The 144,179-nt window shown below is 39.7% G+C and overlaps 9 protein-coding genes across 13 annotated transcripts in view; 4 read left to right on the top strand and 5 right to left on the bottom strand.

Moving 5' to 3' along the window:
* Window positions 1-863: 863 nt before the first annotated feature.
* On the bottom strand, window positions 864-15,287 carry LOC117492605 (ADP-ribosylation factor-binding protein GGA1-like). The gene is given in 18 exon segments (XM_034142955.1): window positions 864-1,872; window positions 2,865-2,975; window positions 3,067-3,236; window positions 4,125-4,348; window positions 6,019-6,152; window positions 6,154-6,228; window positions 6,357-6,430; window positions 6,737-6,880; window positions 6,993-7,106; window positions 9,230-9,311; window positions 10,427-10,564; window positions 11,308-11,388; window positions 11,564-11,664; window positions 11,839-11,962; window positions 12,066-12,164; window positions 12,379-12,454; window positions 13,319-13,403; window positions 15,180-15,287. Coding segments are annotated over 18 exon segments (1,989 nt in total). The 5' UTR covers window positions 15,223-15,287; the 3' UTR covers window positions 864-1,758.
* Window positions 15,288-15,837: 550 nt separating this feature from the next.
* LOC117492606 (MICAL-like protein 1) lies at window positions 15,838-26,264 on the top strand. Of its 3 annotated transcripts, none has more exons than XM_034142959.1 (15): window positions 15,838-16,578; window positions 17,044-17,092; window positions 17,608-17,749; window positions 18,242-18,327; window positions 18,418-18,560; window positions 20,191-20,777; window positions 20,879-20,924; window positions 22,593-23,103; window positions 23,381-23,503; window positions 23,848-23,974; window positions 24,069-24,159; window positions 24,246-24,319; window positions 25,131-25,245; window positions 25,703-25,749; window positions 25,882-26,264. In XM_034142959.1, the coding sequence occupies exons 1-15, from the start codon at window positions 16,418-16,420 to the stop codon at window positions 26,004-26,006; spliced, it is 2,427 nt and encodes an 808-aa protein (XP_033998850.1). In that variant the 5' UTR covers window positions 15,838-16,417; the 3' UTR covers window positions 26,007-26,264. The 3 variants fall into 3 exon arrangements, with proteins under 3 accessions (XP_033998850.1, XP_033998848.1, XP_033998847.1); XM_034142957.1 differs by having other exon boundaries at window positions 15,839-16,578; window positions 18,239-18,327; window positions 22,596-23,103; XM_034142956.1 differs by having other exon boundaries at window positions 15,840-16,578; window positions 18,239-18,327.
* A 707-nt stretch (window positions 26,265-26,971) lies between these two features.
* On the top strand, window positions 26,972-36,168 carry polr2f (polymerase (RNA) II (DNA directed) polypeptide F). Of its 3 annotated transcripts, XM_034142961.1 has the most exons (6): window positions 28,516-28,724; window positions 28,758-28,785; window positions 31,939-32,008; window positions 33,090-33,220; window positions 34,232-34,303; window positions 35,560-36,168. In XM_034142961.1, the coding sequence occupies exons 1-6, from the start codon at window positions 28,532-28,534 to the stop codon at window positions 35,648-35,650; spliced, it is 585 nt and encodes a 194-aa protein (XP_033998852.1). In that variant the 5' UTR covers window positions 28,516-28,531; the 3' UTR covers window positions 35,651-36,168. The 3 variants fall into 3 exon arrangements, with proteins under 3 accessions (XP_033998853.1, XP_033998852.1, XP_033998851.1); XM_034142962.1 differs by lacking the exons at window positions 28,516-28,724; window positions 28,758-28,785 and adding an exon at window positions 26,972-27,176; XM_034142960.1 differs by having other exon boundaries at window positions 28,516-28,785.
* An 8,367-nt stretch (window positions 36,169-44,535) lies between these two features.
* On the bottom strand, window positions 44,536-53,997 carry sox10 (SRY-box transcription factor 10). The gene is made up of 4 exons (XM_034144165.1): window positions 53,805-53,997; window positions 49,652-50,437; window positions 48,165-48,427; window positions 44,536-47,860 (listed from the first exon to the last, which is right to left on the bottom strand). Exons 2-4 carry the CDS (start codon window positions 50,080-50,082, stop codon window positions 47,085-47,087), a joined length of 1,470 nt encoding a protein of 489 aa, XP_034000056.1. The 5' UTR covers window positions 50,083-50,437; window positions 53,805-53,997; the 3' UTR covers window positions 44,536-47,084.
* A 16,724-nt stretch (window positions 53,998-70,721) lies between these two features.
* Window positions 70,722-76,092, bottom strand: LOC117492890 (ATP-sensitive inward rectifier potassium channel 12). The gene is made up of 2 exons (XM_034143312.1): window positions 75,878-76,092; window positions 70,722-72,683 (listed from the first exon to the last, which is right to left on the bottom strand). Exon 2 carries the CDS (start codon window positions 72,509-72,511, stop codon window positions 71,135-71,137), a length of 1,377 nt encoding a protein of 458 aa, XP_033999203.1. The 5' UTR covers window positions 72,512-72,683; window positions 75,878-76,092; the 3' UTR covers window positions 70,722-71,134.
* A 2,309-nt stretch (window positions 76,093-78,401) lies between these two features.
* Window positions 78,402-82,865, top strand: kdelr3 (KDEL endoplasmic reticulum protein retention receptor 3). The gene is made up of 5 exons (XM_034143313.1): window positions 78,402-78,815; window positions 79,205-79,305; window positions 79,736-79,894; window positions 80,629-80,881; window positions 81,971-82,865. Exons 1-5 carry the CDS (start codon window positions 78,725-78,727, stop codon window positions 82,012-82,014), a joined length of 648 nt encoding a protein of 215 aa, XP_033999204.1. The 5' UTR covers window positions 78,402-78,724; the 3' UTR covers window positions 82,015-82,865.
* A 1,034-nt stretch (window positions 82,866-83,899) lies between these two features.
* Window positions 83,900-86,922, bottom strand: LOC117493463 (GTPase IMAP family member 7-like). The gene is made up of 3 exons (XM_034144026.1): window positions 86,821-86,922; window positions 85,859-86,172; window positions 83,900-84,660 (listed from the first exon to the last, which is right to left on the bottom strand). The coding sequence occupies exons 1-3, from the start codon at window positions 86,852-86,854 to the stop codon at window positions 83,965-83,967; spliced, it is 1,044 nt and encodes a 347-aa protein (XP_033999917.1). The 5' UTR covers window positions 86,855-86,922; the 3' UTR covers window positions 83,900-83,964.
* A 1,530-nt stretch (window positions 86,923-88,452) lies between these two features.
* LOC117493071 (ankyrin repeat and fibronectin type-III domain-containing protein 1-like) lies at window positions 88,453-119,285 on the bottom strand. The gene is given in 20 exon segments (XM_034143461.1): window positions 88,453-90,700; window positions 91,605-91,809; window positions 93,745-93,911; window positions 94,989-95,151; window positions 96,128-96,305; window positions 97,324-97,490; window positions 98,514-98,628; window positions 98,978-99,084; window positions 99,279-99,398; window positions 100,854-100,983; window positions 101,626-101,725; window positions 103,536-103,643; window positions 105,567-105,657; window positions 106,788-106,885; window positions 107,255-107,368; window positions 112,121-112,321; window positions 114,267-114,429; window positions 114,431-114,562; window positions 115,420-115,691; window positions 119,173-119,285. Coding segments are annotated over 19 exon segments (3,195 nt in total). The 5' UTR covers window positions 115,582-115,691; window positions 119,173-119,285; the 3' UTR covers window positions 88,453-90,026.
* Window positions 119,286-122,052: 2,767 nt separating this feature from the next.
* Window positions 122,053-144,179, top strand: part of LOC117493072 (meiosis inhibitor protein 1-like) — a 125,154-nt gene continuing 103,027 nt past the window's right edge. Inside the window, 8 exon segments of the mRNA XM_034143462.1 lie at window positions 122,053-122,117; window positions 122,722-122,882; window positions 123,640-123,763; window positions 126,230-126,280; window positions 128,921-128,994; window positions 130,107-130,212; window positions 139,329-139,538; window positions 142,842-143,020. Of these exon segments, the coding sequence (XP_033999353.1) occupies window positions 122,739-122,882; window positions 123,640-123,763; window positions 126,230-126,280; window positions 128,921-128,994; window positions 130,107-130,212; window positions 139,329-139,538; window positions 142,842-143,020 (888 nt within the window). The 5' untranslated portion in view covers window positions 122,053-122,117; window positions 122,722-122,738.

The raw sequence follows: 144,179 nt of genomic DNA on the forward strand, positions 1-144,179 counted from the left end.
AGTGACACCAAAAACATGAAGCACGCTGAGGAAGAACTGTGATAGTGTTCAGCATCAACTGAGTTGAATAAAGAGTGTTACATGTATCAGTGGAAATGTGTATTTCCTGTTTCAAGTTTCGAGGATTTATTGTCATGTGCACATTAGCTACAGTGTAGATATGGCAATGAAAAACTTGAAAACCTTTAATATACTGAGGGGTTTCCATCTGGAGGATTAAACCCCTTTAGCTTCACATTTCAGATTCCTCATTTCATAATTTTTTTTCTTTTTCGTACAGGCTAAAGACACAAACATGGACATATAACAATAACATATAAATGACGTCATGACGCAAACGATGACGCAATGACTCACCTTTGAACCTAATTCACCTTTGAACCTGCATCTGTAACAATGAGTGGACCAAAGAAAAGAAAAGTCGACAATGAGTGCCGAGTGTTTAATGAGTGGACAGCTAAATATTTTTTCAATGATCTGCTGGCCCGGCCCGTTTAAAACTCATAGTGGCCCCCGAGCCAAAAAGTTTGCCCACCCCTGCTCTATACACACACACACACACAACACACTGAATACACTCTCTATACACACACACAACACACTGAATACACACTCTATTCAGATTTCTAAGTGTGTTTGCTGCACCATACATTACTTATTTAGTGAGAGGGCAAGTCTCAACAGCAGCGATGTTTTGAAATGTTCCTAGCAAACAGTAAATCCCTTTTTTTACAGTTTACTGAACGTCTTCTTGTTTCACTGTGCGTGGTCTTTAAATCCTTGACGCTAAAACCCGCTAAATGTCGCTTACGGTATTTTATCAGGAAGTTTTCACGTGACCAACAAACACGAAAGAACAAGCCTTCAGGTCACCAAGAAAAAAAACTTTATTACCCATTTTGAATATTTTACCAGTGTTATGCTCTTTGCACGAGTCAAATGTACAGAACAGGACCGCCATCTTTGGTATTTACAGAGCGGTCGTATTATGAGTAGAGCGGAGGAATGTGATGAGGAGGAGGAGGAGGAAGTGTTCATGCATCACAGTCTGTAGAAACATCTGGGTTCATCTCACCTTCAATGATCTTCACCAGATAAATGCTGAAATAATAAATGCTTAAATTACAAGCTAAAGAAACGATTAAATGCAACTACTAAAAAAATGTTTTGAATATATTAAGAATTTAAGGTTATATGGATCTGAAGAGAAACTAAAACGCAATACAAGTTAAAATATGTTAGAAGGGGAAAATAGGCACGTATGGCAGACAGTAAATGATCGTTAAAGAAAAGACAGGAAACGGTACAATCAAAAATCATTCTGTGCAAATCAAAGAGTAGACTCAGTCAAAGTAATAATCCTCACAAAACACACACTACACAAAGTACACGTCGCAAACTAAGATGAGCTGCATCTCTGTATCGTCCTCTCTCTCGGTGTGCTGGATTTTACATGCAGAGGTGATTTAAACTGACTTAGTGGAAAACACAAGTGCACAAGTTTGATGTTTTCTTCATCCTTCGTAGCACCGTCTTCAAAGAAAGAAATGAGACAAGACTGCAGGACTTTGGGGGAGAAAGCATGTTGCAGCTTTTTGTTTTAAAGCACAGCAGACTAGACACAGAGCAAAGCAAACACACGCTGCACTGACTGAGCGTGAGGAAAAGAATCAAAGAGTGTTTTTAGGAAAGGAGCGTATGAAGAGTTGGAAGGAGGCGGAGTCTGAAAGTCTGTCAGGTGGTGTTTGAGTCTGAGTGCTATAGGCTCCCCCATGTCTCTGCAGGAGGAAACTGTTCTACAGCGCCGGCCTCACTGTGCTGCTGCTGCCCCCCCATGGTGAAGGTCAGGGTGTACTGCAGCTGCACTTTGTCCTGAAACACACAGGAGGAGGAGAGAGAGAGAGGGGGGGGGTTACATTTTAGATAAACACCCAGGTAGCCTCTTTGGGACTTTTATGGTTAATTTGACCAGAGACAATTAAATAACTCAAGTGTCATTTTGTATGAAACATTTATATGGAAGTGAACTTCTACTTAGCAGTGTCACTGTTATAGAATCAACCTTATAGTTAAATCGGAATAAATTGAAAGCATCAGAAAAGACAGTATAAGTGAATTTCAGACTTAAGGGCCCATTGTACGTTAAGAAAATGATATTCCAATTAACGGGGGGGGGGGGTTATTTATCTAGAAAAAAACTCTGAGATCTACGTTTTAAATCTAAGAGAAAAATATGATTGTGTCAGATTATTAAAATAGCTATTTGTAAGAAAAAATATCAGAACTATGGGACTACGTGCATACAAGTACAACTTTGAGGTGACCGTCTTCTTTGTACAATAAAAGTCCAGTGGAGGGCCTTTCATGAGGTAGTACCTTTAAAGGTCCCCTATTATACTGTTTTTCATCAATATATTATAGGTCTCAGATATATACAGAACATGTCTCTGAAGTGTTTGGCTCCAAACACCAAACAGATCATTGCAGCATCCCATAATCCCCTCTGTTTCAGTCCTGTTTCCAAAGTGCTGATTCTCTGTCTGTTACTTCAGATGAAAATAAGGAGCCCCTCCCCACGCCCCTCTGAGAGAGATTTGGTTAAAAAGAACACAATGGTGCTCTAGGAGGAGATTCAGGTGATAAGGTGGGGGGGGTTACCTTGGTTGCTGATTGGCTAATGGTTACACAAGCCAAAACATCGTTATGACATCATAAAGTGGCCAAAATCTGATCAGCTCATTTTCAGACAGGTTTTTATATAAATGGATCAGGACAAAAAGACATGTTGATGTAGAAGAGACATGAAGAAGTGGATTCTGCATAATAGGTGACCTTTAAAGGAAGCCCCCTGTTGTCCCCCTCACCTTGTTTGGGTTGGCCAGCAGCAGGATCTGTGTGACGGCAGCAGGAGGGAGGACGGGGTTGAACGCCGGGAGCTCTGTTCCTGACGGAGGCTGCAGCTTCACCGCCATACACTACAGGAGGAACAGGAAAACAAGATCAACTTCCTTGCTTCTCTGAGACACGTCTTTACAAGACGAACCTCTGAACTCTCTCAGCGCTGACCTTTGGAGCCGCAGTCTGGAAGTTAATGTTGGAGACGGGGAGCGGGGCGGAGGACAGCATGGAGATGATCACCACCAGCACGTCGGGGCGGGAGGGGGGCGAGTCCCGAGCGAAGTGGAAGAGAACCCGCAGACTGTGTCCGTCAAACACCGTCACCGGTAACAGACTGCCTGCAGGGAGAGGAGGGGATATATAGTTTATATTGTATATTGTTGCAATGACTCAGTTGTCTTATCTGTCAGAGAGAAACCATTATTTTTATTATCATACATTTGACCCACTTGTGTCTATGAACCTGATCAAATGTTATATTTTGCTGCATGTACCTTTTAAATTCTTAACAAATAATCTGAGGGGAATTTCTTGTTTGAAACTTTGAGCTGCATGTGTTGTATGAAATGTACTATTTAAATAAAGCTTTATTAATATGATCTAATACAGGGGCGCAGGGAGGATGTGTTTTTGTAGGCCGACACGGAAGTTAGCAAAACAAGGGAACAGAAAGCTTCAACAGAAAGCCAATGGGATATTTTTCATTTGATTTTGGAATATTGCAGAAAATAATCTCTGTGGCAAACACACGTTTATGATACTTATGTGTTTTGTTCAGTAGGATAATCTCCACATATTAACTCCACTTTGTGATTGTTAAAATGTAATTCGCCAGAAGTGAAAAGCTAACGTTAGGCTATAAAGGAACTACAGCAAGATCACATGACTTCACGTCACCACCGCTAAGCTAAAGGCGGCTAATGTTCATCGTGATGACGTTTAGTCGTCTCATTTAGACACTTGTTAGCAACCGCTGTTTTTAAGACACATAGAAGCTTCAGACATTCACCAGTGGGGTGTTTACTGACACGTGAATATCTCGTAAACTTGTGTTTACCACAGACCTTATTTCAGGCTTTTAATCGAAAAACATTAACTTTGAGAAGAAGGAGCCTGGAAATGCAGAAACGCGATCTCATTTCAGGGGTTTTACAACTCAACCCTGCACTGATCGATTAATCTGTTCTCCCTTAACGCAGAGGCATAAAGCTATCAAGTTGACTTACTGGGCTTAATGGATTCTAGCGGTACAAAAACATCCGTCAGTGAGACTTCTGCAGCCTCGGTGTGAGTCGGGGACATTTCCAGCAACGAGGCTGCGAGGCTGGGCTGAGAGCTGAGCAGAGGAGCGGGGGGGTCGGATACGAAGGTGGGGATGGGGATGGGGGTGATGGTGCACCCAGACTTGCTCTGCAGATCTCTCAGAGTGGGTTTGCACAGCTGCTTGTCCCTGGAAAAAGAGAAATGAACTTAATTCATTAGTGTGTGCTTTTACCCTCTCACACAATGGCAACAGCTTGAATGCACGAAGCGTTAATATACAACATCTTGTAATTGTGGGGGAAACTTCTGAAGCAATTGGAGTCAGGACTCAGAGAGAGACACTGACGGTTTATTTGGAGCTTCGGCCGGAGAATTCACAAGACATGTCACGGGCCACGAGTTGACACAGCGGTTGAGCTGCCACAATCAATTCTGAAGAACCCTCCTGTAGCTCCAGGTTTTAACTAGTTCAGAGTTTAATAATCAACATTCTTTATCAGCGAGACTAAACAAATATGGGCCCTGAATCTAACTAGAGCTCTCGTCCATAGAAAAGAATGTGCGCCAGGGAACCTTCGTCCCTGAACAATAAACTATCTCATGGCAGCTTGTCCTCGGTCATAAGCAACAACAATGCGCCCAAGCTGCCCCTCCTTAAGAGAGATAGCAGCAATACCCAAGGCCGTAGACCTATGCCGTGGGAAAGGAGACAGTGAAAGGAGAAAATGACGAACTGTGTGAAAGGTTGAATACCTAAGCAAATTATTCCCCAACAGAAATGTGAGGAAAAACATAGTCAAAGCATAAAGCTGTTGTGTACCGTATCAACAATGCAGAGATTATTTTTATATAATTGTATTCAATTTGTAAATAGGAATACAGATTTGACTTAATGTTTTCATAATATATTTTTCTCCCAGTTAAATTGGCATGGGACTTATTTTTACCCTCTCAAAGAACCGGAATCGTTAAAATCCAAACGATACCCAACCCTAGTATAAAGTTCATTGGTTGGTTTTAGGGCTCTTATTTAGAAAAATAGACAGAAATCTTTTACCAACAGCAGCTGCTACTGTACTTAAACTAAACATGTATTCCAAAGTGCTTTAAAGATCCCATGTCATGGCCATTTCTACTGATCATAATTACATTGTTGAGGTCTACTAAAATAAATGTATATTGTGCAATTTTCCAAACTCACATTGGTTTCTCATACAGCATCTCTGTATAGTATGTGTATTCACTCTCTGTCCTAAACGGCTTGTTGGAGCTCCTACCCCCCCCTCCCTGTGAGCCCAGTGGCCGTCTGCGAGACAGCGAGACACAGCGAAACCCAGCCCGAAACACACCCGCAGCCTGGCTGGGAGTTTGTGTGTGTGCTCAGGCTGAGTTCCGCGGTGTCTCGCTGTCTCGCCGACCCCACACCAGTGAGCCAGCTCACAGTGTCCCACTCCTCGCAGCAGCGAGCCTCGCAACGTCCCGCCGAGTGCGTGTGTGAGGAAGTCCGCGGATTGGTCCAAACGTAACAGCTCCGCGGACGTAACGTCACTGCGGACGTTACGTCACTATACCCGAAATACGTCACTATACCCAAGAAGTAAACAATGGAAAAAGAGAAATCTCCAACGAGGCGTTCTGGGGCAGCATAGACTGGTCTTTTCTGTGTTAGAGTTTTACTCGCTACAGGGTGTACTTTGAGGGTTTGTGACTCTGCAGACCGTTTACATGCAGAAAAAGCTTCATAACACACAAGGGGACGGGTGATAACCAGAAAAGCATGACATGGGACCTTTAAGTGCTTATTTGAAGCTATTTCCCACAGCTATTGTCACAGTAGAACAGAGTTTTTTTAATTACCATTTGACCTGCTGGTCCTCTGGAGGCAGGGACTGCTGCATCAGCGTCTTCCCCAGCAGGTCCAACTCGTCCAGGGCGGAGTTACCGGGGGTTGAGACGGGGGAGAGGGGGAGAGAGAGGGAGGAGAGGGGGAGAGAGAGGGAGGGGGGGGTCCGGAGTCAGGAGGAGGCTCGGGGCTGCTGGGATGTCTGCGTCTATACTGTCAGAGGACTGAAGAAGAGAGAGTGTGAGAAGATGGATGTCTCGCTGATTATATTGGAGATGTATTCAGAGCCTTTTAACGTGACTGTTTAAGGGGGTGCATGTTTAAGAGTGTAAAGAATCCTCCCTTTGCTCACCTGGAAGGAGTCCCAGGCTGTGGAGTCTTCAGGTTGTGAGGGGGGGTTGGAGGTGTGTGTTCCTTCACTTAAACCTGTGGGATGCACAAAGAGTTACACAACTATGTAGGACTATGGTTCAACTCGTAACATGCCAACACTCTCACATCATTCAAAACTCACCCTTTCACTCTTGCCTTCAACTCCTAATCCACTAACCCCTCGCCCTTATTCCACCTAGCTTAGCACTTTTGACTTTTGTTATTTTTCTTCTTTACTTGCTTGTAAAGTGTTTCGAGCACCAGGAAAAGCGCTATATAAATCAAATGTATTATTATTATTATTATAAAGAACTAAAGGCCTATGAATAATAACTCAATATTTGTAGGCGATGCTGTTACCGAGTGACATGAGCTCGTCGTCCAGGAGACTGATCCCCATCTCCTGCGAGGGGGCGTTGTCTGTGGGAGTGGGGAACTCTGGGAAAGATGGCGGCGACTGAGGCGATGTGTCCAACCCCGACAGATCCAGCAGGGCCGTCCCTCCTGAGAGGAAACAATCAGGTTCAAGGCTTTTATTGTCATGTGTACATAGCTACAGTGTAGTTATGACAATGAAAAGACAGCACTCTGTGTTTCTGCACTCAGCTCTTCCCACCTGTTTGCTTGTGTGTGTTTAACGTGTTGTTGCCGTTGACGATCTCCCCCTTCACCTGCTGCTTGTACTGGTTGATGACCTGAGTCAGGGTGTCGTTGGCCTGCAGGATCTCAGCTGGGGACAGGAGGAGGGAAGCAGGGGTTATTATCAAGGCTGGTGGATAAGGGTGGGGGGGGGTCAAAATAGATTCAAGATCAAGAAGAATTTAGATTTTCATCTTCTAAGATTCTGAATTCACAACTTGTAAAATTCAAGCAATTATATAACAAGTATTTTACGAAGGAATCTACTAGGGATGCTCCGATCGGGAATTTTGGGGCCGATCGCCGGAATCAGTATCGGCCGATATGGATCGCCGATCCGATCGAGTGGGCGGGGCCTATGGGGATCTTCCATTTAAAGTGATGTTTAAAACTCAGTTAATGGGGCTCATTCACTGGCGCTTCCCCAAACAACAACCAACATAATTATTACATTCAAATGAAGTACATTATTCAAGTTTACATTAACTTTGGATAATAACACGGGAGAAATGAGCGGAAGAGCTCTCTCTCCCTCTCTCCCTCTCCTGACAGCCTGTCAGTATCTCATGCAGCTCACTGATCCAGTAATGAGTGACCCGACAGTGAAGAATAAGTAAGGGATAATGTGCAGCGACGTGGTCATTATGGGGAAAAGAACACAGACAGGCTGATCAGGAGCCCGACGCGAAGCGGAGGGATCTAGATCTGCATGAAGGTGTTCTTTTCCCCATAATGACCACGTCGCTGCACATTATCCCGCTTATTACACGGCCACATTCTCAACAAAGTAATGATATGACTCCCACTATTAATTTAAATGCTTTTATGGATTTAGAAAATGATTTTATTGATTTAAAAAATAGTTGTATGTATTGATTTAAATTGACATGCATCCGCTAAGGAAAATAGTCCGTTGTTACCGTTTGAAAAAAAAAACGTAGCAACGCAACGGCAGGAAGGCGGAGCTTTTTGATTACAGATTTGAAAACATCGTTGCTTGCTTTAAAAGTAGCACAGTTCATTATGTCAAACCTTGGAAAGTATCTAGATATCCCTGCCCTAATGCCAAAGTAACTGGCAACTGAATATGTGTCGCCGTTTGATGTCTATGTCTGGACCGCTGCGTAAAAAGGAGGGTTTCTGCCCGTTACTTCTCCGCTGTTTTCTTGTCGCTCTTGTCTTGTCAGTTTGAAAAGCAAACTGCATGCAGTTTGCTTTTCGGCCAAACTGTATACAGTTCAATCGACCGGACTTGTTTGTGCAGATGTGAGCGTCCTTAACAACGGTCAATAAGTCCTTGACAGCGGTCTGTCTGTTCTGGATTAACAACGTGTCACATGTTCTGAATTGACCAATCAGAATCGAGTATTCAACTAAGCCATGTAATAAATATATTTATAACTAGTTTAGCTTGTTCCAGAGGTAGATAAAATAGCTAAGTGTGTTAGGTCTAACTCTTCGTGTGTGTTTTGCTCCGCTCACCGGTCCGTCACAGCGGGCGGAGCTGCAGGATTTCTGCTTCACACACGTTGCATACCGCTATTTTACTGTCATTTTCGGACACCTTAAAATACTGCCAGACTGGTGAAGCCATTTTGGCGAGCTTGTTTTGCCGCGCACAGAGAAAAGTGTCATGTATTTTACGTCATGTGATCGGCTCTCCTGATCGGCCTTTATAGAGAGCACTGATCGATCGGCAGAGAGTGAGTATCGGCCGATCGATCGGAGCATCCCTAGAATCTACCAACTCAATGTACAGTTAAGCATTTCTGTGTGATTTTTAAAAGGATGTTAAATCGTGTAAATACAATAAATAAAAAAAATGCAAAGATTCACACCATTATTATTTGGTTTTTTGTATGTCCATTCCCGTCTCAACGTTTTCAATGTGAAATGAATTCCAAATATGCATAAATAATTAAAGAAAATGGCAGTCCCAGATATAAAAGACAGTAAAGACACATGTGGAGATCATTGATTATCTCCTATGTTTCTACAATGACATGGTGGGCGTGTCTCTGGCGCTCTTATCAGGCTCAACTTTGTAAGAGCAAGAAGATAAAAAAACACCTGGACAGTTAAACGTATGCAACGAACTTTGTGTCTTTTGCTTTGCCTGATGAGGAATAGAAACATTTCTGCAGCGGTTGAACAAGCGGTTGTCATTCATTTATTTCAGCATTTTAACAGCAGATAAATAAAAACATCGCTCACCCAGAGCCTCGTCGTTGTCCTCCGTGTCGCTCGCCAGTCTGAACAGTGTAGGTCTCATTTTCTCACAGCGCTGGTACAGGTCCTGATCAAACACAGTATATTAAACACCTGAGATAAACACTGTGCAGTGTAACCTCTCTATTCTTTATTAGGATCCCCATTAGCACTAGCATTGGCTATTCTTCCTGGGGTCCTCACACACACAAAACATACATGAAACAAAACAGCTCATCATTTCATGCAATTTACAATTCTCAGGGTTCATACACTTTTTCACCAATGATTTTCAATGACTTCTCCATGACCTTTACCTAATTTTCCATGACCAAAAAAATTACTCTTTCTCAGCGGTACCACATGGAACAGGAAAATAAGGTCTGCATATGAAACATGTTGTGCCTATCTAAAACAAATCAAATAGTAGGCTTACTAGCTTCTACAGGCTAAAGCAACTCAAATCTCTCACCAGCAAAATACCTCGTCAGTTAAAGGTGGGGTAGGTAAGTTTGAGAAACCGGCTCGAGATCGCTAGAATTTGAAAATACACATGACCAATGAGGGCACGAGATAAGTTTGTGCACAGATGGAAGGCTGACAGGCAGGTAGGCCATCCAGTTATTTTAGCCGGGCCGGCTAAAATGATTGGTCGGGCTTTTTACAGTACTACGGCTTCCACAGATGACATTTCTTTATGGATTTTTTGTCAAAGCACTTAAGATATTCATTGCTATCGGGATGTTAAGAGCATTCCATGGAATATAACAAAAAGTGTATCTCGAGCCGGTTTCTCAAACTTACCTACCCCACCTTTAAATGCCATTTTATGTTTCATTACTATACGATACAGTATGTATTATCATTATAGTATTACTATTTTGGCGATTAGATAAAATATAAATTATATTTGATGCAATTTTTGTTAAATTTCCATGACTTTTCCAAAACTTTGGGAAAAATATTGTTTTCCATAACTTTTCCAGGGCCTGGAATTAGCATTTTGAATTTCCATGACTTTTCCAGGTTTTTAATGACCGTAAGAACCCTGAATTCTGTATGACGTGAAAACTAAAATGGTCATCCAATTTTAGCCATCATAAGAACAAAAAGAAAATACAAATAATTGTACATAATAATACATACACAGCCACAGGCACAGTTCAGTTATACTTTATAATAGTGAGATAATGAAAGTCTCACCTGCAGCAGCTCGGCGTTGCTCTGATTGTCGGCGGTGGGCTCGTGGTCCTGCAGGAGCTGAGTCAGCAGAGAGACGCTCTCGTTCACCTCCTGGATGGCGTTCACTCGCTTCGAAACCTTCTCCGCTCGCTTCTGATCCTGAAACAGAGAGGAGACACACGTTCACAAAGTGCACACAGAGCCTCAGAGCAGACACACGGGGAAATGACCTGTTATGAAGCAAGCTGCAGAGAATAGGATTTGTGTTATCGTAATATTGTAACATTTTAACTTTCTACTACTTCACTGTGGAACTAATACAAATAGTCCACTGTTTGTATTATATTATACATGTTATATATATTGTAGTACAATGTGCACATTTGAACTTAACTGTACATTTCCCCTCTGCGGGACTAATAAAGGTATTCTGATTCTTATTAGGTTTAAATAAATATTTGAATTATATTTTATTTTAGTTGGACATTACATTTGAAATCCTATTGTAACATTTTAACTTTCTACTACAAAAACGTCCACAGTGATAACGGAGGGTTAATAAATTCTAAAATGAAACAACTGTCACAAAACCCAATTACCCCAAAATCAATAAAGTATTCTGATTCGGAAAAGAAATACAAAATAAACTAATTTGAAGAATAGCAGTAACAAACTTAAAATAATAAAAGGCTTTTTCTCTGAATTCCTGCTGAACCACTCTGCCAGTGACACACAAAGCCTCCCTGAAAGCAACCAACCCACTTCCTCATTCCTGCTCTCAAGTGCAGCTCTCTGGTATGTCACTCCTTTTCTTAAAAAACACACACCGACTACTATCTTCAGCACTAAAAAGTGAACATGCGGATAATGTATGACAGAAGTGTGATTTTTAAAAGAAGTACCTCTTGGACCATCTCCTTGATGAGTTTGTTGGCAGCTTTTAGGTCATCGGGGTGCGAGCTGTTCAACAGGCGAGACAGCATCTGATGAAAGACGCCGAAAACAATAAGTGAACAGGTTTCATAAATCACAAAAGAGAGACGATAATTAAAAAAAGACAGCATGTACCGTGGGAAAGAAACTGGGTTAGGTCACATTATTCTCAAGCTACTAAGCATCCGTTAAAATAACTGTATTATTTCACAGAAAAATCCTTACTTTTGACTTCTCCTCGTCCTCAAAAATCGCATTCTTGGGTCTGGGAGGAGGAAGGGTCAGGAGTTTGTCAGGCGGCAGCTCGGGGTCTTGTTTAATAATACCTGACAAACACAGAATATGACAAACAAAAAGGTGTTAATCATCACTGTTGATATAAGTAGATTAAGCCATTAATACTATGTGAAGAATTGTCTCGAAGCTACTCTTAAAAATGTACTTTTTAGCTGCAGTTCCTTCTCACTGTGTATCAATAATGACTTCTGACGCCCGCTCACCTTGTTTCTTCAGCATCTGATAAGCGTCTGTGATCTTGGCCTCATCAGGTAAACCCAGAGTCCAGCTGAAGATCAACTCCAGAACCTTATTTTTTACCGGCTCAGGTGACCGTGAGCCCAGGTACTGAGGGGGGGGCGAATAGAGGAGAACAAAGAAGTTATTTACAAACCAAAAAAGGGGTCTGAAAAACCTAGAAATAATGAAAGAGACACTTGTAGAATCGTACCTTTGGAGAAACTACTTTGATGAGTTCATTGAGAAACCGGAATTTGCCCACTTCACTGTGAAACCTTTTCCCACAGCTCTTCATACAGTTCTCCAGAACCTAGAGAAGAATACAATACAAAATGCTAAAACTAAATCCAATCTGATAACAACAATGTCATATTCTAAAGTGATGCCACTCTCATATATTGAATACATATTTAGACAAAAAGGTATGGCTAAATGTAGGTTTAGTTCCTGGCAACAAAAATCATGTTGAACTATTAAATATTACAAAACTGTGACTAACAGATCCTGGATCAGATTGGACTCACCAGCAGCGCCTGCATGGCCTCCCACTCCTGAGGAGACTGGATCTTATGAGCCAGCAGTCTGGTGGCCAGCTGGGGTCTGAAACACAAGACACAAAACAAAACGATTGTCAATAGTGTGCTGCAGTCCCTTTTTTACGTAATCATGTTGTGGGATGGTAGTTTACCAGGCAAGACTTCTGCAGCAGAAAATATATGTTGTTATCATAGCTGGGGTTTACACAATTAAAGGTCCCATATTATACTGTTTTTCATCAATATATTATAGGTCTCAGATATATACAGAACATGTCTCTGAAGTGTTTGGCTCCAAACACCAAACAGACCATTGCAGCATCCCATAATCCCCTCTGTTTCAGCCCTGTTTCAAAAGTGCTGATTCTCTGTCTGTTACTTTAGATGAAAATAAGGAGCCCCTCCCCACGCCCCTCTGAGAGATATTTGGTTAAAAAGAACACAATGGTGCTCTAGGAGGAGATTCAGGTGATAAGGGGGGTGGGGGGGTTACCTTGGTTGCTGATTGGCTAATGGTTACACAAGCCAACACATCGTTATGACATCATAAAGGGGCCAAAATCTGATCAGCTCATTTTCAGACAGGTTTTTTTATAAATGGATCAGGACAAAAAGAGAGAGAATCTTTGTTCCTGAAACTTTCAGAGTCTCTTTACACAGAAGGGACACATGTTGATGTAGAAGAGACATGAAGTAGAGGGGACACATGTTGATGTAGAAGAGACATGAAGAAGAGGGGACACATGTTGATGTAGAAGAGACATGAAGAAGAGGGGACACATGTTGATGTAGAAGAGACATGAAGAAGAGGGGACACATGGTGATGTAGAAGAGACATGAACAAGTGGATTTTGCATAATAGGTGACCTTTAAAACACTTGACTCCATCCAACCCATAATAAATGTATGAAGCAACATGTCCTCTCACCCCTCCAGGTCATTGTTGAGCTGGTCACAGAAGGCATGGATGCTGCTCCAGTCGGTGTCTCTGTTCAGAGGGTTTGTGGCTCTGTCTGGAAATTAAGAAAATGGCATGTCAGTCCTGAGAGGAAACAGATGTCCCCTTAACTTTACAGTATTATATCAACATGGTAATTCTATTAGATGACATATATCTCCGACATGTTGGTTACAGTTGTTGTTGTTATTGTGTTATATAAAAATGACTTTCAATCTGTATGAAATGTACAGTTTAACTCTAAATCCATAACTGTTTATATTCTTGTTTTGTATTTTATTTATGAATTTGTGTTTGTATGAATTTGTGTATGTATATATATATATATAAATATATAGAGACCATTGTCCTAACTCGCCTGTATATATTATATGAATGATTATATAAATTATTCAAGATTATAAGTATACGTTTGTATTGTATGTTAACATATATTAAGATGTAAAAATAAATAAAAATAAAAATAAAAAAGGGAGAAGGGGTCGGATTAAATAAGTGTAAACTTCTTCCGACCCCTTTTCGGACGTGTAATTAGCTAAAGCTTTGTTTATTGTTTATTGATATCAGACAATGATACTGCAGATTATTCAATTATTAATTAAATGTTTCGTTTTGTTATTGCATTCATTTGTATAGTACTGTATCATGTCTGTATCACCTTTTGTTTCATTTGTATTTTCTTTGGTTTTACACGCTCGAAAAAAAAAAATAAACTAAAACTAAACTAAACTCTCAGTTATTATTTCTAAACACTTGTTTTGTACCAATAACAACAGAATATGTGTGACACCTCTAAATACTACGCAGTTCAACAGAACCACAACAAAAACATTATATCTTTGATGAGGGTGTCTATTATTTGGTTTATTGTTCACATTATATTAGTTAGCATGAATTTTAATTAATTAATGCTGTCTCGTAGATTAAACATTGAATGACAGCCTCACCATTTTCACTCCGAAAACATCTTCTTCACATTAGTAGCACAACTTTATTTTTGTACAGTATTTCATTTTACACTCTATTTTTACCTTCTCTTAGTCTATTTTACATGGATACAGTTAACTTCTCCTGCATTACTTGCACAATGGTCAGTTGCATCATTCTCTTGCACAACTTTATTGATATTCTGTTTTGTTCTTTTGCACTATTTTTGTTGTTTAATTGTATTATCTCTTATATATATTTATGTTGTATTGTTGAAGGAGCCTGGGAGTTAAGATTGTCATTGCAATAACTACACTGTAGCTACTGTGCATATGACAATAAGCTCTTTGAATCTTGAATTATATTTACATACGTTGAGTCAAAATGTTAAAGCTTTATGTCATACACAAAAAACTTTAGCCAAGTCCCTAATAAAATGCTGAGAAGGCCTCCATGCTTTGCTAGTGACTGCATGATTTAAAATGTATCAAGTCACTGCCACATCACCCAGCCTGCCACCGAGCAGAGAAATACACAGGGAAGGTGCTAACAGCTGCTAGCTCACTGCCACTGTCACATCTAGAACTTTCTCACAAGGCCATAGCTTTTACTTAATCATAATTCAATGTCTGGGACTCAACAATGGGAGCCCTGTGGTAGTGTCTCCCATTACCTAACCTCAGGTGAGCTACCGAGCCGAGAAGCTAAAGCTACGCCTGGCTGTGTTGTGTGTTGACAACTAGCTTAGCTTTAGCATCCTGGATGTGACGGAAGGGTCCGAGTCCCAACTGCCGGGACTCGGGTGAGCTGTCATGTCATCCGAAACAACTCACGGGTAATAATGTGCGAGTGTCCGAGTTTGCAGACAACACATGCTCCGTAGAATTAGTTTAAAATGACTCACTGATACGAGACTCCAAACTCTCCGTGTCGGGCGGCGCAGCCATCACTGCGAGATTTATGTGGTGCGTTGGTCTCGCGAGATCAGCAAGGGGCACGTAGAGGCAGACGAGACACAGAACGAGAGTGCATAGATAGAACACATGGACATGATTCATACAGGTAATGATAGTTTGCTGTAATAATCCTTTATATATACAGTCTAATGTAATAATCACATGTTTATTGAAAGTAATAACTATTATTGGTGTACAATAACTGATATTAATGTAATAAAAGCATTGTTCTCTCATTCATCTAATTATTTTGTAAGGGCACCATGCCAAATGAACGCCAATGCCCATGAATACATGATGCATTTCAGGCGAAAATAATGTACTAACATAAATACATACAGAGTCTATTATATAATAATAATCATAATCATAATAATCGTAATAATAATAATAATTCTCATTCTAGTAATTACATTTCTATGATGTACGTCACGCAAACAAACGGAACCAGAACCGGATACCAAGTCCTTCAAAAATAAAACCACGCCATTCGGTTTGTGTGGCAACAAGAATGTAACTATTTAGACCTTGTACACTAATTTTAGTTTTATACCTACGCATTAAACGTTTTGCGTGTTATGTTTTGCAAGACTAGACAGGTTCAATACTTTTCAACAAAATAAGAGACTGTAATTAGAAACCTCCCCTTCCTAATTATAGAGAAGCTGTGTCTCCCTCTAGAGGCAGCTATTGTGCACATCAGTGAGTAAATGGAGCACAACCAGAAGGACTACAGAGAGTAACGGGATTTGATTTAAAGTGCGATCTCCTTTATGGAAATATACCTGAGTGAGTCATTGGATGATTTCACATCTTTTTATTGGACGATAACTCGGTACATGCACAAGTCTGTGGTAAAAAAAAATATGCCATTGTGTTACCGCTATAGTGAGCGTGAGGGAAACCGTTAGTTGTGGCTGGAAAGCAGGTTGAAGTAGCTTTAATGCACGGACACTTTGATTTTATCTATGTTTTTTATATGACAACGAAACAGGGGAAACTATCTTCCTTCCTACCTGTTGCTTCACCAACTCGATGCGCAAGTGTGGCCGCAAGTTTTCTGCACAGAAAAAGTTGCTGCATGGGTACTAGGTGCTCATTTCCTGTTTCCTCCTGAGAGCCAAACCTGTCCGGATGATTTGATCTCCTTTCATTTATAAAGTGCCATGTTCTTCAGCAAGCCGACATGTCAAATCGCACAGAAATGGCATCACCGAAGACTTTACGAGAGTGGTGCCGCTGCACATGCGCCAACTACCCCGATGTGGAAATTAGGAACATGTCAACTTCATTCAGAGATGGACTTGCTTTCTGTGCCATCATCCACAAACACCGACCTGACTTGATGTAAGTAGACCTGTTTGTAGCTTCATCGAGCTGTGATGGCTGTGCGCACTCACCCTCAGGTAGGTATAATGTACATTGTTCGGAACAATGTACATTATCAATGTGTTTACAAGGTTATAAGGAACAATTTGTTCCTTATAACCTTGTAAACACATTGATTTTGGGGTCCTTTCCTAAGAGTCATGTGTTTTCTTGTCTGTGGTTTCACCAGATTCATAGTTAAATCTAATCTGGACCTCCCACTGTGTCTAATCTGCTCTCCTGTGCTTAATCTCTCCCTGTCTCTCTGCTTAACCTTTTCTTGTCCAGTTTAATGGGATTAAGTTGGTTTGTTTTTAACCTTTTTACGTACAACGTTTGAGCTGGATTCATTTAATTTGATCTGTGATTTTTCCTGCATGTTGCTTTACCAATAGGCAACTGTTTTCGTCATCAGTTAATCAATGTCTCTACTTGCTTCACCAGAGATTTCAGCTCCCTCTCCAAAGATAATGTCTATCAAAACAACAAACTGGTGAGTCATTTCTGTTTGCACACAAGCAACAATGCTAGCATTTATCTTTTAACCTTTATGTCCAATTCCCGTCTACTGTGCACGTGTTGTCCTCCCAGTTTGAGTCTTTATAAAGCATATGGTTACATCATCACCCAAATCTCAGATACAACTCTGTAGCTTTTACAGTTTTTTTTGTAATGGAATTTATGGTCAATAGACCTAATTTTCACAAAAAATGCAAACATTTTGAATGATTTCACAAAAAAGAAGACCACAGATTCTATTGATTTTGATAAAAAAAAAGGCAATAATTCAAAGTAGTGATCATAATCTTTTCAGCAATTTCATAAAATAGCCACTTTTTATGAAATAAAAACATCTGAAAATGGCCCAAATTTGACACAAGGACAACAGTTAACACATTTTTGGACCATTACTAACTTAAAAAAAAAAAGTCCAGAGCATGTTTTGTTATACAACTTCCTTTTTTTTAATCAGCATCTTTCATCCACTGTTTTTCTTTTTCCTTTCAGGCCTTTGAGACTGCGGAGAGGAAGCTGGGCCTCCCTGCGCTACTGGACCCGAAGGACCTGGTGTCCAACAAGGTGCCCGACTCTCTGAGCGTCATCACCTACATCTCCCAGTACTACCACTTCTTCAACAGGAAGTCTTATGGTGAGTACAATGTCTGTTTTCTGTTTTATAGCTCTTTGTCAGTTGCTTTTGTTCATACATACTTGCAGAAATTATAAATCTAAGGTTTATTATCTTAAGTGAAAAACAATAACAAGTACCTAGGATTATACATGTGATGTAGATGCACAAATTCATGCCCCTTTGGAAAATGATCTTGAAAAATATCGCATTTTTTTCCTGAAAACAACTAGACCTTTCTTATATATTTAGATGAGCTGTGTACTAACATTATCCCAACTGTGTCCAACTACTTTAAAGCCCAAAGAAATGTGTTTTTAATCATGGGATGTGTTTCATTTGTTCGCCTGATTACTCTGACACCTCTCCATGACAGAAAAATCCATCTGCTTGTACATGTATTCAGAACTAATGTGTATAGGTCCTGTCCTGTGCATGCGTGTGTATTGTACTGTGTATAATAACAACTGAGTTTGTGCTCCATTTGTATGTTTTCTCTTGACTTTGCAGCAGGTCTTCCCAGTCTGAAATCACCCCACGTCACTTTCCTGAACAACCTCACAAAGAGTAAAACCCCCGATGGTCTGAAGCCCCTGAAGGTAATCTGAACGCACGTTATATTCCCAATCTGATCGCTTCTGTTTCCTGTTTCCATATCCTTATTCGCTGGATTTCTCTTCTCTTTTCAGAACCCGACTGATCTTGAAACCGGTAGAGAAGATCGTCTGTCCAACACGAGGCCGTGCACAGTGTGTAGTTTGTGTTTTAACTCTGTCCACCTCATACAGAGACATTTAATGGACGGAAAGGTCTTCCATCGCAGCTGTTTCAGGTAACAGTTCACAAGGTAACAAATCATAGGCTTCTGTTATATCTGGATCCGGTTTATCCACACTGTGTGTACATGTGGTCGAAAGAGGCTGCAGTTCACACGTCACAATGCGTTTCAAATGTGTTTCTTGTGACCACAGTGAACATATTTGACACTCCCCCCACTCATATGCTTATAGCTGAAGGGATCTATGTGTGAAAGGTCGTACAGCGTGAGGAGAGAACTGGGTTTGTTGTTTTTTAATCGTCAAAGGATTTTCTTCAGTGCATTTGGATTATAGTTCATGTGAGCTATTTAGACGGATCGGTGGAGGTCAATAATGGGTTTACATTTTCCCTCTGTGGATAAGCGGATACATGTAAAGGAAGTACGGGAGCCCTGAGAGGGAAATCAGAAAAGGAGAATGTGGAAATGTTTCTTAATTTGATCTGAAAGGTTTTCTCTTGTGTGTTTAAAAACAAGTTGGCAAAAGTATTTTCAGGATAATTTATCTACTTTTTTATTACTCCTGTGTGATATGAAAACATGTGATTTCAAAGGTTTTGTGAGGTGTTTGTTGTTGTAATACTAATTTTGGCTAAAGTGCAACACTAAATGGGTCTTAAAACATTGTTCTTGCTTAAACACAATATATGTTTCTCGTGTTTAGGGTTCATGGAGAATATAAATCTCACCTAGAAAAAACTGGAATGTTTTTCGTCTTATTAAGGCACCTTGTTGCAGAATTGACGATTAAAACAAACTACATTTTATTTCCTTCCTCACTTAATACTTATTTTCCCAACTGCTTTCAAAATAAAGCAACAATGGAGGCGTGTGGCGCAGTGGGTTCGTGTGGTGCAGTGGGTTAGTGTGGTGCAGTGGGTTAGTGTGGCGCAGTGGGTTAGTGTGGTGCAGTGGGTTAGTGTGGGTTAGTGTGGTGCAGTGGGTTAGTGTGGGTTAGTGTGGCGCAGTGGGTTAGTGTGGCGCAGTGGGTTAGTGTGGGTTAGTGTGGTGCAGTGGGTTAGTGTGGTGCAGTGGGTTAGTATGGGTTAGTGTTGTGCAGTGGGTTAGTATGGGTTAGTGTGGGTTAGTGTGGTGCAGTGGGTTAGTGTGGTGCAGTGGGTTAGTATGGGTTAGTGTGGTGCAGTGGGTTTGTGTGGTGCAGTGGGTTAGTGTGGTGCAGTGGGTTAGTGTGGTGCAGTGGGTTAGTGTGGTGCAGTGGGTTAGTGTGGCGCAGTGGGTTAGTGTGGCGCAGTGGGTTAGTATGGGTTAGTGTGGTTTAGTGTGGTGCAGTGGGTTCGTGTGGTGCAGTGGGTTAGTGTGGTGCAGTGGGTTAGTGCGTTGGTGTTCGGATCAGGGGAGCACAGGTTCAAACCCCACTGCAGTCAGCATGTCGTTGTGTCCCTGAGACACTTCACCCCAAATTGCTCCTGTGGGGATTGCCCACCGTATTGAGTATGTAAGTCGCTTTGGATAAAAGCGTCTAACAAGTAACAAATTATGTTTTTTAAGGAATAAGGAAAGATGTGTTTTGCTTCACCAGTTCTTAAGTTTTAAACACAGGAGAGAAAATAGACTTAGAAAATCAACCACTATTTATTTTCCTCATTTGCCCCTCACAGAAACACATTTTGCTTCTGTTCTCCAGGTGCAAAGTGTGCCACAGCACTCTTTTACCTGGGTCGTACACACTGAGGAGTGAGGATGGCTCTCTGATCTGCTCTCACCACATAACAGACAGTCCGAGTGTTGAACTAAATCAGCAAGTTACACCTCCTGAGATCCTGCCAAAATGTAAGTTTCAGGAAGGTTATGTTTCTCTGGGGGGATTGGCCGTCACCTCCGTCCCTTATTACGGCAAAAAAACAGAGTCAGCGGACAGACTGGTTTTTAAAACACCAGAGATGGAGGGGAAGGAAAAGCAAGAGAGAAGCAGCCGAGATTCAGCTGATGGAGTAAAGAGCGTGGAAAAGAAACCAGCGCCTCCTCTTCTTCCTCCACCTATTGTTAAAGGCGGGACTGGTGAAGGAGGTGGAGCGGCACCCATTCTGGCAGAAGATGAGAGACAACAGGAGGCGACACACTCCTCTGAGCTTTCTACACCCTGCATACGAGTCACAGAGGAAGGAAGCAGCCGTCCGGTTCCTGCTCCCCGACGGATGCTGGACTCGGTCCCTGTTCCTGCTCCCAGGATCAAAACTGCACCGACGACTAAAAGTGCCTCTGCTGCAGCCGGTATTGTTTCACTGAAGCTGCTCGAGTTTTATTATAATTATAATCTAAGTGAAAGAAATGAAAGAAGACATTTTCCTTTTCCCCTCGTTTTCTCTTTGCAGGAAATTCATCAATACCTAACAAGTGTTCACCCAACTCATCTCACATGTGAGTTCACACAATCTTCTATATAGAATAGAATAGAATATCTTTATTGTCATCACATCAACGAAATTCAGTTATTGGTGTTCTTGTATTCCTCTTAAACATACAGCTTTTCATTTATTCAGTATTGATGAGATCAGAACTATTTATGTTGCATTATTGTATGCAATGAAAGGCAAGTCAAACACATTTTTTAATTTTAATAATTTTTTAAGGATTATTTTGTTTTCGATGTTGAAATTACTTATTTTTGCAACATGAGGCCGATGTGCACCACTTCCTCATGGTCCAAGGAGGACTACAATTATTCATATATTCTTCCAGCTTTTTGTTGTATTACACGTGGCACCTTAAAGGTGGGGTAGGTAATTTTGGAGAAACCGGTTCGAGATCGCTAAAATTTGAAAATACACAACCGGAAAAAATCTGCCTCTTCCTTACAGAGCCCCTCCTCCAACACACACGAACGCGCACATGACCAATGAGGGCACGAGATAAGTTTGTGCACAGATGGAAGGCTGACAGGCAGGTAGGCCATCCAGTTATTTTAGCCGGGCCGGCTAAACTGATTGGTCGTGCTTTTTACAGTACTACGGCTTCCACAGATTACATTTTTTTATGTATTTTTTGTCAAAGCACTTCAGATATTCATTGCTATCGGGATGTTAAGAGCATTCCATGGAATATAACAAAAAGTGTATCTCGAGCCGGTTTCTCAAACTTACCTACCCCACCTTTAAACACAAGGAACACATGCCGGGCTTGGTAGTCAATTATGTTACCTCATTTTCGTGTCTTTCTTTTATAAAGCAATTTATTCTAGTCTGCACAAACATTCAAGGCTTTTTTCAAGGCGAGATTATCATGGCAAAAACTGTTTTTTTTTAAACTTTTTTTTAATTCATAATCACAGGAGCAAATACTTTTGAGACCAGACTTTCAAACATAACCAAAATAATTTATCTAATTTGCTTCTCAGAGCTTCCGTAATCAGGGAATACAAATTAAGAAAAAGGGAAATTAAATAACATAAAATCTAAATGTTGTTAAAATATCTATATCAGGGTGTCCGCGGGGTCTTAAAAAGTATTCAAAGTTGATAAATCAATTTAGCGAAAATGAAGGCTATAAAAAAGTATTAAACGGCATTTTCCAAGGTATTACATTTTGTAGCTTGTTTTCAATAAGTATATAAATTGTCCAAAGAGGTTGTATTCTACAGTTTGCCTGAATGTAATCATTGCGTAGGTGTGTAGTGTGATTCTGTGTAGTTTATTTATGGCATCCCGTTGGATGTGACGTCATCTGAACAGGACATCGCACGCTCACTGCTTGATAGCGCGCGATGGTCCGTTTGCGCCGGTTGTTAAACAACATCGTTATGGGGAAATGCAAGTTTGCGTCCAAATGGTTGGAAGATAAGGAGGAAGGACAATCAATACTGTATATAGTCAATGTGAGGTAAAGTGTGTCGCCAATGTAACCGGTTAAAACTCAAAGTGGCGATGAGGTCTTAAAATGTATGGAAAGGGTCTTAAAAAAGGTCTTAAAAGGTCTTACATTTGACTTCAGGATTCCTGCATATACCCTGTTATAAAATATGTGATTTGCCATAATAAGTGAGTTCTTCCTCACTGAAAGCCATGTAATGTCTTGTTTTTCACCTCGTAGCAGCAGCCCGAGCAGAGGAAACCCTAAAGTACAGTCCAACCATCCCTGGATCACCATCGTCCACCCGGGGCCCTGGACCCAGCTGCCCCCCGCTCCTCCTCCGGTCCCCACCCCTCGATCCAAATCTGGCTTTAACCAGAGGAGAACATGGTACAAACCCCAAGTGCCCGCTCCCAATCCGTTTGGAGAGGAGGAGGGGGAGGAGGAGGGGGAGGAGGACCCCAAGGAGGAAGAGGGTGCTAAACCTCAGGCTGTAGAACAAGCTGGAGATACCAGTCAACTCAGTTTATCAGATTTGGATGAAACTGGAAAGACGGGAGGTTCACCCCTGGATGTGACTGAAGCAGAAGCAGCAGGGACAAATGCCATTTCAGAGGAAACACAGAGTCACATTTTACCCAGAAGTCTCTCTGTGCCGGCCATCACATCTGCCCGCTCTCAAAGTTCCCTTTCCAGTTTTGACTTGACGGAGGAAACTGAATCTGATCAGGTCATGTCAAGTTCAAGTAAGGTATGGAAAGAGATGCAACTTATATATATCAATATTCCAACTACTTGTATATAGACTATTCTGCACAATTTCTATTATATTCAATTTTATTTTATTTACTTGCACTATTATCTGTTTTATTGTGTTGCACTGTTGGAGCAGCCTGTGACCTAAGAATGTACAAATGACAATAAAAGCCTTGAACCTTGAGATGATGAGAGCTAATGGGAGCATTTTCCTCAAGACATGACATAAGTTTAACATGCCCTACCATAGCAAATGTTCTTTCTATTTCTAGGTGGCCTGCAAAGAGAATCCCTTTGATCGGAAACCTGGAATACCCAAATCTAAAACCTTTCAGACCCTGCAGTCTGCGAGGGCCCCGGCCCCCGGACATGGCTTCCCACTCATCAAGAGGAAGGTACAGTAACAGTAACAGTAATAACAATATATGCAAAAGTTCGGCATTCAAAACTTCACCCAAGTGACACATTTCTAAGCCGTATCAGTAAAATGTACTTGTAGTAGAAAAAAAGGTAAATGTATTCATTTTGCAGTAAATTGTTCCTTGGCCCTTTTTTATATATGGTGTTTTGGGATTAATATTGCTTCTGCATTAATGTTTATGTTGCATTAACTAGTATAAATTATGTTTTAGGTTGTGCTATTTGATTATTTGTATCTAGTAAAATCAACTCTACACTTATGTATTATATTCTGTAAAAAATACATTCAAATGTACACTATATGTATGTTTCGTGACAGGTGCAGACGGACCAGAATGCGTCCTCAGCAGATCTGCAGCTGGAGATGAGTGAGCTGGATAAACATCTGGAGGATCTGGAACAAAGAGGGGTCGAGCTGGAGAGGAATCTGAGAGACTACAAGAACGGTTCGACTAATAATTACTACTGCTTATAGATAGAATCTTACACTTGTTATGTGAATACTAAATATGTTAAAGAAATATATTCGTTTTGTTACAGATAAAGAGGAGGAACAGATGCTAATGGAGTGGTTCTCTCTGAACCATGAGAGACATGTTCTGGTGCACAGAGGAACAGAGCTGTTTTATCTGTAAGTTCACGAACCATAATGAGTTGTGCCATTACTTTTCATTACTTCTCCAACACTTATTGATTGTTTAAACATTTATTTCCCAGGACGAAGCAGCAGAAGTTGGAGGAGAGGCAGGCAGATGTGGAGTACGAGCTCAGATGTCTCCTTAACAAACCAGGTCAGTGTTACTTTATTCATCACTTTGTCACCTTCTTTATATAACGTATAGGACAATAATAGCATAATTATTTATCTCAACAAGCATCGGCATCACTGGGGGAAACTCTGGAGGGGTTCATGTATTGATAACCCATATGTAATCATAATGTGTACTGTTGTACCAGCTTGTAAAAAGTGCTTTGGTAATACTTAGTTCTATATTTGCTCCTTTTATTACAATTTAAATCATTTATTGTGTTTATGTATGCACCATCATACACCAAAGCAAATTCCTTGTGTGTGTGAATTGCAAAAAACTTGATTCGGACAGTTTCCTGAATGTGTTTCATTTAATTTAATTTCATCATTATTTGTTCCGTTCATGGTGTGCACAACTTAATGTATAACAATTATTTGCAAAACATGTCTCTGACTATATCACACAATACCCGAAAAGGAGCTGGGAGAAGAAAATAATCTTAGATGACCCGCCCCTTTCAAAAAAAGAAAATAGATGTTCTGTCCTTCATATTTTCTTATTCACAGCCAATCATAACAGTATCGTAGGAAAATAAGAGAAACACAAAACGTACCAAAAAAAACAACTTCCTCAAGTTCCCACTTGACAGGTAACGGAAAGAAACAAAACAAAAAAACAACAACATAACAACAACACCAAAACATCACATGTACAAGGAAAAGTTCAACCCCCTCATCTGAGTCCTACTGGAGTAGAAGGGGGGAAAGCGTTCAATGCGATGCAGTGCAAAGAAGTGATTTGTGGTGCTTTTTATTTTGTTAAACTTACACTCTGTCCTCTTCTCATTCAGAGAGTGACTGGAGTGAGGAGGATCGGGGGCTGGAGGGGCAGCTGATGGACGAGCTGGTCGCCGTCATCGAGCAGAGGAACCAGATTGTAGGCAGCTTGGATCAGGACAGGCAGAGGTGTGAAGAAAAAATTATTAATAAATACATTTCTTTCCCAGTTTTCCTTTTTTTAATCTTTTTCTGATTTGAGGTTTGTTATTTCATTTTTTTTTTATATTTGTATTGAAGACACATAGACAATACATTTGGTACATTGATAGGTTAGATTGAACAGTTCAAAGCTACTAGTATTCAGCTTAGTCTCTACTATTGTACATCAATTGACAAGCCATACATAGTTGATCTTCACTTGATTATAACCAAAACAGACCATGTAGCCAAAATGTAAGAGAGTGTTGTTCAGACTGTTATTTAGTTTTTAATGTATTTTAGATTTGAACTGTTTCTCATGTTGTTATGTTTGCCCTGTAACCCTATTCATTCTTAAAATGCTAATCAACAAAAATACATTGGGCTTTCACATTCATAGGTTTTATGTTGAGAAGCATACATTCAACTTTGTTGTTTTGCATAGGGAAAGTGAAGAAGATATGCATTTGGAAGCCATGAGGAAGAACAAAGGTGAGAATATGTGTCCTATATCTTGAAGTCCCTCCTTTTTCATTCTGTCAGTATGTGTTTGGATCTTCTGAAACACATGTTTGCTCTATAAAATACTTTTTTCTGCACCTAACTGCAAATATCTCTCCCCAGATTTCCAGAAAGAAGGACTGAAGGACCTAAAGAAGTCAAAAGGAAAGTTCAAGCCGGCGAAGATGTTTAAGATGCTGAATCACAAAGCAGAGAGCAACAAAGACTCTGTGGACAAAAAGAGCTGAAGTATTATCACAACTGCTGACAACAACTCATACTCTGAGAGGATAAAAGTGGAATCTGATAACAACATGAAAAACCTTTTTTATTTTACTTTGAAGAGCAGCTCGGTAACATAGACTTGTTATTCTCTAATATTAATGTTTCAGTTTTATCGGTGTACATATTCTCTATGCTGTTCATTTACTTTCCCTATCTCCTGTATGTAATATATTTATGTTTTATTTGATTACATTTGTTATAGTATGCAATAAATATGTATATGGGAAATGTGCATGTTGTGTCTATGTGAAAAAAGTTCACTTTGCTTTGAGATGCACGATGGAAAGGAACAATACTGGAGAACAGAACTACAAATAATAATAATAATAATAATAATATGGCTTCAAGTACCAGAGTGTAGCAAGACTAGTATGTTACAAGTAAAAGTCCTGCATTCAAAATGTTACTCAGTATTAGCATCAACATATACTTAAAGTACCAAAAGTAAAAGCACTCATTCTGCCGATTGGTCCATTTCAGAATAATATTATATAATTTGTTTTTGTTTTTTTACATTTTCTATAAAAAATGTACTCGCATGTCCAAATTGCACATAGGCCTATTACATTTCTTTGTGCACGATACTTTTCAGAACAATTAAATGAACGCCTATGAATGTGGTATAAAATGTAAATACTCAAAACTACAAGTACCTCAACATTGAACTTAAGTACTGTACTTGAGTACTGAAAATGAAGTTATTTCCCACCTCTGACAAGGTTTATCTGAAATGTTGGTTTCTTTTTTAGTAAAATGCTACAAAAACAACAGTCTTGATCAACTAAAATGTGCCGTTTCTAACAAAAAAAATAGTAAAACGTGGTAGTAAAGTAAGACAAGAAGCTACCCAATCATGTTCTCAACTATAAAACAGACTAATACAATTTAACCCGCACTAAAAAGTAGGCTAATGCTAGCTTGGAGATAATTAAAACGGCTGTCGAAGCGGAACGAAAAACAAAGGTTCCTCCAGAGCACACGGAATGTTTCCCAACGGACCAAACCACCGGAAGTTAGACGATCTCATCCTTCATGTGGTTCATGTTGACAAAACGAAGTGTCTTTGAAAAGTATTAATAAAAAGGATTCACGTTTACAGGCTTCAAATAAAACATGTCGGACAACGAAGACAAGTAAGTGACAACACACATAATGATGTCATATTCAGTATTTAGCCGGAAAAAACAAGAAAACGTGGGCTAACGTTATAGCTAACTAACATTTAGCCAGTTAGCTTAGCACAACTGTAATAGATAGGTACTTTATTTATCCCAAACTGCCAAGCATTACATCAGTTACACATATTTAAAAGCTACAGTAAGATACAATTAGCATTAGCAGCAAGTATATACCAGTGGCGAACCGTCAGGGCCTTCAAGGTATTCAGAGAATACCCTGGAACACTCGGATGAAACAAACCAAAAATCGATTTAATTATATAAATAAAATGTATATAAAATGAATACATGAGAATCGTATCTGTGTTGTTGATCTGTAATATTACAGTGTTACGTTGATTTGTTTGTCCTTCTCGGACCATGCACTACGCATTTCAGTGGTTTTGTGTTGGGTAGAATATCCTCCAACCAAGGTATTCTATAGAGAGGCGAAGTCCCTCCCTTTCCGGTGGACCTCCATGGGACCTTATTTCGGAAAAATTATGTATTGAAGTCAATGGAGAGAGAAAGATTATCTTTCGATCCCGTTTGAATTGTGCCACGAATTACACATATGATGTTTGTCAATCTTAAAAAATCATTTCCATGTCAAAAAAAGTCACAGTTTGTCTTAAAACTGTTGAAATATAAGACTATGAAAAATACGCAACTAGAAAGACTATAAATCCCAGAGTCGCGTAAGTGATGTCATTAACGTTACACATTACACTCGTGTTACTCACCGAAACCTTGTAAAGCCGGTCCCGCATGCTGGCTCTTAACCGACTAACTCCCCTTGTGTGTATGTACAGCTCTCAACATGCCCAGAGTTGTAGTGATTTTCACCTCTTTTAATACTTTTCGCCTCATTCTGAAAGAAAGAGGTGAAATGTGCCAACGTGACGGCCATCTTGGTGTTGGTGACGTGTGCGAGACCAGAGATGTAGTTCATTGAACGGTTCACACCGAGTCAAAATTTGACTTGCAAAATGATCTTTTAAATTGACAAACATCATATGTGTAATTCGTGGCACAATTCAAACGGGATCGAAAGATAATCTTTATCTCCCCATTGACTTCAATACATAATTTCCCCGAAATAAGGTCCCTTGGAGGTCCCCCGGAAGGGGAGGGACTTCGCCTCTCTATATCCTTGATAGAATACCCTGGCCCTTACACTGACTGAGAGCGTACGTTTGGACCGACAGTTTCATCAACCAATCATATAGTGATTTGTAGCCAATGGGCGTATTCTTTCAGAGTTTCCCTCGGTTCCAGGGTACTATAAAAGGCCCTGTAGTTCACTGGCTCGAGACAGAGGATCTAGATGAATGCGACGTAGCAATTCATGCCGTTTTATTGTTTTTAACGTTGAAATGGCAAGTGCAACAGGTGAAGATGAAGTTGAAATGGCAAGTGCAACAGGTCAAGATGAAGTTGAAATGTCAAGTGCAACAGGTCAAGATGAAGTTGAAATGTCAAGTGCAACAGGTCAAGATGAAGTTGAAATGTCAAGTGCAACAGGTCAAGATGAAGTTGAAATGTCAAGTGCAACAGGTCAAGATGAAGTTGTTGCGGAATTGTTGTGAGTACCCTTTTCAAGACGACAATTCAGTGAAAAGACGGACATTATAACGCCGGGGGGGGGGGGCGGCAGGGGTTGTGTGTGTCTACAGAAGGTCCAGTTGTGATAGACACGGTTCACCACTGGTATATACACATTCACAATAGAAAGGACATATATCTAGAGTATCTGAATACTCGGGTTAAATTGGGCCGGGGCTAAGCCATATGTTAAAACATCTCTCGTTCTTAATATAGACTTTATTTAGGGTCGATATGTGTGTTGACTTTACTTTAAAATAGCAGATCTCTGTGACAGGATATAGTTTTTCCGCTTAGTGAACGTGTGTCTCTGCTCCGATCAGGAGCTGCAGCACTGCAGGGCCGGTTCTAACCAATTTGCTGCCCTAGGCAAGATTTTAGCTGTCCAAATATGTGAACATAACCATTAACCTACCATAGCCAATAACAAATAAATGTAACTTAATTTATTTTTGTTGTTCATTCATATCTTATTTTACCTAGTTAACATTTATTTATGCATGTCTTTGTATCTCTCAAGTTTTAAACGATATTTTTGGTTTACTGTCCTATAGTATACACTGACATGCCTTGGAAATATTTGTTTACATAAATTGCATTTATCTCGCTCGATCCCACTTTGGCTGTGAGCTGCAGACGCCTGATAAGCCAACACCCCTGCACTTTCATCACTTACAGCGCCCATCGTACAGGGCAAATGAAAAGTGTAACCGGGGTGAAAAGGGTGTTACATTTACTTAATTATGAATGTTGTTACATCAAGGCTGAAAATTAGGATGAGCGCAAACAGTCAAAAATGTTTTTTTCCCTCCCAGAGCTGCCAGCGCAGCGCCCCCCCCAAATGGCTGTTGTTAAACGCTTCCGACATTTACTTCAACAGTAGAAAAGATAAAAGTATCCAAGGAATACACAATAGAATATATAAAGAATAAATGAAAAATCTCTACAGAAGACCAATACACTACAAAAACAGAAACGTAGTGACATAGGTAATATACATCAAAAAGGCTTCAAATGTATTCAGTATTGTATGAACAATACCAAACAAATGTTTGAACATTTTAAAGTAAAATGCTTCAATCTGGTGCACTTTAAGCACACATTACTAGAGACCTGATCTAGGGGGTACAACTCTAAACACCCATATGAAAAAGATCGGTTTACATTTTAATAACCAAATAAGTATGTGAACATAACCAACTCGCTCCCTATGGAGGACGGAACATGACTTAAGTATAAATAAATAAATGTGTAAATAAATGTATGAAGAAATACAGGAATAAATAAATAAATACAGGAATAAATAAATACAGAAATAAATACACAAATAAATAAATGTTGAAATAAATACACAAATAAAATAATAAATAAATGCATAAATAAATATGGAAATAAATACACCAATGTATAAATAAATAAATAAATAAAAGACGAAAATAAAACAGAACACACGTTATTATATATCTTTCATATATTTCTACATTTACGCGACATACATTTATTTATTTATTTATTTATGTATCCGTATGCTAATGAGGTGGGCGGTCCTAACCTCAGTCTGAAGCAGGATTTGCCAATTGTTGGAGCCAGGCAGAAGCAAGAGATTCGTGGCAAGTCACATCTGTTCATTCTGTGTACAGTGTACACCCACGGCAACTCGCTAATAATGGCTTCTTTAATAATTGTTCTTTCGCACACCCGTTCGCGATGTCCCCAGCGGTGTGCCCCCAACGAAGATGTGCTTCAATAACGTTTGGGGGCAACATGTAAGATGGACGCCCAAGGGTCACCTCTGTTTCCGAGAGGATTTCAAGTTGGCGGGCAACCTCTTGAAGACTCTCAAACACAGCTGGGTTAACATCCACATCCATGTCGAGCTGAGCCAAGTCCTCTATACATCGTTCCACACGAAACTGGACATAGTCTTTTGGTTCTCCGTTCTATAAATGGTCCGCTAATGATCTCCAATGGCTCTTAAACCAATACCCATAAATAATCCTTACAACTGTGGATAAACCATGGCCAGGTGTTAGTATAGCCCTCTGCCAGAAATGATCACACACTCCTGTAACCAATCCTGCTTCAGACTGAGGTTAGGACTGCCCACCTCATTAGCATACGGATACATAAATAAATGTATGTCGAGTAAATGTAGAAATATATGAAAGATATATATAATAACGTGTGTTCTGTTTTATTTATTTATACATTGGTGTATTTATTTCCATATTTATTTATGCATTTATTTATTTATTTATTCTTTTATTTATTTATTTGTGTATTTATTTCAACATTTATTTATTTCTGTATTTATTTCGTCATTTATTTATTCCTGTATTTATTTATTTATTTACGTATTTATTTATTTATTCCTGTATTTCTTCATACATTTATTTACACATTTATTTATTTATTTATTTATACTTAAGTCATGTTCAGTCCTCCATAGCTCCCACGCCCACTTTAGCTGTGAGCTGTGTGAGCCTGATAAGCCAACACCCCCCACTTTCATCACTTCCAGCGCCCATCGTACAGGGCAAATGAAAAGTTATGATCGGTCATAATAACACACACATAACAATTTGGTGATGATTAAATAGTTTACAGTGAGATTTACTCCCATATTTTTGGCCATACTCACGCAGCCCTACAAATGAATTGAGATTTCCACACAAATGTTCTTTAGCAAGTGTGCAGAGCAGTGTTGATTTAAAAAAGTAATTTGAAGGTTGGATATTTGTAAACCTTTTTTTGTGTATATATATATATATTAATAATTTAAGATGTAAATGAATTCCAGTTCATTTGTAGTACTTTCTATTTTTATTGTGACATTTGGTGGCATCAATGTGTGCATTTGATACAGATAATGGAGCAGTTGCTTTAGGGCCACAGTGTAAGCCTATATCCCTTAAGGTCAAATAATGAGATCCTCGACCTCCGCCCCCCTCTCGCACCTCCACACAGAACCCCCCACATATCAAATCCCAATTTAACCCCTGTGAATACTACACCTTATAACGAAAACAGTGCATACATTGTAATGACTATACACTCTCACTGAGCTAAAGGGCTTTATGACTTAATGTGGTTGTGTTTTCTCTTTGATAACTGTTTGATAATATATTTATAGCTTCGACGACGGAGACTTTGATGATGGAGATGATGATGACGGATTAGATGACCTGGAAAACGCGGAAGATGTAAGTTCGCTGTCTGATTTCGAAAATACAGCATATTGTAATATACAGGTTTTTATGTAAGGGATAATGTGCAGCGAGGCGGTCATTATGGGGGAAAGAACACCCGACCGGCAGCTCAGGAGCCAGCTCTGAATTAGCCCTGAGCGGAAAAAAACGCTAACGCAATTAGCACAGAACTCAAGGTAAAATACCCTTATTACTTATCGGATCTGCACAAACAAGATATCGATTAGCAAGCTGAGATTCCACAGATTCCAGACGTATAAGTATCATCACTGAGCGATCAGAATTTACATTGTTTTACTATGTTCAATCTGAATTTACTTTAAAATAAAAAAAAATCTATATTGATTCTGACTTTTCTACATCCAACTCACAGGTTTATGATTGCTTTGAGAAAAAAGATTATTAATTTAACTCTTTTAGAAGTGAAGATATGGTCATTTGTTCTGGGAATGTCATTTTCGAGCCTGAGACCTGAAAAACAGGCTCCGGGCTCAACTGGTTAACAACAGTCAATAAATCCTTGTCAGCGGTCTGTCTGTACTGGATTAACAACGTGTCACGTGTTCTGAATTGACCAATCAGAATCGAGTATTCAACTAAGCCATGTAATACATATTTTGTAATGTTATATTTTACAACAGTGTGAACATTTTTAATTCAACTCCTTCGTTTATATACATATTTTTATTTTATTTAGTAGTTTTATTTCAAAAATGTTATTGGTGTAAATATAATTGTTTATAATTTGAGTTATTTTTAAACTTATATTAATATTTGTATTCAATATTTATTTATTTTTGTTGTGTTTATGTAATTATTAATTTTGTGTTCTTTATTCTAACTACTTTTGTTCATTTTATTTTAACTCATGTAATGGTTCAACTGTCCAAAAACGGATTGAAAAAGACAGGATAAATAATGTCTTCTATTTCTGATAATTCCCATAACTGACTGCCACACTTTTTTGAAGTATGACTTGAGCCTTTGTCTAAAATATCGAGCCATTTACCTTTTACCATGCAATGTCTCTGCCGCTGCTCTGTGATGATGAGATTTGTTTGTTGTCTGTGTGCAGGAGGACCGGGAGAACGTGAAGATCCTTCCCGCAGGAGAGGGATCGCAGGCCAACCTGAAGAGGATCACAACTCCTTACATGACCAAATATGAGAGAGCCAGAGTTCTCGGGACACGAGCTCTACAGATAGCGTGAGTGGTTTTGTGGAGACTGCATTCAAGTTTAAGTCCATATCAATCAGGTAGATGCATCGTCTGAGTCTCACAAGTTAAAGGTCACCTATTATGCAAAATCCACTTCTTCATGTCTCTTCTACATCAACATGTGTCCCCTCTTCTTCATGTCTCTTCTACATCAACATGTGTCCCCTCTTCTTCATGTCTCTTCTACATCAACATGTGTCCCCTCTTCTTCATGTCTCTTCTACATCAACATGTGTCCCCTCTTCTTCATGTCTCTTCTACATCAACATGTGTCCCCTCTTCTTCATGTCTCTTCTACATCAACATGTGTCCCCTCTTCTTCATGTCTCTTCTACATCAACATGTGTCCCCTCTTCTTCATGTCTCTTCTACATCAACATGTGTCCCCTCTTCTTCATGTCTCTTCTACATCAACATGTGTCCCCTCTTCTTCATGTCTCTTCTACATCAACATGTGTCCCCTCTTTTTCATGTCTCTTCTTCATCAACATGTGTCCCCTCTGTGTAAAGAGACTCTGAAAGTTTCAGGAACAAAGATTCTCTCTCTTTTTGTCCTGATCCATTTATATAAAAACCTGTCTGAAAATGAGCTGATCAGATTTTGGCCACTTGATGATGTCATAACGATGTGTTGGCTTGTGTCACCATTAGCCAATCAGCAACCAAGGTAACCCCCCCCCCCCCCCCTCCCTTATCACCTGAATCTCCTCCTAGAGCACCTTTGAGTTCTTTGTAACCAAATATCTCTCAGAGGGGCGTGGGGAGGGGCTCCTTATTTTCATCTAAAGTAACAGACAGAGAATCAGCACTTTGGAAACAGGGCTGAAACAGAGGGGATTATGGGTAATGCTGCAATGATCTGTTTGGTGTTTCAGCCAATCAGAGACATGTTCTGTATATATCTGAGACCTATAATATATTGATGAAAAACAGTATAATAGGAGACCTTTAATGTAAACATCATTTACTGACCCTGTCTTCCTGCTGACTCTCCAACAGGATGTGCGCTCCAGTCATGGTGGAGCTGGAGGGAGAAACCGACCCGTTGCAGATCGCTATGAAAGAACTCAAGTAAGTGTTTAGTTTGATTTATCCTTAATGCTTTATAGGAGTTTAACATGACGGCATCTTTATTCATCAGAATCAGGTAGTTTACACACACAGGGGATTTGCTTTGGTGTATAATACTAAATACATAAACAAAGTAAGAGGAATTAAGTTGTGAAAAGGCAGCAGTTTTAAAATAATGAAATGAAATGTAAGAGAAATATAATAATATATGTATAAAACAAGTACAACAAGAATATGACAACAAATAAATAATGTGCAGGTTATCAGTAATTGAAGTGGAAGAGCTTACAAAAAGATTAAACCTAAATGGGTCGCGAAATATACTTTGGCGGACATAGGCCTGTGGCGATAATCAATAAATTGACTTATCGTACGATAAATAAAAATGGACTCTATAACTTTTCTGAGCTCGATAAATTGCCGTTTACATAAGGATGTTTAAGGATAAAGAAATGTAGCCCGGCGTGCTGTGAGGGGCGGGGCTCACACACAGCCAAGTCAGGACACTCTGCGTGCAGCAGTGTAGCAGCCAAATGAATAATATAGAGACGAGCAGGAGACAACGTGTGACTTACTCGAGGGGAATTTGAAGTTAAATGGAATTGGTTGCAAAACCTAATTCCACATCTCCGGTGTGGGAATATTTTGGATTTAAGCCAAATCAACGAGGCGAACCTACGGACTTGAATGAGCCGGTGTGTCGCATTTGTTTTAGAAAGGTAGCAACAACAATGTTCAATAAAAAGTTCTGTTTGAAAGGATATACTTGAATTATTATTATATAGTATCATTATGTCAGTGGTCGAAAAATGGTCTTACAATGGTCCCGACAATATTATCGTTTATCGCAATAATTTCCGGGAAAATGTATCGTCCAACAAAATTAATTATCGTGACAGGCCTAGGCGGACGTTGCTATAAAGTCTATGTGTGGGAAACCCTGCATTGCGATGCATTTGAACATGTCATCTGATTGTGTGTTGAATTTGCACTGTCCTCCTTTTAATGCACAATTTCATCGTTGTACCTTTAATCTAAATGTATTTTTTATATGTCTACTCTATGATATTTGTAGTTTGTTTGTATGTCTTTTAGTGGTAACTGTATTCTGTGTGATAGACATTTTCTGTGAATGTCTATGTGAAGCACCTTGTACTGCACTTATTGTATGAAAGGTGCAAACAAATAAAGATTATTATTATTATTATTATTATTATTATTATTACTGATGTTTTTTGTTTATCCCCCTCCCACAGAGCCAGGAAGATCCCCATCATCATCCGCAGGTACCTTCCTGATGGGAGTTATGAGGACTGGGGCAGTGACGAGCTCATCATCACAGATTAAACTCATAGCTGAATACAGAAATGTGCTGATTGACAGCTGTCACCGCTTCAGGTCAGTCAGGGTCATGAGGCTGAGGCAGGTATCACCTCCAGTCCCTCTGAGGAATCATATTTGAGTTTCCCAGCTGTTTGTTAACGTTCAACTGGAAAACCCACATTGATCTTATGATTACACCGCAGCTGGCCGGGGAAACATGAGCACATCAAATGTTCTGAACGGACACTAGAAGACTCGTAAAAATCTGATCAGTGTCGCCTCCAGGTTTTTGATCATGTGATCCATTTTTTGTCACTCCACACAACTTAAATTCAAAGTTTGTCGACGGTTCTTGTTTTATTTCTTTAACAGCTGCATTATAACGACGAGCCACTAGGGGGAGATGTAACGTAAGGCATTCATTTACTTTGTGTTACAAAATCAACCTGTGTTGTAATTATTCATTCTGTTGTTTTGAAGGAGAGGGGATTAGTGTTAAAGAACTGTTTTATTCTTGTTAATAAACTCTTTTGTATAAATGACTGTCATTAATAACACTTTTTTTATTGTACTAATATCTTCACTAATTCAACACATTAAACGACACACAAAAACAACACAAAATGAATATGCTACATTAGTAACTTATACTTATGACCTAACTTAAAGGTGGGGTAGGTAATTCACTTCAGAAACACTTTTTGTTATATTCCATGGAATGCTCTTAACATCCCGATAGCAATGAATACATGAAATGCTTTGACAATAAATCCATAAATAAATGTTATCTGTGGAAGCCGTAGTACTGTAAAAAGCACGACCAATCATCTGAGCCGGCCCGGCTAAAATAACTGGATGGCCTACCTGCCTGTCAGCCTTCCATCTGTGCACAAACTTATCTCGTGCCCTCATTGGTCATGTGCGCGTTCGTGTGTGTTGGAGGAGGGGCTCTGTAAGGAAGTCTGAAAGAAGGGGCAGATTTTTTTCGGCTGCGTACTTTCAAATTCTAGCGCACTTGAGCTGGTTTCTCCATTCTTACCTACCCTACCTTTAAATACAATACAATCATAAGTAAATTATATATATATATATATATATATATATATATATAAAACAAATTATTGATAAATAAAATATAGGTTACTTTTCCTCGCTGTTCAATGATTCAGACATATCCACATCTTCCAAGAAATACAAAAAGAAATATTAGTTATTCATCACACTCATACCACTATGATTCACAAGAGATTAATTATGAGTTATACTTTGGGTTATTATCCGTGTCACAGAGATTTAAAGGTATGATGTATATGATGTGGTTTAACACTGGATGGAAAGTCAATTTGTGCCGTCTCTTGGCAGACAACACTGACAATAAATGGCACAAATGCAGCCACATAAATATAAAATAACAGTATTTTTGAATGCGGAAGAAATGACACAATATACCTGTAAGGTTCAGGAGGTGTGTTAAAGAGTTGTAGCAGGTTAACAGCTGATGGTGAGTGTTGTTATTGTCATGATTCTCTCTGAGTCCCCTCCCCTCTTTTCCTTTTCATACAAACACATTCGCACAAAGCAGACACACAGGCGCTGTATTGTTTAGTGGAAATGAGTTGTTGTTGCCCAGAGAGAGAGAGGGTTGGTGCATGCAGGAAGAACGAGGGCGCTGAAGTTTTTGAGAGTGAGGATTAGAGAGGACGCTGCATGGCCGTTCTCCAGCCACTGCTATACAGTATATTCAGGGTGTTTAGGTTTATATACAATATGCATTATGTGTATATTAAAGGGGACCTATCATGCAAAATGCACTTTTTGATGTCTTTTCTACATAAACATGTGTCCCCGGTGTGTCAGAGAACTCACGCAGCGTCAGAAAATAAAACCCTCTCTCTTTTCCTCCGTACCCAAATCTCTAAAAACGGGGGAACAATGGAGCTGATTCAGATTTGCGTCCGATATGACGTAATATCTGAAATGTGGACCCACGGCCCTATCAGAAACGTTGCTATCAGAAACAATGCCCGACTGTTTTGGACGTAATATGGTCGGTGTTTACATTAGCATCGCTAACACTCAGAGCTAACCTGTACTGGAGAGCATGTGTGTGAAGAAGCAGGAAATAAAAAGGAACTCACCTTGTGGTATAACCGGCAAGAGAGAAAGCCTTTGAGCTCCATACTGTTTCAGAAATAATCCTTGATAATCCATGATATGGCGTTTCATCACGGCAGTATTTAGTGTAGACAGTAGCTGCCGGGTCCCGCATGAGCTCAGCCCCCTCCTTTTTTATTTTAATCAATTTAAAAAAAATTAAAGCTTTATACCCCAAATCAGCACTTTTGAAACAGGAAGTGAAATAGAGGGATATGAGGCATGGCTAGAATGGGTGATCTGTTTGGTATTTTGAGCAGAACACTTCATAGACATGTTTTTTATATATTTTTATATATCTGAGACCTATGCTATTGCCTAAAAATAGCATGATAGGTGACCTTTAAGACATCCTACATGATAAAGTGCGGTTGGGAAACAAATATAGAAACTGTCCAATTCAGCAGTAATATCTTATTAATACTATTTATTGTCATGTTATAAGTTGTACAATATGTGCCTTTTTATTTACAATTCTGTTTATATAATTATGTTGATTCTATCTCGTTTTTATTTCTTATTGCACTTCTGGAATGTTTTATGGGTATATAATTATCTTTTATTATTTGAATGTACATTTCTATTGCAAACTCTTACTGTTCATGCAAAATGCACTTTTTTATGTCTTTTATACATAAATATGTGTCCCCGGTGTGTCGGGGAACTCGCGCAGCGTCAGAAAATAAAACCCTTTCTCTTTTCCTCCGTACCCAAATCTTTTAAAAACGGGGGTACAACCATGGATGTATAATAAGAACTGGATACAGCGTGGGAGGCGGGGTCTCGTTCTTTCCTATGAGAGCTGCTCATTGGCGCATGAGGACAAAATGGCCCAACTTTTGAGAGAGCGAAACGTCACCGATTATCCGTCATGCCTGGCTAGAGCATGCGCAGTTGAGTTGCCCCTTAAGCCCCGCCCCCCGAGCTCCCACTCTCGGCTCACTAGAATGAATGGAGACAGAAAATAAATCTAGATTCGGCTTTTAGTGCATTTTACAACTTTAAGGACTTAACGATTATAATAAGGGCTATAACATAGTTCATACTGGGTAGTTTATTTAGATTAAAACAAATTATCCGCTGATTTACAGACGTCTCTTTCCCCATGTTAGTCAATGGGAAAAAGTTGTTTTGGGCCGGGTGACGTCACGGACTGATACGGAAGTTGCAGTACCGCCGTTTGGACACAACGAATGTTGGGCACAGAGTCCGGCGCACTTCCTGGGGGCTTGGGTACAACGAGCGGATACAGATTTGCTGCCGATATGACGTCAAATCGGCGGCGGACCCACAAAAAGTTGCTATCAGAAACAATGCCTGACGTGTTTTGGACGTAATCTCGTCTTTGTTTACATTAGCAAGCCTCGCTAACACTCAGAGCTAACCTGTACTGGAGAGCACATGTGTTTAAAAAGCAGGAAATAAAAAAAGGAACTCACCACATCAAGGATTATTTCTGAAACAGTATGGAGCTCAAATTATTTTTCTCTTGCAGGTTTACCACAAGGTGAGTTCTTTTTTTTATTTCCTGCTTTTTAAACACATGTGCTCTCCAGTACAGGTTAGCTCTGAGTGTTAGCGAGGCTTGCTAATGTAAACAAAGACGAGATTACGTCCAAAACACGTCAGGCATTGTTTCTGACACTGCGTGAGTTCCCTGACACACCGGGGACACATATTTATGTATAAAAGACATCAAAAAGTGTATTTTGCATGATAGGTCCCCTTTAATATTTTATAAGACATTCTTTAACTTCTTGTTTTATATAAATACCTTTTTTCATTATTGATTTTAACCTTTTTTCACACTCTTACTTTACTTACATTTATATAAATATTATTATTTGTATTTATCCTTTTTTTAAATTCACAATGGAGCAACTGTCCATAAACCCCATGTCTCCCGGTATAAATAAAGCAGTCTGACGATGACTGATTTCAAAGGAAGAAATGATGACGTAGGCTGTGTACCAGGGTTGAAGTAAAGACGTGTCTCAGAAGTATTTTAACGTCTCCAAGAAGAAGCCAGCTTGTACTTTCATCTATAATTGTGTGTCGCCTCGGTCATGCTCTTAAGTTCTCAAAAAACTGCTTTAATCTGTGAGCCTTTTGATTGGAGCAGACAGAGCCTCAGGGTGATGCTGCACTCCTTTCATGGTGTGGAGGGGGGGGGGGGGACCATGTGACCATGTGACGCTCAGCTGCACCAACCACAGCGAGGCCACCATCAGGGTGCAAATAACATCTTCAGTTTGATTCTTCTTTGCTCATACTTCCCATGTTCCCCTTTATTTCCAGAGATGGCAAAAGTACACACATCCTTTACTCAAGTAGAAGTACAGATACTCGTCGTGTTTAAAAATACTCTGGTAAAAGTAGAAGTACTGACTAAACTTCTTTACTCAAGTAAAAGTAAAGAGGGCTTTGAAATGTACTTCAGTAAAAAGTACCCATAACTACCATCTGTTTTAAAGAGTACCTGACCTCCCTTTATATTAATAGAACAATAATGTCATTGTTAGCTAATGAATGTTTCCATGCTGAACAACGGCAACATGACAACGTTTTCATTGGTCCCTCTTCTTTAGAGAAGACCAGGAAATGATGGATACACGGATCGTGTTCAAATCAATAGGCACGCAATGACTCTAAATAATAATGATCACGCCACCAAACACACATTCAAACTAAAGGAACCAGCCTGTTTGGGAAATGGAAGAAGTAGAAAGTACAGGTATTTGTGTTCAACATGTAAGAAGTAGAAAGTACAGGTATTTGTGTTCAACATGTAAGAAGTAGAAAGTACAGGTATTTGTGTTCAACATGTTAGAAGTAGAAAGTACAGGTATTTGGGTTCAACATGTAAGAAGTAGAAAGTACAGGTGTTTGTGTTCAAAATGTAAGAAGTAGAAAGTACAGGTATTTGTGTTCAAAATGTAAGAAGTAGAAAGTACAGGTGTTTGAGTTCAAAATGTAAGAAGTAGAAAGTACAGGTATTTGGGTTCAACATGTAAGAAGTAGAAAGTACAGGTATTTGTGTTCACAATGTAAGAAGTAGAAAGTACAGGTATTTGTGTTCAAAATGTAAGAAGTAGAAAGTACAGGTGTTTGAGTTCAAAATGTAAGAAGTAGAAAGTACAGGTATTTGGGTTCAACATGTAAGAAGTAGAAAGTACAGGTATTTGTGTTCACAATGTAAGAAGTAGAAAGTACAGGTATTTGTGTTCAAAATGTAAGAAGTAGAAAGTACAGGTATTTGGGTTCAAAATGTAAGAAGTAGAAAGTAAAAAGTGGCCAGAAAAATAAATAGTGGAGTAAAGTACTGATACCAGAAACATGCACTTAAGTACAGTAACGAAGTATTTGTACTCCACTACTTCCCAGCTTCCTCACATTATTATCTGATATAATCTTTCTCCAGCACCTACACTGACCTGGCTGGTTAGAAGTGAATATGTCAGCATGTTCTTGTTGTCCTTAATTTGAATCGTTATGGTTTATTGCACTGATTGTACGTCACTTCGTATGAAAGTCAGCTAAAAGTAATGTTATATGTCATTATGTCTCACCTCTGTAGATCTGTCCCACACATTTCAGAATCAGAAATCCTTTATTTGTCCCGCAGCGGTTAAATTGTACATGTTATATAAACGTTTAAGCAAAGGTAGAGCGCAGATCAAGACAAAATGTTAAGAGTAGACAAAAGCATATTAAATAAAAAGGCAAGCACGACCTAATAAAAAAACATCCATGTTAAAAGGTTAGGGAACATATCAAAGTGTTGCAGGACCCAGTACAATTAATACACTGTAAAAGTGTATATTACAAGTTGTGGTATAACAAATGATAACTAAATATTTTAAAATGACTGGAATCATATTTGTGTTTTCCAGCTGTTTGTTATCTTTCAACTGGAAACCCCCCATTGATCTTGTGATGGCACCTGGTCCTAAATATTATACAACTTCTGTAACGGGATCTGAATTGGATAATTAGATTTAGATGTTACTAATGTTCTTATAAACAAGTGATAGGATTTCATTCATGAAGCTATTCTGCTCGCTAAATTCTATAATTCTACTCTTAAAAAGCTGCACGAATCTCATTACATAAAAACATCCAAATCTAATCACAAAATGTTTTTATTGCATAGCTTGTTTTGTTTGTATTGAATGCAAACCCTTTATTAACTTGTGTCTCAGTACTTCCTCGAGCCGAATCTCTCTTGTTGCTTCTATTTTGTGCCTTCAGAGCCACTCCTTTTGTAACCATGTACTTCTCCTGATCGCTCCCTTGTTATTGAAGTGAGTGAGACCCAGCGCTGCTTTACAGAAAGAGAACACTCATCAGAGTTAGATTTGACCAGACCTTAATGTGGGCTGTGGCGCAGTGGACTAGTGCGTTGGTGTTCGGATCAGGGGGGCACAGGTTCAAACCCCTCTGCAGTCAGCATGTCGTTGTGTCCCTGAGACACTTCACCTCAAATTGCTCCTGTGGGGATTGCCCACAGTATTGAGTATGTAAGTCACTTTGGATAAAAGCGTCTAACAAGTAACATGTAATGTACCAGCATGAACAAAAGCTTTTGACCTAACAAACTCTTTTTTTCATTGCCTTCTTTCTTGGCATCGTAAATAACATTTCGTCTAGCTGACACTTTTATCCAAAGTGACTTACAACAAGTCCAATCAACCACAAAGAGCAAGAATCCTGAAGGTACATTTGCCTCTAATGGAGGATGGTCGATTTTGGTCATATTGCCCAACTCTTTCTCGCATGTATAACATCCATTTACAAACTCTTGCCATAACTTGATCATGATGATCCATTGCTTCTGTCTGACACCTGCTTCAAGAGTTTGTTGCTTTAAAAAAAATCCCGTAAACGATTACCTACGGCGTGGTTCTCCTGGTTAACTCTAACTTTCGGAATGTTTTAATCCCATTACAGTCCCAACCTGCAAACTGAGTATTTTTCAGTGGGCCGGGGGAGGAGAGGAGTGGGGGTTTTCAGAGTGTATGTGTGTGCAGAGAGAGTATGAGAGTCCCTTTGTATCCCGATGCAGCTACAGGCCCGGCAGTTATGGGTAAGGCTCCCTCATTGCCCTGTTTCCCTCCTCCCCTAACTCCCCTAACTCCCCCTTCAATGGCCCTCTTTGTCTTTCCAAAGTATCACACAGCCGATTAAAGAGAGGGAATTAGGAGTCAGGCTTAACACACAACACGCAGAAACACACATAACTAACTGCAAATGTGCATATAGGCATGTTTCACCATCACGCACTCAACTATAGGGAGAAACTAACTCAAATGCAGTTGCAGTAAACAAGCTGCTGACTTCAGTACATGATTACCAGATTATTTGATCTGATATATTACAAATGACCTGAGGAGATGCTCACACAATCACACTCGTTGTACCCTCCCTAGATATATTGATTCCTGTTTACCTCGACATTATTAGGACATACATCTTCCTACAATCATTGTCGTATCATTTGAACACATCACATATCCAATACTGCCCTTGTTTTTATCAATTGAGCAAACGATTAGCCTACTGTAATATTAGCCCAACAATAACCAGTGTAATATAATCCAAATAAAACAAAGTACAGTGAAATAATGAAAGTATTTGCATCCGATTTATACTTACCAAAAACAAAAGTACTTACTTCAGAATAATATATATTAAATGCATTAATGTGTTCATCACAGCTGGTAATGGTGATTTATATACTGCTGCTGGATATATTAACCTATACTTATATGTATGTCATTATCTATTTATTATTTGATTCATATTTTATATAAGCTAATAATCTGAATCTGTAAAAAGCGGATAAATGTGGTGCAATAACGGCTTCTAAAGTGTAGTGAACTAGAAGTAAAGTAAGTAAAAACACTCATAAGTAAAAGTACAAAAGTATTGGATTGTACTAAAGTACCCAAAGAAAAGAGCTTACTTTGAATCTAGTAGAGTATTGTCATATTTCATTATATTTTACTCCACTCTGTTGTACTATTCTTTATTATTATTATTACCTATTCTTCTTTCTGTGTCTCTGTATGCACCATTTGTACCAAAGCAAATTCCTTATATGCGTAAACCTACTTGATAATAAAAGCGATTCCGATTCCGAATCAAATTATGGATTATTATTGATGTGTTTATCATAGCTGATCGATTTGAATGACTTTATATACTGCTGCTGGATATCTAAACCAAAGAACATAATTAGAGCTCAAAGTTGATATATTAGTTGATTACGGAGGTGTGTGGCGCAGTGGGCTGTGCGTTGGTGTTGGGATCAGGGGGTCACAGGTTCAAACCCCACTGCAGTCAGCATGTCGTTGTGTCCCTGAGACACTTCACCCCAAATTGCTCCTGTGGGGATTGTCCACAGTATTGAGTATGTAAGTCGCTTAGGATAAAAGCGTCTAACAAGTAACATGTAATGTAATGTAATGTAATTTAAAGCTGTCGAATAATTGTAGGGGAGTAAAAGGTACAATATTGGCTTCAAAAATGTAGTATAAGTAAGTATGAAGTAGCATAAAGTGAAAATGCAACTCCAAATTGTACTCATGAATCCTTGAGTTAATGTACTTCTTCATCCCATTCCTCGACTGGCTTCAGTTGATGAGTACAAAGGGATATGTTTATTATCCAGAGGGCAGATTGTTAATGACTGATAGCTAAATGTTCCCCTAGTTGTTCCATTGTAAAAGAGATTCCAGAGAGGCAGTCTTGTATCAAAGCAGATAATCGAGCTTTATTTCAAGTGAGCGTAAAAGGTCATTATTCATCATCACCATCACATGATCTCTGCTGTTGAGAAGCTGTTGCAGTGCAGTTACACAAGCAGGGAAACATCTGAAATACTAAAATGGCAGTCGAATGATGTCCTCATAACAGCGCGCACACAAACACATATAAATAAGAAATTCAACATAAGTTTCACACGTGGCAATTATAATGATGTTAAATAACAAGGGGCTTTAAGGTGTGGGGGATTAAAAGAAGCAGTGCTGCATGCATGCGGTTTGGATCTGTGTGCAGAAGTGACAACAAATGAGTGATAAATATAAAAACAAAGATATCTTTTTTACTTTTAAGGTAGAAATAAAATACTTAAAGTACAGTTCTGTTTCTAAATGGTGGACAGAAATGACAGTCGATTATAGAGAGACATCAATTGATAGTCCAAAAAGGTATTGTTAAAATCAAGGCACATTATTACATTTAATATAAGGCTGTGTTAAAAGTTATTATCTCCTGGAAGCTTTATTTGCACAATCTCTGGCAACTGTTTCTCAGTATTGGCATCAAAATGCTTCTTTTTCTCCAAGACCAAACGACGACCAAAAGATGTGACATTTTGCATTGAATACTTGTCTACATACACATTTTTGAATGGCACAGAATACAAGGCAGTGGTGCATATATTCAGTGGAGATTATAATGGCAAAAAGCATTTAAAATATTAGTAATTGTTCAAACAAACGAAGAAGCTTCTGTTATATATTCTATGACACGTTGCGACCATGATCGATGACAATGGGTTAAGCAAGTATAAATAGAATTGTCTTTTTTCATGAATGTACTTCATAAATGCGTCGTAAAAATAAGGAAAGTCATCACACGTATCAGTGCCATTGTGAGAAAAAGGTCAAAGTAGCTTTTGACACTACAGGAATACTTCAAACCCCAAAATGTACAATTTATCGTCTTTCAATTATCGTCAAATCTCATCGGCATACAGTGATACAAAATAATTCACAATTTGGTTCTTCAGAACTAAATGCAGCTCACCCATAATGATAATAATTCAGAATAATATGTAAAGGGTCAACTTGGAAGCCAAATAATGGTTAAAATGAATATATAATAGTATTTTAAAACCGCATCTTCCAGAATGTTCCTCATTCTTTCATTCATTTTTAATGTTTGACTACTGTAAGCCTATAACAAAGGAAACATGTTAATAAAGTCAGTGTTATTCTGGATGTATAGATATTTTCTAAAATGTCACTTGAAGATGTCTTTACTTGCGTTTTGGAGTTCAATATTGGATCAAATATACTGCAAAATACACCGAGTAGGCCTACTTTTCATTTGTCAAGTTTATAAAAAAGGCTTTACCATGTGGGTATTTCTTATAATCCAATTCTCAATTATCCATTAGTATGAGCATGACTTCCCAAACACTTGTTTTAAAAGAAAATGGCTGTAAACACAGTTTTTCGTTAGGATTTCATGGTAACACGGTATTAAAAAAATCATATGCAAATGGTTATTTTTGGGGGTGAAGTATTCCTTTAAGGCATTAACAATAACTCACATAGAAAGATGTTGAAAATTAAAAACTATTCAGCTACAAAAGGTAGTTTTGAGTCGGGAGAAACGTCTGTAAAATCAGTTTCTTTTATATAAGTTTTGGTCTCAAAACTTTGGTCGTTTTTACAAAAACATCAAATCTGTTTGCAAAAAAACGTACATTTGTAATTTCAAGTATACTGTATACACTATCCTGATAAAAGTCAGTCATCATTACAAGTTGTTTTTCGACTATACATTTCACTTAACAAAACCTCAACAAATGTTATGGCGTTGTACGTCCATGCATGTGTGTACAAAAGGCAAGTGAACACAGCATAACAGTCTGAATTAAATAGGGACAAATGTTCCTCAGAAACCAACACCAGTATTTGTTGTATTGATTTCCAAAGCAATACAAAGCTTACATCTGTTTGATAAAAGGTCAATGTTGCCTGAGAAGCCAAATCGTTTGGCACTGGTACAAAATAAGTTCATGTAGAATGAATTTGGCTCAAAGCTCAAAGTCTTGCTAATTCTCAATGTGTACCAGTTGCTGTTGACCCCTTGTTGCTTGTGATAGAGGTGTGTAGACTACAAGTTGCCCCTTCTTATACACACATTTGATCCTTTTCCACTTATCAATACTTCCTGTTGTGTATTTGGGAGCGCCAGAGGCTTGGTAAAGTAATACATTCTCTGACCACTACACTCTACGCCCTGAATAATCGACCGCTCTTCAAAAGCACCACGCTCCAAGCTCATCCTTGGGCCGTGACAGCATTTCCGCATCTTGGCAGGGCCAGATCGGGGTTTCTTGTCCCCTCCTGCCGCCACTGCCCACTCCCCCGGTGCCTGCCCACTCCCCCCAGCCAAGACCACTTCCTCCTCCAGCGATACTGCCAACGCCGCTCACGCTGCAGCCGATCCTGGGGTCTGACGCGGGGGCTGAAGCTGCACCGGTGCCCTCTGCTCTCGTTGTCTGTCATGGCCGCGTCAGAGTGGTGTAGATGGGCTGTTCCCAGTGCGTGGGGCTGTGTGACTGCGGCACGCTGGCCTGGTCGCTGATGGCCGTGTACAGGGGCCTCTGGGAGGGCCCCATGTAGGAGAAGGCGGAGTACAGCCCTGATGCCTGGCTGGAGTGGGCGTAGTACGGCCCTGAAGCCTGGTGGTCCGCATATTCAGCAAACTGAGCCCTGGAGGCCAATGAGGGGAAGGCTGAGCTGTAGTGAGGGAGGCTGAGGGGGGTGTAGGTGACATGGGACCCTACTGAGGCCGCCTCTCCGAAGTGACCCCCAGCCTCGCTCTTGATCTGAGCCTTGGAGGGATCTGAGGGGCCGTGGTGCTGCATCTGCTGCTGCTGCTGCTTGGAGAGCCAGGCGGCTGAGTGTCCGCTGGCTGCCAGAGCGGAGGAGAGGCCGTAGCTGTACGGAGAGACGGAGGAAGATGATGCTGCTGCTGCTGCTGCTGCTGCTGCTGCCGCGCCGGCACTCTGCCCCACCCCCGGGTGCCCGTTAGGGGGGAGGTACTGGTCAAACTCGTTCACATCGAAGGGCTCCATGTTGGCCATCACCTCGTGGCTCATCTCACCAATGTCCACGTTACCAAAGTCGATGTGAGGTTTACCAGATCCTGGAGCACCGGAGCTTCCTTCTGCTCCCATTGCGCCACGGGAGCCCCCGTTGCCAACCTTTCCACCCCCCGCCTTCCCAGAGTGAGGCTCAGTCTTGGGAGTGGTGGGAGGTGTGGGAGGACTGTGACCTAGAGACACAAGGAAACATAAAGTTACAGTAGTTCTCTTGGCAGAAACTATTACGTTTCTATGCTATGCTGCAGCACCTCTTTTCACCCTCTGTCTGAAAACAGAGCCCAGTCTGCTCTGATTGTTTAGCTGGCCGGCACAGGGATGTCAGACTTTGCAGACCATTTACTGTACATGCACACAAACCTATATAACATACTATAGGAAAGGGAAAACCCCAAAAAGCACAATAGCGCCTCTTTAATATGCCAACATGTGTAGTTGTGATCGAACAGCGTGAGAGACGGTATAGAAGCAGCCCACCTGCAGCATGAGGGTGGCTCCCGTCTGCCAGAGGGGACCCGACCGCCCGGATGAGGGACACATCCAGCTGGAGGCCCTTGTAGTGGGGCTGGCTGACCTCACCCTCCGAATGGCCATCAGCCTCACTTCCTGACCCAGAACCGGGCTTGCCAGTTTTGCGGCGTCGGGGCTGGTACTTGTAGTCGGGATAGTCTTTCTTGTGCTGCTTCCTCAGCCTCTCAGCCTCCTCGATGAAGGGTCGCTTGTCACTCTCATTAAGAAGCCTTGGATAAAAAGAAAAGATGTTAGGTTTGTTTAAGTTAGGAAGAAGAAAATAACCAAATAGGGCACATTGTTATTGTTGGCTTTTTTCTGTTGTATATATTTATTGTATAAAAATTGGTCACACTTTGTTGGAGGAAAATGGTAGTCATCCAAGAAACTTAGTGCATTTTTTGATAACATGAATACTAAAATGTGCACACAGAGGCGATTTCTTGAAGGCTTTGTGTGCAGTTTTTGGCCTGGAAGATAGATATCTCGGTTATACACTCACTAACTTCCTCTTAGTACATGCAAATACATTTTGCTTCAAACGTCTAACCAGCTGCATGTTATGCCACTCCTGCCAGGGGCTTCTGACTGCTGGACAGTAATGAAATAATGAAGGCCAAAGATGCATCCTGTCTGCAAACTTGAACTGAGCTCCTTATTAGTACCGCTGGCAGGAATGGCATGAGAAACTCCTGACCTTCCTCAGCCTTCCTCTTCATCGTGCTTCTGGGCAAATTAACCAATCATGCCTGCAGCCCAAGGTCAAGTCTTCATCTAATTAATGGTAAGTCCCAAAAGGTTAATTCATTTAACATTTCTGACCTTTCTGTCAGCCGATAGCTATCGTTCTGTCTGAGAGAAGAAGAGACTTATGTACGGTCTGACAGAACTTTAAACTTAGGTAACTACAGGGATACTGTGATCAAAAACAAAACAGTTACAGTAAAAGTTTATCATTTCAAAATTGAAAGGGCGTGTAATAGCTTTTACTTTGAAGGTTGAAATCCTCTACTTTAAATGAGAGCAAAATGTGGTGAAAGCATCCCATGATTCCCTCAGGAGCCAATTACCAATCAATGGAACAGAGATGATGCATAAAAGGAAAATAATATTTGGGTTATATATATCATTTGTGTCCATGGGTACAAGTGATCAGCTGATGGAGGCAAAACTGTGCAAGTTAGACCTTAGAAACTAAAGTGGTTTCGTTGGTAAATATTCAGCACAACACACTTAATACTTTCAGCCCTGGCCATGAAATTGACCTTTGGCCTTATGTGGAGCTATTCCCCTCAGCCCTCCACCCTGAATATAAACCCCTGCTCTGTTTAGGATATTTTAGCTTCAGCTTCAACAATATAAATATTCACAATAATGGGACGCAGTAAAAAAGGGGCCATTCGCGTAATGAATACTTTAAGTTTTGGTACTTTAGATATATTTTGCCCCCTCACCTCCACAGCTTCCCCAGGGTCTTGCTGAGCTCCGCGTTGTGCAGGTGAGGATGCTGATCGGCCAGTTTCCTCCTCGCGGCCTGCGCCCAAACCATAAACGCGTTCATGGGCCTCTTCACGTGGGGCTTGTTCTTGTTTCCGGCGTTTGCGCGCACCGGCATGGGCACCAGGGTCCAGTCGTAGCAGTTGAGCACCTGGCTCACCGCGTCACGGATGCCTGCGGGGAAGCGGTCGTCCTCATCTTCCGATTTGATGGATGAACCTCCGGCCACCGAGTCCTCCTGACCCGGGAGCTGCGGCTCCTGCGGCCCGGGCAGAGGAGAGTCTCCCCCAGTAGCACCGGAGGATTGACCCGGTGACATGGAGCGACTATCATCGGACATCCCGGGACTGAGCTCCACCTCCGACAAACTCTGCTCGTCTCTGGACATCTTTCCTAACACACACAAGCCTCCAGGCGGATGAATTTGTTCCTAAATGCTCAGCTCTACCTGTTGAGTCCGATCTGTTACTGTTTGATAGAGAGAGAACGACTGATCCTTGTTAAGTTATAATATGAACTGCCAATCTGTCTCTACTCTCAGTCTCCGTTGCAAGACTCTATGAGGGTTCCACATTAAAGTTCTTTCCATCCGGGTTGTTGGTATCATAAGCGGCTCAGTGCGCACCTTGGACCCCAGCTTACCTGCTAATGCACAGCTGTCTGCACCAAACTCGCCCACTATCACTTCCCACCCTAAACTCTCTCCTCCGGTTGTCCAGCGGGTGAATTCCAAAAGCAAGGACCTGGAAAAAGCAGAATGATGAGGAGGGTTAGTTCAACAAGCCTATAACTATAAGACAGTACCTGCGTCAACACCCAACAACCTATTGATAGTGATGTGATAGTGTTCAAAGTCAAGACACAACAGCATCATTTATTTTTCTTCATCTAAGTAATACACCGTCCATGAGGCTGGACTTGAAAGAATTGGCCCACCCTGTTTTTAACTCGATAAAATACTCCTTTTGTGGGCCTTGACCTTATACTGCCTTATCAGCAAATAACCTCAAGCGATTCCTTTAAATGTCATTGGTTGGGCTACCTCTTAGTCGACTAATTTGTCGTTTCGGTCTTAGTAGAATATTTTTGTTTTTTTCCTTATTTTTTGCCGAATGTCTTATTTTCAATTAAGTTATGAGCTCATCTCTGGTAAGTACAAGACTTAAAGTGATGCTTTTGTATGATTCTTTGTGGAGAAACTCAGTTTTACGAATAGATCTGTCGATTAAACCAACTAAGGATTAGTCGAAAAAAACGTATTTTGTGTTTGGATCCGAATCTTTGTATAAATGATACCTGGTAATAAGTATCAAAGACAGGAGTTAAAGGAATTTATATTTGTTCTAGTTTCATACAGATCGTCTACAAATATTCTGACTCATATTCCTTTCCAAAAATGTTATGTAATGTAATAATCGAAAAGGATATAATAGGCCATATTGAATGTTGTCAATATTCAAAGTGGATGCATATGTTTTTTGTCATCTGCATTAAGTTCATTCATAAAATAAGGATGTGTATTTGTCATTTACTTCTTCTTGAAATGACGTTTTTCATCGCCATCTCTTTTAAAAAGCCTTTTTTGTTAAAAGTCTTTTGAAAAACTAGCTTGCACAAAGAAATGTTAACTATCAGTGAGATTTGTAATATAAATCTAGAAGAAACAAACGTGCATTATCCCCCCAAAAGTGCCTCAAATCGCATATAATTGCATTTTTTTTTCTGAGCCCCACAACTTTTCAACACAAAGTGACGCCCATGGATTACAGTTTTTGCAGAGGTCCAGCTCCTGTTAGCACACTGCCCTTCTGCAGGTTTACCCCCCCTCCCCTCTCTCTAAACTAGCTACTGTTTAAGGTTTAGCAGTTATTCCAAGCTCCCCGGAGAGAAAGTGTTGGAATGACACGAGGCCGCAGCAGCACAGACCTTGGATTTATCCTCTGCACTTCTTGGATAAACATGGCCTGGCGCTGGAAACATAAACCCCCGTCAGTACGCGTGTGTGAATTGGACACAGTCTGTTTGTTAAACAGTGTCCAGTCTATCGGCGGGGAGCAAAATGTGTCCTTGTTTTTGTCCATTAAATAAATCAACACCCCTGCCTCCAACTCCACGTCCTAAATCAGCGAACTTCCTGTGAACCAGCAGCTCACAGCCGGCCGGTTTGTGTTCTGCTCTGGTTTCAAATTGCAGGAAAATTAGCCACCTCGCTCACGTCCACTGACATTATGAAATGGCTTGTCAATTTAACAGTATCTGTGTTCATGTGTGGGTTAAGTTGTGGGGGGGGGGTATATAGTCACGTAGGCTACCCCACCTTTATACTGGAGAAAATGGAACACCTTTTTTATATTTAAAATTAAGCATGAGTGCCTTTACATTCACTTCTGATCCGATTTAGGCATATTACCAAAAGCTACTTAACTTATTAGGCAAGTGTGTCCTGATTCGCTTAATAAAAGTCTGACTTGTTCGGAAAACTAGCTTTGTATCATCTTCAGAGTGAATGTCAGGGATCGTATCCATTTCCAGCAGATTTGCATGTAAAGCTTAACCATCTGTCCGAGGTGCATTGATAAAGACTTTCGCCTGCCACCTGCTGCAGAGACACAATGCGTAAACATCGTGCGTAATGGCACCAAATGCCTCATTGCGCACGTATTAACTGGCTGCTTATAATGTTTTTTTTGTGAAAGTAAGGAGCGAGAATGATCCAGAATCACTTGTTTGAGTTATACATTCTTGTTGTGAGAGACCACATTCATTATAAAGTAATCTTTTTAGCACATTAGGAACAAATCAGGGAATAATGAATTCAACAGAGTCGTAAATCCACATATTTTCTCAGTTACTTTAATCTCTTTTAATATTTATTGTACAAATTGTTTTGTAAACACGCCTCAATTCAGTGCTTGTTGTTAATTATCGTCCTGAGCATATTTACTGTGCGTAATGAATTCCTGTGGACTCATTATCGCCGCTTGACTTGCCAGAGAGTTGGCCTTAATTTGCTTGTTTGGAAACTGTCTGTTTTTGTTTGTTTTTTTCAATTAGTTTCATAATGGCTCATATTTCTAAGTCACACAGCTCCAAAACAACAGTAAATACAAAGAAGCAAGAAGATCGGAGCAAGTGCACTATCTAACAAGTAAACATTTGTAAAAAATAAATAGTTTAGACTTCTTTTACCCATCTCCAACAAATTACATATCAAGTATACGTCTAGTTATTTTTCTCATAGCCTCTTGTAACTTCTAAAAACGTTTCCCTTTGAGAAATCAGATTCTCTTAGTCTGAAAAAAATCAATGTCTCCGTTGGACGGACAGAAAAAGCTCAATTTAAAATGTTTTCTCATGAAACACAGGATGATCAACGTTGTATAAAAATAATACCCGATTCACTTGTTGAACTGGCACACAACTATCCTCTCACCATCATCATGACAGGGATTGTTACGCTTATGATCATAATCCATGACAAAAAGTGTCAGAAAGTATTCTTAAATATTAAACACCACTGACTTTGGTAATGGAGACAATTGAAGATACGATTAGTAAAGAACAAACAAGTCATCAGGAATTTTGGACCAGTCTTAAACCACATCCAAACTCGCGAAAATGTTGCTAATTATAACCAATATTAACGATTATTAAGGTAACATCTCAAATTCTGAGTCGGGGTTCTTCTCTACGATCCCATTGAATACATTTAAAACATGAGTACTTGTTGCTTGGCACAAAACCATCCTCACACCGTCATCAAGACAGGAATGATTAACTTCATGATCATAATCCATGTCAAAACGTTTTAAAAATATGTTTAATTTAATCTGATTTCAGCACTAAATACATATTATTGTCTTCAGTGCTGAAATTACCTGCTATAAAAGCACTTAAAAAAAAATACGATTATTAAAGGACAAATCATCAGTCACTTCATACCAGTCTAAAACGACATCCAATCTCGCAAAAAGTTGTTAAAAATGATCAATATTAAAGACTATTTCATTTAAATGTCTAATTCTGAGTCTGGTTTCTTCTCTAGGATCGAGGAGTGAGAGCCTCCAGCAGCAGCAGAGAGGAAAGAGTTGGAAATGCTGAGCTTCTTACTTCAGTAATGAGAAAAGGAGGTCGCCGGTTTAGCACGAGAGTCCGTGAGTTCCCGAGTTTCCAAAGTGACGCTCGCTCCCGAGCCCCCTCGTTCGCGCTGCCCAAGTATGAATGCGAGCTCTGTGTGTCGTGCAGGGGCTTAAAGGGCTCCTTGTATGAGGCAGGGAGAGAAAAAATAAAAAAAAGATTTGCTGGGGAGGAAAATTCTTAAAGGAGCAGTACGGACACAGGCTCGGGGGTCTCTGATTGGCTGAAAAAATCTCTCTCTCTCTCAAAGAAAAAAAAATAGGGAAAGAAATTCAAGTTTAGTTTCACTAAAATAATTGGATGTTGAAAGAAATGCGTAAATTGTACGTAAGAAATGTTGCGAAAGAAGTTAAGACACGGTTTTCACTTTACACATCTGGTGTTTTAATGCTGGGATATTCCAGTTGTTTTTTTATAATACACACCTTACAAATGACATAGTACTTTCAGAAAGTGTTGTTTGTCTCAATTGAGTGAAGGTTGAACAGTCAGATATGAGCGTGCGTAAATTGTGCGTAAGAAATATTATGCTTGAGAAGTCAAGACAACATTTAGACTTTGAACAACATTCTGTGGATATTTTACCTGGGGATATTCTGTATTTATCTGATCAACACCTGACAAATAACTCAGCCCTTGGTGTTTAATTAAAGTCAGGATTTGTTCCTCTTAAATAAGTGGAGTTTGAATATAGTCAAATGTGAAAATGCTTGAATTGTGAGCAATAAATGTTGCTATAAGGCACGATTCTTAGTTTGAATATGCTCAACCTGCTCAGGCGATTTTACGCTGGGCTAGACAGATTGTATTTCCAAACCTGATGATATAGGTCTTGGGGTTACCTTCAGATACATTCATGTTGTGTTACTCTTAAGAGTGAGTGGAGTTTGAATGCATCAGATAGTGAGTGTGCATAAAATGGGCGAAAAAAGTTACGCAAGATTTGATTTTGTAAACCCTGCCCTTGCGATTTTACTAGGAGAATATTCTGTATTTTTCCCACCTGACAAATTACACAGGCTTTGGTGTGAACTTTAGAGAAAGTTTTGTTTCACCAAAACGAGCGGAGGTTGAATAAAGTCAGATATGAGTGTGCGTAAATTGTGCGCAAAAGATTTTACGCAAGTTTACCCAAGATTAGTTGTGTACACTCTGCTCATGGCGACTTTGGGTGGGGGGATTTTTGCGAATTCCACACCTGACAAATTACACAGTTAATAACGAGTTTGTTTTCCAGAAATCAAATATTTGACGAAAGAGATATTTTAATTACAGGCTTCTTCAATTGTTCAAATGAAACTGTGGAGGAATAACACATTTGAGCAGCTGTAATGTAGAGTCTACACAAATAAAATGAAATCAAGTGTGCCACTGCAGATGTTTCGTGGACAATTCATCAAGTCAGGAAAAATGTTCTTGCGTGTTTAACATTTGATGGTGACGCAGTTTAATTTCACATTTGAGAACATGCTCGGGGCGGGGGCAACACAGTTTTGTCTGTCATGCTGACGAATCCACAAATTTAAAAAAGACAGAAAAAAATGTGTTTGTCTGATCCGTCTGATCATTTCTTGATGAAAAGGGGAATTTACTGGAGTTTATCAAACATGTTCCATGTTCAACTCATAATAAAGATGCAGCCAAATAAGACTTTTCGCACTTTTGTGCAGAATAATCCACCACAATACAATCAAACAGTTTGCTTGGACTGCAAATATAGAAAGGTCAAGGCGTTGGTCCATTTAGTCAGAAACAAACAATTGGAATGCAAAATGATCACTCTGAAAACTGTGATTTTGTTCAAACTTAAAAAAATATGAGGCAACAGTTTCCAAGCAGTTGTCTACTCTTCTGCATTTTGCAAATTGGTTGAACTTCCCAAAGTGGTTTAGGTTTCCTCACACATACAGTAGATATATATTTTTATTTCCACAGTTAAGGCCATTCAAAAACGTGTGTTTGGCAGCCAACAATGCGCCTCTTTATGTGAAAGTGTGAGTTTTATAATTGCATCAGCGCCTCTAAGTGAGAGCCGCAGAGAAATCAAACAGTAGATGCAGAAAGGAGAGACGAGAGAGGACATCGTGGGCCGCGCGGACACAAACACACGCGCTGTTCTTCCCAACAATGACCCCTTGTATCCCCGCCATGCGACACACTGGCACCCAATCCAGAAATCACCACTTTTTTTTTGTCCATTATCCATTAAAGTTGACCGTGATAAGGGAATCTCTCTCTCCTCCTCTCCCCTCCTTTCCTTGCGTCCTTTGTTTTGTTTTTTATCTCAGGTGAATTGTAACCATGTGATCAAAAACGAGCACCCCCTTCCCTCTTAAGTGAAAAAGAGAGTGGGGGAACAAAAAGCAGTTCTGTGCAAATGAAAAAAGGAAAGAAAAGAAGGGAAATGCTTGTGTGTCTTCTCCTTTTAGTGCCACTCTTTGTCCGCGTCTCCACAAACTCTGACATTTACAGGAAAAAAAGCTCCAGGAGCAGAGCCTCGGCCCCGGGGATCTGCGGAGGGATTGGCCGCCTCCTGGAGCTTTAAAGCGGGGATCTTCAGGGAGACACTCCGGGGATTTGGCTCCCACTGTGGAGGATGTCCGGCCCGGCCTCGGTTTGACGTGAGTGCTTGTTTTGGCGTGTGTGTGTTTGTGCGCAAATAATGAAGGAAATGAGCAGGCCCAAAAAATACATTTATAAATAAATTGATGCAATTCTGGCGGAAAATTCGAGTAAATACCCTAAAACACGTTTCTTTAGCCACAAGGTGTTTCAAATAAATGAGTTGGTGTTAGCAGGAACTGTTTCAAAAATGCTTCTAAAGTACATTTTCTAATAATCTTTTTGTAATTTGTTGAAACTATGAATCATAAAAGCAAAGAAATCATTATTCTATGCTTCATTATTTCTTAAATATCCCCATATAGGCTAACGTCGGTCCAAACATGATAATGATGGATGATGTGCACTTTGTTCTGTGTGACAGAAATTAGATTAAGCAAATTGAGACGGATGAGACTGCCAGAAAAACAAGAAAAATAAATTGTGCTTTGTGTATTTATATGCTGCTGCCATGTACTTCAGTGCTAGTTCAAATGTCGATAGAAAGGTGTTTTAAATGTTATATAATATATAAAAGAATATTATATGATGCTTCATTTGTTCCTATTAGGCCTGTTGCATTGCAAGGAATTAAGTATGAAAAGCAGCTGATTAGAAGTGGGACAATTCAACTTAAATAATTATAATACAATTATTTTTCATGAAGTATTTCTACATTTTTGAAAGCAGAACTATATTCAGGATGTATAATTATTAGCTTAACTTCAGTAAATTAGTGTCTAATAATAACTCAGTAAAATGACAAAAGCCCTCTGGCCTTGTGGTAGATAAATAAAAAAAAGAAATCAGTCAATGATTTACTGTGCAACCTGTCTCCCTTGAAAAACACATTTTTAGATTCTTGGCATGGATAACTAAAGAAAGATAGTTCTTGTGTGATTTTGTGAGAACTCATAATAGTACATTTATGTTTTAAAGTAATTAAAGAACATAAAATATGGAAACTTTAATCAATAAAGTATATATTTGAACTCTTATCTGTGTACTGATTGTTTTTTTTCGACTGCAACTTTTGCAATTATTGACGCTCACCATGCAATTTAATTACATTGTTTTCATTTTCAACAGAACAGGACAATGAGAAACAGGGAAACTCAGAGAATAAACAAATAGACAGTTAAAACATATACAAACGTGTCTTGTCTTGTGACAGAGATGAGGTAGTTTGTTGTGAAGCACGCACACACACACACACATACAAACACACACACACACACACACACACACACACACACACACACACACACACACACACACATATTCCTAGTGTTTCTTAGAATCAGATCATTTGATCTTCGTGCCACCGAGGACTCCTTCAATCATCTGATAGTGTACTGACTGATATTGGCTGAGTCATTAACACACAAACATAGACAGGAAATGTCAACATTTGAAATACATTTAAGAAAACAAAACGACATTTCGGACAAGGCACACTTGAGAAGAGCAAAATAAAAGGTTTTGCCTGGATAAGATCATAAAATATATAAATATATTTATTGTTGTGATTTATAAACATTAAATGGATGCTTATTCTTACATAGAAATAAAAGGGATAACATCGTATATATAACTGAAGCCCTTATTGGTTTATCATGAAATACATTCATAAAACCAGAAAATACCATGATATTTAAAAATGAAACATTGAAAATACATGTGTGATAATATTGTGTGAATAATCCAGTGGGTAATAATATAATAATGTTCAGTAACGCTACAAATACTTTGTAATTTGGAGGTATAAACAAAGTTAAACTTGAATTTGACTAATAGCACTTCAAATCTTCTACAGATATTGCAACCATTTTGCTGTTGTGAATTCTAAGGCTGGGATTATCATTTAGAAGTAGTTTTTTTTAACTTGTTACCATTGCATGTTATCTTTATATGCCGTGATTTACACACGGCATCTATTGCACGTCTGTCCTTCCTGGGAGAGGGATCCCTCCTCTGTTGCTCTCCCTGAGGTTTCTCCCATGTTCCCCTTTAAACTGTGGGGTTTCTCTCTGGAAGTGTTTCCTTGTACGATGTGAGGGTCTAAGGACAGAGGGTGTCGTATTGTCATACTGATATTCTGTGCAAACTGTGAAGTCCACTGAGACAAATGTAACATGTGTGATATTGGGCTATATAAATAAACATTTATTGATTGATGATCTTTGAACTACATAAAGTTATTTAGCTAATTGTATTATGTGGCTGGTACTCTGATCTGTATATTTTCTGTTCTGTATATCTGTATTATTTAAAAGCACGTTATATCTCTCTCTCTCTCTCACACACAAACACTCGACCCCTCTGTGACTCTCCATCTCTCTCTCTCCCTCTCTGCCTGCATGCACCTGTGCAGAGCAGGTGTTTCTGTATTTGGTTGAAGTGGATCAGTGAACCCTGCAGAAGGATCCGGCTGCCTGCAGTCATTGGGTTATTATCAACGTAATCAACTCTCTATCAAGAAATAAAAGCAGCATTCCCGCCTGAGTCCCTCTATGGCAGTAATAATGTAGATATTGATTGATTCCCATTATTTTTCCTACAGTTATTCAGATGTTAAAAAGAACAAAATGTAAACACAGCATCCTTGTCCATTTTAAAAGTATCGTACCATAATGAAAGGTCAAACTGTGAGTAACTGAGCTTCTACAGTAGATACACTATTCCCTGATAGTGAGCTACATCCCCAATTAAAATGTCAAGGAATCCTCAAACGGGTAATAAATAAAATGCCCATCTTAATAAATTCATGCAGCTGTGTTACATTTAAATAGGTCTTCCTCTTAAACGTGTGTGAATCCTGTCTTTGTGCTCATAATACCAAAGTTCCTATTCTTTTGTCTTTCTCTGAGTTACTGGCTACGGAGGAGTGTGTGTGGGTGTGTGTGTGTGTGTGTGTGGTGTGTGTGTGTGTGTGTGTGTGTGTGTGTGTGTGTGTGTGTGTGTGTGTGTGTGTGTGTGTGTGTGTGTGGGGGATGGCAAGAACTTGGAAAGGCTTTCGCTGCAGCTGGGGATTGAGTTTAGGATGTTGTGTGTGTGTGCTGTGTGTGTGTGAATAATGTGTGTGTGTGGTTGTATGCCTGCACGTGCATGCATGTATGTTGCAGAAGGACATTTTAGCTGAATTTGTGTGTGATGGACTGTGCTGGTGCTTCGGTGTGTGTGTGTGTGTGTGTGTGTGTGTGTGTGTGTGTGTGTGTGTGTGTGTGTGTGTGTGTGTGTATGTGTGTGTGTGTTGTGTGTGTGTGTGTGTGTGTTGTGTGTGTGTGTGTTGTGTGTGTGTATGTGTGTGTGCTGCTATCTTAATGAATAGCCCATTGTGCACCCTGCTCCATATCTCCACTGGCGAGCCAAAGGGAAGAATCTAGTTACTTCAATTGTGTGAGGGGGAACATCTAAAGGAAATTGATATATGCGGGTTGAGGTGGGGGGGTGGGGGGGGGTGGTAGGAAGGGGGGGGTTAAAGGGGTGAGGGTCCCGGGTGAGGCAGAGAGGGAGAGTTTAGTTACCTGTTGCTGATCTCCGCTGGTATTCTCTAATCTTCCTTCTACCTGTTTTTGAGCACTTGGCTTCACTATCACTCAAGAGGCAGTTGCTAATGCTGATGCTAGCAACCATGTGCTCATATATTGTTGTTATTGTTACATGTTAAATACACTTCACTAAGTTAAGCTACATCTTATAAGCATAATGGCTCATTGCTAGTCTGATTGGGTGTTTTTTTGGAAGAAGTTATGACATGCAAAGCCATTGTACTGCTGTGGACGGGAGCATCAGCTTCAATGCTAACGTATTTTAGCAACTGGAAAAAGGGACAGCTACATTTTTAATATTTAGATTTATTTGCCGTCAGACGACAACCTCTTTCAAATGGGCAGCTAAAGTCGTTTCTTTCCTCTCACTAAAACCACCAGACTGTATTGACAACAAAACAGTAATTCTGCCAAGTTTATGTTCTACTGTGGCCTTAATCGGTTAGTTTGTGAATCCGCACTAACCCTTTAGCAAGTGTCTGATGCTCTAAGACAGAGCATATGAACTGATTAGGATTTTGGGGGTCGAAGGCCAAAGTCAATGTGACCTCATAAAACACCTAATTGGCCATAACTCAATAATTAAAATGCTAATTACGACAATTTCACACTAATGTCTAAATGGATGAAACAATGGACGGTCTTTCAAATAGAGGATCGCACCAGCCGTGAGATCAAAAAGGGCCAGAGGACACAGACCCGTGATACACCGCTTTTCTGATGCCATTTCCATTTGTACCACACCTTTCTTCGAACTGAATTCATTTTGATATCAAATACACGCCTGTAAGGTTAGCCAGGGGCCCTGAGATAATTTAACTACACATGGAATCTGACCTTTCAATCCATCAATTAAAGCTTTTATTGAGTGGTGCAAAAATGAGTCCTAAAACCCAAAGATGAGTCAGCATGATACGACTTTTGGTTCCCTCGTCTCAAAGTTAACGTTTTTTGGACGTTTTTTTAATCTACAACATAAAATACATGAGTATACCCCACTGGTGAATATCTAAAGCTTCTACGTGTCTTAAAAACTGCGGTTGCTAACAAGTGTCTAAATGAGACTAGTAAACATCATCACGCCGATCATTAGCCGCCTTTAGCTTAGCGATGGTGATTGGCGTGATGAATGTGACCGTGATGTAGTTCCTTTATAGCCTAACGTTAGCTTTTTATTCCTTGGGATGGCATTTACGCTTCACAACTCATAAAAGTGGTGTTAATACGTGCAGATTATCCTGCTGAACAAAGCGTGTAAATATCATGTGTTTGTCACAGAGATTATTTTATGCAATATTCCAAAATCCAATGGTACAAGTCCCATGTTTTTGTCCCTTGTGATGCTAACTCATCCGACAAAAATACATCATCCCTGCACCACTCTTTTGATGACTTTCTGATACTGTAGCCACAGATGCACTGAGCAGCCATTAACACACTGACAAGCATCACAGCCAAGCCTTTAAAGCTGTGGGGGGGGGGGGGCTGCAGCTGTGACGGCAACAAGAGGCAATGGGAACGTTTCAGTGAGAATCAAATAAAGAGATTCCTCAATGCTTCCTTGTATCTCTCACAACTGTCTCCTGTCTCCTTTTCTGAGCAAATTCAGTCTTTCACATTCACCTCTCTTCAACTCACATGCAGTTTGAATGTGTGTATAGTAGTGTGTGTGTGTGTGTGTGTGTGTGTGTGTGTGTGTGTGTGTGTGTGTGTGTGTGTGTGTGTGTGTGTGTGTGTGTGTGTGTGTGTGTGTGTGTATTTTTGGCAGTGGTTGAAGAAGTACGCATATACTTTTCTTGTAAAAGTAGCAATACTTTTTCAAATGTACTAACGTTTTTTGATTAATGTAGGCCTATGTTGTTTTTAATTCTCTCTTTTTAATTTAATTTAAATATATATGTATTTGTTGTATTGCTTTGTGGAAAAAAACTAAAAATGCCAATAATAAAATGTGTCCAAAAAAATACTAATTACAGTTAATTTATATATTTATTGGCTAATAATCAAAATATTTAAAGTAACCACAACTGTCATTAACGTATAGTAGAGTTAAAAAGTAATATTGGCTTCTAAAATGTAATTGAGTAGTATACATTGAAAATAACATTACTTGAGTAAATGTACTTAATTTAATTCCACCACTGGCTTTAGTTGATGAGTAAAAAGGAATATTTTTACTATGTTTGACTATGTTTCTCGTATTTGTTCCACTGTAAAAAAAACAACAACTCTACTTGAGTAAATTTACTTTGTTACTTTCCACGCGTGATTTTTTAGCTGTAAATCGCCTCAAACATCCGTACACGTAAAAGCAGATTTCATGGCGTGATTTGGAAACTCCCAAACTGCCCATCTCTGCAGGACAAGAGGACATGCTTGAAAAATGATAATTGGTCGGAATGAGAGGCGAGGGACGTGGAGATTGAGTCATTTGCAGGAAAATGCAGAAAATGATGTTCAAGAATTCAGCGGGGAACAAGGCCGTCCTTTGTTCCGGATGTTTCTGCTGCATGTCTGGCTGCTCGCTGTTAGGGACTTCAGCACTGATGCGCCTCTCTAAAAATGTCAAATTTTCATCATTCTCTCCAAGACTGTTTTTCCCCCTGGACAAAAGAACTACATTCTCATTTAATATCTAATTTAGCTTCACATCCTGGAAGCTGAGAACAACAATATGCATTTACGTCACTTGAGAATTTGGACGGCATACAATGATAAAACGTTCTGAGAGGGACTTTTTCATGTTCAATACTTTTTTGTTCGACAACACAAACACCTACCCTCAAAGGGGCCCTATTTGGCTCATTTTCAGGTTCATATTTACATTTTGTATCTCTACTTTGTCATGTCTCCATGCTTTAATGTTCAAAAAGCTCTTTATTTTTCTCATACTGCCTGTTCTGCAGCACCTCTTTTCACCCTCTGTCTGAAACCAGAGCCCAGTCTGCTCTGATTGGTTAGCTGGCCGGCTCTGTTGTGATTGTCAACCGCTTAGAGATGTCCCGCCCCTTAGCCTATCATGTACAATGTATTGGAGCGCCAGCCAATAGATGCGCAAGTTTAACATAGTGATGTCACTTTGTTACAGAAGTAAACAAAGGAGTCCAATGGAGGCGTTTCAGGCAGGAGGGGGAGTTTGGGAGAGAAACTCCCTCTGGAGGAAACACAGGGATACAAAACCTTTAAAACACACTACAGTAAAGGGGAAAACCCCAAAAGTATAATAGGGCCTTTTTAATATAAAAACCAAACTTTAAAGGGTTAGCTGATCTCTAACAGTGATTGATATATTAGTTTGTCATAATCTTTTAAATGTTAAGCACATAAAACATTATTTGGTAACACTTTTTACTTCAAACTTGATGGATAATTAGACATGGTTTAAGATTTCAGAATGATTTTTCCCTTTAAAAGAGTAAAAGGGAAACTTGGCTTCCCTTAATCTTTTCAAGTATGCAGCACAAAAGGCTGTAAATATCTTAATTGTATCTAAGATTATTGGAAGTGATCGTTGGAAGTGCTGACCTGCTTCCTTTGTGTTTACAGGACAGAAGCTGTTTTGATGTGAGGGGGAAAGAAGAGGAAGAGGGGTGATGCTTCTTATGAGGAGATATGGAAAAGGAGGAGGATAAAAAAAGTCACTTTCCAATCATGAGTTTTTCTCGGAACATTGAATTAAGCAGCGTGAACGGGTGGGGGCCTCGAGGGTCTGGGGGCGGCTGGCCGCAAAGATGCCTGAATGAAAGAGTCCGTTGTTCCACGCTGGGAGACGGAGATGAAAGCGGAGAGGGAGATGGCGAGTTTGTCGGACATCAGTCCCCTCTCCCATCGTCTTCTCACCCTGCGGCCCTCCCTCGCTCTGCCCATGTGAGCTAGAGTTCAAACACAGGGCCCACAGCTGCTCACACACACACACACACACACACACACACACACACACACACACACACACACACACACACACACACACAAACAGAAGTACATATGTAGATAAGGAAAACATAGAGGCCGACGCAAAAATACATACTGAAATACATGTGCAATCATGTGCTGCAACCGTTTACAGACACACACACACACACACACACACACACACACACACACACACACACACACACACACACACACACACACACACACACACACACACACACACACACATACACATACACACACACAGTCACATGTGCATGTAGTGCCTCCAGGTGCATATAGACAACACAAGTTGATCACACAAAGAAAGATCACACATGTTGTTTGTTGATAACAAATCTAGATACAGCACAAAAAGATTCAACTTTATTGTTCATCAAAGGGTAGTTCAGATTTTTGGAAGTGCTGTTGTATGATGTACTTATCCATTGTATTGTTATTACCGCACAGCACATGGTGGCGGGCGCATCTCCACTTTAAAGAGAAACATGAAGAAGTACAAACACAAAAGCTAAGAAACGGGGGCAAAAGCCAAACTTATTTTATCCACCTAAAAATAAGAGGACATATTTTGCTCGTTTTCAGGTTCATATTTGTATGTAGTGTCTCTACTGTGACATGTCTCCATGCTTTAATGTTCAAAAAGCTCTTTATTTTTCTCATACTGCCTGTGCTGCAGCACCTCTTTTCACCCTCCGTCTGAAACCAGAGCCCAGTCTGCTCTGATTGGTTAGCTGGCCGGCTCTGTTGTGATTGGTCAACAGTTTAGAGATGTCCCACCCCTTAGCCTATCACGTACAATGTGTTTGAGCGCTAGCCAATAGAAGCGTGAGTGTTACGTAGTTTTGTCAATAGGCGCGTTCACACCAAGTACTTTCCTGTACTTAGTTCCGGCACTCAGAGCCCCGGCGCTTTTTAACCCAGGGCACTTAGTACAGATCGCGTTCACACCGGAGTACTTTTCCCTGAGGGAAGATTACGCAAATGAGCCGCTGACGTCACTTCTTCTTCTTCTGCTTTGGCTTTACTGGCAGGCCACAAACCACTTCACGGCGAGTACAGTAGGTGGCGGTATGCACCTTAAAGTTGTTTGCAATCCGCTACAAAAACAAGAGAAGAAGAAGAAGAAAAACTTCCCGCGTATACTGCGACGCCCACCCACTCGCTGTACATTAGGCGTCTGTTGTTTACCTTCCGACCTCAGACATGATGGAGATGGAGTTAAGGAAGTAAACAAAGGAGTCATTGGAGGTGATATTATTATTTGTCTTTTTTTGACTTGGCTAAAGTTGGTTTTGCTCCTGCCCCCGTCCAAAGCAGTATGTTGCTTAGTTTCTGTGTCATCATAACTCTTCTCTGTTTCTCCAAAATTAGGGGCTTGCCGACCTTAATCTGTATATCGAGTACCTCATACATCCACACATACAAAAATCCAAACTATCAGTCTTATTACATAAATTCATATGGCAGGGTGTATGTCATATCTGAACCTTACGTTTTAAAAGAGGGCATACAGAGTGTCCAAAGTATAACAAATGTTGACCTACAGCAGTCCAGAAATAGTTATTTTAATAAACATGACAAATCATTGCCAGTCACAGATCATAAATCATAAATTCAGCTGACAAACGGCCGTCATAATTGAAAAGGCATGATTAGACACGTCCAATGCAGTTAAACTGAGTAAAGTTACCACGTGAACAAAAGCTAGTTTAAGTCACATTTTTCATGAATTTGCACGGGTAGACACCGCAAATGTGTAGATAAACAAACACCAACGTGGACATTCTGCAGAATTCTGGTAATTCACGTCAGCTTGAGTGATGGAGATGTTTTGATTTTCAGCACCTGTAACCCTATTACTCACTTTCAGTCTGAAGAACCACATCAGAAATGACATCAGTGTAAAGGCTTCACGTTATCAGGCAAAACAAAGCCGCCATTGTGGTGGTGAGCGAGAGACGCTGGTGGTTGCTGTTCAGTGTTGTGTCTGCTCAATTGTATTTCCCTCCTGATCAGTTAAGATAATTCTATTCAAGCGACATCAAGTTACATTAGAGCCTGTCTATTCTTTGGCCTGACATACTGACCTACACAGACGCCAAAAATATGACTAAATCTTCATTTGAATGGGAAGCTTCTTGTTATTTTTGTGCTTATATTACGTTTTTACAGACATAATACTAATGACATAAGTACACTCAGATACTGTCATTCATGTCTTTTCTGGACATTTACTCATTTCCGTATCACGTAAGCATGAGTAGCACCTTTTAAATGCTGCACCTCTCTTATTGTCTATGAATTGATCATACATTAACTAAACAAAAACCAGTGTAATCATAATAATCAAAACATTCACTAATCCCATTTCTATCTGTTAAATTATCTGGCAGTACACAAGGCTGTAATCTTTAATTGCAAGACTATTTGTTAAGCACAGCTCACTGATGAAAAACATTGATAATGTGTCCTAAATGCAATTTATTTACACGTTACACTTTAATTAGATGATTAATTAGACATGCAGAGTTTGTATTTAACATTCTGGAAAGATGTTGCCTTGAAGGATTAAAATAAATATCTGCACTAAAAATAGATATTTGATATTTTAATGTAATATGGCATAAATGTATATTCGATAGATAGCCTGTTTTTTCAATGTTATGCTTTTATTTTATTTTATTTAAGTGTGTGGCACTTTTAATAAAGCAACATAATGGATACACAATAGATGTTCCCAATGCTCAGGCTAAAGCCTAAATAAAGTGGAAACAATAAAATACTTAAACACTTGATAAATATAATACATTTTCTAATGCATTGGGGTTAAAAAGATACAGATGACACTTTCCTCGGCTCACTGTTGCTCACTTGGGAGACAATGCACAAAAGGAGTCAGTGGGAGCCCCCAAATCACCCTAATAACCCAGCGTGGATTGGAATCTGTAATCGTAAACCGCTAATATAGCAACAGGTGAACACGAAGCACAGGTTTAAGATGGCTGAAGAGTCTGCAGGAGTAGGAGTTAACTTATAAAGAGGGGCATGTTTTGAAGTGAAATGGGGGTTTTCCACTGCTAGATGTGAGGAAAATGCCCTTCACTGACTGTGAGAGAGGCTTAATGTTAGGAGCGAAACGGATCCAAGCGTAGCAGAGTCAGAAGCAGCTGATCAATAAAACAAAAAGCAAAACAATTAAGCACCGGGGGGCACACACTTTTAGGAATAAATGGAGAGAAAAGGAAGAAGATTTGTGTACGCCAACCGAGAAGTTAGCATCCCAAGGACTCCTTCAACAAAAAGCCAATGGGATGTTTCGAATGGATTTCAGTATATTGCAGAAAATAAGATCTTTGGCAAACATACCTTTAACGCGTTTTGTACAGCCGGATAATCTCCAGGCGCTGTACAAAAGCTGCCCACTGCTCCTGGTGCTAGGATGGGTTAAATGCAGAGACCACATTTCACTGTGTGTGCTGTGTGCATGTATGTGTGACCGTTAAAGAGGGTTTCATCCTCCAATTCAACACCACTTTATGATTGTTGAAGCATAAATGCAATCGCCAGAAAGCTAACGCCAGGCTATAAAGGAACTACAGCACGGTCACATGACTTCACCTCACCGCCGCTGAGCTAAAGGTGGCTAATGTTCAGCATGATGACGTTTAGTCGTCTCATTTAGACACTTGTTGTCAACCGGTGTTTTTAAGACACAAAGAAGTTTCCGACATTCACCAGTGGGATATTTACGGATGTGTTTTGTGTCGTAGAAAGAAAACGTGAATTCAAGTGAATAGCCAGATAAACGCTCAAAAAACAGTTGACTTCAAGACAAGCGAAAGTGGTAAAATACCAATTTATTTCCGGGATTAAGGATTTATTTCTGCACCACTCTATCTCCTTACTTCCCAAGCTTGGTGATGCGTTATAGTGCCCTGGGGAAAGATAGTAAAGAGTGTAAATCCCAGGAGAGAGATAAATAGATGGAAAGGTCGAGAAGCTGATAGACACTCACTTGCACGCACATACACACACACACACACATCCCCATAATTAGCATGCTAGCAGGCATTTAAATGTCCCACACAAAGGCTCACTGTTGCTCACTTGGGAGACAATGCACAAAAGGAGTCAGTGGGAGCCCCCAAATCACCCTAATAACCCAGCGTGGATTCCCAGTTTTTTTACCATTCCACCGATCACACTCATTCACTCACTCACTGGCTGGCTAATGAAAAGCTGATAGCCTCGAGGCCTGCAGTCAACCAGCAGCTTGCCCCTTCCTCCTCATTTCCCCCTTTTTCATCTTTTCCTCCACCTCTCCGGTTCTCCTGAGGTTCAGAGGTCCCAAGTTTGGTGCATGGGAACATCCACCGAATGACTGACGGACAGACAGGGGATGGAGGATCTGTAATTAAATGAAGATCAAGACCATGAGGGGAAATATCTTATTAGCCTGACACAGGATGATTTTAACTTGATTAAAATCTGGACAGAAATGATTTGATTATGGGATAGGAACTCATAATGACTTACAATTGGAGATACTTTACATATTGAAAGTACAGAGCTGTGAGTGCTTTCAGCCAAAAAACACTCCTAGATATCCAACCCAGTCTCACATCTAAACGTGTAACACCATTAAACAGTTACACAACATAACAGACATAATATCGATAGCAGCGTCCCTAGCAACCACCTTGGTAACAATGAAAACGTTGTATTTACACAATTTCCTGAAGTATTCTTCGTAATAACGAGCAAACTAAAGATCATGTACATCCACTGCACACATAATCTGAAATAACAACTCATATTTCTCGCATCAAATGACATCAAAACGCATTTTAATGGTCAAACTAACCTTAAAATAGGCATTTTCTACCGAGAATAAAACGAAGGTCGGCCATGTTTTTTTATTTCTGCGGAGAGAAAGTTGAAGATCACGTGACATAGACGCCAGCCATTGGAAATGAATGGTGAAAAAAAACGTAGGGATCCTACAATTTCAGAGGCGTTTTTGTAGAAATACTACGTCCCAGTTGTGGACCAACGTAGTTATTATACGTTTAGATGTGAGACTGGGTTGAGATATCCCATCATTTGAACACATCAGGGCATGCATTGAGCTGCTCTGTGTTCATAAAACTGCAATGAGCTGGGTCTGTATGCAATGAGGTTAATTCTCACCGAAACCCTTGTCAAGTTCCTCAGGACTGTTTTATTTCAAGCAGCACCTGATACATGCAAAGGAATCACTACACATTATAATTCCCCTGATGGGACCTTCCACCTGTCAACAAGTCCGATGTTAGGGAGTTTGAGGGGTCTTCAGTATCTCTCTCAGATTCTTCCTAATCTTCTGGGTCTCTCGCTAAAAGTAACCAAAGCTCCAAAAACCAAGATAGGGAGAAAACTCAGACCTTAACATCCTAAAGGAACATTATTTAGTTCAACCTATCCAGAACATTCACATTGTTTTTTAGGCACTCCTACAACACAATAAACTAGTGGGGGTTAAAAGGCTCATCTGACTCTTTTTTATGGATTATTAATCACATTTTAATGTCTTTTTCTCAAAACATTCTTGAATTTCATGAAACAATCTTGAATTTAGAGTCTCATGATCAATGTTTAAACTCTCCTCTGTTTCCACAGCACGCCACTAGAGGGAACTTGAGTCAGTGAGTTGTGTTGTAAAGGCTCTCTGATAGAAATGGCTGCAGAGGCATCTAGTGGCTCTGCAGCTCCAACACTCATAACTGGATTAGAAAAGAGAGTTTTTCCTCAAAGGTTCAATCTTCAACCAGGTTTCCAAAAGGAGAAAACAACTACAATTATTTACATTTTTATTTGCAACATGAAAAAGGTAAACAAGGAGGAATAAAGAGTGTTTTGTTTTTATTTATATTGATAACACGTATAATTCTTTTTAGTATCTTTTATCTAATACTTGGTTACTACTAAATATAAAATAATGCTGAGCTTGTTAAAACACTATTTCCAAACTTAGCTTTGTTTTTAGAAGAACTAAGATATTTAAAATAAATAACATTTAAAAATGTAGTGATTTTCTAATCGCATTAAATCAAGGCATTTGTCAGAAATTATGTCTATTAACTTCATGGAAATACTCCTGCTACAAATAGTGACTAAACTTGAAATGGTCCTGAAGTGCTAACTGTACAGCAAAAATAACATTGCTATTGCTATTGTAATCTAAATAAAGTATATATGATTTACAGGAAAAAGTGCTAAAGTGCAAATAGCAGACTCTACAAGAAACTGTATGTATAACAATCATTGAATGTCATAATCAACATGAAGGTTATCAAGCGTAATTTAAACAGACTTTGATTAAACAGTGCATCTGTAAAAATGTACACTTAAAGGTAGGGTAGGTAAGTTTGAGAAACCGGCTCGAGATCGCTAGAATTTGAAAATACACAACCGGAGAAAATCTGCCACTTCCTTATAGAGCCCCTCCTCCAACACACACGAACGCGCACATGACCAATGAGGGCACGAGATAAGTTTGTGCACAGATGGAAGGCTGACAGGCAGGTAGGCCATCCAGTTATTTTAGCCGGGCCGGCTAAAATGATTGGTCGTGCTTTTTACAGTACTACGGCTTCCACAGATGACATTTTTTTATGGATTTTTTGTCAAAGCACTTCAGATATTCATTGCTATCGGGATGTTAAGAGCATTCCATGGAATATAACAAAAAGTGTATCTCGAGCCGGTTTCTCAAACTTACCTACCCTACCTTTAAAGTCTTGTCTTAGTCCTCTTAAGAAAATGAAGATACATCAAAACTGAAATTACTTTCATAGAATCTCCGGTTTACTTTTACTATGTCAAAAACACATACAGTACAAAACAGGACTCAAGTTTCTGTGCTTTTACTGTCATTGTGCTTTCCTGTTGTTATACAATCATAATAAAGGGCCGTCAGCACAGAGTCAGTCGGGTTGCTTATAATAGATATTCAAGGAATGCAGTGGCCAAAGGTATTTAGGAATGTGCAGAGTGTTTTTTCGTAATTTCTAATCTTAAGGAAAAGAGAAACAATTTCTGCAACAACACTGGCAAGACAACATTTGACAAACCATCTGTATGTTCAATCTAAAGCACACCACCACACAATCCTTCTTCAGGTCTATGTAGTTCTAGGGTTTGTGGGTGAATAAAAAGTTGGATACATGACAACCTTCAGGTCTCTTTCTCGCTCTTATAGGTCACTGGATCAAGGGGGACTGCAGTCTGCAGGATGTCAAACTCCATCTGGTTATTGTCCATGTCCAGAACGCACATGACGCTGCGACTGCCTGATGTCCTGGTCGCAGCGTCCTGGAACATATGTTGTAAGTCTACCGAAACTGAACTGTCCTCTGAACTCTGGGCATCAAAGACCTCATCCTCTTCCTCTCCACAGCTCAATGCCACCTCGTTCTCGTAACAGAAGGCGCTCAGCGACCTGGTAATCATGTATTGCTTGGTTCTACAAGTAGAAACCGGAGAAACGGCAGAAGAGGCCATAGTCGTGGCCTTGTCGAGTTCTTTGGCGCTGAGATGGGGTGTGGACGGCACCTCGTAGGTCTGGTGGAATCTAGAATAGTCTACCTTGTAGCGGTCCTCATCCTCGCAGATCACAGGCTCAAACCTGTGACCCCAGAAGACCTCTCTGGCAAGGAAGGAGCTACGAAACTGTGTGGTCATGGCAGTCGCCTCCACCATCCCCTCCAAGATCACAACGATCTCAAAGTCATCCGTCTCCAGATCAGCTCGACTTAAGGTATACAAGGGGCTATCTCGATCTATCTCGTGTATTATGACCAGTGGGGATACTAGAAACAGCCGGTCTGTTCCCTTATCGTAGCCAACGTTGAGGTCCATCTGCTCCAAGGGGATGAACTCACCTTCTTCGGTAACGTATGAACGTATGAGCATTGCACGGACATGAGCTTCCACAATGTGGCTCTTACGCAGGTTGCCCACCCTCCACATGAGGCACAGCTTGCCGTCTCGCAGGGTGATGACAGCATTCTTGGAGAACACGAGAGTCTGGTTTCTCTTTTTAGGTTGTGCCATCTTTGCCATGATTGTGCCGATCATGAAAGAGTCGATGATGCAGCCCACTATGGACTGCACCACCACAGTTAGTACAGTGACGGGGCATTCCTCGGTAACGCAGCGCAAGCCATAACCAATGGTGGTCTGGGTCTCCATGGAGAAAAGGAGCGCCCCAACAAAGCCATGGACATGAAGTATGCAGGGCGTTCTTAGAGTCTGCGCTCTGTGCGATACCCCATCATCGTTCACCATTGGTTGCTCCTTAAAGTCCCCATGTACCAGCGAGACACTGTAGAAGATAATCCCGAAGAAAAGCCAGGAGACCAGGAAGCTGCCGCAGAATATAAGCAGCAGGTATCTCCAGCTGATGTCCACACAGGTGGTGAAGATGTCAGCTAGGTAGCGCTGCCTCTTTTCATCCATGTTGGTGAATACAACATTACATTGTCCATTTTTCTTTACAAACCGGTTCCGTGTTTGGTTGGTGCCCCTCGTCAATATCTTAACGTTGTTCATTCCTCCTCGTCCACACGGAGCTGGGTACGGAACCCAACCTCCTCTTACTGTGTTTGGTCTCTACGTCGCAGGGCGAGTGCAAACTGAAGTTGAACTTTGGCCGTTAACGAGACCTAAGCTGGAGATCTCCTGGCGTACCTCCTCTGGTAGAATGCCTGAACCAATGCTGTACCTGTCAGAACAACAGAAAAAGTGAGATTGGGAGGATTAAAAACATTTTTGGTGACATTATGGCGCGTTTCCACTACAGCGCGGAACACGGTTTAAGAGGGCTGTGACGTCAGCGGCCCGTTTTTGGTTGCGTTTCCACTTGGCCTAGTACCGGCCGGCGGGTCCTAATTCACAGTTTTTCTGGCCTCATAAAATCGTGGGTCTAGGGCCAGAGACAACGAGGCTGAGTCGGGCTGAGTATGCTAAACTAGAGAGAGCATCGCTGGCAAGGGGGCTACAACTACAACAAGATGGACATATTTGACCGTGATTTAATTGTAATACACGTTTCAAAATGATGCCAAAGTAACAACATACTGATACCGGTTAGTAAAAACCATGAATTAATGCTTTGACAAGTCTGCAGACAGACGGCAGGCGAAAAACCTTTTAAAATGCTTGTTTTCTAAATGGAGATTGGCTAAGCTAACGCAGTATCTGCTCCGACCGTCCACACTCACAACAACGGCCTATACAGACATAAATAAAGCAGCGACTGTATTCACCATGACACAGGCAGTCTGTGGTGTGTACTTGTTTAACTTTTGTCTAGTTTCTAACAGATATGAGGAGCTGTGAGCTCTGAGTGCTGACAGCTAACGGCTGTGTTGTTTTTCTGGGGTTCTCATTGAAGATGACGTCACGGCTCCGCCTACACTGCGTTACTATAGATACTACCCCAGTTCCTAAACTGTAATGGAAATGCGCCATAAAGTGAGCCAGTCCTAACGAGGCCTAGCCATACCGAGCGAGGCCGAGCGAGGCCGTGTAGTGGAAATGCGCCATTAGATGCAAACAACTTTGGATAATAGAATGTTTATTGCCAAGTTAGGAAATCAATTTGGTTATGTACACTGCATTGGGTTAGGAGACATATTATGCCTACTTTCAGGTTCTCAGGGTTAGAGTTAGGTTTAGGTTTAGGGTGGGGATGCTTGCTGCAAACACACCAGAGCAGCAAGCCCATTATTAACAGCCAATGCTTTCTGGACAAGACAGGACATCACATATAGGATACAATTGTTTCTGTAAAGCAGTGATGCCCTTTGACATTGTAACTCCCATACAAATAAAATTGGGGCCATCAAATTGGAGAAACAGGGTTCCATGATTTAACAAGGGTATACTGAAGAACTCTTTTGTGAACACAATAACACACAATAAAAACCAGCTGATGGTCACCAGGTAAAAATGGGGGCTTTCACTAAAGCCAGTTTCCATGGGAACACGTCTCCAGTGGCATTTGGTGGATGGAGAGAAATGGAGAGAGTCATCAGAGAAACGTGGTGAAAAAGGGAGGAGTACACAGTATTAAGTGCTCTTATAGCATGAGTCATAGAGGGAAGGATGGAAGAACGGTCATAAGGGCAGCGATGCATCATTAATATTAGATTTTAAATAAGTTGTAAGAGGTGAATCTTATTGGAGACTTTTCTGAACCATTTTAAAGCGTGAAAACGTCACTGAGGATAGGAGAAATCTGTTAACTAAGTCTTAAGGCCTTTTGTATTCTTATTCTATTCAAAATGATTTACCCAAGGCTCTCTACTGAGGATATTTGATTTACAGAAACACATTTGAAATATCACAGGTTTTTACCAACTTTACATTTTTTGCAATTGAGACCTTTTTGTGTTGTGCAAATACTTGTGCATAAAATGTGTCCTAAAAATGATTAATCTATTAGTTAATTGACAAAAATATTAACAACAATTATGGGAGTTAATGAATGTTTTATGTGCAGGATTTAGTGACATCTAGTGGTGAGGTTACAGATTGCAACTTTCTGAATACTTTCCACTCACCCCTCCCTTCACAAGCCTCTTGGAGAACCCGCAGAACAATAGGCTTAATTATGAGTTATTAAACTGAAGGGATAAAATAGTCCAACCTTTGGACCCAAATAGACAAAGTTAGCTAAATTAACACCTGGATGGGTATTATACATGTTTCCTTTCCACTGGTCTGAAAGAAGAAAGAAGCAAAAAAGCCCAAACTCTGTGACCAGTGCATGAACTTATCATTTTAAAGCCTGTAGTAATTATGCAGAGTGGTCTGAGTCATATCTGGTCATTCAAAGTACATTTAAACTACCAGATACAAGCAAAGCCTTATCATGCTTTTTCTAAATCTAATTGTCTAGACTCTAGATGATTGTGATAAAAAAAACCTTGTTACATAAATCAAATTTTTCAATGTAAGCACGTGTTTGCTAAATAATGGTGATGTCATTCAGTGAAGGACCTGCTTTGTGTTGGGACTCGGGGACTGTGGACGATTGTTTTGTGTCAGTCATTCGGGATATTTGTGTGAGTCTTTTCAGGTTCGCTTCACTTCCTCCTTTTTGCTTTCTATGAAAAACTAGCAATCTGAAAACGAATCAATACTTTCCCCTGATTTCACCTCTGCTTGTCATGAGCCAACCCACAGAGGAGTCAGTGCAAAGAATGATTATTCCCAAGCTACAATCATCACAAACCAGACGACCCTCGTGTTGGCCTCATTTCAGATTCTTGTTTTGTCCATGTGGTCTCATTTTAAACTTGGGATAACATATTTTATTTCCACGTTCATGTAGAGCATTCTTAACATGTCCAGATGACAGCTTTTTGAAGTAAACATATATGATACTCCAACGTCAACATTTATTTTTATGCTAGGTGAAAGATTCACGTTACTGTATTAGCCTCCTTGGACATGTGTTTGTATTTCCATCTGAACACACAGACAGAGGAAGGCTGCAACCTCACTGAGTTTTATTTTGAGTGTCACATGTTCAATCAATATAATACATTTTATTTGTAGGTATACAGTTTTTGGGCTGAATGGTTTATGCTGATTGCTGACTTTAAGAGTAGTTCCAAATTTCAAAGGTCCAACATTGAAAATAAAGGAGAGATTTCTGGGCATGTAACATGTCAAACAACATCAGTATGAGTTTGATGATCATGTGCACCAAGGTACACCTGGTGTATCATGTTTCCAGGTGATGCATTTGTCATCCTCACCAGGTATTTTCAGTGACAAAGAAGTGTAACTGCACTTCATCACAACACAACAGTTGTTCATAGTACAAATAAAACATTTGTAACAAAATCATGAAGTTGTTATTGTTTTTATTTTCTGATACTGAAATAGTATTTGAATCATACTCACCCTATAAAAATAGTTTCCTGTCACTTTGTTGTCATTTGAGTTCTCAAAATGTAACGTTCACTGTCCAGGGTAAAGGTCCCAAATCCACTCTTTTAGTTCCCTTTTCATCTCTTCTTCATTCCTTTATCCCTGTTGTCAAGTCCATCATTGTCTTCTGCTGCCTCCTTTGCTGAATATAGTCCTGTCTGTGTCTCGTTCTCCTATACGTACGTATTCACTTCAGGCTGAAAATGCTGTGTCAATCTCTGCAGAGGGTTTAGAAAGGGGGGAGGGATGGATGAGGAGAGGAGAGAAATGAATAAAAGAATGAGAAAAACTGGAGGAGTGGGTCTGCCTCTTTGTCTGTAATGTGTAGGAGTTGAGGACTGCTTGATGTACTGTAAGCTCGTTTGAGTCATTTTCTATTCTAACTCTCTTCGAGAAACAACAGAGATGATACTGAAACAGATGGAAGACAAAAACAGTCTGGGGGCTTGGAGATAAAGGGCTTGAATCTCCATCATGCATGGTTTAAAACTGTGAATCACCAGGACTGTTGCAATAATATAGGACTAGTACTGTAAACTGGCCTGTAAACACAAATCCCTGTTGCATTCACTCCAACACAGTCTAAACCCCATTCTCCCACAGCTCTGTTAATACATGTTAAATGCCACATCAATGCAGAGGATACACAGGGAAGAAGACAACACGGTTTCAACATCAGTGGGAGTGTTTCTGCCTGTCTCATTGTCACTGAATTGCAATTGAACATGAAGTGTTCTGCTGTTGCAGAGGGCTTCCTCTCACATATTGGATCTCTCCATTATAAATGCAAATAGGGAAGGTCATTCTTTAATTTCCCAATGGGAGAGTGCAGTGTTATGGTAATCTAAAGTGAGTCACCTCCTGGTAAGAACTGAACAGTAAAGAAGTAAGAACAAACTTTATCTTTGGTGTTATTCAATAGAGAATAATAAAGTATCACAGTATAGTATATCAATAAAATAATTGTCTGTTTCTTCTTCTCATCTCCCTACTTAATATTAATGTATTCTTATAGTCTGATGAATTAGATTTCACAAGATATGAACACTTCTGGTTGAGGAGATGCTGAAAAGAATAAACTGTGTACTCGAAGTAGGTTGGTGTGCCTCCTCACTTCTCTGCATCACAAGAGATGTACAGTATCTGTGCAGAGAGCATTTTCTCTGTAATCTCTCTACCTTACTGCATCAAACATAATATAGGATGCAGAGGAGCAGGATGTGTGAGAGAAGTTTGCTACTTTTTTTGGAATAAGAGGGAGGACGAAGTGGGATTTTATAGGAGAGGAGACACAGAGGGATGAGAAATGGAGGGCGAGTTGTTTTAGGATGTGAGTGTGAATTTGTGGGGAGGCAGGAGAGTCCATGCCAGAAGATAGTGAAGACCGAGAGAGTATTTTAAAACTCTCAAAACTATGCGTACAATCCTACAAACCCTCAGAAAAACAAATGGTTTTGAGATAAGATCATTTTTATCTTCAAAACATAAGGTTTTGTTGTTATCTGACTGTGGCATTTACCTTAAGAGATCGTATTGTTGTATTGTTATATTATATTGTGTAACATTTTTCAAAAATAACACGTATATGTTTACTGTTAATCCTTTAATCTCATCTAAATGAGATTCACACAAACATCAGCCAGCCGGAGAAAACCAAAATCATCCTCCCTTGCGTGGGATGAGTCATTTCATAATTATACTGTCACAGATAATTATTCATCATCTACTGTGAAACACGATTGCTAATAAATACAGTATTTGTATTTAAGTCTGACTCATTACAATAGGATCAGATCTTTGCATCTAAATACATTTAATTAAGCTTATTAAAGTCTCAACCAGAAAACAGGTAAACATTGGTGTATGATTCATCTGCTAAAGGAGCTAGATAAAGCAATGTATTTGTAAAGCACATTTCACACACAAAGCATGTGACATAACATATTCAAAGTATTAAAAATGAAATAAATACATATATGAATCAATACTTTAAGACTAATTACATGCATAAAACATGAGGGCTTGAAAATGCAAAACAATTGAGACATTTCCATTTCAGTCTATCATTTCCGAATAAATCAACACTAATCTCAACATGGAAAATAGAAACAATTCCCAATTTTGTTTACAGAGGAAATCCAACTCCAAATCTATTATAATGAACAATTATGTTCCATAGATTTGTTCTTATTCCTGATAGCTTGCAGCCTGTCGCCATCTACTGAGAATGGACCAAAGTAGCATAGAAAGTCAAGCTACACCGGAAGCTGCGGGATTTTGTCTTCAGATTAAAACAGTAATAATTTTAAAAGTAAAGTATTGCCCGGTAATAATCATCCAAGATCAATTTTATAACTCAACGTGCCAATTTAATGTATTATTATGGTCGTTTATATCAATAGTGGGGAATTTCTCAACATTTAAAACAGCGTCTTGACGAGTGCGACTTTTGCTTTGAAAATCAGAACCGGAACTAGAATACAGTTGTTAGCTACTAGCTAGCTTGATGCAGGCTCCCCGCTGTCCGAGCTGTCAGCCACGTCACCTCCTCTGGAACAACTTTCCCCCCAGACCTTTGCAGACTCACTTTATCAGTGGATTCAGCTGACATTGTTATCTGTTTATCTTTCAAGATAAAGAGCCAACAAGCTACCGAGCAGACCTTGACTTCACTGTGTAGCTGTTAGCTTAGCTTTTTTCCTTTTTATCCACTGGACTCGCGGTTCTGATTTTTGTGGCTTCACATCTCCGCAGGACGTGTTTAGGCCTTCAAAGAGTTGCATTAAAGTTTTTTTTTTTTTATCGAAACGGATAGCAAACATGAATATCTTTCGTTTGGCCGGTGACGTGTCACATCTGTCGGCTATAATTATCCTGCTGCTGAAGATATGGAGGTCCAAATCCTGTGCTGGTATGCTAACATTCACATCACTGCATTTTAAACTACTAATGTGATTAAACAGCTTCAATTTAACAACATGCATGCAATTATATAGTATAGATACAACTGTGATAAGTTCATTTGTAGATATCCTTTAAGTTTAGTATGGTGGGGGTTTGCATTTTGCTGAGAATTTCTGCAGGAGTGGGAGCGACGTGGCAACTTCTTCCACCTTGTAAACAGCATCCTGTATCCTGAACACATCCTAGCTGCAGTGTAGCTGTCTCTTTTCCCTGTTAAATAATAAAAAACGAAGTTAGTCATAACCCTGTCTTCTCATATATGTGATCTCCCCTGGATTAGAAAGTGGCCATCTGCTTCTGACAGGGATTAAACTTGTTTTTTCTCTTTTTATGAAGGAATCTCGGGGAAGTCCCAGGTGCTGTTTGCCCTTGTCTTCACCACCAGGTACCTGGACCTGTTCACTGTCTTCATCTCTCCTTACAACACCGTCATGAAGGTAAGTTACATCCCAGCAAGTTTCACACACACTCTGTCCCTCAATCTGACCTCGATGAAAACACACTGTTTTTTTAGCAAAAGGTCATGTAAGGTCACAAAGTGATTCCTTTAGTCCTCTGTGAGACAAGCCATGCCTAAATGGAACTAGTTTGAAGCCACACACACACACACACACACACACACACACACACACACACTCATACAGCTGAATCCATGGTTCATACTTTATCTAGTTACTATGCAAAATAAGCAGCAGTCAGTCTATCTTACTTACTGTTTCATGGCCAATATATAATCCATGTAATTTTGTATTGCTTCTGTTATTTCTTAACTTTATTTTAACAATGACAGGAGACGCCATCAAAGAGCCCCGCTGCACCCATACATTAAAGCAACACTTTGCACCATAATGTCCTCTCTGCTCTCAGGTGGTGTTCCTCGCTCTGTCCTATGCCACTGTGTACCTGATCTACATGCGCCTGAGGAGCACGTACGGCTCTGACAACGACACGTTCCGCATTGAGTTCCTGCTCGTGCCGGTCATCGGACTTTCCTTCCTGGAAAACTACGCTTTCACCCCAATGGAGGTAAATAACAAGCACTCAGATTGTGTCATATCATAGATCATTTAACGGCTCATAAACATGCAGCCCAACGGATTTATGGTCAGTTTTTCATTATGTTTTATTAGCACATTTTAAAAAGAAGGATCAGACGGAGAAAAGTAAACAGAAACAAAAGAGAGAGGTGGAAACTAACTAGGTACATTTACTTAAGTACAGTACCGTACTTAAGTATTATTTTGACTTTACGGGAGTATCTCCCAGTAGTTTATGCTACTTTATGCTTTTACTTCAATATATTTTAGAGGCAAATATCATACTTTTGACCCCCCAAATGTATTCACGATTATGAAATCCTTATATGATATGATGCTGTACTGTACTGCTGATCATATATAATCTGCATTACAACTACAGAATGTGTACATTTTGATCCTAATACTTTTAAGTAAAGTTTTGAACTCAGGAGTTTTACTAGTTATGGAATTTTTAAAGACCATAGTTTTTTTAAGTTACGGATTTAAATACTTCTTCGACATCTGATTAAACCTCAACTAACAGAAAGAACAACATATAAACGTCAAATTAGCAGTGCAAAATTAAAACAACTTGCACATCTTTTACAAACCTAATCTGGTATATAATAATAATAATGTGATGTAGAGGCAGACTGAACAATACACCTCTTTTAATTAGTACTTTTAACATCTCAGTTAGCAGTTCAACTCATGAATGTCTCTCCCACTGACTCCCTCCAGATCCTGTGGACCTTCTCCATCTTCCTGGAGTCGGTGGCCATAATGCCGCAGCTCTTCATGATCACCAAGACGGGCGAGGCGGAGTCCATCACCACCCACTACCTGTTCTTCCTGGGCCTCTACCGGGCCCTCTACATCGCCAACTGGGTGTGGCGCTACCACACGGAGGGCTTCTTCGACCAGATCGCCGTGGTGTCCGGCGTCGTGCAGACCATCTTCTACTGCGACTTCTTCTACCTTTACGTCACTAGGGGTGAGTTAACACCAGTGCACAGTGACTTTTAAGCAGAGATGGCAAAAGTACACACATCCTTTACTCAAGTAGAAGTACAGATACTCGTGTTTAAAAATACTCTGGTAAAAGTAGAAGTACTGACTAAACTTCTTTACTCAAGTAAAAGTAAAGAGGGCTTTGAAATGTACTTCAGTAAAAAGTACCCATAACTACCATCTGTTTTAAAGAGTACCTGACCTCCCTTTATATTAATAGAACAATAATGTCATTGTTAGCTAATGAATGTTTCCATGCTGAACAACGGCAACATGACAACGTTTTCATTGGTCCCTCTTCTTTAGAGAAGACCAGGAAATGATGGATACACGGATCGTGTTCAAATCAATAGGCACGCAATGACTCTAAATAATAATGATCACGCCACCAAGCACACATTCAAACTAAAGGAACCAGCCTGTTTGGAAAATGTGAGAAGTAGAAAGTACAGGTATTTGGGTTCAACATGTAAGAAGTAGAAAGTACAGGTGTTTGTGTTCAACATGTAAGAAGTAGAAAGTACAGGTATTTGTGTTCAACATGAAAGAAGTCAAAGTAAAAAGTGGTCAGAAAAATAAGTAGTGGAGTAAAGTACTGATACCAGAAAAATGTACTTAAGTACAGTAACAAAGTATTTGTACTCCACTACTTCCCTCCTCTGCTTTTAAGACACAGAAGCTTCATACATTCACCAGTGGGGGATTTACTGAGGTATTTTATGTTTGAGAACAAAAAGTGAAACTATCTTCAGCTTGTGTTAACAACATAGCTTGTAATATTAGACATTTAACCGCAATCAAGTTTAAGACAAGGGATACAAAAGTGCTGAAATGCTAACTCATTGTCAGTTTTAGGACTAGTTCCTGCACCGCTGTATTTACAGTTCAAGTGTTTGACTGAGGATTGATTTACAGACAGCCGGATTGTATCCTGTAAAGACAGTTGTCAGCTGCGTTGTTAGTTTATAATCCGGCTTTTCCAGTTGACAAGTATGAATCTGATAAGAGGCCTGGTATTAGTGTTTCTAAACACACTTCTAATGCCTGCTTTGTTCTGCCTCTTTGTCCTCAGTGCTTCGAGGAAGAGGAAAGATGAGCCTGCCGATGCCAATTTAAAAACCAAAACAAACAAAAAGACGTCTGTGCCGCTCAGCCGACTCTCTGTGCCTGCTGCAGCTCAGCATCCCACACACCTTGCCCTTCAACTGTACATGTATTTAGCAAAAGGACTATTGTGTGCACCTCTAGAGTTTGATATCCTGTGTGATTGGTACTTTGTGTGTGTGTGTGTGAGTCTGTGTGTTGTTGTGAGAAGTTTGTGATTTTTTTCTTCTTGAGATGCTGAAAAATGTGTCACTGATTTGAACATGGATCTTAAAGTGAGTAACGCTATGGAAACTGTATATTTGTCTTTCCCTACTGTATAAAGCTCAGAGAGACACTTTGTTATAATGTTTTAAACCAGAAAATGGTGTCATGGATTTTCATACAACCACATTTTTACTGTTTCTTAATTCAAGTTCATCTTATTTATACATCCCAATATTGAAATCACGAATTTGCCGTTAGGGGCTTTCCAAAGTGTACATCTTCCACAAAGTGTCTTCCTTAGAGCTTACTGTATTATATGCAAACCCCTTCTTTCTTTATTCCTGTGTTTGTTTCCCTTTTGTATTTCCTCTTAAAGGTCGTCTTTTGTATTTCAATGTGATTCTTCATGGGAGGAAAAAGGGCTAAATGTTTCATTTTGTCTTAAATGAAGCCAAAGATGGGACAGATAAATGCTGCAATTGTTTAGTCCAGAACATGTTTGTGTTTGTTTCTTTGATGGGACTTAGAAAGTACTTTGTGTCAGGGATAAAGATAAGGGGGGGAAATGTCAGCAGAGCGTGTTGAATATCTGTAAAAGATTTACCTGTTTTTGATAAATGTTTTAGTCACAGTAAATTGATATTATCTTTATTATGTGAATGATCTCAAGTCAAAGGCGTGGCTCGGTTCTTTTGTTACACATGAATTACAACACACCAGGATGTTTGCCTTAAACACACACACACTTAAACACACACACACTTAAACACACACACACACATTCTTATTTAACAGTGTTCTGAAAGTGCCGGTGCATTGTGCAAATGTTAAACAGAGCTGACTAAGTGAAAGTATGACTAAGGGACTTTTTCATTCAAGCATCACCTCTCTGTTGGCCATTAGAGCTGCAACGATTGGACAACTTATCGATTAGTTAATTGACAGAAAAGATCACAAGTAATATCACAGAAAATCCAGTTTTCAACCTGTTAAAGGTGGGGTAGGTAATTTTGGAGAAACCAGCTCGAGATCGCTAGAATTTGAAAATACACAGCCGGAACAAATCTGCCACTTCCTTACAGAGCCCCTCCTCCAACACACACGAACGCGCACATGACCAATGAGGGCACGAGATAAGTTTGTGCACAGATGGAAGGCTGACAGGCAGGTAGGCCATCCAGTTATTTTAGCCGGGCCGGCTCAGATGATTGGTCGTGCTTTTTACAGTATTACAGCTTCCACAGATGGCATTTTTTTATGGATTTTTTGTCAAAGCACTTAAGATATTCATTGCTATCGGGATGTTAAGAGCATTCCATGGAATATAACAAAAAGTGTATCTCGAGCCGGTTTCTCAAACTTACCTACCCCACCTTTAAATATGAACTTTTCTCTGTTTTGGCCATATTATAGTAAATGCATTTTTTTGGACTGACATTTAAAAGCATTACCTTGGACTTATATATATATATATATATATAAATAAATATATATTTATATTTTTCACAATGTTCTAACAGTTTAAAGACCAAACAATCAATCTAAGAAATATCGGGCATTTATACCTTATATGTTATAATGAAATAGCATAAATGTTTTTATAAAATGTGCAACAAAGGATAAAAAAGAATAAAACATGTATAAGTAAAATAGGACACTTAGTACACTTTTAGTCTTCAAAAATCTTATAATTACATCGATAATAAAAATAAATCAAATGAGTTGCATCCTTATATTATCCACCTGAGTGACTTTTCAGTGTGGAGTCTTCATGAAGGTCTTCCTGTGTTTATACAGCACCTTGCTCCCTTCCCTCACCGCTCCACCCACGGCTTTAGCAGCAGAAGTGATGGAGAGAGGCGACGCTGCCAGAGCCGCCGCCCTCCCCATCACCTTCACCTTCCTCACCTCCTTCCCTTTCCCCTCGTCCTTCCCCAGGATCCCCGCCCCCTCCGCTGCCCCCTGCCCCACCGCTGTCACCAGCTCGCACCAGAAAAGCCTCTCCACCCTTTTCCTCTCCTCCTCTTCCCTCTTCTTCTCCACCTCCGACCTCTGGTCCTCTTTCTCTTGATCAACGTTGTGTCTTCTCTCTCCAAGAATCCTCTCCTGTGCGTCCTTCACGGCCCTCTGAGCCTCCTTAAACGCATCATTGCTATAGCAACTGCCTCCATTTTTCGCCACAACCTCATCTATCTTGTTTAAAAGCTGAATTACTTGTTGTGAGCCCGTTGGGGTTTCATGCTTTTCACTATTCTCAAAAACTTGATACCCCCCACAGCTGTTAACAAACTCCCACAGCTCAGGACTCTCCCCCAGGAAGTCCTCCACCCGTTTCCCTCCTAGCTGCCCCCCCCAGGTGAACAGAACCACCGTAAACATGGCGGCTCCAGGCCCAAACGTGGCCTTCACCCACTCCAACGCATCCTTCTCCTCCGGGGTGAACCTGCCGAGCTGTAAGATAAGAGAAGATATACTTATTGATCCCAATTAGGGGCATTTTTCCATCACAGCAAAATGTAGGTAAGTCATTGCACATGGATTAGAAGTCAATATAAAATACACATATCAATAATGAAGGATATATATCTATAGAGCAGGGGTGTCAAACTGAAGACCCAATACTTAATTTTATGTGGCCCGCAAGAGCTTGCAAAGAATATAATACGTTCATTATATAGTTACATGCCGCTTTACAGAAGCACGTTGCTCATATGTCCCACAATGCATCTAATTTTGTGACATGCACAATGCAGAGACATGCAATTATGTAATATAATACATTATTTTATATATATCATATATTTATATATGTATATTTATATAGTCTTAAAGTTACAACCGGCCCTTTGAGTGCAACCATAATGCTAATGTGGCCCGCGATACATTTTGAGTTTGACACGCCTGCTATAGAGTATTGTTGGGAAAATCCTGAATGTACTTTTCCAATATGAGAGTAACATGATAACAAAGGTATCCCAACTGTAGCTGTGTACATGACAGGATGTATGATTACCTAGAAGAGCATCAGGACTGTTTGAGGCATATGATAGCTATGTGATTAACATGATGATTCAGCCTCTATGGAGATAGACATATGACAAGCATGATCATTTCTGACGTGGAGCTAATCTGAAGTAAACATTGAATACTGCTTTATATTCCTCCATCTTGTGACTGTGTAACTCCCTCTCTTGGATATCAGCATGTGAAGGACACTATTCAGGAACTAGTTGATGCTCTGTATGTGATGACTACGTTTTTGAGATTTTGAGAAAAAATCTGAATTTTTTTGTAAAAAGTCAGGATTTTGAGAAAAAGTCCGAATTTTTTGATTTTGAGAAAAAAAGTCAGAATTTTTTGATTTTGAGAAAAAAAGTCAGAATTTTGAGAAAAAAGTCAGAATTTTGAGAAAAAAGTCAGTATTTTGTACATGACAGGATGTATTATTACTTAGAAGAACCGGTATTCCTTCATCTTGAGTTGTGTAACTCCCTCTCTTGTATATCAGCATGTGAAGGACACTGTTCAGGAACTAGTTGATGCTCTGTATGTGATGACTACTTCCATTCTGGAGGATCAGAAATACATGGATCCTGAGATTGAAGCTCAAGCCGGTGACCAGTGATATTTTATATATATTGAACTTTACATTTAGGGTCACCAGGAAGGCATGAGGCCCCGGAGAAGACATCGCCACGGATCGTCCCACCTCCCTCATGACCTCTTCAGGGGACAGGTGTGTGTGCAGGAAGCCCGGAGTGTCCACCACAGAGACCCTCCTCCCGAGCACCGCCCCTGTGTGTGTGGCGCAGTGTGTGGTGACGGAGGAGGGGGACACGTTGACGCAGAAGGCGGTCCGGCCCAGGATGGTGTTTCCAGAGGAGCTCCGGCCTGTTCCGGTCCGTCCCAGCAGAACCAACCTCAGGGGGTCAGGAGGGGATGAAGGGGGGGGTTCTTCACTCACTGTGGCAAAAATAAAAACAGCCTTGAGAGGATATCTTTAAATAAAGGGGCCCTTTTAAGCTTTTGGGGGGTTTTCCATTCCTGTAGTGTGTTGCTAAGGGTTTGTGTGCATGTAAATGGTCTGTAAAGGCTCAAATCCCTGTTCCCTCCAATGGGAGTTTCTCTCCCAAACACTAACACCCCCCTGCCTGAAACGCGTCCATTAGACCCCTTTGTTTACTTTTGGAACATAGTAACATCACCCTGTAACACTCGTGTTTCTATTGGCTAGCGCTTAAACACATTGTACGTGATAGGCTAAGGGGCGGGACACCTCTCAGCGGACAACAGAGCCGGCCAGACACTAAATACTGATATGAAGCTGAAAACTAGCATAATATGTCCTCTTTAAGTATTGATGTGCAGCTCCCTGCTCATCCTGTCTGAGATATTTTCTCATTAATGACCTTCTTCCTGCACATTATCCTAGATACTTAGGCTACTTAATAAATCAATGTTTTGACTCAATATATGAAAAAAAAAAAAATCCATTTACCAGTCTTTAAACACATTCTCTTGATTTGTTCTCTCCTTCTCTTACAGTGTAATGGCACAATGATGCACTGACTGATCTCCAACTCAGCATGATAACAGAAGTAATCGACATACCTTTACATGACGCAGCACTTTCAGATGACGACATCCCAGGAGAGATAATACAGCCTTCAATTTGGCCAGTCGTTTTTCTTGGGGGACCGAAAATAAAGGAGATGTTTTCCGTATGTCTCCACCGCGATTCGGATGTCTTGCCTTTGATTGTTATTTGAAGAGCAGCATCCTGCAGAGAGCATCAGCTGCGGTCACTGAAGAGCAAAGGCTTCACACTGCAGCTGTCAATGATAACCATATACTGTAACATAAAGTCACATGCACTAAATATCAGACAGCTGTTATTAATAAGTATCGTTGCTGTTTCAGCGATCATTAATACTGATGTTTCTGACGTTACTTTTGATGATAGCACAGCCAGCACTGGGATTTTAATGATGTATTATTGTAGCTCCCCGTTATGACCACTAGAGGGCAGTCAACATTCACAATTCTAAAAAAGAAAATTAAATTCTTGTTTAAAAAATAATATACAAGCAATACCTTTTATAACAAAAAAAGAAAATTCCCTAAATCAAATGTAAAATTAATATAATAATTATAATAATTCAAAATAAATACAAAAAATAACAATAATTTTGCTTGGAAATTGAACTCCATGAATATGACCCGAGTAAGGTTAAAACGTAAAATGTAACTAAATAAGTGACAAAATGTTTGCCTTTATAATTTCATAAAGGTATGTATTCGCACAATTAAAAGGTCTTACCAAAATAGAATACAATATGAGAAACCATAATTATACTTTTTGTTATGTCATGGTGAAAGTAGGTTCAAATATGCTATCAAAATCTAAAAAAAGCTTGGATATATATTATGTGATATGTATGACTTACTCCAATGTTGTTTGTGATGCAGAATCCAAGGTAAACAAGCCATGCCTTGCACCAGTCATTGTAAATAATTCTAACAATAAGGGGGAAACGGAAATGTTGGCTATTCATTAGAGAAAAAAGATCTGCAAAGTTCTGTTTTCATCTCCTAACTAGTGACTATTTGATGTTCTGAATAACTGGCACTGAATTCATTAGAAATTACATATAAATGACTTCATCACATCATTGTTTTCATACAGTTCATCTACTCAGGATGCTTACTGCTAAGCAAGTACAGAGAAAACACTTTGTGTTCAGCTATTTAAAAAAAACACAACACTTTTCACACCCACACAGTGCGGAGATGAGGTCTAATTAGACAGAAGTGAAAACACCTGTTTAGGAGCACCATTTCATTTCTCCTCTTTTTACACACAGAAGGCTTCTCAATTCTCTAATTTCCCCTCCACAACTCCTCGACTCCTCGGTCCTCCGGTAGTGACCCGGAAATGGATTTCAGCGTGCCATGTTGAAGGACATCTAATTTCTCTAAATGCACATCGAGGACTGAGCATCGAGCATCGAGCATCGAGGAGGCTCTCTGGGGGAGCTGTAATCGAGGATACACTGATGGTTCCTCCTCGACTCCTCAGCTCGCATCTCCTGTGGGCGGGACTAAGTCACGAGGATAGGAGTCGAGGATAGGAGTCGAGGATAGGAGTCGAGGAGGGGAAATTAGAGAATTGAGAAGCCTTTTAAGAATGGAGGAAATGTAGGAAAAGCGAACCACCTCAAAAATAAAACGTAAATCGTGAAGTAGTATGTGAAAGCAGGTAGTATTTAATAGGACTTTGAACAACAATAGATTAGGTAGTTTCAACATTTATGACCGTCCATGATGTTTAAATGTTACAAAGACAATCCCTCCTAAATAAAAAGAAAATCCTAAATTGTTGCTGTTTTTTCTTTTTTAAACTGAAAAGCCATTTTGTTCTTTTCAACTGTATTCCACAATTTGTTTTTCAGTATGCCTTCATACATCACACAGAAAACCACTTGACTTGTCACAGCTACATTTCCGTAGTCTTTAACCACTTTTTTAGTTTGAACCCTTCAGTTTTATTGCATGTCTTTAATTCTCCCTTTTGAAAAAGCCCTGATTCTCTTGCAAGAAAAGTCAGTACCCAAATAAATGTACAGAAGCATATATCCATTTTGAAATCACTTCCAAAGCATAAACTGACATGAGTGTGTGATTATGAATGGCTTTCATGTTCCTTAACAGATTGAGAGGCAGATTCTGTTTGTGTCTGCTACATAACGGGCGAATAACGGAAAAGCACTTTTTGAAAACCAGCTTTTGAATTGGCCTCTGTGGTGAAAGACCATTTGTGAAAATAACTGTGCAAAGAAATCATCCTCCACGTCCTTGACTTGAGTTCTTGCAGCACTCACATGAATTGCATATATATCCTCATCATTTTTAAGCTTGGATATCAGATCTGGCACATTGGTATAGGAACAAGAACAGTTCATATAATCATCAGGCTCATAAATCGTGTTACTGTTTTGTTATGGGATGCTAAATCTGCACACAGGTAAACCAAAAAGAAACAATAACACACAGCTTTTTATAGACTGCTAGGCAAACACTACAGAGTATTATTGCATTTAATGGGTTTGTTTACTGGATCCATCACGCAGCATTGTTGCTCTGTGCTGTAGTGAGTAATGGAGTTTCACCTCATTAAAAAACATATTCTACAGCTTAGTTTTTAACATACAATTAGTTCAAATATAATGAACATTAAAACAGAAGGTCTAGAAATGTGCAAACAATATAAATCGTGTGTTAGTCGATGTAGATGTCACAGTGGTTAATATGAAAGCTGGGGTAGGCAGATTTCTGGAGATCAGTTATCTGGATGTTGATGTATCGTGTCTGCTGTCAGAGGTCAGAGCTGTAAAGGCAGTTGTTGCCAATGCTGTAATAACAACTTTTTCTGCAGGACTTTATATCACGCTTTCACCATCTGCATTTCTAGAAGAGCCAATAAGCATGCCCTGTCTCCAAAACGACTTATGATTGGCCGAAGTCCCTTGTCACTTGCTGGATTTTCTTAAAGCCTGACAACCAAAAAGGAGGCGAAGGAGTCTAGTTGTCTCTTCGAGCTACTGAACTACAACATGCTCAAAGGTTATTATAAAATGATTTGCTGTCTACCCCAGCTGTAACTGCGCAGTTGGACCCTGATTGCCGAAGAATAGAAAGTAATGTACAACTCAAAAAGAAAAGGTCTAACTACAGATTTCCTGTCTGTAAATCCTCTCTGCTACAGGCAGCCTACTGGTTTGTTTTTATGTCCATGTGGGCTGGTGCTTGAGTCGCCATCAGGAGGAACTGTCGCCGGGTCGGTCCCACTCCACCTGGTTTCTCAATGGAAAGCAGGCTACCTTGCTGGGAATGTGAGTCTCCGAGCTCAAAACAGCCACGTATTCTGTATTCTCAAAGTGTGTCTCTACGGTATGACTGCTGCTGCTGCTGCTTTCATTCTGCAGCTCGGCCTCGCTGATCAACTTTGAGTTTTCTACGTCGAAGAAGCTGCTCTGACCGATGCCCAGCCCGAAGCTCTCCAGCATGTCCATGACTGACAGAGTGGCCGGGTCGCAGGGCACCTCCTCCTCCTGTATGAGACTCAGCGTGGGCAAGATGTCCACCAGCTCTGCCATCTCCATCGGCCGGATCACCTCAGTGATGCTGCAGGGAAAGTCAGTTTCCCCGGAGTACGACTCTTGTGTTTCTAGGACCGTGTAGCCGACGTCTAACTGTGCCACAGCGCCAGGCTCCAGTCCTGATTCAATCAAAGCCGTCGCACATTCTAACTCTGATTGGCCGCCGATGCTCGTCAGGTCTAAAGTTGATTTGTGGGTGATGTCCACTGGGTATCCGCCCTTTGCGACACCCTCCATTAACAACGTGGCATCTGCAGGGACGACCATGATCCCAGAGGGAGCGGCGATCTCCACAGGGACGATGTTAGGTGGAGCCACATTGACCAAACACTCTGAAAGGGACAATGGAAAGACAACAAACATCTTAATTCAATTTCAAATCATAAGATAAGATAAGACTTTATTCATCCCGAATGAAGTCGAATGAACTCGAGCCAGAGTTACAATAATAATACAACTGTACACTAACAGAGCAGTAAAAAGAGCAATTCAATAACTACAGGAAACATAACAGTCATACATACATAATTCATGTAAATATTAACATCCAGTTAATCAGTACATTAGTAGTGCAGTAGTGGTAGTTACGTAATTGCACGTTATTTATTGAACATTATTAATAATAACAATAATATTGCACATGTTATATAGCAGAGTGTTTTGTAATGATGGTAATGATATTGTGTGGAATTTCTCAGTTCCCTGCAGCATTACTGCAGCTGGTCCATTTCGGGACCCCCTTGAAAACGAGATGGTGCATCTCAAGGGGTTTATCCCAATAAATACAATGTCTATATATATATTACATCTGAAATAAACTAAACTAAGATGTTGAACATGCCGCTTTCTAAACATCAACATGTAGCTTTCTCATTGTGAGAGTGTGAGCATGCTGAAATGAGCATTTAGCTTAAAATAATGTTGTGCATTTGTAGCATAGCCACAAGCATTGCTGTGTAGACTTTCAGTTTTCAAGTCTATCTAATGCATTCTTTTATATCAAGTACTACTGTCTCATTCCTTAACTAGAATATAATTAGTCCTTTGATCCTGCTTTTAATCCATGAATCAGGGTTTGTTTTTATCTCTAACTTAATCCATCTTCCCCACACTCAGGATTTGCTAATGAGGCGTTTTCTCTCTGCTCTCATTTGAATTGTCTTTCCTCTGAACTCTCTCCAGTTCACTTCTGGACGTATGAGATGTATTTTTATCCACACCCGAATAATCCTTTACCTGCAATGGCTCTCTGAGCTTGTAGCCGATGGGGCCAGGTGAGTCTGGCGGTCAGACTGTCCTCCTCCTCCTCTCCATCAGGACGTGGGGGGGGGTCTCCTCCCATCACCAGGCCCAGAGGCACCGCCCCCACCCACTGCTTCGAGCGCACGCACTGCAAACAATCCATGATCCAACGAGCGTCCCTCCAGACCGCATCCAGACGCTGAGGAAACAGGAGAGAGGGAAAACTGTTGATTTAACTTAAAGGTGGGGTAGGTAATTCACTTCATAAACACTTTTTGTTATATTCCATGGAATGCTCTTAACATCCCGATAGCAATAAATATCTGAAGTGCTTTGACAAATAAATCCATAAAAAAATGTCACCTGTGGAAGCCGTAGTACTGTAAAAAGCACGACCAATCATCTGAGCCGGTCCGGCTAAAATAACTGGATGGCCTACCTGCCTGTCAGCCTTCCATCTCGTGCACAAACTTATCTCGTGCCCTCATTGGTCATGTGCGCGTTCGTGTGTGTTGGAGGAGCGGCTCTGTAAGGAAGTGGCAGATTTGTTCCGGCTGTGTATTTTCAAATTCTAGCGATCTCAAGCTGGTTTCTCCGAACTTACCTACCCCACCTTTAAGTCCAACAGGAATTACATTTAATCATCATAATTTAAAATGTGTTCTGTATATTCTAAGTTATTCTGCATATGTTTTACCTTATTCTGTATATTCTGACTTATTAATTGGAGTTATTATCACATCATATGAAAGCCACAAAAAAATCTAAGAGTTTTACATAAAAGAAACTGCTTATCTTTCATATAAATATTCATATGAAATAGAAAGATCCTGTAATCCTGTCCCACATATGATGTAGTAGTACCATTTTGCATTGATTTGTAGTTACGTGATATAAAGGCCCATGAAAACATTTAAAATAAAAAAACGGATAATTTGGTAATATAAATATTTATATTAATAATGGAGTTCGAAGAAAAAGTTTTAAATTTAAAAGCTGCAGATTTTTTAATATAATTAATCGATACAAAAAAGGAAATCTAAAATCTAAAATCCAATAGGAGAGGTGTGTCCTACTCATCCATTGTAGTTAAACATTGATTGACACCGATCAATAACTGAGTTGCATCAGTACTGTATGTTGCACTGTCCTTTATGCTACACATATTGTAGGAGCCAAAATGCTTGTTTTGCCATTGCTTATTATTTCTATTATTATCTTCATTTCTGTTTGCATCACGTTTAATTCTTATTGTTTATCACTTACTGCAATTGTCACGTGGGTGTGGTTTATTGGTATTTGGGTCACCACCGGTTTTGGGATATGACGTAGAGCAGGGGTGTCAAACTCAAATACACAGTGGGCCAACATTAAAAAATGGGTGCTAGTCGAGGGCCGGACTGGTTCAATGTTTATTGCAAAACGTATTGAAATGACCTTATTGCACATATTAAACCTGGAACTAACAAAGCTTAAATTATTGCCTATAAAAACAACATTAAACATTAAATAATCAGTTGCATTCATTTCTTATGGCTCTATCTGCAGCTTTTCCCGAGTCATTTCTTATGATTACATTTCTCCACAGGCCAACAACAGCTTCAAAAAAACTATTTCCCTCAAAGAACAAACCAAACATGCCCTGTTGCTGTGAGAGAAAAAGTGCAGAAGGAAACATCCATTGAAACTCAGGTTGCTGCTCTGTGATGCTAGTTCAAGCCAGATACTTGGCATCTCATCTTGGGTGCAAGTTCATCAATGTTTGGGCTCAGGCTCTGAGCTGAGGAGACCCTCAGGATTGAGTGAAGGTGTGCGTGCAATATACCGGCGGGCCAGATCTAATAGTAATTACAAATTATCCTGCGGGCCGAAATTAAATCCACCAAGGGCCTGGTTTGGCCCCCGGGCCTTGAGTTTGACACATGTGACGTAGAGGAGAGGGTGAATGGCTCTGATACTTTCTGTTGACCGTGTGGTCTGGAGTTGTATATTGTTTGTTTTTTCTTCTTTATTAAACACCATGGCCTATAAATGACTTGTATGGAACGTGTCACAGCAAAGAGCACATTTTAGCCTCTCAGCGGCATAACTCATAGGGAGTTTTTGCTGCTATACATATCTTCCCTGGTCTTACCTGAGAGAGCTCCGTGATGTGGTTGAGTCTCTCGCGGGCCTCCAGCAACTCCTTGGTGTCCAGCGCCTCCCTCAGAGCCTGCTGGGCCAGGTGAGAGTCCAACTCCAGCCTCACCCACGCCTGGCAGTACTGAGACAGGAAGTCCCGCTCGTACATCCAGAAGTGAACTGGAGAGAGTTCAGAGGAAACACAAATCAAATGAGAGCAGAGAGAAAACGCCTCATTAGCAGGATCAAAGGACTAATTAGAGCAGAAACAGTGAAATCTTAAAAAGATAAGACACTGGACCTCACTGTGTTTTACACTCGTTATACTTTCCAACCAAACTGGCAGAGGTTGAAAAGAAACTCGTGTTTTTTATCGTAATATTTTAGACTTTGAAGATAAGACAAATGTATTGATCTTAAAGAGATGAAATAAAATGACTTCTGACCTTTGATTATGTCGATGCTGCTACTTTTTTTTAGTTCAAAGATAGTTTGAAATGTTTTGAAATGGGGTTGTTTGAGGTATTTATCCATATAGTCAGTGTATTTACTACAGAAGGAGGTTGGAGTACAAGCAAATCATCATGTGATCAGCAAAATGCATATATTGAATTGCAGAATATTTATTTATTATAATTGTATTTATTTTTGGATTCCTTTCTGTGTTTTAAGAAGTGTTAAGTAGCTGGTTCTTTTTATTCTTGGTGTGTATCGAATGTGATCTGTTTTTATGTAAGAGCACTTTGTAATTCTGTTTTAAAGGTGCTATATAAATCCTTCCTGATTCTTCACACTCTTACTATGGTTAAGTACCCCATATAACCACTTCTAAAAATCCAAACCATCCATTTAAAGTGGCCCGAGGACACTGTGCTGATTTTAGAAAAGGTCCAAAGTGGTCCCAGTTTCATTCATTCTATTGTGTTGTGTTTTAAAATGTTTTAACATCATGTATGAGGGTTTTCAGTCTGTGGCTATAAGTATGGTTTTATTGTCTCGTGCCTTCACATTCGTTTCTTTTTGTCCCATCGGTTTTGTCTAAATGTATTTATGCTGCTTTTCTATATATGTATTGATGGACAGCACTTTGGTCAACTTTGGTTGTTTTTAAATGTGCCATATAAATACAGTTGGATTGGATTAATCTCAGTTTTTGTTGTGTTCCCCTCTCTCTCAGCACTGCTTGAAAACACTGTGGTTCTTTTGAGTGAGAGATGCTGTATCTATGGACTCTTGACCCTCCAGTGGTCCACCCACCCAGCTCAAAGATCTGCAGCGGCATGGTGAGGCCCGGCTCCTTGGTCCCCACCAGAGGCCAGTAGTTGGAGCTGAAGTCCTCGCTGGGCGGCAGCAGCAGCAGCATGGACAGCTTGTCTCCAAACTGCAGCAGCTCCCGGGTGTACACACCATACTGATACGCCTGAAACACACACACACACATACATCATATTGCATTACATTTAAAATCAGAATCAGAATACCTTTCTTAGTCCCACAGAGGGGACATGTGCATGCTGTTTACATTGTTACAGCAGAAAAGAGCCAAAGACAGCTTAATATTACCTAGAAGCATGCATAAAAAAGTATTAAAGATTAAAAAAAATTATAATAAAAAAAGTTACACCATTTACAAAATACACATCCTGCAAGAACTAGGACTACGAAAACACATTACTCCCGTATTAGCTGCTCTGCCCTTGCTCTAATTTCCCTTAAACCCTTGTTGATACCTGGATCCTGAGCTTTATATATGTTTACATGACATCTGTCATTTGTATTGTTTATGTTGTGAATTTATTATGTTTTTTAATCTGTCACTTTTGTTTTGATGATATGTACAGACTGTTAAGCCCCCTGAAACAAATGTGTAATTTGCGATATAAGTCAAAATACTCAATTACAGGTAAAAGACCTGAATTTAAAATATTACAATTATACGTTTTAAAAGTACAGAAGTATTACCAAGTGTCTAAAGTATCATATTTCCCTCTGACATGTGAAATACTCAAGTAATTTACATAGTATGTCCAAATAGTAGTTGAGTAAAGTACATGTACTTAGTAACAATCCACCACTGAGGAAGTATATTGACACCACACACACTCAGACACTGAAATCCAGCACCAGACACTTTTTTACGCTGCTATGGACAATCTTGCACTAATGTACATCTATTGAATAAGAGAATAAGATATTGAAGTGGCTTTTATTTAGGTCTTAATGTGTGCATATGTATAAATGTGTCATTGATTGTGTGACATAGGATATACATATTTGTTTTTGTATTCGGGATTGTGGGAAACGGTATTTCGATCTCTCTGTCTGTACACACAAACTGAAAGTCTGACAATAAAGTTGACTTTGACTTCCATGTTGGCTGTGAAAAACATTGTTACCCTGTAGAGGGGGATGTTGAGCTTGGTCAGCAGGTGAGTGATGGCCGCTCTCAGAGACATGACGAACTCGGCCAACCCGCTGCTCTCCATGGCGCTCTCCTCTTCCTCGCTCAGGATATCTGGAGCGCTGCCGTTGGTCGAGGTGTAAACGTGACTCTGCAGCCATTCCCACTCCTCTCTGTCACACAGGGATGATGCAGTTACTAAAACACTGCTGTAAAAGCCATAAGAAGTAACTAGGCTCAGGAGCTGTGACTACTTAATGCTTATACTTTATGTTCAGGCGGGCATCTTCCAAAAGCAGTTTTTGATTTAACATGATATGAAATTGGCAAGGGCCTCCGCCGTGTTGGGGGAGACTTATGGGAAAGTCCAACATCCAAGAGAGGAGGGTGAGGCTGCCAAACAGAAACCTCTCTAATTCAAAAGGCAAGGTTTATTTATAGAGCATGTGTAATACACTGAGGTAGACTGTGAAACAATACAATATCGTTTGAAAGAGCACAATAAAAGAAGATAATTTAAGAAAGAGTTAAATACTAAAATAATACAAAATATTAATAGACTAATAATACAATTATACAAGGCGTTTGCCATGGATTACCACATTTAAAATATTGCTTTTAAAGCATCGTGATTTTACACCTGAAAGCTGTAACTGTGGTTTCTTTAATACGTGTGCAGCTTAGTATAACTTGTTGTTGAGCTAAAGAGTGGTGCAGGAATGAGTCCTTAAACCTGGAAATGAGTTAGCATTTAACTACTCCCGTGTACCCTGCTTCTATGTCAATGATTTTTGAACATGTGTGTGTAAAACACGGATCTTATTTTGGGGTATTTAACCTCAATATTTAGTGATTGTCTAACTTTTTTTATATGACATGAAATACGTCAGTTAATACCCCACTGGTGAATTTAAAAACCGCGGTTGCTAACGAGTGTCTAAAAATGAGGCAACTAAACGTCATCACGCCCAACATTAGCCGCCTTTAGCTTAGCGGTGGTGACGTGAAGTCATGAGATAAGATAAGATAAGAAGTACTTTGAGCCCAAGTTGGGAAATGTTTGTGTTGCAGCAGCATAAAAAGACATGGCATTGTACAATAAAATTAAAAGACAAGAAATAAACATTTAAAAATGTCAACATCTCAATAGCAATGACCCTGCTGTAGTTCCTTTAGTGTCGGCTGTGTTACCTGGAGACGTGTGCGTTGTGTCGGACCCGGGTGTGGCAGAGCAGGTTGGGTAGCCTCTGAGGAACCAGAACCCGGATCTGTTCCACGGAGCTGCACAGCTTCAGGATCCCCACGTACAGACCCGGCTTCGCCCACTGAACACTGTGCCTGTGGAGGGAGAGCTTGTCCTGGAGAACAGGGAGGGAAGGTATGGCGTTGGGAAGCTGTTAATAGGAGTAAGTGTTTGGCTGCTGTAAATTGAGTGTCTCATTTTGTATTTTAGATCTTTAGGGCTTTTTTTTTAGGGGTTGTTTGAAATGCAAAAGAGATAAAAAAAATGTCTCATTGATAATGTCAGGAAAGTCAATCAATGTAATAACCCTAAACCTCTTATAAAAGTTGCTGCAATTCAGTCAACAAAACATATTGCATTTTTTTTTTTTTTTAAAAAGAAAAAACTGGCATACTTTTAAACTTGTGGATTTCAGAAAACCTAAAACGACACCCAGGTGACAATTGCAGGAAGTGATGATAACCCAAAATGATGTTTACAGTCTAAACCAGGGGTGTCAAACTCAAATACACAGTGGGCCAAAATAAAAAAAATGGGTGCTAGTCGAGGGCCGGACTGGTTCAATGTTTATTGCAGAACTTATTGAAATGAACTTATTGCACATATTAAACCTGGAACTAACAAAGCTTAAATTATTGCCTATAAAAACAACATTAAACATTAAATAATCAGTTGCATTCATTTCTTATGGCTCTATCTGCAGATTTTCCAGAGTCATTTCTTATGATTACATTTGTCCACAGGCCAACAACAGCTTCAACAAAACTATTTCCTTCAAAGAAAAAACCAAACATGCCCTGTTGTCGTGAGAAACAAAGTGCAGAAGGAAACATCCATGTAAACTCAGTTTGCTGCTCTGTGATGCTAGTTCAAGCCAGATACTTGGCATCTCATCTTGGGTGCAAGGTCATCAATGTTTGGGGTCAGGCTCTGAGCTGAGGAAACCCTCAGGATTGAGTGAAGGTGTGCGTGCAATATACCGGCGGGACAGATCTAATAGTAATTAGAAATTATCCTGCGGGCCGAAATTAAATCCACCACGGGCCTGATTTGGCCCCCGGGCCTTGAGTTTGACACATGTGCACTAAACGAATATTTACAATAATACAAATAAAGAACACAAACTAAACAAGCTTACTTTGAGCTGTTCATAAAGCATGTCCATGGCGGTGGGCTCGGGCAGCAGAGGGGTTCTGCTGCGGTTCTTCTCCAGACGGGCCAACGGGATCCAGTGGAGCGGGGGGTCACGAGGGCTTTAAGCGGTGTGGAAAAGAGGGGGTGAAAAAATGTTAATCACAAGGAACTAGCAATAAAAAACTCAGGTCGAATAACTGTGCCTGTGCCTCACGTCAAATGTAATTGACGTTGCTTTAAAAAGACATTCAGACACACATTTCTTTAAAAGCCTGTTGCCTTGACTCCTCTCTTTCGAGTCTCTTAAGCTTTGACATGCTCAGACATGAGTCAGAGCAGCTCAGTGGTGAGTTGGAGTACGTCCTTCAGACAGAAGCCTGATGTTAAAGCCTTCTTTGATGCTGGGTGCTCTTTGTATGAGTCAAAATAAAAGGGTTTAACACGGTGTAACAAACTACTCTTCCTCACCTTGGAGGGTTTGGAAACTCCTTCATGGTCACCAGTAGGACGTTGCCCTGCCGGTCTTTCAGAGGCTCATAATGAACCTGGCCCAGGTCTATTGTTCCCAGAGAAGACTGAAGGCAGAGGAAGGTAGAACAGAAAGATGAGGATGAATCCATATGAGCGTATTAGGGACTGATGCACTGAAACACAACACAGGTTTGTAGATAGGGACGCGAGGCAGCGGTGAGGAGAAGAGATGTTAAGAGGTCATTAAAAAGCAATTAACCCACTGTGATGCCTCTCACTGAGCGGATGGACTTCCTACCTGCAGCTGGGAAACAGCTCTTAAGATGTTGTGCCTGTTCTGGAGGAGGGAGGAGGGGGAGGAGTGGGCGAAGGCGAGGGCCTGCTGCAGCCACGGCACCTGCTGCCACGCACACGATAACTGTAGGAGAAAATACAAATCATAATTACATGTAACTGGGATTCACAAAGAAAAATTACATAGCCTGATGTTTACTTTAAAGGTCCCGTATTATACTGTTTTTCATCAATATATTATAGGTCTCAGATATATACAAACATGTCTCTGAAGTGTTTGTCTCCAAATACCAAACAGATCATTGCAGCATTACCCATAATCCCCTCTGTTTCAGCCCTGTTTCAAAAGTGCTGATTTCTCTGTCTGTTACTTTAGATGAAAATAAGGAGCCCCTCCCCACGCTCCTCTGAGAGATATTTGGTTACAAAGAACACAATGGTGCTCTAGGAGGAGATTCAGGTGATAAGGGGGGGGGGGGGGGGGGGGTTACCTTGGTTGCTGATTGGCTAATGGTTACACGCCAAAACAACGTTATGACATCATAAAGTGGCCAAAATCTGATCAGCTCATTTTCAGACAGGTTTTTATATAAATGGATCAGGACAAAAAGAGAGAGAATCTTTTTTCCTGAAACTTTCAGAATCTCTTTCCACAGAGGGGACACATGTTGATGTAGAAGAGACATGAAGAAGAGGGGACACATGTTGATGTAGAAGAGACATGAAGAAGAGGGGACACATGCTGATGTAGAAGAGACATGAAGAAGAGGGGACACATGTTGATGAAGAAGAGACATGAAGAAGAGGGGACACATGTTGATGTAGAAGAGACATGAAGAAGAGGGGACACATGTTGATGAAGAAGAGACATGAAGAAGAGGGGACACATGTTGATGTAGAAGAGACATGAAGAAGAGGGGACACATGTTGATGTAGAAGAGACATGAAGAAGAGGGGACACATGTTGATGTAGAAGAGACATGAAGAAGAGGGGACACATGTTGATGTAGAAGAGACATGAAGAAGAGGGGACACATGTTGATGTATACAAGACGTGAACAAGTGGAGTTTGCATAATAGGTGACCTTTAATGTAGCTTTTACTTTATTAATGCCGTGTATTTATACCTGCAGATAAAAAGTAGAAAAAGGTTTTACAAATCCCTTTACTTTGAACCTGCTGTTTATCAGTTTTTCTTTGTGTGTGAATATTCATCTGCAAAACATACTGACTGGGAAGGAAACAATGAAAGTAATATTTGAAAAAATAAGGTTCAATTTTGATTTAAAAGAAACAATAAATGTTGTTTTTAATAAAGCCTGCTTTTTTGTGTTTATTTCTTTTTCATTTTATTCAATTATCTAAGTGCGTGAATATTTATCTGTAAATATTGCTGGCTGTGAAGGAAACAAAAAAAGTCATATCTAAAGAAATTAAAAAGCAGCATTTATTGAAAAAACAATAAGAGTCTTGCACGTTTGATTACATCTACACATATATTAACTGTGTTCAATTTGGATTTCAAATGAACCAATGGTGTTTCTTTGTGTTAATGAAATGTGTTGTGCTGACAGTGTACCTTTGCAAACCAGAGGAAGTCCTGGATGATGGAGGTGGAGCAGCACTTGATCTCCACCAGCGGGATCTGATCTTCAGCCGTCACCAGGATGTTCTCCTTGTGGTAGAAAACAGTCGCCAGGTACACACCCCTAACAAAACCAAATGAGACCACATTTAAGAGAAATTATAGAAAGACACATACATTTCACTTCATATACAAGTAACTTTTGTTGCATCCAGACTACTTTTTCCTTATGTTGAGTCAATCTTCACTTTATAATAAGTTGCTGTCAGGTGACACAAAGGAGGGATCCCTCTCCAGACAGTCGTGACATAGATGTTGAGTGTTTAAGATTAAAAAAAATGACAAGAAAGGCAAATCAAAGACACAAATGATAATGTGAATGTATATGAGAAAAGATGGATCCAGGAGGATGTCAGAAATGTTCCAAGTGCCGCCTTTAAAAGCAGGAAAACCGCTATAATGTACCAATGTAAGAGGATATCTACCCTTATATACAATATCATATAGATGAATTGCTCAGAAATACTTAGAAGCTGCCATGTTTATCTACTGGCAGTGAATTTGGTGTGGAAGAAGCTTTGATCCCTAACGTGCCCCTTCACACAGTTCAAATGACCCCATTACTAGTCCTGCCACTGCAGCAGCTTTCATGTTGTCGAGAGTTTGGACTTTGTAGTCTCCATGCCTGTACACACATCACATTTAATACAGTTACTCCCCACACCCTGCAGGCACAGATGGACAGGTGAGGCAGAGGGAGCGCTACCTCTGCAGGAGACGAACAAACTTGGTGGCGGACTGGAACAGTTGCTTGATGCCTCGAGACACAAACAAGCGCTTGCTGGGACTCAGGGGCTTAGAGCTCTCTGTGGAGGAGAGACGGATCAGTCAGAAACACTTTACATGTCAAAGTAAAATCACTGAGCACACACACACACACACACACACACACAGGATATATGAAAAGGTGACGGAGGTGAAATAGCATTTTTCTCTCATGATAAGGGTTGATACAGTACATGCAGCTGATATATAAAGGTTTAAAATAAGAATAAAACCATGTTACAAAGCATCATAACAATTTTATTTCATTGTGTTTAACACTGAGCAATCTCTTACTTACAGAAATAATTAGGGTCAGTCATTAATACAGAAACTGATGAGAAGGATGTGCATTTACACCGCAATTAGGAGATCAAATTCAAATGTTGGGAGTTCAATTGTTTTATTCTCAAGAGTCTTATGTTTATTCCCGACATTACCACTTTATTCCTAATATTTCGACTTTATTTTCGAGATATTTCAAAATGGTATTCAAACTTTCCTCTCAACATTTCAACAATGAATTCATTTTGAATTCTCTGAAAGGTATTTTACTTTATTTTCATAATGATTATTCAACTTCAGTCTGACTATTTTACACCTTCTGTACTTAAATTTAAAAGCAATTCTGACCGAGGTTGGAAATACTGTAAGGGGGCGTTAAGCAGAGGATGGTAGATTATTCAATAGTTAGTTAGTAAATGATGAAGTATCCACCAAAAGTAAAGTGTTTCCCAGGAGTTTAAAGGTCCCATGTCATGCTTTTCCGGTTATTACCCGTCCCCTTGTGTGTTATGTAGCTTTTTATGCATGTAAACGGTCTGCAGAGTCACAAACCCTCAAAGTACACCCTGTAGCGAGTAAAACTCTAACACAGAAAAGACCTGTCTATGCTGCCCCAGAACGCCTCGTTGGACATTTCTTTTTTTCAAGGGGGGTGCTAGTGGAGCCTCGCAGCGGCAAAACTGTGGCGCGCTTACACTGCAGGTGCGCCGCGTTTGAGGGTGCGGGCAGGGGGGCCGTGACTGACAGGGGCCCAAACTATTTTAGAACATTAAGAAAAAAATGTTTAAGTAACCAATGTGATATCTTTTCATGGGGCCCAAAATCCCTGGCGGCGGCCCTGGGTGCGGGTGCTAGTGGAGCCTCGCAGATGGGGGTGCTGCAGCCCCCTCAGCACCCCCCCTCTTCCCGCGTCCATTCGCGCTGTCTCGCTGTCTCGCAGACCCCACGTAGCAAGCAGGAAATGAACCCAGCTCACACTGTCCGTTTCTCGCAGCAGCGAGCCGCGCAACGTCCCGCCAACACGGCACCCAGACCCCACGCAGCATTCTGATCTGTTTGTCATTACTGGTGTCATTTTCTGGTTGCTAACGCCATTGTAACACATGATGTTCCGCTGTAACGGTGGTGATCTCATCAGAACAGAGTGGGCGAGCTGACCAATCAGAGCACAGTGGGCTCACAGGGAGGGGGGGGGGGGCAGGAGCTCCAACAAGCCGTTTAGGACAGAGAGTGAATACACATACTATACAGAGATGCTGTATGAGAAACCAATGTGAGTTTGGAACATTGAACAATATAAATCTATTCTAGTAGACCTCAACAATGGAATTATGATCAGTAGAAATGGCCATGTCATGGGACCTTTAAAGTTATGGATTGTAATAGAAAAAAGGAGGAAATTGGGACTTCAATTCCACTTCACTTCATGGTAAATATGTATATATTACAACATCAAATTTGGCAACCAAGGTTTTCATATGTTGTATGATATATTTTCTTATGTAGTTTCAGGGCCTCGTATATGTTTGGTCCCCAGAACTGTATAAGCAATTGTAAAGTTTCTGTTACCTAGGCAGAATTCTCTGTAATGTGGTTCTCTGGCATCTTCCAGCAGTTTCCTCACGAGGCCCTCATGATTCCTAAACTGCGACTTCACACCGATGCACTCTCTCCAACCTGCACGGGGAGAAAGAGAGGAACAAATCATCTCTTATACAATTAGGGAAAACCATTGAAGACATCAAGAACTCATTTGTGGGCAAGACCTGAGATCTGAATCTTCCTATCTCAGTGATTAGGAGAAGAGAGCCATCGCTTTACAGAATGTCTGTGTGCTGATTCACTTTGGCCTGAATTCATGAAAGTGAAACTACAAAGTATTGAATATCTCTCTGTCACTACTTTGGTAATATAGTGGTGCAGTGATGAAATATTAGGGGTATAAGCGCTCCCTTGACAAAAAGGGATAATAGGATTTTTCCCTTGGAATATTGAAGAAAACAAGTTGTTGATGTTTATGATACTTACACGTTTTGTTCAGCAGGGTAACCTCCACATATTACCACCACTTTATAATAGGTGATGTGTAAATGCAATCTCCAGAAGTAAAAAACTAACGTTAGGGTATAAACAAACTACATTACAGTCACATGACTTCACGTCTCCACCGCTAAGCTAAAGGCGGCTAATGTTCACCATGATGACACTGGGGGTGTTTCTCAATCGCGAGTAAAGCTGCTGCAGAGCCACTATTTCAAGCATACTACGTCATCGAGTGCCGCCGTAGTACTGTTCCAATCTCCAGCATACTTGGAAATCTACCGAGCCCGGCGTACTCCGTTTGGAAAAATATCGAGGCTACACATGAGTAGACTCCGCGGTCTTAAAATCCCCACAATGCTTTGCGCACGGACCAATTTCCAAAATCTGTGGCGGAAAATGTAAGACGGGGCCTCTCATATGATGCACACCTGCACACTTGCTAGCCTGTTCCACTCTGTGGGTGTTTCTCAATCGCGAGTACGCTTGCTTGGTAGCACATGTCTGCCGAGCGTCTTGCTTCAGAAGCGAGTCAAGAATACTTCCTGGCATTCGGAAAACGAAGTGTGGAACACGCTAGCAAGTGTGCAGGTGTGCGTCATATGAGAGGCCCCGCCTTACATCTTCCGCCACAGATTTGGGGAAATTGGTCCGTGCGCAAAGCATTGTGGGGATTTTAAGACCGCGGAGTCTACTCATGTGCAGACTCGATATTTCTCCAAACGAAGTACGCCGGGCTCGGTAGAGTTCCAAGTATACTGGAGATTGGAACAGTACTTCGGCGGCACTCGATGACGTAGTATGCTTGAAATAGTGGCTCTGAAGCAGCTTTACTCGCGATTGAGAAACACCCTTTGTTTTCCAAATGTCAGGAAGTATTCTTGAAAATTTCACTCGCAGACATGTGCTACCAAGCAAGCGTACTCGCGATTGAGAAACACCCACATAGTCCTCTCATTGAGAAAGTTGTTAGCAAACACCTCTTTAATGACACATAGAAGCTTCAGATGTTTACTGACGTATTTTATGTTGTAGAACACAAAGTCAAAAATCTAGTAAGCTTTCCTTATTTCAGGCATCTAACCAAAAACCCATTAAAAAGACAATTGACTTTGAGATGAGGGAACCAGAAGGGCTAAAATGCTAAATAATTTCCAGGTTTTAGGACTCATTCCTGCACCACTCTATATTCTTAATGTATTTGGATTTATATTACTATTTCTTTGCCTTTATCCTCAATTTCAAAAATGAATTTAACAGTAGGCTATAAAGTGCAAGGTAACAGCATGTAATGAAGCGTGAGAGAGAGTCGATTACATGCAGCAGATATTATAAACCCCATTCAAACACGAGCACAAGGCCTGGCTTACTCACGGTCGGTGACATCTTTCATTCTCCAAATTTTAATAATTCATTAATCTAGCAGCCATGAGTGGATTCCACTTTTTCACAACAAGTTTGAAGTCAGCCGAGTCATTTCATCACACGGGGACGGAGAGAAAAAGTATTTTCAAAGCAGCGAGGCCACATTCATCAAAGTGTGCAGTTCAGAGTACTCACTGGAGGGGGCAGCGCTGAGGGGGGTAGAGCACTGAGGCGGACCCCATCCCTTCACATTGTAGGCACTCACTCTCACAAAGTAATGCACTCCCTGCGTTTGGAGAAAAAGCAGCAGACCGCCAAATGATCAGCATGCATTAACCTCGTCCTTTCCTGGACATTGAAAGCCAGATGCTGCCGTCATTATACATTCATCTGGTTAGGTAAGGCAGTTGAGTGGTGTAAGTGTTCTCTTATGGAAAGTGGTTTGGTACAGTCTGAGTGAACCCTAGAGCTAATGTATGTGTGTGTCAAGGGCGTCACTCAGTGTTGAAAAGTGGTGAGGGGACATAAGGATTTTTAAAGGGTCTTCAACATATTCACTTTTAGGCAATGTAATGGGGGTAAGGGTAGATGATTACCAAGTTTGGAAACTATGTGAAGAAATGTTTTAAGTTACTGATCAGTACATGCATACTTTTTGGTAATTTTTATAATGAATAAGCTAAGGTGGAACGTTAATTGAATGTTATATTCAATAATAATATAAGCTTTTTCATTTGTTTTCAGTATTTGTTTTGTCAGTAACAGTATAAATTAACATAGCAATAGAAATAGGAGCTATGACTGTTGAGATATACAGAGAAGTGAATGTACATGATACATTTATTTAATGCCTATATTTATATAGATTTTATTCTTGAAATATTAAATAAATAAATTCAATTTTTCGGCGACAATTTGAGGTTTTTAGATTGGTTCTAACAAAGTGGATCAGGGGAACTAAGTGTGAACTTCCTGCTAAATGAATAGCGTTACTTTTTTGTTGAATCATGACATTAATACATTTTGTGGCACACTAGCAAACATTTAAATCTTTAGGTTTGTAGGAAGGTGTATTTTGTAATTGTTACGTTTATTCTGGTTTGTTTTGTGTTTGTACTTTTTATGTGATTTTATACTTATTTGTATGTTTTGTGAGCTGAGCTGTGTGATTTGATATTGTATGTATCTCTCTGTACAGCACTTTGGTCTGGAGGTTTTAAAGTGCTTTATAAATAAAGTTGGATTGGATTGGATTGGATTGGAAGGAATCAGTATTTTTTTCAAAGTGCAGTCGTTGGTGTTGAAGTCCAACTGCTGTTGCAATCTATTCTGATTTGTCAAGTGATCAAGTGTGTAACTGGAGTCCAACTGTGATTCTGCTGTGTGTGCTGTATTTGAAAATACTGCATGACTTACTGCTGTGAGCCCCTTGATACTGAAGGTTGGGTTCTTGGTCTCTGTAACTTGTGTTGAGCCGAGGATGCGTTTGAAGCTGACTGCGGAGCTCCATTCCACTGTGAACACAAAACAATCCCTCTGTCAGGTTATTCTCTGGCTTTACTCAGAGGGAACTGAGGATTTGAGTGTTTACAGTTTCGGGAACGTGCTGTACGTGGGCTTAATCTACCCTTGACTGCAAAGTATGACATTTATGCAGCTGTTAAACCAAACAGAGAAGCTAAAAGACTTCCATAAATATGAGGCTTTTATTCCTGTCAGGCTAAATGATGTGTGACCTTGATTATATTCTTCCTTTATTGAGCCACTAAATTCTCTCTTTAGTTTTGCTCATGCCTCCTACATAATTAATATATCTCCATCCCATCATCTATTATATATTCAAGTCTTTATGACTTTTATTAAAACTCTTTTTCACCACCCACCTCTGGAGCGGGTGATGAGCCCCACGGTGTTTCCCTCCGGCTCTTTGATGGTCACAAACAGAGAGGAGGTGCTGGTCACCAGAATGGAGACGTGACTGGGAGGCCCGGGGAGATCTGGGAGAGATATTAAGACAGACAAATGTTAAAAATAAGCACTACTAATTACTACTGAGGGTAAATGATAATGAATATAACCACAGAGAATGATAATTGTATTGGAATGATTTTACTGTATATGGTCTTATAGAGAGGAGCAGGAATGAAAATCAGGAAATGAGTTAGCATTTTAGCACTTCCTGTTTCCTCGTCTCAAAGTCCAAGTTGTTTTAAATGATTAGATGCCTCAAATAAGGTGTTTTGTTAATACAAGCTAAGAAGGATGTTTAAGTTTTGTTCTATGAAATAAAATATGTCCCCACTGGTGAATGTCTGAAGCTTTTATGGGTCATAACACTGTGCTTGCTAACAAGTGGCTAAACGAGACCATCACACTGAACATTAGCGGCCTTTAGCTTAGCGTTGGTGGCTTTTTGCTAGATTGCATTTATGCTTCAAAAATCTGGGAAAGCCCAGATAGTTGTTCCCAAATGTTTGTTACGACTTGAGTTCACAGGAATTTCTACCCTTCAGACCCTAGAAGAACACACAACCCAGTCTCACGGCATTTTGTGTTATAGTCACGCAATTAATTTAATCTATTGATTCGTGTTCACCAACACGATTTTCCCCTTTTTATTGTTTCACACAGAACGATTTTAAAAGCAATGTATTTCTATTGGTAGTGTGTTTCGTGCCTGCACCACGTCTTTTTGTCCGGTCGGGTCTTGGAAGACCGGAAGTTGTGTGGTTCATAAAAACATTTTCTTACTCAATATCAAGCCACGATTATTGTTTTTATTTGAAATTGTATAATGTCGGACTTTTCTTGCCGTCCGTGAGGAAAATAAATGGAGCTCAGAGCCTCAGAATACTGAAATCTGTAATATCTTTTTTACCTTCTAATTTGTAATGATTTGGTGCAGGCACGAAACATACTACCAATAGAAATACATTGCTTCTAAAATCGTTCTGTGTGACACGAAAAAAAGGGGGAAATCGTGTTGGTGAACACGAAATGCCGTGAGACTGGCATCACAGCAAAAAAAAACAATCCTCAATGATGTGCTCCGTCATTCAGATCCGCTCAAAAATATAATTGGTTCTTCCTTAGCCAATGCTCAACCCTTACACCAAGTTACATACAAATCTGTGCATTTGTGTTTCCGTCTTCCTGCTGATAGATAAACAGAAATGGATACCCCTTGGCGTAGATAATAACTTCTTCCCACACATGTAACATCTGATGTATGTTTAAGTGTTAGTGTTGCACAGGGAAAAAACAGCTACAGTGTCAGGCCAACTCTCAGTGGACAACCCGGATTCATCATTTATTTCCTTCTTTCCTCAAGATTCTCGTTATCCTGGCCGTCAACCTATCAACCCACTGCGTCTTGGTGAAATGTAGAGCTTTTCCTCTCCAAGCTCTGTGTTGCCCCGAGACACTGAATCTCTCCTAGCTCTGTGGGTTTTTATGTTGCTGTTCCTGCACTCTGACTTGCTTTCCTATGAATAGAACCAATAAAAACAGTTTTTAACCTGCAAAATATCTCAATATTAATATTACCTCAGCACTAGCCAAGAAGTGAATAGATGAAAACACATTTATATTTTACATTTTTAACATTTAGCTGACACTCTTATCCAGGGAGATTTATAATAATAAGAGTATAAGCCTAATTTCCTAAGAATGCATATAGACTTTTAACATATTGATAATTATTCAAATCAACATATATGTTAGTGGTTTTAGCTGTTGCTTCCTATCTTTAATTATCTTAACTTATCTTGTCTTTTTTCATCTTATCTTTACTTATCTAATCTCATCTCATCTAATCTCATTTTATCTTAATAACCTGTGTCTTCTTGCTTTTACTATAATGCTGTAATAATAAAATAGGGAAGAGTACATTAAAGAGAAATGAATTGACAGCTAAGTAAAGAAGTTTGAACAGAGCACTTTAGGTAGATACAGAGGGGAATTCATCACATAATCCTTTCAAAAACATGGCAAGCTGAACCAATTAAAAGCCAAGAGGAAGAGGATTTAAACAGGTCGGTCCAGGGAATGTAAGCGAAGATGCTCGATGTATTAGAAACAGGTTGCACCAAAGCCTTGGAGCTTTTTCCGTGTGTGATTTCTTTCCTCCAGCACCAAGGTTTAATTTGATCCAAGCAGACACCGGCAGCTGGTGGAGGGCATGTATGATTTGGAAAGGGCAGTCTGTTGAATTTTGGATGAGTTGAAAAGAGGCCGGACAGACTGGAGAGGCCAGCTGGGTGTTACAAGAGTCCAGACAGGAAATCAGTAAATTCTAAGCGAGAGATTGGCCTGAATACCTGATCACTGAGGTCTTGTCAGCTGTGATGTATAGGTGTTCTCTCTTGAGATTGGGGTTAAAATGTGAAGATAAAATGCAAAAATACTAGATTTTCCTGCAAGCAGTGGTGAAAGTACATTTACTATACTTACACGTTTAAGGAACTTTATTTCAGTTTTTACATTTTCTGCTATTTTTCAATTCTACTACACATAAATATTGTAATTTTTGCTTAACTACATTTGTCTGACAGCAATAGTTACTTTGAGGATTACAGATTTCATTCCCCCATGACAAACTGCCAAAAAACGTGACAAGGCGCAGAAGCTAAACTTGGTGTTCCTCAGGGTACCTTGCGTGGTCCACTTAAACAAAGAAAGGTTATCCACATAAGAAATTAAAAAAAATTAAATGTATTATTATATGCTTATCATCTGCATATAGTGATCAATATGATCCGGATGGACGGGATAACAGTAAGATGTTTCCACTGTAAGTAAAGGATCTAAATGCTTCTTCAAATGGTATATTGAGTGCATTTATAAAGCGCTATTTCAGTTTTTACAACCTTTTAAAATCGCTTTAACATGTACTAGTCAGCATTCATCCATTCACATCCCATCCATACAATGTGCCACCTGCTCAGGGAAAATAACATTCACACAGATTCTAGACCCTCCAGAAAAACGCGGGCTAAAATCCTTGATTATGCGGGCTAAAATCCTTGATTATGCGATTAAACATGCGGGGTTTTTATGTGATTTTATGCGGTGAAGTTGCGAAATATGCGGAAATATGCTAAATATGCGAAAAGTTGCGAAATATGCGGGAGGCGGAAAAAAGGTGATTCTTCTCCCACACCCTGTTACTAGGCTACTACTGAATGAAAGTGAGCCCTTTTAAAGAGTTCCTATGATAAACAAGCATACTAGAAGCAAGCTACATCACAAAGTGTTATTTATGTATTTATATATGGGCTATTTTAATCACTCTCTCACACACACACACACACACACACACACACACACACACTCTTCTCCGCCTCATTCTGTTTTCATTTACTCGTTCGTTATCTGACCAGCTTCAATCTTGTAGGCTACTCACCTCGTTTTTGTAGCCCTCGAAAGGGTTTTGGAGGTTGATGCCTCGGTGAACGTGAGTTGTTTGACTTTCTTGTCCGCAGCAGCAGAAAGCATTTTAGAATGTTTGAATGAATCAAAGTGGGTCGTCACCGTCGATTTTCTCTTATGCTCCAACACACAGTTGCACGGGGTGCAGAATAGTTTCCCCCCACTTTCGTTCAAGACATCGGGGTACTGCTTTGCCCCGTCTTTAGCAGAAATGTTCGTAGGCAAATGAGATGGATTCGATTTTTTCATCTTGGTCAGAGCCGTATAATAGTATAATAGTATATAATAATAATAGTATAATAGTATATAATAATCTATATGGCGCTGATCTTGTTGTTTTCTCTCTCGTGTGAGTTCCACACATTCACTCTACGGTGTTGTTTACCTGCGCGAGCTGATGACATCACTACTTCACGTTAACTTTTTTTTTTTTCCCTCAACTTTGTGTGGAAAAATGCGGGGATTATGCGACCTTTTAATAAATATGCGCCCTTTTAAAAATATGCGCCATTTTGCTGATTATGCGGTAAATTATGCGATCGCATAATCGCGTTTTTCTGGAGGGTCTAAGATTCACACACTTTTGGCCACCCGGAGCAATTTAGGTATCTTAAAGGTCACCTATTATTCAAAATCCACTTTTTCATGTCTTTTCTACATAAACATGTGTCCCCTCTGTGAAAAGAGATTCTGAAAGTTTCAGAAAAAATGACACCCTCTCTTTTTGTCCTGATCCATTTATATAAAAACCTGTCTGGAAATGAGCTGATCAGATTTTGGCCACTTTGTGATGTCATAATGATGTTTTGGCTTGTGTAACCATTAGCCAATCAGCAACCTAACCCCCCCCCCCCCCCCCCCCCCCCACCTTATCACCTGAATCTCCTCCTAGAGCACCATGGTGTTCTTTTTAACCAAATATCTCTCAGAGGGGCGTGGGGAGGGGCTCCTTATTTTCATCTAAAGTAACAGACAGAGAATCAGCACTTTGGAAACAGGGCTGAAACAGAGGGGATTATGGGATGCTGCAATGATCTGTTTGGTGTTTGGAGCCAAACACTTCAGAGACATGTTTTGTATATATATCTGAGACCTATAATATATTGATGAAAAACAGTATAATAGGGGACCCTTAAGTATCTACATGTTGACTGCAGGGGCTCGGGGTCAAACTACTGACTTTCTGATTGGTGGATGACTCCTCTAATTCCTGAGCCACTGTCGCCCTGTGCACGCAAGGCACTTAAAACGCCTGTGACCTAGATGTGTCCCTAGCTGTACTTCAATAAGATGTCACGAGCTGACCCGAGAGCACCGACCTGTGTTGTGGAAGTTCTGTCTCATCCGGCAGTACAGCTGCAGCCGGAGGCTCCAGAGGCGGACTTGTCTCTGGACGTCAGCCTGAGCCTGAGGCCCTGCCCCCGCCTTCCTCGATAACTCATTCTGCTTCTCCTCCACCCGTTTACCCGCCAGCGCCACCAGACCGTCCAGCTTGAATCCCCAGTCTGCCGGTCGGCACACTGAGAGGGAGGGGAAACAGGCGAGGACAGAGCGAGAGAAAGGACAGATTCTGAATATTTTTGCATTTAATTAAATCCATTCACTTCTCAGACGTTTTACTTAAAGGGGACCTATCATGCAAAATGCACTTTTGTACGTCTTTTATACATGAATATGTGTCCCCGGTGTTCCAGGGAACTCACCAAGTGTCAGAAAACACAACCCTCTCTATTTTCCTCCATACCCAAATCTCTAAAAAAGGGGCTGCAACGGATCTGATCAAAACTGATCCAGATTTGAACACTGTCCTGACGTCAGGACAGTGGCGCTACGGCTATTGGGCCAACTCCACCAATCAGGAGGAGACAGCCACGGCCATTGCCGTTCGAAAGCGCTGGATACGCTGTAGTACATATGCCAGGCCTGTAGATGGTGCTGTTCTCACTGAATCTGCCCTTGCAAAAACAGAGCTAAAAAATGTCAATTTGAGCAAAATGAGGCATGGCTAAAATGCATGATCTGTTTGGTATTTTGAAAAAAAAAAAGTATAAATATGCCTTATATAGGTATGGTCCTACACTATATTATTCAAATATAGCATGATAGGTCCACTTTAAGTAAAAGTAGCTGTTGGGAAAATATTGAATGTGCGCTTCCAAATATCAGAGTAGCACATGATAACAAAGGCCCAACTGTAGCTGTGTACATGACAGGATGTATGATTACCTAGAAGAGCATCAGGACTGTTTTAGGCATATGATGTGATTAACATGATGATTCAGCCTCTATGGAGACAGACATATGGCTGCTTACGCAGGCCTTAGCTAATCTGAACTAAGCACAGAATACTGCTTTGAACCGGTATACATGTATCTTGTGACTGAATAACTCCCTCTCTTGTATATCAGCATCTGAAGGACACAAGTTGTACCAAATGCTCTGTATGTGATGACTACTTCCATTCTTGCAAGGATAATAAATACATGTATCCTGATATTGAAGCTCAAGCCGGTGACGAGTGAGATTTTACTAACAGTAGCAATGCTAAATTGTGAAAAATATTCGGTTACAAGTCCTGCATTCAAAATCTTACTTTACTAAAAGTACAAAGGTACTGGCATCAGTAACACCTCTGTTATGCAATATGTCCCCTTTAAGATTATTGTTATAACTGGCTGCTATCTCTTAGTTAGACAAAATCTGTAAATAACTTTGTGCAATATATACTTTTACTTTCATTACCTGGCTGCTATCACATTCATTTCTACATCTTACCCTTGTTTTTCTAAAATACTGCAACTGCTATACTTATTGTTATCCACCTGGATGTGTGCTTTGTACATTTTAATTTGTGTAGTCTCTATTTTTCATATTTTGTGCATTCTTCTTAATGAATATTTTGCTAATTTTACAAAATAGTGTATACTTCAAATATTTTATTGATGTATATATTTTCTACTGTTGACATGTATATATTCTTTCTTCTTTGATTATGTTGTTGACTCAAGTGTAATGTATGTTAACAAACTGCTGTGACAAAATACATCTCCATTTTGTGTAAATAAAGTACTTTTATCTAATCTAATCTATACTTAATACTATACTTGAGTAAATATTCTTCATTACGTCCTACCACTGACCACCAGCATAAATGTACATTCCTGTTGTCATCTTGCAATCTATTTTTTTTTTTATAAATAGTCATCACCGCAATAAACCGTATTTAATTTTGTCTTAATTTACATTATTTAATTTCATATTCTGTTCTTGTATATATCCCATATTCTATTGACATGTATATAGACTTTTTGCACTACTTTTTATTTTGTATTTTATTATATATGTTGCATTGTTAGAGGAGCTCAGGTCAGAAGAATGTCATTGCCATTTCTACACTGTCGCTTTGTGCATATGGCAATAAAACCTTTGAATCTTTAATCTTGAAATTGCATTTAAAAATCTTACATGTAGGGTTATGTCGGGCTCCCGCCTTCGTCAACACATGGAGGAGAGGGGAATTGTGGGTAAGGGCAGCGACGTCCAGGGGGACCAGGCCCTGTTCACTCACCCTGTTCACCCCCCTCTCCCTCTCTCTCTCCCAGTCCTTCTCCTTCTTCTCCCCTCTCTCCCCACAGACCCCCTCCCCCTCCCCCTCCCCCTCCTCCTCCTCCTCCTCCGGCAGCATGATTGTAGTCTCTGGACAGCAGGCTTTGTACAGCCAGAGTATCCTCATTTTCCACTGCTTCCCACAAGGTCTTGTACTAATGGGGGAGAAGGGGAGAAGAAAGGATTGTGCGGGTGAGGAAAGAGGAGATCAAACGAGAGAGATTTATTTTATGAGGGAAGGGGAGTTGCTGTATGGAGACAGGAGGACACATAAATCAAATCATAAATCAGTGTCTCCTGGGAAAATGTATTCATAGTGAAACAGAGTTATGTATTGTCAAAATAAGATCTCGTAATAAAAAAAGAATCTATAACCCTGCCAGAGGACATTTCAGACCCAACCTTGAAATATTGTGGTGCAGGAATGAGTCCTTAAACCTGGGAATGAGTTAGCATTTTGCCACTTGTGGGAAGTCAAAAGGTCTGTGATCAACACACGCTGAAGATATGTTCACGTCTGTGCTACGATATAGAATACGTCACTAAAATACCCCACTGGTGAATGTCTGGAGCTTTTAAGTGTCATTAAAACAGTGGTTGCTAATTAGGCTACTATTTTAATAAAATTGAGTGGTGCAGGAATGAGTCCTAAAACCTGGAAATAACTTAGCATTTTAGCAGTTCTGGTTGCCTTATCTGGAAGGCAATGCTTATTTTAACGTGTGTTTGGTTAAATTCCTGAAATAAGGTCTGTGGTATTTACTGACAAGCTTAAGAGATTTCTACGTTTTGTTCTACGACATAAAATGTGTCAGTAAATACCCCGGTAAATGTCTGATGCTTCTATTAAAAACGTTGGTTGCTAACAAGCGTCCAAATGAGACAATTAAAAGTCATCACGCTGGGAAAATCCCATTGGCTTTTTCCCAAGGGAGCCCTTGAGATGCTAACTTCCGAGTCGGCCTACAAAGATATAGTAACTGTTCCACTTCATGATGTCCAAATATCTTACAGAATCTGCAGACTTGCTGAAGTGTTTGGTTGTGTCCAATTCCCTGGAAACAGATGACTCTCCGCCCCTCAGTCTGACGGACAGGTTTCTGTAGATGCGTTTGGGCGAAACTGGACCCAGGGAACGCCGGCGCTGGACTTGATTCCTCATGGATACAGACATGACAGGAGAGAAGAAGAGGGAAACAGGAAATAGAAAGAAGAAAGAAGAAGAAACAGTGAGGGGAGTGAGGGATAGGTTAGTTCATGGAGAGAAAGATTAGGACCCCCAAACTAAGAGCCATAGAGAGAGAAGAGGAGAAAAGTGGCATTTGAATCAGAAAATGAGGAATGAAGAGTGTGAAAAAAGGTCAAAGTCATTAGAAACCTGGAGGGCGGAGAATGAAGTGAGAAATAAAAAGAGTGGGAGAAAAAAGCAGAATTTATAGTCAGTTTCAAACAGATTCTTCTACAGTAAATGCAATTTTCTGCCGACTTGACAAGTAAGTATGGGCAGAGCTGAGTAGTGCTGTTGTGTGGGTGGATAAATGGACAAAAGTTACAACGCCTGGATGAAAAATGCCTCAAAGCATTTATTATCGTGCTTCTTACCATTCTCCTCTTTATTCTTCTTTGACTCACTATTATGTGACACGGGTTTAATTCGCTTTGAATGGAGTCTGTGAGCGCACAAAGCGACCGACCCATCCATCTAATTAACTGAAGAAGAAGCAATCTCATGTGGAAAGAGACAAAATATTCTTCCCTTTTATAATAAATATGAATCTCTTTTTGCATCATTGGCTGGAAGATAAAAAATCCATCATCAGCGCCGCAGTAATGATGGTTCATTATCAATCCCGACGCTTTTTCATCATTACAATCAGTCACTTTTTGAGGCTGAAAATCTGTCACAAGTTTTTATTTTTTTGCGAAATTCAGTCTGGCTCTCCCCTCATCTCGTTTCACCCAGCAAGTCTTACATTTGTCATTTGTCTTTCTTCTCATTCCCTTTCTCCTCACAGCCCTACAGTTTGAAGTGACTTTGACGTCGCTTCGATTTACGTCATGCCCCGAGGATACAGATCTTTGAAATAAAAAAAGGGGGACATTCAAACTCTATCCTCTCTGTCATCTCTCACATCAACGCTTTCCCATTTACGTAGAAGCCTCAAATTTCAGCGTTTTTTGTAATCCGAATCAATTCAAGCCCTGAGTAGTCCACTGTCCTTGAGTGAAAGTGAATACTCCCCGGGTTGGTGCTATCTGAGGAGACAATGTGAGATCCACATTGCTGTTGGACATGCTTCCTCTCCGGCTTGCACAGTACCTGCACTGTCTCTGTGTGTGCGTACTATAAGGGTGATAATACCAGCCATTGTTATTGGTACAGTTTTCCCCTGTTTGTTTATTATGCCTTACACCAGTTGTTGAAAGTGCTGATAGGACAGTTGAGAGAGGGGGATTAGTGTTAGTGTTTGCCTTTTTGTCCTAAAGCAGCACAAAGGTAAGACGTTGGAAATGTCACGGTACGTAAAAGATCTCTGAAAATATCACGGTGTCACGGTATACGGTGATACTCTCACTATGATTATCAGTTACAAAGATCCTTAACAGATCCTTTTACATAACTGAAGCATGTTAGCAGCACTTTAGCATGTTAAATCAACTACAAAATCAAAAATAACATCAATAAAAATAAAGGTTTTAGCTTTTAAAATAAAGTTCTATGATATTAAAGGTAGGGTAGGTAAGTTTGAGAAACCGGCTCGAGATACACTTTTTGTTATATTCCATGGAATGCTCTTAACATCCCGATAGCAATGAATATCTTAAGTGCTTTGACAAAAAATCCATAAATAAATGTCATCTGTGGAAGCCGTAGTACTGTAAAAAGCACGACCAATCATTTTAGCCGGCCCGGCTAAAATAACTGGATGGCCTACCTGCCTGTCAGCCTTCCATCTGTGCACAAACTTATCTCGTGCCCTCATTGGTCATGTGCGCGTTCGTGTGTGTTGGAGGAGGGGCTCTGTAAGGAGTGGCAGATTTTCTCCCGTTGTGTATTTTCAAATTCTAGCGCACTCAAGCTGGTTTCTCAAATGTACCTACCCTACCTTTAACAATTAATATTTGCAATAGGCTCTCCTGACTGTACCTTTAAGGTTAAACCAATACTCAGTTATGTCAGTTATTTTACTATTTACAACTTTTGTTTACTCACTACTGAGAGTCAATGTTATCTCAATGTATATGTGATACTAAAATATAACAATATGTATTTAAAAAACAACATGCCAGCAGAAAATGCCAATTAAATAACAAAGTGCCCACTTATTCGCAGGTCAAACTGTACACAAACCAATAAAGTATATTATGTAATAAAAGAGAATATATATAAATACAGTATAATTGTAGAAAGGATGTACAGTAGGGATGGTCAATTTGGTTTATCTATAGAAGCAATGTTAAAAATCCTTCCTTTTCATTTATACCCTAAAATTGTTTGTAGTTTAAGTCGCTTAATACACAGAAAATGGCAAAAACGACTTTGCACTACACAAAAAGTACTGCAAAATGTATTCAAACTACGAGTTTAATTTCCCGGCATTAATATACACAGTTACAACCCTAAGAGCATATCAGTTATGTGAGCAGGGTTATGCTTTAAACGACCCCATATGCAAAGCCATAAACAGACACAATAGCGTCATTGTGGTTGTGCTGCATGTCAGTATCTCAGGCTGTGGTGAAGTTGGGTTTTTATCTCAGTACTGCAGGCCCAAACAATGAGAGTAAAGTCTGCTGCATATTTAAGCTTTCTGTTTAGTCAGTCTCCTAAATTCTTTGGCTCATGAGTTCAGATGTGCATGGAAACATCTGATGACTAATACTTCTAATCCCACAGGAAGTGATGTTGTTCGTTTATTTCTGTGAATACACCACAGAGGACACACAACCTTTACAAGTTGTCAGCATACAGTGTGTTATGTTGTTCCCAAAAAGGCATTTTAAACACTAATGTTATGTATCATTTTGATTAAGAGGATAAAAAAGAGAATCTTGTGTCAAGGAAACAAAGGTTTGGACATATTTTCTATACATTACTGAAGAATAGTTAGTTGCAACCCTTTGTGTGCATGAGTACAGTTCATATTAAAGGCAGTAACAGGAGCCAGGCTCGAGCTAGTCATTAGCTAGCCATATGTAATTTGGAGCTTTGATGGACATAGGGACAACATAATATTATTAGTATTATATGCAAAAAAATCTAAAAACATTGACACCAATATTAATATCAGATTATTATAAAAATATTTAGGGACATACAATGCAATGCAAAATGAAGTCAATGTAAAAATCCATTTACCTATAACTTCATAACTGAAGAAACAACAGCAAAGCAGTAGTCAAGAAAATGGTAAGTGACCCACTACAGCTTCCCTTATAATAAAAAGTTGGCAAACCTTTTAAAATTAAATCTACAATCTAAAAAACGTTTTAAAAAAGCATGTAAATCAGCGTTAAATTAAATGTACTTATAAATTAGAATATGTGATAAAAGGAACCTCAGATATTACTGAAGCTACTATAGGTTATTCATCTTAAAAAAACGCACTTTAGACTAATTCCCCTCTAATATAAAAATATATCATGCATGCATCGTCCATAGTTGTCCATTCGTGCAACAGGTTAAAAACACTTCGGCAAGAAGGAGCAAAAAGTAGCCCAACAGTTGTAAAGAATTGCAAGCTTTCTTACCGTAAGTCTTTACTTTCACTTCAACCGGACTTTCCTTGTCTACTCAGATAAAATATAATCCATCGCACCGACTTGAGGAGTTTTCACCTCTGAAGCGCACCTGAACGTTTCACCCGAGTGAGAGACTGCCGCTTCTACCGCGCACACACACACACACACACACACACACACACACACACACACACACACACACACACACACACACACACACACACACGCACACACACACACACACACACACACACACGCACACACACACACACACACACACACGCGCGCGTCTTCTTTGCCCCGCCCTCTTCCTACTTATCTAACTTTTTATTCAACTGCAAAGAATGTGTGTAATATAAACAGTACCTCCGGGGTATATACTGTGTCCTCCTTCCTTTCTCTTTCTCTTCTCTACTCGGACTGCAAGCCAGCAACATGTGCTTTTCTGCTCCTCAATAAAGTTACCTTTTGCACCTTCGATGCACCGCCTCCGACTCCTATCTCTCGGCACTACAGCAACATGATATGCTTCAGTGTGGTGTTTACATTTATTTTCTACATTTATCCATTTTATTATAACTTTTTATACTTATTTCATTTTTCATTTTTAATTGTATCTATGTAATGCATATTGTCTTATGATGTTTATAGTATTAAAATATTTATACTATTTATTTACATTATTGTATGTATTCATTTTCTTAATATGTTTAAAATATTAAAACATATTAAAAAAACTTTTTAAAAGTATATATTTACTTAAAAAAAAAAATTCTAAAATGAGGCAACCATCAGAACGTCAAATGTTCTCAGGATAAATAAAGTATTCTGGTATGTGATTAATCATTTGGTAATTTAAAAACCTATAGTTCAAAATGTCCATCCAAGTTCTTCAAAGTCCGAGCTAATGTTTTTGAATGTCTTTTTTGTCAGTCTAAAATGTCATGATATTATTTTATTTAATATAGAACATAGAAATGCAGATAATATCCACATTTGCAAGGCTTGGCAGTGAAGCAGCTTAGCAGACAACACACTCCTGCAAAAGGTTGTCAGTCTCTACTGCAGTTAAATGTAGCTGCAGGCTTGTAGTGGTTCAGTAGGCAAATGTATTATAATGACCCTTACAAAACAAGCTGAGCTTCTTTATGACTTGTAAATGTCATTGTGACTGGAAACAGTACTGAGCAGAGTGATGGTGTGACAAAGTGTGGGTTGGTGACTGGAAAAAGTTATAGTTATATTTAGGGTTGCTTAACACCCCCCAGTGATGTCACTGAAAGGGTTTCTTAATCTACAGTATACTGCATGATTGTTTTACACTGATGTGTACGTGTGTGTGGGGGGGCTATAAACAGGAAGTGGTTCAAGATATATGAAGCCGAATGTGAGCAAAGCAAAGGCCCAGCACTGCTCGCATGTTAAGACTCCACTTATGCTCGGACAGAGGCTGAATCCATTTGTCTCTGTGCTTTATTGGCCCCTGAAGAATTGTGTCTTTGCAGTTGTCAAATAAAGTTGACAGATATGCATCGGCTCCCACTTGAGCACTGAGAGAGGCTCTCTGTTACTTTCTGTGTCAGTTTCTCTCTCTCAGGGGCCAATAAACTCTGAGACTGAAAGATTTAGCTCCTGTCTGAGCACAAATGGAAGATTTGGAAACAAATATTTTCCACCTGCTTGTCTTAGGTCCTTTAACAAGGCCACCAATTTGTCAAAGGCGACACACACACACACACGCACGCACGCACGCACGCACGCACGCACGCACGCACGCACGCACGCACGCACGCACGCACACATACACACACACACACACACACACACACACACACACACACACACACACACACACACACACACACACACACACACACACTCTGGCTGCATGTCATGCACTACACTGATGACGCTCATGAGGTCTGTTTAAAGAGAAGTGGGGAGAGATATTAGAAATTGACATGTCGGTAGTGGTTGATACTTGCCTCCACACTCTCTTCATCAGATAGTTGCTCGGTTGCCAAGAGGTTTTTGTTGTCATGGCGATAACCAAATTGTGGCCCTCACTGCTAAATTATACTGCAGAGCAAACCCATGCATCACACCATAAACTCACAGCATGTTGTCCAGCAGTGACAATCGCTGGAGGATGAATTCAGAGTGATAGATCATCTTAAAGATAATTTATGGGTTTTGCTCAAATGTAAGACATCAGTCTACCCTTGAACTCCAGAGACTTTTGATAACAACAATGGAGAAACAAAACCCTAATGAAGAAACACATGCAGGCCCTTTCCCAATCACTACCAACAGTCGAAATGTTTAAAATAACTCCCATCCCAACCAATTATTGAGTATTGAGAAACAAACATTATAGCCTAATTGTTGCAATAATGAAATGTCATAGTTTCATTTTAAATAGCTGAACTTTATGCCCCATTTTATTCTTATTATGGCATCATGGACTAAAACAAACGTAGGCTCAATATGGTTAAAAAAATATTCAAAACATATTAGAGGGAATTTGTATCATATCTATCTCTATATTTATCTTTATAAATCTATGTATATATAAACTATTTATTTCTATTGTCTAGAACTACATTTTACTTTAACATAGAATAATTATCTTGTAAGTTATTTTATAACATAGGCATATAGTCAAGGAAAAGTACCTGTAGGCCTACTTGTGTATTTCTTTTGATAATAACCTAAATATAAAATATCTATCGCTATATAATCATTGGGCTTAGTTAATTTTACTTTTACTGAAATAGATATCTAGTAAATACTTGTATAACTGAGGCCAAGTACTTGTGCCTTTATGTTTTTTGTACGTTGTACGTTTTTTGTTAAATAAAGTTTTGGGGATTTAAAAAAGATGCTACAGAAACGCGCCACTTTCGCCAGTTGCCCCCATACTAGTTGTGTGGACTTTCATCATCTGTATCATTTTAAAGTTTCATGGTGAGTTAACTGAATTTAATATATGTATTTTATGTTATAGCGTTGTTAAAACTAGTAAGCATATTTAGGTATAACTTTAAAACAAAAGTAGCCGTGTCAACAACGGACATTCATGATGACGCAGTTTGAAAGCTAGCTAGCTTAATGTTGTACATTAGCTGGTTTTATTATGAATGTATTGTTTTGCTAGATAGAATATCATTAACAAATAAAAACGGGACAACAAGTACGACTCCAGGATAAAGAAATGTTTACTTCAACGTTTAGTATGGACGCAGATATGTTTTTTTTTGTACAGTACATTTCATTTTTTGGGGAAATTTCATATTCATAAAAAGAGATGGACTCAAAATTCTCAAAAAACGAATTGTGTATTTAACAAACAATTAATCTGAAATATGAAACTGTATTTTTATTTTTTCTTTATTTAATGTAATGTTTTATTACTTAATATGTCTACCCCTGATATAACTTCTTGTATAATCAATTATTTTCACATGTGCTTGAAACATTAGCCGGTTAGCTTAGCGATAGCTAGCTTGTTAACTCACCCGGTTGACTTCCGGTTATAGTTGAGAACCATGGTGTATATTTTCTGTTTCAGCAGGTTTAAAGGACAACATGACAGGCGTGGATATTGTTTATGATAAGATCCACTTCGGACACGACCCGAAGTGGAGCGGCCGGCTGGGGCCTGCGGAGGGCGGCGGGCTGCTGCTGTGTGTGGCCTGTGTGGTGGAGATGATCGAAAGTGAAGATATAGCGGTGAGAAATACCATCATAAACGTGTTTTTAACCAGTGGTGGAAGAAGTATAATAATAACTATTCATTAAATGTTTTATTAGAGCGCTTTTTCAAGTGCTCAAAGCCCTTTACATTACATATTACACATTAAGTACTCACCTGTTTTCAGTGGTGGAATGTAGTTCAGTACATTTACACAAGTCAGTTATTAAATTACAATTCTGAAATAGTTATACTTTACCTGAGTATCTTAAAGTTATGCTACATTTTGGGAGTGGTGGAAAGTAACTGAGTTCATTTACTCAAGTACTGTACTTAACTAAAATGTTTTATAGTAGACTATCTGTTGAAGGTACAAAAAAAGTAGAATTATCCAAAATACAACAAAAAGTACGTATATTTTTATATCAAAACTTTGTTTATCTACAAGAGTAACATGCTAATTGATGCAATACTACTATCATATTATCTAATAATGTCATATATATAATATAATAATCAATTACACATGGAGGCTATTTTCTGCAGAATTACTACTTTTACTTTTTATACTTTAAGTACATTTTGCTAACACTTCTGTACTTTTACATAATGAGTGCTTGTACTTTCGGTACTTAAGGTATATTACTACTTGAGTACGTTTTTGAATGTTAGACTTCTACTTGTATCTGAGTATGTTTAGGCTGTAGTATTGCTACCTTTACTTAATTAAAAAGATCTTACTACCTCCTCTGCTTAACTTAACTCTTCTATACCCCCCCTCTCTGTGGTGTGCAGTCTGTGAGGAAGTCTTTTGCCTTGTCTGGGATCAGCGGGGTGCTGAAGTGTTCTCCAGGGGCTCTGAGAGAGCTGCTCAGACAGGACCACCGAGTCTCTGTGCGCTTCACAGCTTCTCTACTGGGTGAGAAACAGTGAAATTAATATGTGAAGGAAGGAATAGCAAGTGCTTGACTTGCATATCCCAGCTGTCCTGTCCGTTTTGCTGCATATAGTACGCTTATAAATCAAGATTCTAAGGCTTTAGTGTCACATGCACGATTACATTACATGTTACTTGTTAGACGCTTTTATCCAAAGCGACTTACATACTCAATACTTTGGGCAATCCCCCACAGGAGCAATTTGGGGTGAAGTGTCTTGCCCAGGGACACAACGACATGCTGACTGCAATGGGGTTTGAACCTGTGCCCCCCTGATCCGAACACCAACGCACTAGACCACTGCGCCACACGCCTCCTCACTTATTAGCTACAGCATAGTTTTTGGCAATGAAAATCTGAAGTACCAGGCTCCACCGATAATGCAACATACTATGCTTTAGACATACAAATAAATACAACAGTTTATTGGTGGAGTAATCTTTTTTTGTTTTATCCTACACTGCTGGGTGTAGAGGTCCTTCATAGATTTATTTTTGTAAGCTGACCCAGAAGTTAGCATCGCCTCAACAAAGTCAATGTGATTTTCTATTAGATTTTGGAATATTGCAGATAATGAGTTCTGTGGCAAAAACACCAAAAATAAAGTAACAATCTACCGTTAGTCTTTAAAGAAACTACATCAAGGTCCCATGACTTCACGTCACCACCACTAAGCTAAAGGCGGCTAATGTTTACCATGATGACGTCTAGTCGTCTCATTTAGACACTTGTTAGACATATAGAAGCTTCAGACATTCACCAGTTGGGTATTTACTGACTTATTTTATGTTATAGAAACAAACTTGAAAATATCTTCAGCATGTGTTAACCACAGAGCGTGTTCCAGCTAACAAAAAACTAATTAAAAAAACATTGACTTTGAGACAACCCACTACATGGTTGGCAGTCATAATGTGGTTATGTGTTTGGAAGTAGAATCAACAGTAAGTGTAACTGAGCATTCTCCATTCGATATTGACCATCTCTAACCAGCACAACTTGTTTTGGACATGTAGTTGTCTTGAGTTTGCTTATAAAAGTTGACTTCCTGTTACTAATTTCCCCTCGGTCAGTCCACAGTTGTGCTGGTGCTGCAGTCATATCACTTCTCCTCCAAAAGGTCAGACAGAGCAATGGAGACAATAGATTTGATCGTGATACCTGAGCTGTAAAACACAGAAATATCCACAATGTTCAACATAATACAGTTAAAAATGGATTCACCTAGATAATAGAGTTGACATGCTGCTTTTCTTTCATGTTAGGCATAATTAAAGTACAGACTTCTGTGGATTATTCTAATGTATTACATTTACTGATGGCATTTACTGGGCAGATTTTTACATTAAGTACTGATTACATTTTGTTCCCGTTAATATAATTGTCGTTCCTTCTCTACAGCTATATTAAATCAAATGTGTGTTATTGCATAGTTGTGTATCTAATTGACAATCTGAAAATCATTGACATTGACATGGATTACATTCAAGTGGACAGCTTTGTTTCTTTGCTCACTGAGCAGAGTATTACACTGCATGATTAGATTATTATGATACAATTCAGGATGATGAGAAGCTTTGAGCGAGCAGCTAACTGCCAAGACTTGGGAACTCAGAGTGCTAAAATGCTAACTCATTTCTGTGTTTAGGACTCATTCCTGCAGTGTGTTGTGTTTAATACTTGTCTGCCAGAGCCAGTACATTATCCTCACTACATTGAACCTTTTATAGGATATGATATTATATAAGGATGGTAGGTAAAAAGCACTGGTGTGTTAGTTTAATACATTCTCTCTCTGCCCCAGCTTTAAGTACACCTCAGTTGGTTTTATAAACCCATTCTCATCAGAGGATATTACAGACTCTTGCTCCTCTCGGTACCAATTTCACTTGGTTATTGCAGCATGAAGTATTACGCCATTTGAGCTCTAATCAAATTAGTGAAATGAGAGGATATATAAGCTCTGACCAATGTGACAACACATTAGAAAAGCCATTATGGTGCTTGAGGCTTTGGTCTGCTGAACTGAGCTTCACCAGGTGCCAATGAGAGGGTAATACAAGATATCCCCTACTTCACATTTTGGGTAGCATTTATTAAATGCCATAAACATTTGATAATTTCTTGCAAACTTTTCTAAATGACATGGCTTTTTCTGCTCTTACATCTTTTGTATAATCTTGCTAAACCTACCCAGGATGCATTAGATGTGACCTTTGTGACAGTACATCATGATCATGATGAAAGTGCAGATGGAAAATAACGTATAGCTAAATCTGGAATAAATCATCTCTTGTTTTTTGGAAAACAATGTATTTTATGCATGTGATTGTTCAGCTTTTGTTTACTTGCTGCGCCTCTGTGAGACTTCTGAACAACAACATGGGTTTGTGAAGTCTACTCTTAAATCTACTCAAACTAGCATGTCATTATTTGTCTCTCCCCAGGTATGCTTCACACCGTGGAGGACCAGGCCACTCTTGAAAAGGTGGATCAAGGTGAAGAGATGCCTCTTAAGGCGCATTTCCACTGCAGCACGTAGCACGGTTTAAGCGTGCCGTGCCAAACCCGGACCGTTTTTTGTTGTGTTTCCACTAGGGGTAGTTCCGGCTAACGGGTACTTTTTCACAGTTTTTCTGGCCCTCCAAAATCGTGGTTCTTTCCGGGCCAACAACCGGGCTGAATATGCTAAACTAGTGAGAGAATCGCTGGCTAGGGGGCTACAACTACAAAACAATGAACATATTTGACCGTGATTTAATTGTAATACACGTTTCAAAATGATGCCGAAGTAACAACATACTGATACCGGTTAGTAAAAACCATGAATTAATGCTTTGACAAGTCTGCAGACAGACGGCAGAGAAAAACCTTTTAAAATGCGTGTTTTCTAAATGGAGATCAGCTAAGCTAACGTTGTATATGCTCCGACCGTCCACACTCACAACAACGGCCTACAGACATAAATAAAGCAGCGACTGTATTCACCATGACACAGGCAGTCTGTGGTTTGTACTTGTTTAACTTTTGTCTAGTTTCTGAACAGATATGAAGAGCTGTGAGCTCTGAGTGCTAACAGCTAACGGCTGATGTTTTGTGGTTCTCATTGAAGATGACGTCACGGCTCCGCCTACACTGCGTTACTATAGTTACTGCCTCAGCTACTAAACTGTAATGGAAACGCAGCATAAAGTGAGCCTGGCCTACCAAGGCCTAACTATACCGTACTAAGCCGTGCGAGGCCCTGCAGTGGAAATGCGCCATTAGTGGTTTGAATATTAAATGTGTGTGCCCCCATACGCCAGTGGTGGTAGTAACTATGTACATGTACTGTATTTAAAGAGGCCCTGTCATGCCTTTTGGGGTTTTCCCTTTCCTGTAGTGTGTTATATAGGTTGTTGTGCATGTACATTGTTTGCAAAGGCTAAAATCCAGAGTCAACATTGAAGTGGTGTGCAATTAAATCAATCAATCATTATAGGTATACTAGTGATTATAATAGTTATATAATATATAAATATGAAAGTGGCCATTCTACCGAATCAGTACTTTTACTTTTAGTACTTCAAAGATGTTTTGAATGCAGAACTTTTACTTGTAATAGAGTATTTCTGCACTGTGGTTTTGCTACGTTTTACATAGGTAAAAATATCGTAGTACTTCTTCCACCACTGCATATACCCTGTTCACATTACCCCTACATAGAGACACATACTTTTTCTGTAGATGATATAATGCAGACAGTGTGAGACTGCACACACATATAAAGACACACAGGCTATGAGTCACTCTTCATCAAAGACTCTTACACAAGAACTCTCTTTGGGACTGTTAATGGTCACTGCTGGTTACTAAGGTGATCTTACATCAACCCCACATGTTTCTAAATTTAACATTTGTGAGGGCTTTGGCCTTCATTCTCTCATATTTGTTCACTGCTACACTCTGCAGTAACTTTTCTCTTTGTATTTAACGATTAGCTTAGCGGATTCTGCCTTAATGTCGGCCTCTCGTTGAACTTGTTTTTAAAGTCGGATTTGTCTCACTTGCAGCTAAGTCTGTACAAATGCAAAGACTGTTTTTGCGAAGTGCAAATGAGAGAATGATTTTATGGTAGCTGTCTACTATTACAGCTAAATGCTCCCTAAGGTAATTCCAGAGTGCTTAGTGCTTAGTGCTGTGTGTGTGTGTGTGTGTGTGTGTGTGTGTGTGTGTGTGTGTGTGTGTGTGTGTGTGTGTGTGTGTGTGTGTGTGTGTGTGTGTGTGTGTGTGTGTGTGTGTGTGTGTGTGTGTGTGTGTGTGTGTGTGTGTGTGTGTGTGTGTGTGTGTGTGTGTGTGTGTGTGTGTGTGTGTGTGTGTGTGTGTGTGTGTGTGTGTGTGTGTGTGTGTGTGTGTGTGTGTGTGTGTGTGTGTGTGTGAAAGAAGGGGAAAGATGTGTCGAAGCCAGCATAATAGGACTAGAGCTAAACCTTATATTTAAGGTTATGACAACAGAACAATTTTGATGGCATTTGCTTAAAACCGAACTAATCCCATAATCCCTAAGGGCATGTGTACACATAGCGCCACACACACACACACACACACACACACACACACACTCTCTCTCTTACTGGAGCTCTTTGAAATGCAATTGAATACCTCTGCATTATAGCAACAATAATAATAGCAATAATAATTGGGAGGGGGGGCGCAGCTGTTCTTATGTTCTCTGAGGGGAGGCTCACCTTCCCACACTTTGAAAACCCCTGCTCTAAAGTATACACTGACTTGCGCTCAGCAAATAAACACTGGGTGCAAAGCTTTTTCTTCAGGCGGTATGCGCTCTTTTCTCACTAAAAAAGATGCTAACGCTTGGAAAAAGGCGCTATGTGGACAGGCCTTAATGAGCGCGACACACATCACCACAGTTTATCACAAAACAAATTATTAAAAAACATAACTCATTTTTGGTTAACAAATACCTTTAACTGTTAGTTGCTACTGCGGTTTTTGATTTTTCTTACATTTGCAGCGTTTTTCCTGGAAAAGTGGGAAATTTTACTGAACGGTGATGTTTATTTAATGAATGCTTCCCTGTTGTGTTTGATACTCGTCGTGTCGGTATTAATGCATATGTTTTTGTGTGTGTTTGTCAGTGCTGGTTCAGCTGCTGTTGGAGCTCCAGAGCGAGCTGTCATACCGTTTTGTTTTGGAGGAAATACACAAACAGGTGAGGCAAACACATTTAGAGAAACACGCCCGCTCATCTCCACATGCAGCTGCAGAACACGCATCAACAGCTTAAAATATTTACCAGCGCGTGTGAAATCGAACAAGCTTCCTGGGGTTGTTTAGTAAACAGATAGCGTGCTCCTCTCCCTCTTGCTGATGTTTTGTCACCCCTGGGAAAGGCAGTTGTGCAAAAGCCTCATTCAGCAGCCGAAGCCTCAGCTGGAAAATAATAAAGCTGTGTGTACTGTTGATGACAGGAAGATATAACAGGAGGGAGAGGTGCAGACAGTTCCCATGTATGCTGCTTGAATAGAGCCTGATTAAAACATTTTCAAGAGCATTTATTTAGGGACCCTCTTGAATGTTGTCACGAATACTGGAAATTTGAGCTGAGAATATGTCTTTCTGTGTTCTGAAAATAATAAATGACAGGAATATTTCTCAGATTACCATCAAAAAGGATTAGGAGCATAGGTGGAAAGGTGAATGGAGAAGTACTTTTTTCCAGGCCAACCCGGAAGTTAGCATGGCAAAGGCTCACATGACCAAAAGTAATGGAGTAAAAAGCTAAGGTTTGGCTATAAAGGAACTACATCAAGGTCACATGACTTCATGTCACCACCGCTAAGCTAAAGGTGTTAGCCTGTTAAGTGGTGTCATTTAGACACTTGTTGGCAACCACCATTTTTAAGACATGTAAATGCTTCAGACATTCACCAGTGGGGTATTTACTGACATATCTAATGTCGTAGAACAACATGTGAAAGTCTCCTTAGCTTGAGTTAACCACAGACCTTATTTCAGGCCTGTAACCAAAAACATTTAACATTTCATTGACTTCAATAGTAGTGAACCCAAAAGAGCTAAAATGCGTAGAGTAGTCCTAACTAAATAACCGAGTTAGGACTACTCGATTGGTGTGTTCAAGTACTTGCTTCCACGTCTGGCCGAAAAGCGTAGATTTAAATAATCCTACACAATGTCATAGACTGTCTCTGTGTAGCGTATCTGCTTGTTCATCTTGTGCCTTATACCTACAGTATACTGTATTCTCTGAAGCTTTACATTGTTGTATATCAAGTCTTTTTATGTTGTGCTCTACTTGCCCAGCTGAATGACCAGCTCAATATGAAGAGTTTCCTGCCCACCTTCACCTTTTTGGGGAACCTGGTGGAAGCAGTCCCCAACGTGGCCCAGAGTCTGGTGACCCAGTATGGTGAGGCACATTTCACAGTTGTATTGTGACAGCTATAATAAGTGTATAATAATTATTTTGGTCATGATGTCCTTATTGTGACATGTGATAACAGTGTGAGAAGTTTCCAGCATTCCACACTGACATTTTAAACGTTATGAATCAGGCTACTCATAGTTCCTTTTTGCCATACTTTGCATTGGGACAAACTTAAGGTTTACACTCAAAAAAGCACAAGTTAGTACGCCGTACGCAAATGAAGACACAGCAGCAGTTTTTCACGAAAACATAAATAACAACAAAGTGATCAGCGATTAGTTACAGAGCCTAAAAGACAAAAACAAGGCATATTGTCAGCCAATCATATCATTTTGCCTTGTTAAGTTTATAGATACTGGACACAACAGTGATGTCATTACTGAGAGATTGACATTTAGAGAGTTGCATATTGTTTTGGGGAAGAACAGAGACTGCAAAAAGGGAGGAATTATTTGGTTTTGTTTGAAAAATAACTAAGTTTGGATAAGGTGAGATCCCATCTTAAAGGTGGGGTAGGTAATTCACTTCAGAAACACTTTTTGTTATATTCCATGGAATGCTCTCAACATCCCGATAGCAATGAATATATTAAATGCTTTGACAATAAATACATTAAAAAAAGTCATCTGTGGAAGCCGTGGCGCTGTAAAAAGCACGACCAATCATCTGAGCCGGCCCGGCTAAAGTAACTGGATGGCCTACCTGCCTGTCAGCCTTCCATCTCGTGCACAAACTTATCTCGTGCCCTCATTGGTCATGTGCGCGTTCGTGTGTGTTGGAGGAGGGGCTCTGTAAGGAAGTCTGAAGGAAGGGGCAGATTTTTTTCGGCTGCGTACTTTCAAATTCTAGCGCACTCAAGCTGGTTTCTCCATTCTTACCTACCCTAACCCTTTAACTGTTCCATCAATAAAAAATCGGATCTAAACATTATGCGTCATTCACCTGTAGCGCTGAGATCCAGAAATATCAGAATTCACTTTGAATGCAAGAGAAGGATATGGGACCATATTTAATTTTCAGCATCCCTTGTTCTGTGTGCACAGGGAAAACCGAAATTCAATCACCGCTGCCGATTTTGCCCTTTTCTATCACATCGCTAATGCAAAGAAATGTTTGCTCTGTGTCAACCTTTGGAACGTTCTTCCCCTTGCTCTACTCTGCTCCACTCTTTCTACTCTTGAGAAATTGGAAAAAAAACGGTACTTTTCATATCCTTTCCCCTTCACTCTCTCAATTTAATCTCACTAGCTGCAATGACCTTTTCAATTACGCTCCGGCTGCAGAGAGATACTTTAAATTCTATCTGCATTGCCAATGCCACTCCAGCTGAAAAACCCACACAAGTTACAATAACATGCACCCTTTCCCCTGAAATTGCCAATATATATTTATATCTTCATATCTATGTACAATACTGCAGGGCAGAAAGTCAGAACACCTCCCACACACAACTGCCCCCATTTGATCTCTGCTACAACCACCTGTATGATGTCGGCCCGCTTAATGAACCGTGACTGCTGTCTATTTTTAACCATTGTCTTTATTAATTTTCTACATTGAGAGACACACAAAAAACATCAACACTTAAATAACAATATAAAACATGGATGACAACAACGCTTAGATAAATAATTAAATTATGAAGACTGACATGACATCATTAAAATACAAGTAAATACAGTCAAGACAAGATCTTGCATAAAAGGCTCTTTAATTCTTCTTTTTTAAACAGTTAATTTAATACATAGAAAGACACAAGAAAACAACAACACACAAATAACAACACCACAATTATTTTAAAATATATAATTAAATGCAGAAGGCAACGTCTGACATTAAATTACTTAAATCAAAGTAAATACATTTAAAAAAAATTATAATAATGAATAAATAATATACAAAATTATAATACAGTCTATACATAAATAACAAAAAAATATATATAATCAATAAATATAAAAAATAAACGTATATATATATTAGTGCTGTCAGTCCCTGTTCTAAATGTACCTTAGAGGAATATTTTTCAAGTTTTTAATACTCTTATCAACATATGAGTGGACAAATATGCTTTATGCAAATGTTTGTTTATTATCATTTGAACAATGACAAATATTCTCCTGAATATTCTCAATACAACAACCTGGAACCTCTCTCTCTCTCTCTTACACTCTCTCCCGACCCTGTGTACGTCTTTGCACTGAGACAGTTGCTCAGACAGACAAGCCTGTTTACAGTTGTCGGCGAAATGCCGCTCCTCTGTCTTCATAACAGTCAAAGCATGAGACTGAAGTTCCCACCGTGGGTCAAAATAATGCGCTGTGATGTGCAGTCGACACGTTGGATGCGATCCGAATTATCTCACGCAGTCCCTTGTCTTCCACAATGTTAATTGTCCTGCAAGCTGTAGCCACCCATTTAGCTATCGCTGTTGAAAGCTTGCTGCTCGTAGACGCCGTGTCCAGGCGTCTCCCCTAAGCCCTGAGCCTGTTTTTCAGGTCTCAGGCTCGAAAATGACATTCCCAGAACAAATGACCATATCTTCCCTTCTAAAAGGGTTAAATTAATAATCTTTTTTCTCAAAGTAATGATAAACCTGTGAGTTGGATGTAGAAAAGTCAGAATCAATATAGATGTTTTTTATTTTAAAGAAAATTCAGATTTTACATAGTAAAAAACTGTAAATTATAGTGTCTGTCCAAAAATTCTTTTTTACTTATAGTGAAAACTACCCTTGAATAATGGGTTAGTAGACTAAAAGCTTTAGGAATCCAAAGTACAACATATAATAAGTACCCTGTATCAAGATTGATGCAAAACAAGTGACATTTTACCTTTTTAGAGAGATTTAGCAAAAAGAAACCACTTCTGGGGTGATTTGGGTGGATTTTCCATATCTCTGTCTTCCCTTGCTCGATTTTGATGGTTGACACCTCTTTCTGACCGTTAGAGCCAATAGAATCGAAGGTGGGGTCCCCCACACACACACGTTGTGAAGAGAAATGGTGGGGGCTTCGCGCATGTAATTTTTCATCAGAGTGAACCTATCTCTAGCTTTGACATCTGGAAACGGAAAAGCAGTTTTAATGCTTATGGATTATCAGAAATCATTTCAAAGGGACACAGACACATTAGATGAACCTATGGATTAACTTCAGCAGCGTTTTTATCATTTTAATGCCATTGAAGACCACTTTGGAGAGACTACAGAGCCAAGGTAAAAATGTTAGCATTTTTAGCTACCTAGCGTCACCTGTTTTGATGTCCGTTTATGCTTATAACGTCGCCATTTCGTATAATTCAGTGATAATGTGGGTGTCCATCGATTCTGTGTCACCTCACGATGTGAAATGATCTCATGGATGTAGAGAAGAGATAAATAATAAGGTTTTGTGAGTGATTTTCGGTGCAGGAAGGTGTTAGCATTTTTCGCTCGTTGCTAATTCAGAGGCTCAGTGTTAGCATTGTGGGTTTTATTTTGAAAAAAAAAAAAAAATGATCAGTTAGATGAGTTTCTTCCCGTTACATGGATATAAAACATTCATAGTTTATTAAATGAACATGCCCTCAGACACTGTTTCCTGCAAGATGTTGCAGCAGTGCCCCGGTACCGGGGTCTCTCGGGCTTAACAGGTTAAAACACCTTTTTTTGTATCCATATCTCTCACTAGAATCTCCCACCATCCAACTAACAACAACAACAACAACAACGTCAAGCCTTTGGGCTCTGAAACTACGGGGCGGGCCGAGTGCAAATACACATGCGCTAATCGCACGTTAAAATAATTCGTGGCGTTAAGAGAAATTTGCGTTAACGCGTTAATAACGTGCCCTAATATATATATATATAAATATAAAAGATCATTAAATATTTAATAAAAATGAAAACAAAAAATAAAGGTTACCTTTTCTCTGTTTAATGCTTCAGAAATGTCCTAATTTTCCATAAAATGCATAAAAGGCTCATTACCGCGACTCCACTCTGTTTAGTAGGCACCCTTAATTAACTTCAAAAGTGTGTTTAAGTGTGTTCGTGCCTGAATGCCTGTTTTTAGAGTTTGAATTTGAGCAAAATAAGCAGCATAGTTTTCTTTGACTATGCTACCTGTGTACACCTTCATGTATTTTCATGAGCTCAACCAGCTTCCCTGAGCTGCTGCCAGAGGTAGCGGAGAGTTGTGTCGATGCTGATGCAAGATGTGGGCTGCCACTATTGACTGTGTGTGTGTGTCTGCGGCCTGTCACTCAACACGTCTCTGTGGTGCTGTTTGGACTAATGACAACAGCGCGGCAACGACAACACGAAGCCCAGAGCACCCAAACACCTCCTCTCTCCCTCTGACTCGCTGTCTGTATATCTAACGGATTAACCCCTCTGTTTTTCTCACCCTTTCACTTTCCTCAGCCTGAATCTCGTATTCTCTCTCTTCCCCTCCTCCCTCACTCCCTTAGGTCCTAACTGAGATTGGATACAGACAAATTGAGTGAGCAGGGAAGGAAGATGAAGCATTAATGGGATAAGGAAAGAGGAAGGCAGACAGATAACAAGGAAGATAAGGGAGGGAATAGCACACGCTTCAGTGTTTCTGACAGGTTAAGTCATTAGGGACATAATATCTCTGATAACAGTACACACTAATGCATCATTTTGGCAGATCAGACTGCACTTCTAGCTCTATTACTGTGCCGGCATCTGAAAGAGGGAAAGGCATGAATACCAAAATGATTTGGGCAGGAGGGGGATTTATAGGGCTGGGTGCAAAACAACAGTGAAATACTGTAGATCCCACTGAGTGATGGAAGAAGTACTCAGATCTATAAGTAAAAGTAGCAATACTAAATTGTTAAAGATTCTTTGTCCTGCATCCAAAATCTCACAAAAGTTTCCCCTTCATTGTAGTGTGTTATATTGGTCTTAGTGCATGTAAACAATCTGCAAAGGCTAAAATACCTGTGTTTCTATGCTACACACTCCGCCCCCCCCCCTGCCTGAAACACCTCCATTGGATTCCTTTGTTTACGTCCGTAACATTGTGACATTTTCATGTTACACTCGCGCTTCTGCATCTGATAGGCTAATTAACCTTATTATTTGTATATGTGTCTTCGTGTCTGTATATCATAAAATATGTTAAAAAAACAACTCTTGCCTTTTACCACCCTTGCTGTAAATTGGGCTCTTTCCTTTACAACCTCTGCTTGTGGAGGTCTTATCTCCCTCCTCCTTCTCCCCCTCCGCTCTCCCTCCACTCTTCATGCCTGGCTCTCATCTCGGCCGCCTCGTATATTTTGGTTTAATCAAACATGTCTGGGAGCTTCTCCTGTCTCACGTGGGTTTTGATCTGCTTCACAGAGCGGCTGGGCTCCAGCTTCTATTTTCTTTCATACTCCACCTCCAGCGCTGCCCTGTACTTAAAACATTGTTTATTTTGGTTCTCAAAGACACTCTCTTAATCTTTTTTCCTCTCTAGCCACTTCTGTCTCTGTCTCTCTGTGCCTGACCTTCCATCTGTTTGTTTTTTTCCTAGCATGTGCACCCAAATAAATCAAGTATTTATTATTGCTGTCATTTAAAGGCTCAAGGTTATCTTTGCATTAAAAGATCTGGGTTATTGTTCCCCCACTTTGCCAGCATATTTGTCCTTGTATACAATGCAGTGTTACGCTGTAGGCATACACCTTGACTTTAGCTACTATTTGTAAATCTTTTTGACTTGATCTCTTGGTTGTTGATGTGGTCATGGAACATTTTTACTTTCTTCTACTGAGCTATTTAAGATGAACGGTGTCCCTGCTGTTTTTTTTTTATTATTATTTTGTTCTTTCTATTTTCATTAATCAATTTTAGGCAGTGCCGGCTCCAGAGTATTTGTGTTGGGTAATTTATGGTAGGGCTAACCCATACAGTGGTGGGGCTCAAGTCAGTATTTGCAATATAATTACATACACGCTATATCGCCCCCCCTTGACAGTGAAACGCCACGCGTGAGGTTTAGATTATTTCCTTGTCTCAATCCAAATTGAACTGTATGAAATAAAAAGGCACATTTGTCTTGTAGTAAATAAAAAGTGCGACCTGGAGACAATCCTGGAATTTCCCCACAGGTGAAAAAGTTGACGTGCTGAAAACCCAACCCCTGCAGGGGGGTCTGAGAGGATTGTCCCCCAGGAGATTTTTTGAAATACTAACATAAAATACACATTCTGGTACTCTTGAGAAGAAAAAAAATACATCTATCACGACATATTTAAAAAAATGAAAGCCTTTTTTGTTACTTTGTTCTGAAAGCTGAACCTGCTGCTCCTCACAGAGAGAAGAGGGAAGAGGCTGTGTGAATTACTTTACATTGTGGATAAGGGTGGATAGCCCACATTGTTCTGTGTGTCAAAATGAAAGACAGCCCACACACCTATCAATCATCAAACCGTGGGGTCTTATTTCATTACGTGTTGATTTCTATCAACACGTAATGTTGTATCCATGGATATATAAAGAGTAGTTCTACCGCAAAAGTATTCTCCGTCGGGACTTCCTGCAACAACACCACGCCGTTATCGTGATTCTGATTGGCCAGAAGACATTAGCAAAGATGTTTTATTGAGAAGACGATCACTACGTGACGAAAGTTTTCAAAACCGTTTCTAGTGTTCGGTATTTCCAGACAAGTGGCTACTGAAATCAATCTTACTAACTGCTGTCTGCAATTTACTCGGCGCGAGTTGGAGGACTTGTTTTTGCTTACTTTAACATGATTTTTCATGGTGGGGCTAAGGCGGGGCTACACAATCTCTTGGTATGGCTGTAGCCTACCCCAGCCATACCCTGGATACACTGATTTTAGGATGCACACTTAGTTTTATATATTGTTGACTTTATTGCAGTTCTTTTTAATGTATTAATTTAATCATTTATTTATATGAATGCATACAAATAATGAAAAATATATAAAAGGCAAGGCAAGGCAAGATTATTTATATAGCACCTTTCAACACAAGGCAATTCAAAGTGCTTTACAAAAATGAAAGACATTAAGAAAATGGCATTTAAAATCAGTCATTAAAAAGCAAAGATAATCAAATAAACATTAAAAGAAAAAATACATGGATAAAAGTTACAGTGCAGTTTAAGATGTGAATAGTTCAATTAAAAGCAGCGACAAAAAGAAAAGTCTTCAGCCTGGATTTAAAAGTAGTAAGAGTTGCAGCGGATCTGCAGGTTTCTGGGAGTTTGTTCCAGATATTTGGAGCATAATAACTGAACGCTGCTTTACCATGTTTAGTTCTGACTCTGGGGACAGAAAGCTGACCAGTCCCTGAAGACCTGAGAGATCTGGATGGTTCATAATTTAGCAGTAGGTCAGACATGTATTTTGGGCCTAAACCATTCAATGCTTTATAAACCAGCAACAATATTTTGAAATCAATTCTTTGACACACAGGAAGCCAGTGTAAAGACTTCAGAACAGGAGTGATGTGATCCACTTTCTTAGTGTTAGTGTAATAAAAGTACTATATAATTAGTTTTGCCAGTAGTAGTATTTCAGATGGTCTTTTCCAATAAATGGGCTGTCTATCAAGTAGAAAGGTGCTAATATTTTTGAAATTGGTGCTAAATGACTAGAGAAGAATTGCTTTTTACAGCAACCAGAATGCAATAGGCTTTTCACACTTTATATTATTCAAAAAATATGTTATACCTTGACCACTCTATTGCTCTCTGTCCATGTATTACTTTATCTTTCTCTTGTTTCCCTTCTTTTTTGTGACTCTTTAGTCAGGGTGTCCGCGGGGTCTTAAAAAGTATTAAAAGTTGATAAATCAATTTAGTGAAAATTAAGGCTATTAAAAAATATTAAACTGCATTTCCCAAGGTATTACATGTTGTAGCTTGTTTTCAATAAGTATATAAATTGTCCAAAGAGGTTGTATTCTACAGTTTGCCTGAATGTAATCATTGCGTAGGTGTGTAGTGTGATTCTGTGTAGTTTATTTATGGCATCCCGTTGGATTTGACGTCATCTGAACAGGACATCGCACGCTCACTGCTTGATAGCACGCGGAGGTCCGTTTACGCCGGTTGTTAAACAACATCGTTATGGGGAAATGCAAGTCTGCGTCCAAATGGTTGGAAGATAAGGAGGAAGGACAATCAATACTGTATATAGTAAATGTGAGGTAAAGTGTGTCGCCAAGGTAACCGGTTAGAACTCCAAAGTGGCGATGAGGTCTTAAAATGTATGGAAAGGGTCTTAAAAAAGGTATTAAATTTCACTTCAGGATTCCTGCATATACCCTGTAAGTGAATGTCTCTCCCTCCCCACATCTGTCTAATACTCTCACCCACTAGCTTTGTCTTTCCCCTTTCTTGCCACTCTGAATCTCACTCTGTCAGAGAGCCAGCCCATGAGTTTCTGGCTCCTGTCTGCTGTGCTCAATGTAGAGACTCCTACCCTACCCCTAAGAATTGTGTCAATCTGCTTTTCTCGCTCTCTCTGCCGAGCATTTTACTGTGTATTTCTTTCAATAGCCCATTTTCAATCCTCTCCTCCACATGGCAACTTCCCTTCCAATGCGGACTCATTGGAAGGGATGTTGCAATGATATGTAAGATATGTTTTCGGTATGGGTTGCATCGACCCAATTTCCCCTCATGATTACGTTTTATCCTCTTCCTTTAGATTCAAGATTTCAAGATTCAAAGGTTTTATTGTCATATGCACAAAGCTACAGTGTAGAAATGGCAATGCAATTATTCTGACCTGAGCTCCTCCAACAATGCAACATATATAATAAAATACAAAATAAAAAGTAGTGCAAAAAGTCTATATACATGTCAATAGAATATGATATATACAAGAACAGAATATGAAATGAAATAATGTAAATTAAGACTAAATTAAATATGGTTTATTGCGGTGATAACTATTTATATAAATAATTAGATTGCAAGATGACAACAGGAATGTTTATTGGGGCACTTAGCAGAGCTCAGGTGTTTAGCAGTCTTATGGCCTGTGGGATAAAACTGTCCCTGAGTCTGGTGGTTTTTATTCTGCTTCTGTTTGTTTGCTGATCTGTCTCCTATCTCCCTCCCTCAGTTCCCCTTCTGGAGCAGCTCTGCTCAGCCTTGCTTTACCCTGATGAAGCGCTGAAGGCTTCGGTCCTGCATGTGTGGCTCAAACTGTTTGGGACAGCGGGGGGGTCGGCAGCCCAATCCCTGCCCCCCGCCATCAGGGACAGAGTGTGTGTCCTGTTGCTGCAGACACTGGCCAACGCCGGATCCAACCGACTCATCAACAACTGTGTTGGTGAGAAAAAAAACACGTCACTTTTTTTGCTATCCTGAGCAAAGTCAGGGTTAATTCTTTATGAATATATTCTTCTTGAACTCCCTTCATGACTACAAGTGTTTGAAGAGCGAGCTTTGTGACTTTTTTCCCCCCTTGTTTTGGTGTAAAAGTATACTTGAGAGCATCATTAGTGGCCTGGATGAAACACGCCTGGCCTCATTTAGATTTATAAAGCACTAGAAAGACTAAGTGAAATTGAAATGCTCTCTTCTCAAGGTTTGAAGTTGGTAAGATCACTACAGCATGCATGGCTTAAAAAATACAATTATCGAGCCAAGGTAAGGGGACGATGTTATTAAAACTGGAAGAAAATGTGAGCTAAGCACAACAGCAACTAGTTTAGTGACAACGTAAGGAACTGGCTTCTATTGAGTTTGTTGTCACAGTGTTTCCCACAGATCTGAAATATACCTGTGGTGGTTGCCGATCTACTGCTTAGAGATGTCTCACCCCTGAGCCAATCATGGACAATGTGTTGGAGCGCTAGCCAATAGGAGTGCGAGTGTTAGATAGTGATATGTTATGGAAGTTTTTAGAAAAATATCACTCGTCACCGGCTTGAGCTTCAATATCAGGATCCATGTATTTATTATCTTCTCAAGAATGGAAGTAGTCAAAACAAAAAAAGAGAATTTGTTGGAATTTTTCTACAAATCTCAAAATTCTGACTTTTTCACAAAATGATGACCTTTTCTCAAAAATCTAAAAAATCTGACTTTTTCTCAAAAATCTGACTTTCTCTCAAAAATCTATTTTTTTTGACTTTTTCTCAAAAATCGAAATCTTCTCAAATTTCAATAATTTTCTCAAAAATCTCAAAATTCGGACTTTTTCTCAATACTTAAAAATGTTAATAATCCCTCGTCACCAGCTTGAGCTTCAATCTCAGGATCCATGTATTTGTGATCCTCTCCAGAATGGAAGTAGTCATCACATACAGAGCATCAACTAGTTCCTGAACAGTGTCCTTCACATGCTGATATCCAAGAGAGGGAGTTACACAGTCACAAGATGGAGGAATAGAAAGCAGTATTCAATGTTTACTTCAGATTAGCTCCACGTCAGAAATGATCATGCTTGTCATATGTCTATCTCCATAGAGGCTGAATCATCATGTTAATCACATAGCTATCATATGCCTAAAACAGTCCTGATGCTCTTCTAGGTAATCATACATCCTGTCATGTACACAGCTACAGTTGGGATACCTTTGTTAGCATGTGGACTCTGATATTGGAAGAGTACATTCAGGATTTTCCCAACAGAAGTAAACAAAGGAGTCCAATGGAGGCGTTCCAGGCAGGGGGGAGTGTGTGGGAGAGTGGAGAGAGTGGGAGTGTTGCTGTCTTATAGGAATTCTGAGTTATAATGATAATAACCTCGCCAGCGTTAGAGGCCGATGAAAACTAGGGGTGCAACAACTAATCGATTCAGTCGTCGATTCGTTGGTGACGTCACGTGTGTTTTACGTGCCGTTAAGCTCCGAACATTATCGGTCTTTTTATCGGTACTGGAGACATTTAAAACATATATGTCATATGTTATTGCTACATAAACATTATATCGCAGTCTTAGTGTCACCAACTCGTTTCTAATATGCAAAAAGACTAAAAAAATTAGTCTATGATGTATTTTCGATCTGTCCAATCCAGACGAGAGATCTCTCTCCCCCGTCTGTGTGCGAGGGGGCGGGGCCGTTTACACACACGCGGCTGCTACATGCATGCAACACACACACACACACACACACACACACACACACACACACACACGCACACACACACACACACACACACACACACACACACACGGCTGCTACATGCATGCAACACACGGCGGGGATGGTGAGGAGAACTAAGCGCTCCAAGGTGTGGTTAAATGTCTCGATGTGGACAATGCTCGTTGCCAATAGTGCAATAAGAGTTTAGCATGTAAGGGCGGTAACACGAGCAATTTGTCTAAACATTTAGCAAAAGTGCACCACATTCAGACGGAGAAATGCACCGGGTTCGACTGTGTTTTCTAATAGCTCTGTAGCCCCATCCACGAGTAACTTGTCCACGTCAGCAACACACGGAGTTAACTCAATTATACAAACACGGGTTAATGATTAGAGGTAACAGAGTTATTTAGTTTGTTAAAGTTTCAGCTATTCTGTTTACAGTTCTGTCATCACATTATTTAATACGATTTGTTTCTTTTGATGTGAAATATTATTTATTTAATTTAAATAAAAAGCAATGTTAATTTTGTTCGCAATTTGTTTAGTTAATTTAATAATATATGTATTTTTGAATCAAGTATTCATCTTTATTGTCTTCATTGTTAGTTTCCACATGCCTAAAACAACCTCAAGCTAAATCTAAAAGTTGATGGCTAAATAAGAGCGTTTGAGAAATTGTGCAAGGCATAATAGTCGATTAATCGTTTCATTAATCGATAGATGAATCGATTATCAAATTAGTCGTTTGTTGCAGCCCTAATGAAAACCAAAATGAAGTTATTAAAAAGCAAATGGAGTCATTATCCTCTAGAAGTGTGAAGTTTTGTTATCACTGTATTAACTTGGGAAAGAGTCGGAGTGCTTTTAAATCGAGTTCAAGGTTGGTTAACTCGGGCTTTTAGAAGAGCTGCCTTTGAGCTTTTGCTGTTGTTGTTGTTTGGGTAATTTTGAAATGATTTAATCTTATTAAGCTTAACCTCACCATCCCCGGTGAGTACAGCAACATGAAGGAATTCAAAAAGGATTATTATACTTTTTCTTCAGAACTGTTTTATAAACAGGGACTTTAAGACGTTTCCATGAAATGAAAAGGTGCTTTTTATAATGTTGCTTGAACTTTTAGGTTATTTTTTATGTTTTGTAGGCGCTTGGTGTTTTGCTATCTTGCTTACGGATGTCCTGAAAGGAAAAATCCACACTGCTTGGCCACATTTATTTGCTAATATACAATTATTGCATTGTTTGTTTTAATCATGACTTGTTCGCATGTCTATTGTTTGATCGCCTCATTTAATGACATGATTTATGTCGTAGAACAAAACCTGAAAACCTCTTCATATTGTTTTAAACACAGAACTTATCTCTGGAATTTAACCAAAATAACTATTCATGAAACCGTTGACTTTGAGACAAGCAAACTGGAAAATGCTTAAAATACTAATTCACTTCCAGGTTTTAAGACAAATTCCTGCACCAGTTTATTATAGCTCTGGATATTGAGCTCCGTCTGTTTTCACATCTTGTCTTTGGTCCGTTAGACCTGCTGTGGCTGCTGGTGCAGATCCGAGAGGCGGTGTCAGTTCTGATGAGCAGCCCTGGTGATCTGATCCCGTGCCATGAGAACCAGAACCTCCGTACCAACAACGAGCAGAACCTGAGCCAAAACCAAGAGCAACAGTCCCCGGACCAATGCCCTCTGCCTCTCATTCTGAAAAAGGTCTCTGTCCAAACATCCTGCCCCCGTCCCCAAGACCCACATTCTGACACTGACCATAATCATAACAAGCAGTTCTAATCCTGGATTTATGGGCCTTTGAATAGGGATCCAGGGAGGGTTTACGCTGGACAAATATTTGTGCTTCAGTCTGGGAAATCAATGTGCAGATTACATCTAGATAGAATTTCTCAGTTATGACTCACAATACAGCACAGCTCATGACGTGAGTGCTTTATGTGAGGATTACCATCATCACCCAGATGTGTTTTCTGCCAAAAACGTTATTATTTTAATGTTTTCTAACGTATATTCTACCAAATGAATGTCCGGTTCAATTATAAGCAATTCTAGGGAAACTTCAGGAAACTTGGAAGGCAAGAGGAATTTGAATTAAATGTTGTTGCAGATGCTACGACCAACAACAACGCAGTAAAACACGCAAACTACAGCAAACGACTCTCTAGCGAATATGATAATTCCCTTTTCTGAGAATAATTAACTTTTCTGGATGGATTGTGTTGTTGTTGGCACAAAACGATGCCATAAACAGCACACTGAGTTTTTCTCAGGTTTTATGGAAAGTGTCTATAAATAACTAATGCATCCACATTCAGGGACTTTTTCTTCACTCGTCCCTAGTTAGTTCTAATGTATAGATCAAATAAGCCTCACTCATACAGAAATGTAATTTAATATAATGACTTTTAATGGACACTAATTAGATGCTTTGTTTTAAAAATTAAACGGCTTTATTGTCAACAACTGCAGCGTAATGAAACATTTTTAAATCCCGGGCTCCAACAATGCAACATACAGAATAATTAAGACATACAAATAAATTAAACCAGAATCAGAAATCCTCTATTCATCCCACAGCGAGGCATTCACACTGTTACAGCACAGCGCAGATAAAAGGCAAATACAATGAGTATTTAAACATATTAAATAAAGAAGCACACGTTCATAGAATACAAATCTAATAGAGTTTCAGTCAGACAACTCACGTGTTTCTTTAACATGTTTAATATTAGAAGCAGCATATAGTTGAGTTTGGCGTCTAGGCTCGGGCCTCATCACTCCACAGATATACATAGCACGATGAGTGATGATTAAATAACTAACGGGGGGTTAGTACAGGCCTACAGGTGGAAGCTGGGGT

Source organism: Trematomus bernacchii, unplaced genomic scaffold, assembly GCF_902827165.1.
Source record: "Trematomus bernacchii unplaced genomic scaffold, fTreBer1.1, whole genome shotgun sequence".
Lineage (NCBI taxonomy): Eukaryota > Metazoa > Chordata > Actinopteri > Perciformes > Nototheniidae > Trematomus > Trematomus bernacchii.

Coding starts and splice junctions, on each gene's coding strand:
- LOC117492606 (XM_034142956.1), top strand. CDS start 16,418: ATGTCAAATCGCACAGAAATGGCATCACCGAAGACTTTACGAGAGTGG. Junction 23,104..23,380: donor TCATGTCAAGTTCAAGTAAG/GTATGGAAAGAG, acceptor TTCTATTTCTAG/GTGGCCTGCAAAGAGAATCC. Junction 23,975..24,068: donor TCTGAGAGACTACAAGAACG/GTTCGACTAATA, acceptor GTTTTGTTACAG/ATAAAGAGGAGGAACAGATG.
- LOC117492890 (XM_034143312.1), bottom strand. CDS start 72,511: ATGAACAACGTTAAGATATTGACGAGGGGCACCAACCAAACACGGAAC.
- sox10 (XM_034144165.1), bottom strand. CDS start 50,082: ATGTCCAGAGACGAGCAGAGTTTGTCGGAGGTGGAGCTCAGTCCCGGG. Junction 48,428..49,651: donor ACCCTGGGGAAGCTGTGGAG/GTGAGGGGGCAA, acceptor TTTTTATCCAAG/GCTTCTTAATGAGAGTGACA. Junction 47,861..48,164: donor GAGCCACCCTCATGCTGCAG/GTGGGCTGCTTC, acceptor TTGTGTCTCTAG/GTCACAGTCCTCCCACACCT.
- polr2f (XM_034142960.1), top strand. CDS start 28,532: ATGCGACGTAGCAATTCATGCCGTTTTATTGTTTTTAACGTTGAAATG. Junction 32,009..33,089: donor ACCTGGAAAACGCGGAAGAT/GTAAGTTCGCTG, acceptor GTCTGTGTGCAG/GAGGACCGGGAGAACGTGAA. Junction 34,304..35,559: donor ATCGCTATGAAAGAACTCAA/GTAAGTGTTTAG, acceptor CCCCTCCCACAG/AGCCAGGAAGATCCCCATCA.
- LOC117493463 (XM_034144026.1), bottom strand. CDS start 86,854: ATGTCGTCATCTGAAAGTGCTGCGTCATGTAAAG. Junction 86,173..86,820: donor AAGTGCTGCGTCATGTAAAG/GTATGTCGATTA, acceptor TTTTTGCCACAG/TGAGTGAAGAACCCCCCCCT. Junction 84,661..85,858: donor CCTTCCTGGTGACCCTAAAT/GTAAAGTTCAAT, acceptor CTTATCTTACAG/CTCGGCAGGTTCACCCCGGA.
- kdelr3 (XM_034143313.1), top strand. CDS start 78,725: ATGAATATCTTTCGTTTGGCCGGTGACGTGTCACATCTGTCGGCTATA. Junction 79,306..79,735: donor CTTACAACACCGTCATGAAG/GTAAGTTACATC, acceptor CTCTGCTCTCAG/GTGGTGTTCCTCGCTCTGTC. Junction 79,895..80,628: donor ACGCTTTCACCCCAATGGAG/GTAAATAACAAG, acceptor GACTCCCTCCAG/ATCCTGTGGACCTTCTCCAT.